Source organism: Myotis myotis, unplaced genomic scaffold, assembly GCF_014108235.1.
Source record: "Myotis myotis isolate mMyoMyo1 unplaced genomic scaffold, mMyoMyo1.p scaffold_m19_p_6, whole genome shotgun sequence".
NCBI classification, from domain to species: domain Eukaryota; kingdom Metazoa; phylum Chordata; class Mammalia; order Chiroptera; family Vespertilionidae; genus Myotis; species Myotis myotis.
The window spans coordinates 12,686,006-12,830,184 of NW_023416368.1; the positions used below are offsets into that span (position 1 = coordinate 12,686,006).

At 37.5% G+C, this 144,179-nt stretch overlaps 1 protein-coding gene and 1 pseudogene across 2 annotated transcripts; both read right to left on the reverse strand.

Moving 5' to 3' along the window:
* Positions 1-5,963: 5,963 nt before the first annotated feature.
* Positions 5,964-95,804, reverse strand: GABRG2 (gamma-aminobutyric acid type A receptor subunit gamma2). Of its 2 annotated transcripts, XM_036315282.1 has the most exons (10): positions 95,518-95,801; positions 68,155-68,306; positions 66,613-66,680; positions 64,371-64,591; positions 61,272-61,354; positions 57,928-58,065; positions 17,570-17,722; positions 13,629-13,834; positions 11,371-11,394; positions 5,964-9,245 (listed from the first exon to the last, which is right to left on the reverse strand). In XM_036315282.1, exons 1-10 carry the CDS (start codon positions 95,622-95,624, stop codon positions 8,970-8,972), a joined length of 1,428 nt encoding a protein of 475 aa, XP_036171175.1. In that variant the 5' UTR covers positions 95,625-95,801; the 3' UTR covers positions 5,964-8,969. The 2 variants fall into 2 exon arrangements, with proteins under 2 accessions (XP_036171175.1, XP_036171176.1); XM_036315283.1 differs by lacking the exon at positions 11,371-11,394 and having other exon boundaries at positions 95,518-95,804.
* LOC118659153 lies at positions 86,314-86,754 on the reverse strand (annotated as a pseudogene).
* Positions 95,805-144,179: the final 48,375 nt, after the last annotated feature.

Sequence of the window (144,179 nt, forward strand, 5' to 3'; positions counted from 1 at the left end):
AAATCTAATACTGTTTTGCTATTATATGGTATGCAGTGTTTGTGTATTAGTTTGTAACATAGAATGATTTCTTAGCATAGGTCAGTATAAACTTGAGCCCAGCTGGTGTTGCTCAGTGTGTGAGTGTTGACCTCTGAAGGAGGTCACAGTTCTATTCCCATGTCCCAATTGTGGGCTTGATCCCCAGAAGGGAGTGTACAGGAGGCAGCCAATCAGTGATTCTCTCTCATCTGATGTTTTTATCTCTCTCTACCTCTTCCTTCCTCTAAAATCAATAAAGAATATACTAAAGATAAACAAATAGAATTATACACTATGTACTCTTTTTTTAAAAAAATACAAACTTGAGAGCCGCGGCTTTCATGGTCCCATCAGGATTTTTTTTACTTTAATAATTGCTACCAATTCTCCAGTGTCAAAGGGGGGAGGTCAGCAACTTAATATAAAACACTTTTCAGAGCACTTCAAGAATTGCTATCGCGTGTTTCCTAAGTAAAAATCACAATGCCTGAAAACCAAAAGAAATGCACGTTGGTTGTATCACTTCATCGATATTCCAGAAGACACGCTTGAAAGAAAAAGATTAAATGCTGTGTTATATATTGACAAAGATTCTCTCCTTGACCAAACTGTAATCATAGTCTTCTCAACCCTTTGATCCACTAGGACCAAGCTTTGGACATCTGTAATTATCTTTGTTTTCTCCAGTTTCAGCAATCACCCTGTTGAGTCTGTTTAGCAAAAATCCCGCTAGTCTTGCTGTTTCCCCTTGTATGTTTTTATCCACTGATACCTACCTTGCTCTTTGCTATAAATCTCCATTAGTCCTATATTTGAAGTTGAATCCAATCTCTCTCCCCTACTAAAAACCCCCAGTGCAGTATTGAAAAAAGTTTTACTTAATGTCTTTAACAAGTGATTTTTTTTAAAATAAAAAATGTATAATTCTAGTCTAGGGAAATCCTATAACACATCACTTTTAAGCTTCTTTTTTATTTGTAAGATATAAATATATTTAAATTAATGACAGAATACCAATTTAAGGCAACTTCCCCATATTTATGGTATTGGGGGGATAACTATTTTGTGATCACATCTTTACTTATGCAGTAATAATTATCACCACCTACTGAATTTCAAATTTAAGACTTTTTTGGCATTATATTGTAAACTGTAAGGATAGGCCTGTACCAGTAGTTTTTACCATATTTCTAAAGCTTACTGCATTGCTAGGCATATAGTTGGTGCTCAATATACTTAATTGAATAGAATCACATCTTCAATACTTTGCAAAGGCATCAATTATCTTTTTTTTTTTTTTGAAAAAAGAAAGTGAAAGGGTAGAGACAGATTATCTAGAGTCTTAGGAAAAGAAAGGAATTAAATTTAAGCACCAAGTAAAATTGCCCTATTCTTCTGTTCAACAGAGTTAAATCAGATCCTGAGGAGGACTATTTCCTCCATCTTTTATGGGAGTGGAAGATATTCAATGATGATGTCATAGTCTTGCATTCTGTTGAACACTGGGTTCAGAGTGTCTACTGATCTGATCTGGTCCAGCTATAGTCACTTTAGGTTAAATTGTACCAGTTAAGTTTTAATTGTCCCTGTAGTCATATTGTTTACAAAGCCAGGATTCCTGATATTGCTACTTTTAGCCTTAAACCCAATATAGAATTGTACCCTTGGGTTCCCACTGACTCAGAAGCCCTGTCTCTTTTAAAACTGAGCAGATGAGAAGTATTGGCTCAGAAAGTGCACCCTTTGTTACAACAGCTCCAGGCTGCTTGGACTGCAAATCACTGGCTGACTTGGCACCCTTGCATGGTGCTCACCAGAGGGCCAAGGCTATTAACCCACATTAACTCCCAGAAAGCAGTTTTCTGGAGGCATTTGCTTGACTGTTATAAAACCAATTGGAAAGTTGTTGATGTTGAACAGAATACATCATATAACATATATAAGTCTCTAGTATTCCAATGTGATTACTGTTAACGACCGCTTTTTTTCATGAAAGAGGAATCAATTAAAATACCTAAATTTTACCTTTATCGTCAGGGTTATTATGACTACCATGCAAATAAAGAGGCTCTGTCATGCACTGTATGTGCTAATTTTTGGAAAGATATTTTTGGAAAGATAAATGATGTGTTTAGTGGTTAACGTCTGCTAGTGGATGAAAGATGATATCTTTTCTCTTTAAAATTTTCTATAAGGTTTTCATTTATAGTCTTAAAATGAAAGTTTTAAAGCAGGAATGGGAACCCTTCACATACAGTGGAATGCTTTGTGTGCCAGAAAAAAATATTTTATGGTTTCACTCACAATTAGAATAATGATTTATTTTACCTACTAGAGGCCTGATGCACGAAGATTCATGCAAGAATGGGCCTTCCTTCCTCTGGCTGCCGGCACTGCCTTCGTTCCGGCCCAGAGCCACCTTTCCACCTTCCCATGCTGCCCAGAGGCCTGGAGTGACTGGGGCAGTGCGGAACGCCTGTGTCGTCACCATGGCGATGACGCAGGCATCCCGCACTGCCCTGGGCCACTTGGAGCCTGCATATGTAAATTAACCTGCCATCTTTGTTGGGTTAATTTGAATACTCACTCCTGATTGGCTGGTGGGCATCATGAAGGTACAGTCAATTTGCATCTTTCTCTTTTATTAGTGTAGATCACTATTTTTATGCAGCTCCATTAGGAATACTTGTATTCTTATCTTACTCCTCTATCAAATTATGGACATCTTACAGCAGAGAATGCCCTACTTTTTATTTTGTCTTGTGCTCATAGTGCAGGTATGTGAGAGTTGCAGTATGTGTTTACAGAAAGCTTTATACTGAATTGAATTTATAGATGCTTAATTGAAACTTACTTCCAGATCCATAAAAATGCAAGTAACAGAAGGAATTATGAGGCAAATTTATAAAACCAGGGAATACACAGAAGATTCTTAAGATGCAAATGAATAGTGAATTATTTATGTCATATTCTTGCCACAGAATTGTTCATTTAAAATATGTTTACTGAGAGGATTGGATGAATGTAAGTACTTAGCTGAGGTAAACATTGGAATTAGGCTACTCAAAAATCACATCAAGTACTGGAAGAGATAAAGGAAAATAGCCTATTGTACTTTAGTGAAATTGAAAAGTTTATGGACCAGGTAGAATCTTTAATTAGTGACTGTTCTGCCTGTTGATCAGAGAGAGGCATTCTAGGAATACGGCACTCTTTTGGAGGAAATTGAAGGAGAAAATAGGACAAATGAGTGAAGATAGCAGTGTGAAGATATGAGTTTAGGAGAGTCTGAATGTTAGATGATCATTAATAACATCATACCATAATAAAGCAGCAGAGGAGAGATAGAAGTAAGATATGTCAGAAGAACTTGGAGATAGAAGAATGTAAAGGGGGATAAATGGTGATGGAAGGAGACTTGACTTGGAGTGGTGAACACACAATACAATATACAGATGATGTATTATAGAATTGTATACCTAAAACCTATATAATTTTATTAACCAATGTCACCCCAATAAATTCAATTAAAAGAAAAAAAAGATATGTCAGAAGGAGAAGTGACTAAATATCCTCATTTATATATGAGACTGAGGCTCCTGAGATAGGAATATTTAGGAAAATCCCAGGTGTGTCTTGAATTATCTACCTCTAGTCCAGTATTATTATTATTATTTATGAAAAGAGTCCTCAATAATGATTAAGCATCCTCATGCTCATTTCATTATGGTTTTGCAAACTTAGCTACAAAATAATGTATTGACTTAGTTATATTGCAAAAAACACTACATTAAAATGGCACTACACATCTATTTATAACGTTATTTATTTAGTAATTCAATTAGGCATTTCTGAATTTGTAAGGGAAATCATAATTTTTACTTTTTAAAAATATCTACCTTTGTGTCTTCATATATATCACATATAGTAATTTAAATGATACACAGTTCCACTTGGAAATAGTTACTTAGCTCTATGATTTTCTTTATGTACATGGATTTCCCAAGTATGGCATGATGTCAGTAAAGATGTTTATTTAAATGCATTCATACATAGTAGAAAACTGTAGTATTTAACTTCATAAATAATAATTATTCTTAAGCAAGGTAGAATACGATTATTGTGCCCTTTTATTTCTGACAATTCATATCTGTGCTGAGGAAAATTACTAACATCCAATCATCCTTTAGTATTAACACAGTTATTCCTTACAATAAAACTATGAACCATCATTATCCCCATTTTTCAAATGAAGAAACTGTGGCAAAGTAAAGTTGGACACTAGGTTTGAACAGTGTCAGGATTTGAACCCAGGTAATCTAGGGCAAAAGCCTCTGCTTTTTTATTTTGTTATACAAACAATAATAGGGGAATACTTTTATTATCCTAACTAGAGGCCTGGTGCATGAAATTTGTGCCCTGGGGTGTGGGGTTCCTCAGCCTGGTGTGTGCCCTCTCACAGTCTGGGACATCCCTCTTGCAGTCTGGGATCCCTCTCATAGTCTGGGTCCCCTCACTCCTCACCGCCCGCCTGCTTGCTGCTCCTTACTGCTTGGCTTGCAGCTGCTCCTTAGCACTGCTGTGGAGGCAGGAGAGGCTCCTGCAACCACCACTGTGCTCGCCAGCCATGAGCCCGGCTTCTGGCTGAGTGGCACTCCCCCTGGGGGAGTGCACTGACCACCAGGGGACAGCTCCTGTGTTGAGCGTCTGCCCTCTGGTGATCAGTGCACATCATAGTGACCAGTCGTTCTACCAGTGGTTCTGCCGTTCAGTCGATTTGCATATTAGAGTTTTATTATAAAGGATTATAGCAAAGTAAGTGACAACTGGATTTTGTAATTAGCCTATAATTTCTAATGTCAGAATGAATGGTATAGATCCCTCCCACAACTTTCCTGTTATAGTAGAAAGAATGAGCCTATGGACCAGCCAAAGGAAACTGCATGGTTGTCTAACGTCCCAATCCCTGAGGGACAAAGGCCAACTCATTCTGCAATTTTTCATACCATTATAGATCCCGTCTTTTAAACAGAATTTGGAAACTGTGGGTAACATTCAATATTGACTGGTTATTATATTAGAGAAGAAATGAAATGCAAAATCTATTAACTTACTAGTATTTCTGTTGCTAGGTATTTTAAAATTGGTGTTAGAGAAATTAAAATAATTAAAGTGAGGTCAAGATCAGAGAAAGAAGCCATCTTCAAGTTTGGCAAATCCTAAAGATAGAAGGATAAAGTGTTTCAAAATTTTACTTCCCAATCCTGAGACATTATGAGGTTCAATAGAAAGAGCAATGCCCAGGTGGCTTTTCCATGTTTGCCATTTACTGGTTGTGTGACCTTTGGAAACTCAATGTGTACTAAAAAAATATAGCAGAGCTCTTGGCCGAGGTCAGTCTCCATTTCTCCTACATGTTTGACAAAAACCCATAGTGACAAAGCATAGAGAGAGCAATTTTTGACAAAATCCCTAAAGGCCACTTCATTTGGTTAATGTACTTTGATCTTCACTACATAAAACTTGTTGCTACTTGTCAGAATAATATTGCTACTTTAAAACTGTGTGTGTGTATGTGTGTGTGTGTGTGTGTGTGTGTGTGTGTGTGTGTGTAAAGGCCATACCATGAATATCCACTCAGCTAAAGATAAGGGCATTAGCTAGAGAACAGACAAGACCTAGGTAAAAACTTTTTCTTTACACTTCTGAGAGGTGAGAAATAGATGTTTAAATTGGATGCAGGAAGCCATGAGGGGCCAAGATAATGACAGGCAGAGGAAGGTTAGAGCAGCTGTGTTTGTAAAAAAAATATGCTACTTTCGTTTGAAAATTTCAAAGGACTTCAAGAAAATGGGGTTCTGGAGATAGCTCCCTATGTTTTTATGTTTCAGGGATACAGAGAAAGGCTCTTTGACCTTAAAAATACTAATCTAATGTGTGAGTTTTTTTTCAACAGTAGACTTAGATTTTCAACCTAGATTTTAAAGAATGTTTGCAATGTATACTCTTTAAAGATCAAACATTGTGACATAGAGTCACATTAAGGCTGGGGGGTTCCTTTAGGAGAGCTGAGCCAACAGGGTGCATGGTTAGCTGAGCACTATAGGCACTAGAAGTGAGGGAAGGGACTTTTGCCCCATTTGTTGAGTGACACTACATTGGTTGGCATTATTGTACCTAATTTATAGCAGATAAAACGGAGCCTCATTAAGGCTAAATTGAGAATTGTCAAATAACTAGTAAATGTAGAGTTAGGCCCTAATCGGTTTGGCTTAGTGGATAGAGTGTCAGCTCATGGATAGAAGGGTCCCAGGTTTGATTCTGATCAACGGCATGTACCTTGGTTGCGGGCGGGCTCGATCGCCAATAGGGGTTGTGAAGGAGGCAACTGGCCGATGTTTCTCTCTCATGGATGTTTCTAACTCTCTATCCTCTCCCTTCCTCTCTGCAAAATTCATAAAATATATTTTTAAAGATGTAGGGTTGGGACCCCAACTATGTCTGACATTGTGTCCATATTCTTAACCACACCACAAGTTTTGAGGTACAGAAGGCCTGAGCTTTATTACATCATGACCTTTCTACCTTCTGTCTCCACGCCATACCCCAAATGCATCTCTTAATTCTTGTGAAGTGAGGGGCATCATGATGCAAAAGATGATCACACTGCTCACACATGAATCTCACAGAAAGGGAAGGCAGTGTTGGGGAATGAGCCAGGAAGAAATGGTCACAATCTTTAAGATATACACGTCCAACCAGACCACTGGGATGCCACCATGGATGAGAATGCAGCATTTTTATTGTAAAAGTCCACATATTAGGCAATTGCCTTTGCGAAAAGGTTTTCAAATACAGAGACAGGGAGCAGCTGATAATTAAGATTTAGGGTATGTATAATATATATTCATATTGCCAATTCTATGCACACATTGGAAAGCCAGCTTTTCTGAGTATCCCCATTATGGAATACATTTCAAGTTGACATTAATAACGTGTCTCACCATTGAAAATTTGCCAACAATTCTCCCAAGGAGTCAATATTTAATATGTTAACAATCCAAAACAAGAAAATAATAGATTCTATTTACATATGTTTGAGGTTATATACTAGAGCACTGGTATATTAAATGTTTGTAAAATTGGCAGCTAAATGTGTTTCAAGATTCATCCAGATGACTTGATGATGACTTTACATGGATTTATATTAACAAAGTCACTGTCTCTTTTTTCTACTCTTTTTTAGGTTATCTATAAAGCTTTACGAGCTATGATTGAATTCTGACTTAGAGCAATGATTGCCGAAAAGAAGAACTGACAAAGGATGCTAACATAGAAAAATAAGGATTCAGAATGAATACACAAAGATGGAGCTCTGTTCATGATGTTTTGAAGTCTGGGACAACCACTTTATGTGATTACAATCTACTTGAATGATTGCATAGGCTCAGCCTCCTTGTAAGTCATTCATTTGTTATTTCATTTTTTTAAATTTAATCTTCAGTACATTAAATATTTTACACATAGAATACTATATTCTAAATACTAGTCAGGTATGAGTATTGATAATACCTGTCATGTGTCCTTAAGGACAATTGTCATGGGTCAAGGTTGACTCACTCCTAAACATGAAGAAATAATATAGAACTTTTAATTATTCCCTAGCAGAGTCATTTTTGTATACAAATAGCAGACGTAAGTATTGTTTTAAAGGAATATAGACATTAGCTAAAATAAATTTTTGAAAATGAATATAAATAGCCTTAGTTCTTTGGATCCTTCTGTTTTTCTCTACAAAGTCAAATATCACTTGACAGTGCCAACATGAAAAGAAGAGTCACTGGTTCCAGGCCAGCACAGGGAGATGCACTGGCATCATATGGGGCCAGTTCACTCCAAACCATACTTGTTGAGCACCAGCTGTGTGCCAGGCACTATGCAAGGTGCTGAGGACCCAAAGAGGACATGAAAAGGACACTGTCTCCGAGGCACTCACAATCACTACAAGCAGATCTTGAGATGCAGAGTAAGTTCTGTTAAGATCTATAGTCCTAAAAGGAAGTAAAAATAGCAGCAAGCACATACAATCACTTTCTACTCTATGAAATTGGGCATATTTAGAGGTGGAAAATGTCTAATATTCAGTCTATATTTTACTTAGAGTGTTTAATATGTCATACGAGGAAGCATAAGCTATTTCAATCTTTATGCATGAGGGAAAAGATAGTGAAAAATTTCCCCTCCAATTCCAATCCCAAATCCTTATAATTGCATTCATGATTCTTTTATAGCCCAAAGACACAAAGAGTAAAAGACAATGCTTTATGATGTTAACTTCAGTCCATTTATTTTGGCTCTAAAGAGATGCATGCATTAAACTTGAAGCATTCTATGTTATTGAAATATTTACATCATTGTACATGTGATGTGAAGGAAATTTTCTTTCTATCTTGGGATCGAGGTATAATAGGTTTCTTGTCTAGGTTCTTATATTTAAAATGAGTTGTGATTTGTCTCAAATGAGGGAGATGTTCTGTTGGGATCAATTTACTACAATTTGACCCCAGATGATCTTAGGGAACAGTTTGGGATATTTTGCATCTAACTGTATTTTGAATGGAATGAGGACACCACCACTGCAAATAATCATTGCTTTTACTATTTCAGTTCTGTAGCTGGAAATATCTTGTTTGGTTTCAATGTTCTTGCTCTAATTTCAACTTGCCCTGCAGGTTTGCAACACAGAAACATTATAGCTTAAATTACACTTATCAAAGGCGAGTTGGGTGCAAACAGTATGACATTAATACAATTTACCAGGTTAGAACAAAGAAACAAATTCAGATCATTATAAACTGCACAGAGGATTATTTAAGTGGACTTAGAAAGGACATCTCTCCATGAGATTTAGTAAATAAGACCCTTATAACAATAAGACTCCTACCTCTTTACAGGTAGAGGTAGGAGACCCAATAAACCAAGTTGAACAAGCAGAAGGCCGTGGGGAAGAAGATCCGCGCATATGAGTCCATTTTGGCAATACGGATATGTATCCTCCCGTGTCTCCAAGCTCCTGTTCGGCAATCTTCAAAACAGCAGAAAAAGCTGGCACAGTCCTTGCCGTCCAGACACTCATACCCATATTCTTCATCTCTCTCTTGAAGGTGCGTGGCATTGTTCATTTGAATGGTTGCTGATCTTGGGCGAATATCAATAGTAGGGGCCTGAGACAAGGGGAGGGACAAAGAGAGATCAGAGTTAATTCCACTTGATAAATCTTGGGCTATTTCTCCACAATGTTACCAATGTGAATGATGAATCTGAAAATGAGTACTCGGGAAATTGCTATGACATCGTGATCTACAATGGTGAAATTGAACTCAGAAGGATAGCACATTTGCAGATTTTGAATTTTGAGTTTAAGCAGTGCAGCTGAAAATAATACCATCAAGCTAATAGCTAGAGCAAGGAGATTAACACCAAAAGAACGCAAAGTTTAAAGAGTTAAAATCAAACAACTACATGGAATCTTATTCTAGTAAATATTAGATGCGAGCTGGATTACATGAAGGCATTTAATGGTTTTGCATGTGAGTAGAACAGAGAAATAAAAAATGTATCAATTTTGAAATCAAATTTTGTGTCATGCTTACCTATCAGCAAATAGTAAACCCCATTAGACTGGGCAAATTTTTATATGCTTTTAATATAAAATGTTAAAAATATGTGTAATATAGAAGTTTCCTGAGTTTATACCATAAGATTATGGCTTATGTTTTAGAAGAATATGGTACTTTGTGTAATATTCACCATCTAGAAGCTTCAGAATGTCAGCAAGGTTTACCTACTTGTGAGTGAGATTCAGAAAAATATGCTACTGCCTGTCAAACATTACTTAGCATTTGAGAAGAAATTAGTACTAATCAACTGAATGCTAATCTAACGTTTGCTTTGGGATGAATTATAAAATTGCTTTAAGACTCAGTGGTCTATTTGATGTTAATTTGGCTGACTTAGTTTTACAATAATATAAATACAAATCCCAGTGTCTCCGAATCAGCTGTCAGAATTCAACTGGGAATACTAATACTATATAATAAAGAGGTAATATGCAAATTAATCCTCACGCCCTCACAAGATTGCTGCCTGCGACCATGCTGGCAGGGGGGTTAGTGAGGGACAACCAAACGACTGAACAAGCAGGCTGTGTGGGGCAACCAGGCCAGCAGGGAGGTTAGTGAGGATGACCAAACGACTGAACAGCAGGCTGCATGGGGCGACCAAGCTGGCAGGAGGGTTAGTGAGGGACAACCAAATGACTGAACAGAAGGCTGTGTGGGGCGACCAGGCCTGCAGGGGGGGGAGGGGGGGGCTGTGCGGGGCTACCAGGCCGAAAGAGGGGGGGAAGTTGGGGGCAACCAGGCCTGCAGGGATGGCAGTAAGAGGCAGCCAAGCTGGCGGGGAGGACAGTTAGGGGAGACTAGGCTCTCGGGGGGGGGAGGGGGGGTGCGGTTGGGAGTGACCAGGCTGGCAGGGGGGGCAGTTGGGGGCGATTAGGTTGGCAGGAGGGGCCGTGAGGGGTGACTAGGCTGGTGGGGGGAGCATTAAGGGATGACCAGGCAGGCAGGCAGGTGAGCGATTATGAGCCAGCAGTCCAGGATTGTGAGAGGGATGTCCGACTGCTGATTTAGGCCTGATCCCCGGGATCAGACCTAAACCGGCAGTCAGACATCCCCTGAGGGGTCCTAGATTGGAGAGGGTGCAGGCTGGGCTGAGGGGGTCCCCCCCCACCCGCATGAATTTCATGCACCGGACCTCTAGTCTTATAATATTGCAAGACAGAGCCAAAAGGCTCCTGGATCACCCTAGAAGGAAGGGATGGGTGTTTTAACTAAAGCATTTTAAAGAGAGTATTATTTTTACAGAACTGACAGATAAAGCTTAGGCCACAGGAGATTATTTTTTGCATTAGGATTTACAGAACTAAAATTTAAGGGCACATAGGTTATATGTGGCATATGGCAGATGCAGGCAGTGACATTGGATTTCATTTTCATCTGCGAAGAAAGGGTAAGTTTTGGCTTTGATGTTTAAAGAAGCCCTCTTTACTAATGACATCTCTTAGTGCTTATAGCTTTTTAGCTTCATGTAAGGTCAAAACCTCTGTGAATTAGCATAGGGTTGCTGAATCAACTCTAGAAAAAAAACAGAACTTTCTCATTTGAAATGTTTTATCTTTAGTAGAATGCTTAAATGTCTATTCATAAAAAACAAACAAACACCATGTAAGCGTTAATACTTAAATTCAGCCGTTGCATGCAGTGAATTTCCATTCCAAAAACATTATACCTTGAAGGAAAACATCCGAAGAAGCTTTGGGTTTGTAGACAGAAAAGAGAATGCATTTCATTTCATTAAAAGAAGAGGAAGAAAAAGAAAAGAAAAAAGAGACAAAATAAGATAAATTAAAAATGCATTTTGAAAACATAGTAGGTGAAATAAACTAAAATTATAAACACAGAAGGACAATTTTGAACATGGAACAAAGTATATGCCTAATGTTGAAAAAGAGAATTTGGTGACTGCTAGTGAAATCTTCCATAAATTAACCCACAATTATCTAACTACAAAAGCCAGGGTTGTTCATTTGTGAGGAATCTTTCTATTATTTTATTTTCTAATTATCACTAAGAAGGTCTTAGTAAGTGAATCCCAACATAATGAATCAAAGCACATATTAAATGGGCAAATTAAATTCAGCCTCTCTTTCACTCCTTAGGTTCTTGCCTGTTCTGATAAAGCATCTAATTGACTTAAAAGGGGGAAATGCATGAAATTCTCAGGTAACTTCATTTTCTCAGTTTCTTTCATCTTCTTTATCTTCTGCCTTGTTTTCTTCTGTCATCTTCATGACCCTGGATTAAGGAATCCACATGTTTCTATTTCTGAAACAAAATGCACTCTGCAATGACCTACCTGTTAGAGAGGAGCAAAGGGCTTTTTCCCAAGGACTCAGAAAAAGAGAGAGAGGGGAGGAGGAAGGGAAGGAAGGAGAGAGAGAGAGAGAGAGAGAGAGAGAGAGAGAGAGAGAGAGAGAGAGAGAAAGAAAGAGAGAGAGAAAGAGAGAGAGAGAGAGAACTCTTCAGATTTGTTTGAAAGCCAGTCTTCTTGTGCCTTGTAATTGCTGGCAGGTAATAATGCTAAGTATCAGTAGAACCATCTTCTTGCAGGGGGAGGGGAGGGATGAGATGGAAAGTGAAGGAGAGGGAGAAAACAAAAACACAATTAGGAAATGAAAATAAGGAGAAAGAAGATGTGAAGGCAAAGAGAGGCAGAACAGACAGGGAAGAGGACTGCATAAAATATAATGAGTATTTGGGATTAAATTTTTTATTAATCATAAAAAAATGATGCTTCTTTCTTTACCTGTTATAAATTCTTACATTCAAATAAACATTTACCATGTAGAGAATCTCACTGGTGTTCTTGGAGATGCGTCCAGATACAACCTAGAATCAGCCGGACTTCCTCACTATAGTTTAGTCTCCTGAAGTCCACGGGTCAGACAGTTAGCCACTATCCTATCTCTCAAGGCTTTTAGAGCAGAAGATCAGGAAAGGCTATTCAATGGGGTGAATTCCTTGGCCCCTGCCTTGGAAGGGAATGGATTTGAACTTCCATGGGGCCTCCTCTGAGCCAGACATTGTGTTTAGGTGGGTAAATGGGCAGCTATATGCTCTCTTCAACATTAATAATAAAAGCCAATTGCATTCGGCATTCAAGCTTGTGCGTCATCATCTCTATTTAAAGTTTGGTGGCAAGGTGAAGTCATTCTCTCTGTTTCCAAATCACTGAAATCAATCCAGGTTAGTACTTATATAATTATCCACATCAACCATCATTGTCAACTAGTAAACGATAAGAACTTTAATGTGTAAGGTACTATGTAATGCTTTTTACCTCTGTTACCACATTTATTTCTCACAGCAGCCCTATAACATATTTTATAATATTCTGTTACATATGACAATATAAAAACATAGGAAGGCTAAATAACTTGTCCAAACAATAGATGAGACATTTCTTTTAAAATAAGAAGGTACACAGAGTATGAAACCAATAGAAGTCCTCTGGTGGCAACACACACACACACACACACACACACACAGACATTAGTTGCAAAAGTGTAGACTCCAATTTGAAATTTAAATTTAAAGATTCTTATGCCTTCTTGGTAGAAAGCTTTGGAGAGAAAATTTTAATTTAAAATATCAGTAATTTGAAAATATTATAGTAAGGGGCAGAAAGATGAAAATCAATGAAAGCTGGAATAATAGCAATGAGAGAGACATGCATCTCTCAGCAATGGTTATAGTCCCCATGATTTGAAGAGAGCAAGAGTCTGCCTTAGTGAATCAGGTCTCTCTTAACTAATAACCATAATGAATCCTTATGTCCCAGTCAAAGTCACACATTCAGTTGTCACCTTGGAGCCCAAAGTGTTGAGGCATAACCTGCAGATAGACTAAATGAGACAAAACCAAAACCAAACCAGGTGGTCTTTCTGCATAAAAATTTCAGTAGTCCCAGTGGGAAATGATACATACAGGGTTTTTCTTCTTTTTGTCTTTGTCCTTGCTTGGTTTCCGATTGCTGACAAAATAATGTAGGGTGCCATACTCCACCAAAGCAGAGAAGACAAATATGAAGCAGACAGATACAAAGAGATCCATTGCTGTGACATAGGAGACCTTGGGCAGTGACTTCCGGGCGATGGTGCTGAGGGTTGTCATTGTCAGGACAGTTGTGATACCTGAAGAGAGGCACAGTAGAAAAGGTCATGTGACCACATCAGCGAGTTGGGTGACTCAGCCACGATGGAAGCTAAACCTGTTCTGTGGCTTCTAATAAGCAACCTCAGTAATGGGAAAGAAAGTACAATTAGAATCATAGACTATGTCCACAAATATTGGTTGTCTCTTAAATGCCATTTAACCTCGTAGTGTCTCTGCTTCCTTAGCTCTAAAAAATGTGATAATTTTGTAATCATTACAATGACTTTTACATGCTTTAGTTGTGAAGAGTAGAACAGGCACAGGGACCATATTGAATATGCCTGATTTGTCCTCAATGATCAACTTGTAGTCAGTGACCTGCTTTTTGCTCAGGGGTCTCTCCCTCATTCCTTAGCTCACTCACCTTGCTCCCTTCTCCCACCATGGTCTTTTGCTGGTGAGCACTCATTTAATGAGTGGTTAAATGAGCTAACAGAGTGGCCATAAGAGGGATTTTAATCACCAGAAGTGTGGACTTCAAGAGAGGAAATTGATTTGAAATCTTTTCCTTGAAATATTTATGGGATGGATAGATTGGAATGCAACAAGCTATTTGTTCCATCCTATATAATAAAAGGGTAATATGCAAATAGATCAGTGATGGCGAACCTATGACACGCGTGTCAGAGGTGACATGTGAACTCATTTTTTTGGTTGATTTTTCTTTGTTAAATGGCATTTAAATATATAAAATTGCCGGGAGCTGGTCCATGCTTGCTGTTTCAAGGGACCTGGCATATATGGCATACTGTTTTTAATATGTTTGCTCACCTTCTTGGCACTATGTGTTTTAACCAAGGTCTCTGAGAAAGGTTGTTTCCCCAGGTAGGGATTTTCCCCTGAAGTTAGGGAGGGAATAAAACCTCTTAACTAAGTGCCAGGCGGGTAATTAATCACTTTAACTACGAACAATCATGCTTAAGCTACATAATCTTTACTCCCTGGAATGGAGATAAGAAACGCCCTAACCTTTGTAATAGAGATTGATAGGATTGAATCAACTGGTATAAATACAGATGTAACAAGACAGCAAGACTCCGAACTTAGAAGACAGAGCTTAGAACACAGAACTAAGAAGACAGAACCTACACAGAACTAGAGACAGAAGAACTTCGCTAGAGAGAACATGGCAAAAGATCCTGGACTGAACCTGACTACAGAAATGGGCAAGAGAACCTGACTAGAACCTGGTGACTGAACCTGGCTGGAGAACCTGGACAGAACCTGGCTGGAGAACCTGGCTGGAGAACCTGGAGAACCTAGCAAGAGAACATGGACGCAGACCCTGGCAGGAGATCCTAAGCAGAACCTCTCTGGAGATACAGACCAGAACTTGGCTGGAGATCCTGGCTGGAGATCCTGGCTAGGCTGCTGATCAACTGAACGCTGTCTCTGTGTCATTCCTTCTTCGCCGACTCCATCCACACCTTTGGGGACCCCTGGACCTGCTGGGGTTGGACCTCGGCATCTAGTATTTGTTTTACTATGGTTGCAAATATCAAAAAATTTCTATATGTGACACGGCACCAGAGTTAAGTTAGGGTTTTTCAAAATGCTGACACACCGAGCTCACAAGGTTCGCCATCACTGAAATAGACCAAACTGCAGAACAACTGAACAACCAATCAAAGTGTAATATGCTAATGATATGCTAAGACTGCTCAACCACTCCCTATGACATGTGCTCTCCACCAGGGGGCAGTTGCTCTGACCAGTAGGTTAGCTTGCTGCTGGGGTCCGGCCGATAGGGACTGAGCAAGATGGGCCAGACATGCCCTGAAGCCCTCCTGTGGTCCCTCCCTGGCCTGATCATGCACCAGTGGGGTCCTTCAGTCTGGCCTGCACCCTCTCGCAATACGGGACTGCTCAGGGGATGTTGGAGAGCCAATTTCAGCCTGATCCAGCAGGCCACTCCCCTTGGGAGGGCACCAGAAACAGCGCAAGCCTCTCCTGGTCAGGACTGATTGGGTACAAGCCAGTAGCAGGCACAGTGGGACCAGGATGAGCGAGAGCAACAGGTAGGAGCTGCAGGTGGCGTTGGACTGCAGGTTTCGGCCCGATCCCTGCAGGCCACCCAGAGGGACCCCACCCATGCATGAATTCATGCACCGGGCCTCTAGTTTATTCATAAGTGTACATACATTACTCAAATAGTCATGCTATGTGCCACACACTATACTGGGAATAAAAGATATTTGCATGCTGATGTGAGAGACAGACATAGTATGTTATACAACACATTCTACTCCCAGTGACAGTTAATCATCCTAAAGTAATAGGCTCACACTATTTCGGGTTTGTTTTAGCATGTAGCATTAGACACTGTATTGTTGAATAGTACTTATAACAAAAGTACCACATATAACGGGAAAAATCAAAATAACTTTATTTTGAAACAGTTGGGAGACTAAATAAGATTTGGCAGAGCACAAATATGCAAATGATATATTTTTAAAAAATTTCCCCAGTAATCACTCTGCCCTCAGGTTTAGTAGCCTGGGACAGATCATTTCTTCAGAAAATGACCACAATTGCCAACATTCCTTGGTCTTACTATGGTTTGTATTCTTTGCATGGAATAACTTATTTAACCTAATAAAACCCTATAAGTTAGGTAAAGGAAATGATACATGTTTTATATGTGAGGAAACTGTAATTAATAGAGATTAAAGGATATTTCTAAGTCCATACTATAATTGTGAGTTGCAATTCAGATTGGTTAGATTTCAAAGCCCCAGCTCTTAACTATTGCATGATTCTGCCTCCCTAGAAAAGACTGAGAAAGAGATGTGGTTCTAATTTTCTCATAGCTGATGAAAGGGATTATGGTTTAATAATTCATCTTTCAATAGCTTTATTCTTAGTTAAGTCTTTAGGGAATTTTACGTTGTATAAAATTTTTATTCATGGACCTAGACTCCAATGTCCCTGTGATTCTGTGGCTTTCTTATAATCTCTGTGCACCTTCTTCCTCATGTGAGAAAAAAATATGTGAAAACCTGAGACAAATATCACCATTATACAATAGATTGAGCAACTGTAAATAATCTTGAAAGTGGGGAGATGGATTCTCAAAATTTCACAGGTAATTGTGTCCTACCAAAAATAATCTTCCTATTGGCTCGTAAGTAGCCAATTAACATGTATGTATGTCCTCTAATGTCATCATGATTATGCATGTTGGAATTAATTAACAGCCTATGTTGTTCTGGTAAAGGTGTAACAAATTACTCTAGAAAAAATGAATGCTTTGATTTTTAGTGTTTGCCTATTTCGATGGTATTATTACTTTCACCTTGGCTGATGTCAAGCTGCCAATGTGACATCGCTAGACACACTATTGGGAAAGGACAAATGATGAGCTCTCATGAGCTGGTGTGAGTAGCTCCAGCATACAGAACTGCCCAGAGACCAACACAAAAAGTCTGTTGAAATTAGAAGGGTTTTTTTTTTAAGCTAACTTAAATTTATTAAGATAATTTACTGGGGAAAAAAAGCATATTAAGTTTGTTAAGAAAAACAGAATTAGGAAACTTTAAACATTGTTTTTCCTTTTTAATATACTAGTTTTCTTTAAAATGAAACAAAGAGCATTTCTATGTAATTGCTGAATGGATTAAAAGCAAATCAATTTGGAAAGGGGAATAAAGATTACTCGTTTGGGGTACTACTTACCTTGGATAAGTGCTATAACACCAAGAACTGTGTCTTACCTAGAGAAGTTCTGGCTGGCACAGCATCCTTATTGATCCAGAAAGACACCCAGGATAGAACAACAATGAGTGTGCAGGGGATGTAGGTCTGGATGGTGAAGTATCCCATTCTTCTGCTCAGGTCAAAGTAGACACACATGACCACATAATCTCCTGGGAACAGACCACAGATAGCACCATGCAACCCCTTATCAAAAACTGAAAAGCATTTAAAAATGAGCATATATTCAAATCTCTCACATTTAAAATGAGAGTTCCATACAAGGGTATGTTGAAAACCATCTTCTACCAACTTAGGCTAAAATTTAAAAAAAAAAGCAAAAGCAAAATCCAAATGAAACTGAAGTCTGATCCTTCTAGAAGCAATGTGACTACTAAAAAGAAGGAAGCATTTTTGAGCATATTCATCATATTTTCTTCTTTCAGGTGATTTTTGATGGTGCCTTTTCTGCCTACTTAACACACACAATATACATAGTTTTTGTTTGTTTGTTTGTTTGTATGTTTGTTTGGTGGGGAGAGATGGAACAGAGATTTTATACTGTCTCACTTGCCTAAAATGAATCCTAAGATTTGTAACAATTTTCTCTTGTTCTCAGGACCTATTTTCATACAACCAGAGGGTAATATGCTCGTGCTTAAAAGTAGTAAATTACTAGTTTACAATGAAATTCCTATGCTGAGACATTTTTTCCATATTTTCATTAAATAATATGGTTTTGCTTCATAGCAGTTACTTCAGTTGGCAATTTCTCATTTATTTTGTGTGGTTGTTTTTGTAATGCTTGTCTCCACTGTTAGACTTTATCTGCATGAGTCCAAAAAGTGCCTATTTTAGCCCATCATTACACTACTAGTAATTGGCATCCTGCTTGATTCTAAATAGGTATTTCATAACATTTGTTGAATAAACGACCAAATAATTGAACACACTTAAAAATGTAAGCATAAAGCAAAAAACAAAATATCAAGAGGCTGTATTTTTGAAGATTTGGGTTAAAAAAAGGAGTTTATGTAAATAATCCAGAATAGAGTCATAAAGGAATCAAGGAATAACCATATAGCTATACATGAGAACAATTTAATGGACACAATTTGAGGTCTCTGATTTTTTACAATCAAGAGTCATGCATTGCTTTTAAAAGTCCATGCCCTTCATTTTGCATGGTTCAAATGAAATTTTAGGGAATTTTGATTTTTAAGTTTAGAAAATGTACTATGGGGATATATCCCAGTTATCACAGATTTATGTTTTCTTTATATTCTTAGAGAACATCAGTTTTAAAGACTATATCTGCTCTTGCAATGGGAGATGAACACATAAGAGACTGATTTTCAAATATTGCTTCTTTTCTCTTTACCAAATTATAATTTGTCCTAAAATGCAGGGAGAATGAAATCCAAATTATGTGTTTCATTTTAATTATTTGGCTTCATGCCCATGTTTCCCTACTTACTTGGCTGATTTAGATCTGACTTGAAAATAAGGTACTGTAGAAGCCTCATGCAGACAAGACTGATTTAGCAGGATGAGATATTACTGCTCAGCCCAGTTCCTCCTCCCACTCTCAAGCTTAAAGCCACACCCTTCCAAGCTGCTGAGACAGAAAGCCCTCTTTGGCTCCTTGTCAAGGAAGTAAAGACTCTCCCTTTCGAAGTGGAGTTATGAGTAGCTGCTAACCCTGCCTTTGGTGGATTAATGTACTATTACTTGTCTGAGTCAGGCCTGGTGAAGGCAGTGACAATGACCTGGACACTGGGGAATTTGGCTCCCATTGGAACATCAGTTTCCTCTCATAGATCAATAAGTAGCAATTATTTAGTGATTACCTCTTAAAATTTGAAAGTACAAATTTATTTATTTTATCATTCTTTTTAAATCCTCACCTGAGGATATTTATCCATTGATTTTTTTTTTTTTTTAGACAGAGTGGAAGTGGCGGGGGGCGGGGAGAGATAGAGAGAGAAACATGGATGTGAGAGAGACACATCGACTGGTTGCCTCCTGCATGTACCCCAACCAGGGCCAGAGATCAAGCCTGCAACCAAGGAATGTGCCCTTTACTGGAATTGAACCTGACAACTTCAGCCCACAGGCTGAAGCTCTATCCACTGAGCCAAACCAGCTAGGGCAAAGGGGCAAAGGTACAAATTTCTTATTTAGAATATAATATACACAGGCTATGATTGAGGATTAAAGACTTTTAATTTGAGATGATCCCGACTAATGGCTATCTTTTCCCCACTCTGTTTCTTTTATCTGAATACCAGAGGCAAATGCAAGATGGAAAAAAAAATAGGTTTCTTTTAAAATAATAATATTCAGGAGATACTTTTTCTCCCCTTGAGAAAGAGTATTTTCCAAGTCCTTGAGAGTTTTTTCTGCATATTTTAAGTGTGTTAAATGACACTTTACAAGTTATACTATTTTAAATAAATCTGGACAATTTTAGTAACTTCTTTTTACTCCTTATCATGAAAGAGAATCTACACTTTGGCATTAATGTTCTGACTCTCTGAAAGGTGAACTTTAATTTTTCCTCAAATAACAAGATAATTATCTCAATTCAATTCTCCTCTTCCCTTTTGGCCAGCTTCTAAACTTCCATAGCTTTTTAATCCATCGATTTCTATTTTAAGATAATAGTTTCTGAGCATCTTTCATCTTTACCAGCAAATCCAAAGCTTTTTTTACCACTAGAGTACAGATTCAAATTTGGGAACTGGCCATTTAAAAAGAAAGCAGCTTCCCAGTGATAGCCTGATGCCTGTCTTATCTCTAAGGCCTTATCACTTTTTATATTTTAAAAAACTCTTGGGCCCAGGAGCCTATGAAATCAAATCCCCTGAGGGTGCTGCCTTAGTGATTCACCAAGTCAAAGGGTTCCGTGTCAACCCAGTAGAAGGTGATAGTTTCAGCCACTACAAATTTATTCTTTCTATTGAATTATTCTAACATAAATATTTAAAGTCATAGCATATTATAAATTAGTGTGTTCCCTGCTTTTGTCCCAAGTTAGGTTATAATGTGCAAGCTATGACTGAGGAGAGAAGCCATAGGATTTGAAAAACATCCATTAATGTCTATTCGTTATTTTTTATAAGCTTCTTATATCTAGTCTCAGGAAGAGACTGTCAACATCAGTGAACAGTGAACTCCAGTTATTATTTCTTTGGAGTGAAATAAACCATATGAAAGTTTTAAAATTCAAATTTACTAGAGCATTTAGGCTCTATTTCATACATGAAACTATCTCTTAAAAACTTGAAGATTCCGCCCTAGCCTGTTTGGCTCAGAGCATTGTCCTGCGAACTGAAAGGTCCCAGGTTTGATTCCAGTCAAGGGCACATGCCTGGGTTGTGGGCTTGATCCCCAGTGGGGGACTTGCAGGAGGGAGCCGATCCATGATTCTCTCTCATGGATGTTTCTATCTCTCTCTCCCTCCCTCTTCTTCCTCTCTGAAATCAAGAAAAATATATTTTAAAAAAACTTGAAGATTCCATGATAAAGAAATATGCCCCTCCATTGAACATCTAAAATCAGAAAAAACTAAATACTTTCTCGTTACCAGTAATGTAGCCCTACTATGTGCAGACACTGGGCTGAATGATGTGCATATATTATCTCTAAACATCCTAATCACTTTGTCAAGATAATAATAAAGACTTTATTTTGTTACTCTCTCATGATTCTTCCTCTGAATAACTATAGTGAATAGAGTATATTTTATTCCACCAGGTTAACTTTGAAGACATAATTACTATTGTACTCTTTTTTACATTCCTTTCTCTAGTCTCATCTTTATTTAAGTCAACAAATATTTTTAATCTCTGCTATACCTAGAACACTTATTTAGGTAATGTGGCGGTTAGCACCAAAGGAATTACACAACTAATTATAAATTAAATGGATTAAATGGGAACAAAAGTATTTTCTATCTGACTACAACTTAGATAGAGAGCTATGCTGAGACAATGCATTATATCTACCTTTAGTCTTTTTTGTTAAACTTTTGAATCTGAGGCATAATTCCTTGAGGTTCATTTGACCATTAGCAAGTAGAATAGTTGGTTGCATTTTCATTTGGGGAAATTACTTTCTGAAATTAGATCTATACCGTACCTAACACACAAAAATAAATTTAAAATGGATGGACCAAAGACCCAAATTTAACTGTGAATATAAATAATGCACATGGAAAATTGAAAATTTTTATTGCATGCTTCTATATTTCTTTCTGTCTTTATCTGCCCTGGAATCATATCTCACCTAGATCCATAACTCATCTCATTCCTTTTCCTCATTCCAACCTTCCAAACACTTCCCTTCAACCAACAGACATACATACTCTCTATTGTGACCAGACCTGTGCTAAGATTAAATAAAAGTTAAAACTTTATTTCCTCAGTCGATCAAGCTACATTTTATGTGCTCCATAGTTACACGTGTCTAGTGACTACTGTATTGTGGTATCACAGATTATAGAAAAGTTATTTCATTGTGGACAGCTCCATTGGACAGTGCTGATCTAAATTAATCTTTCTGGAATGAATTTCTGCTCATTCCCTTCAAGTTCCTGAGTATAGAATCTACACTGCTTAGTGTATGATTCTAGTCTAGTCCCTTTTGCCTTGAACCATACTGCACCATCCCAGCTGTGTCTCACATCACTTATGACCTTCTCATTTTATGACCATCCAACCAGATTTACTTCCTGCTGTCCCAAGGGGACCTGCTCATTCCTTTGTCCATCATGGTACTTGAATTTCTACTCTACTCTGTGCTCCTCTAATCATGTCATACACATATGCACACCTTTAAACCATCCCATAATTGCCAGTTGATGTCAGTACACACTAAAATTCTTTAACTTGTCCTGTAACTCTCTGTATGGTCGTTTCCCTGACCACATCTCCAGCCTAATCTTAAATAGTATTTCTTCACACTCTATTTCCTCCAATGCCCCCTGCTGCCTCTTGCTTTAGAGTCTTTTCACAGGATGATTCCCTTGGTGCAAACTCTAATACCTCCATCTTAACTGACTCTATTCTTTCTCAGATGTCAATTAATTTATCTCAACATTAGCAATCCTTATTAGATCAGCTGTCCTTAGTAAGATCTCATAGCACCATCTATGACCACAGTAGAGCTGATTGTACCTGAAGGTATATGACTGGTGTGCATGTTGGAATATGCTCTAGTTTATAATTAGTCCATGAGCTCCATGAGCAAAGTAGCTGTATCTACTTTGCTCACTGATTTTACTCTCAGCATCTAGTACAGTGCCTGATATATAGAAGGAATTCAACAACTATTTATTGAACTAAAGGCCCGGTACACGAATTCATGCACAGGTGGGGTCCCTCAGCCTGGCCGACAATCAGGGCTGATTTGGGCCATCTCGCCCAGTCCTGATCCGGGCTGATCTGAGCTGGCCAGCTGTGGGAGGGACCATGGGAGGTTGGCTTTGGGAGCACACTGACCACCAGGGGGCAGACGCTCAATGCAGGAGCTGCCCCCTGGTGGTCAGTGCGTATCATAGCGACCAGCTGACCCGTCGCTTGGTCACTTAGGCTTTTATATATAGAGATGAATAAATTTAGCTAAAAAGGCCTTGAAGAAAATTCTGGGTAAATTATACACCAAAAGCATTTAAAATCAAGGCAGAGATCAACATGGACTTTTAAAATATTAAACTTTTACTTTAGAAATTATTGCTTCTGGAAATAACTTTACTGGATACTTTTCTGAAGCCTGCGGATGTACATATAAGGTCAGAGAGAGCTGTTAGCAATATTAACTGCTTGCCTAGGAGAAAAGAGGGAAAGGAAATTAGCTACATTAGAGTGGCTACATTATGCTTATTAAAGAATCGATTGGTGATTTCAGCTTCTCAGCCAGATCCAATTAGTGCCAGACGAGAACAAAGGGCTTGGCTGCTGAAACAGAACCATCAGTCTGCCACATCGAGCCTAATAGGTACGTTTCCATCACAGAACGGCACCATTTTTATTTCATCTGTTGCTTGTTTAAGTTCCTATGTGAAAAAAAGAACAAAATAACAATTGGGGAAATACAATGAAAAATGAAAGTATAATATATCATATTTTCAAGGCTAAACCTATCCCCAGTGAGGAAAGAGAGCATAGGATGGTGGTGAAAAGCAGGGACCACTTCAGGTTAGAGGCAGAGCTGGATGGAGCCCAGATTTCTTTCAAGGCTGATTTATAAGGGGTTGATCTGTCAGGAAAAGGGGATGAAAGAAGCAGGAAAGGTCAGTGGGGAAAAGCTAAGCATGATTTATTTCAGCCTATGCAGGAGGGCTTCCAGGAGGTTCTGGAACAAACTGCACCACAGAGTTTGTCCCACCTTGAGGCAGGAGAAGCAGTCATTAGTACTCTGCAGGCTGGAGGAGATGGTTCTGTGGTAGCCAGAGGCAATTCTTCAGAGAAGGGGTCAGTAGCAGGCTGGTAGAAGCCAACCTCTGCAGCTCCCAGGGTTAAAAAAAAAATCCTAGCCCTTTATTACCTGGTTGTGTGACTTGGGGTAAGTTCCTTAATATTCTGTGTCTCAACTTCTTTGCTAGAACTCAGGGCTATTGGTGAACATAAGAAAAGTTAATACTCTTAATATGATTCCTTAGTGTAATTCCTGACTCATAGTAAAAGGTCCATGCATGTCAGTTATTACAAACTAGTGTAATGTTATATAAAGGAAGCCATTGAAATTCATGGAAGACAATGCATGTTTTATCTTAGGAGATGAAACTTTCAGACCCAAGAATCCTGCTACCCAAACCAGTACTGCTTCTGGAGTCAACAGCCTGTTCATTCTGATCCATGATCAGGATCATAGATGTAAAACCCCAGCCACACAGAGAAAAATTCCTTTCATTTCTTCTTGAACCTTATGTAACAAATGTCGTGCTTTTAGGAGGATGAAAACTCATTTGTCTGGAATACCAGACTGTCTGACTCAACAAACCATACTAGAGATTTTCTCTCAGAGAATAGCTTTAGACGAAAGGAAGCTCAATATTTACAGCCTCCAGAGATTAGTGGTTTTCTCTAAGTTCACACAGTGAACCTATTGGCTAATATCTCAGTTCTATACGCTTTTACTAGAGACGTTTATTAGTGTAATAGCTTCTCTTCCTTGCCCTCTGAAAAAGCCATCAGATTCTTAGCTCAGTGTGGCCTTTTGTAATACAATTCATTATTGTGAGCCCATCATAAAATTCCAACAATACAGCAAATAAACTCACCTTGGGATTTATAGTAATAAAACAACTTTGGCTCAGAAGTCTAAAGTTGAAGCTACAAATGAATGCATTTGCCACTTTGATCCATCCAAAGGGAACGCTATTTCCCAGCATAATTAAGTCTGACTCCTACAAACATGTGACTAGATACGAAAACATGTTTTTACGTAAGGGCAGAGTAGTTCATGGTTGCAGGAAATATACAGGATTCAGACCTGGGATTCAAATACTAGTGACATTATCAAGGTGCAATGACTTGGGTAAGTTATATTCTTCCAGTAAATAGGGATATCATACCTATTCTTGAGGTTGTGAAAACCACGTTTGCTAATGGTTGGGAACGTATTTTGTAATCTTTCAGAGACAATGTATAGATGAGGTGGTACTTGTAGCTTCCTAAGGACAGTTATTTGTAAAAGTGCTTCCATGACATTAGTAGGTAAGCTGCCTGTTGAGTGTTTTTTTGTTGTTGTTTTTTTATTTGTTTGTTTGTTTTTAGCCCTTGTTAAAAGGCTGCCTGGAACAGTCAAGAATAACAGTAAAGCAGTCAAATTTGTTCTTGTTTATATGAACATCAATGTATCCATGAACACCATTAATACCATCATTTAAATATAATTCATAGGCTGGGTCACAAAAATTATGTACTCTTTTCTGTTCAACTTGGACTCTGAAGCGTAGAAGAATTACATATGAATATGGTAGTAAAAGGCAACAAAATGTCCTTTTATGTGTGGTTAATCTCTGCTTAGAGTATTATTGTGACACCAGCGGATCTGTCATACATTTGGTAAGCTCTTCTGAGTCAAGGCCTGGGTTAATTTCTAAAAGCTAATCTAAAAGTTTGCCTCCCTCAGTCCTCTCTTTAGGAACTCAATAGATGCCAGCGAGCTATTCTTAGCAAGTATGTCGGTCTTGCACACTCACCTGTCCTTTGTATTATTAATACCAAAGATTAGATTTGGGTGATGAAGAGTAAGAATCCCATCTGTGACAATAGACTTATCTTCCAAACCAATACTACTAGGAATGAAGATGGTATTTAAACTCCGTTTAATTTATGAATGTATCTTACAAATGGTTCCAAAAATAAGAAGATAAAAATAGAAATGTTGTTAATGATTGTAAGTCAAAACTCAGAAACCTCTTCTGGAGAAAGAAGCATATTAATAGAAATACTTTATTTTCTTCTTATTTTCACTCTTTCAATGGGCTTGGCATAGCTTTGTGTTTGAAGCAAGACCTGGTTAATCTAAGCCAGGCATTGACATTTTCTTAAAGAAAAGACTCCACAGAGCTTGAGAAACTTAATGTTATCAGAATACCATGCTTTCTAAAATGGCTTTGAAAGCAGCTGGAAAGAGAACGTTTAAATTCAGTCAACTGCAGGCAATGGTTGCAAAAGGTCAAATCACAAAATGTTCCCCGAGATGTGAAGTCACTGCTGGGGATACTCTGCAAAATTATAGGATTAAAAACATGACCTCACTGGCTCTTTGCTCTATGCCCAAGCACTCAATTTCAAAGTATTTTTTAAATATTTATTTTTTATATATTTTTTCGTTGTTGTTTTTCCCTGTTGGAATTCCCTCACCCAGGAAGTCTTTCATTTTGTGATATTCAAGGTAATTTTTAAGATGTCTGTCAAAAGTAACTATTATTGTAAAAATATATTTGTAAATCACATCATACTACATAAAGTTGGTTCTCAAAAGGCTCAACTTTTCTGAATGAAAGAAGCTTTCTCTGTTGATGGGGAAAGGGCTAGGCTCAAGTCAGTAGACCTGGGTTCTGATCCCTGCCTGGCTATGATCTTGTGTGATTTTGAGTAAATCCCTTCTCCTTTCTGCTTCTCTGTATTTCTTTTTTAGAAAATATAACTAGTTCAATTACATAATGGATCTTGAGGAAAGCAGACAACTACATCCATTTTCTGGTTACATTTGGGATTCAAATCTCAAGGCTCTTTGAGTTTTCAATTTATATGTGAAAGAATGGATCCTAGCATTAGCCTGTTTGCCTCATGGTGTGTTGTGCCTCTTACATTTTATAAAGGTCAGTCTAGATCAGGAGTTGGTGTCCAGCACTCTGTCCACAGGGAGGATGAGGACAGGGTTTTATTTTTGAGTAAAATGGGCCTCTGGGAGCAACTTCTTTGAGTGAAGGGTCATGTGAACCAATGTATGTGGTATCTGCCTCACATCTGGCTTCTGCTATTGCCGGATTGATAGGAGATTATCAGAAACCCCTCCAAATCCCCCCTCCCCCTTTTCTTGAGTTGGCATTTGCTTTATTTTCACAGATGGTATTCCATCAAGAACAATGGTGTAACACTCTACTCGCCAAAACTGACTCATTATACAGGGAGTTTTCAGTGCTTCTATTATTGAATTAGAATTGGGATTTTGATTCTGGGTGTCAGAGCTGAAAGCTAATGTAGAGATCAGGTCAGTGTCTTTGCTTCACAGGCGAGAAAGGAGAACTTTGAGGAGCAAAGGAGCTTGCTGAAGGTCACTGTTCACCCACAGCACCTGCACCAGAAGCTGGGTCTCTCGGTTTCCCACTGAGTGCTTTATTTCCATTAACACTATCATTTACATAACTACACTTTGAGCTGTAAGTTGAACTATGGTTTATGCATTAAATATTTAATTAGATTCTCTCTCCCCTTTCCCATGCTTGAGTTCCTGAATACACTCCAAAATTAAACAGCCCTTGCTACAAAGTAAACTGCTTTTATGATTTTCAAAGAATACGATGGAAAAAATAATGATAATCCTTAATTGTAAAATCTGTATTATTTGCTAAAGAACTTTTGTTCTCTCAGCACCGAGACAACTTCTCAGCCAGCTGGTCAGGAGATATTTCTCAAGGAAGATTTGATGTTGGTACTAATGAAACTGTAGCCTGCTCCAAATCTGTTTAAGTAGTGAGAAAATTAAGTTTTTTTCTTCCCCTTTCTAGTCTTCCTTAAAGGGGAAAAATATCTCACTCTCTTTTCAAGCAGTTTCCATAGGTTGTGCACTTTGTAGAGTGTATTAAAGCTAACGTATAGGTCTTTCACCCCAACCAATTTCTTAACAACCTATTTGATTTGGTGGCATGGAACTACTAAATATTTGTAAAAACCGGCTTGCAGGCTTTAGGACATTATGGAACTGAATGAGGCTGCTTTAGGTTAAATATTAGTATCTTCAACTTTTCAGTGGAAGATACCCTTGGTGATGGTTTCAGGCTTGTGTTCTGAAAAAGGAGAAGATCCTCCTTTCCTTGTTTGCCATGTGTCAGCTTTGGTGAACAATCTGTAATATACCCCGATGACAAAGTCACTAAGCTCATGTGCAGCCTGTCTTTCTAGTGACGTAAACATTCCCCACAAACTCTCATTTCCCTCCTGTAGAGGGAAAGACAAGGATAAATACAGAATAGACTATAAAAAGACTGCTTTTGTTCCAGTTCTAAAATCATTCCTTTAACCACTATCACTGAAGAGTAAATAAAGTATATGTTAATAAGAAAAGAGAAAGCATATAGTTTAAACAATGTAGAATTAGAGGGGATCTCCAAAGTCACTTAACCCAGTTGTAACTAAAACTCCGAGTTAAAATTATATACTCAGGGTCACACCACTAATTAGTAGGAGATACAAAATATAAATTTCCAATAGCTTAGTTCTTTTAAAAAAATTTTTGGAATTTGAAATTTTCTCATAGTGCTTTTCATTAAAAGCACGGCATGCCACTGAAATGATAACACACTAACATAATCATAGAGATATGCAATGTGAGTTATCAACTTGTTCAATTCTTTCTTCTTGGAAATGAGGAAACTGAGTCCAAAGAGAGGCTTCTCCCTCCCCACCGTTCCCCCTAGAGAGCCGAGAGCTGTCTGTGTCCTTGTCAGGTTGCCATGTGTAATGTGGCAGAAGCGGGAGAGCCGAACAGAGAGAGGAGCTTGGCATTGGGGAAAATTGATGATCCACCTGCTGGGAACTGAGCTTGGAGCAACAGCATCTGCCAGTGCCGAGGTTTCCTAGCTATGTGTCAGGAGAAGGGAAGCCAGGGCAGTTCCTAGCGTTGCTCTGTGAAGAGCTGTGGCATGTTGTTATGTAAAACAAACCCAGACAAGGAAAGGGATGCCAACAAACAGGCTCACCACACTTACTCAGCTGCCCTCCGGGGAGAGGCTGGCAGCATCTCTGCCTCCTCTGCCTCTAGGAGTAGAAAGCACGCCGCTTGCTGAGTGTAGGTTGAATGACCCTGATGAATCTGAGCTGAAATCAATGCACCTCCTCCCTGGGTCTCAGCCAGGGAAGAGCACTTGGGACAGCTACGCAGAGGAGCATCTTGGCTTGGCATGGAGCCACGTTCTTTAATCACCAGAAAGGAAGGGCGTTCAGGAAACGGGACCGGCAGTTCCAAGGAAATGAGGTTTTCCCCTTTTTCTGGTTAATCCTGTGGCTCTAAGCAAAAGCATAGTAAAGGCTGAATTTGTATCTCATGGTTCCCCTTTCTCTGCGCTCTTGCCTCTTGATGTGCTCTGTCCTAGGGGACCCACCATCTCCTTTCCTCCTCCTGCCTAACTTCACACATGGCCTCTTCTTGCCCAAGGCAATGCTCTGTGCTCAACTCGTGTTTATGCGATGCAAACAGTGTAGGCTTGGAGAGCAAATCTGGGTGTGCACCCTGACTCTAGTTCTTACTAGCTGTATCACCTTAGGGAAGTTACTGAGCTCCTGGGAATACCAGTCTCCTCATATCTACACTCATTTCTCCTCTGGGTCACATTCCCTCCCTCTGGTTTGGCCTCCTTGGTGAATCCCAGACTTCCAGGCAGAGCTGGCCTTCTTGTTGTTCCTTAGACAGTCCAGCCATCCTTTTGCCTTAGTAACTTTGAGGCAATCAGCAGATAGTATCTAGAAATCTGGGGATCCTAACTTTGCAGAATCTACAGCAGCGGTTCTCAACCTATGGGTCGAGACCCCTTTGGGGGTCGAACGACCCTTTCACAGGGGTCGCCTAAGACCATCGGAAAACATATATATATTTGCATATTGTTTTTGTGATTCATCACTATGCTTTAATTATGTTCAATTTGTAACAATGAAAATACATCCTGCATATCAGATATTTACATTAAGATTCATAACAGTAGCAAAATAACAGTTATGAAGTAGCAACGAAAATAATTTTATGGTTGGGGTCACCACAACATGAGGAAATGTATTAAAGGATCCCAGCATTAGGAAGGTTGAGAACCACTGGTCTACAGGGTCCCAACAAACCTGATAGTGCAACTGTTCCGTGTGTTTGCACTGAGAGCTCTTCAGTGTCTGTGTCACCCACAATGTTGGTGGGAAATGGCTTGGTCACTAGAACCCAGATGCCCACTGATTATTTTATACCTTCATAAGAAAAAAAGGAAAAGAAAATCTAAAATGATTTATAAAGCTTAACTCTAAGGCAGAAAGGATACATAAGACAGCAAGATAACATTGAATATCCAAAGGATTAAGTAGAACTCCAACCCCAAATATAGCTGGCCCAAAAATTCAACTGGAAGCAAATAGATACACATTTTAGGGATTAGAAGAAAAAAAATTAGAGGCAATAGGTTCTTGTAGTTGTTTCTCTACTAAAAAGTGCAAGTCTCTGACATCTCAGGATACAGAATATTTACTCCAAGGCTTATCTGCCACAGACCAGTTCCAGCATGTCATAATTTCAAGAGTTTCATCAAAAGGTTGATGAGACTTGGGGACTCAACAGCATTGCGTCACACATGTAGTTACCTGTTGGGAATGGCTAAAGACATTTCCCCAAACCTGAATAGGATTCATTAAATTGATTGTGGCTGCCAGAAGGTTAGAGGGCATTTTAATCTACATGTTATTGCCTCCTCCTGGCCAAACACCTGAACAGCTGTAGGCTAATTCCCCCATTCTGACAATGGACTCTGTACCAAACCTTTGAAGTGTATATCTCTGCCTCGCCTCAGGACAAATTGTGTTAATAAAAGGCATGGGATCCTGGGGACCAAGAGAACCTAAGACCTTAGACTTAAGATCTTGGATCTTAGCTCCTTTAGCTAAGTTCCTCTCACCCCCAATGCCTTTCAAAATTATATTTCGTCTCCAGATTCTTTATTAGTCTCTGGATTCCTATTAAATCTACGCACAGCCCCTTCTCCAGATTCCTGAACCCTTCTTGATTTTGGGACAAGAACCCTGGCACTTATCTTTCCAGCTTTATTTATTCAAACTATTGAACACGATGAGGTATAGCAAAAAAAAAATTAAAAAATAGCACAACCCAAGGTGAGGAACCTGGTCTTGCACAGTTTTTCACATGCTTAGGTGCAAATACACACTCATATTCCTCCATTGCAAAAGGAACAGCCTGTTCCTAATTTCAAGACTGTACTTATATTTATGAAACGCCCTTTCTAGGTGACTTATAAGCTCTCCTGAGCCATTTTGCAGAGGAGTATTTCAGTTCTACTTCATTGCTACTGGGAATTTTTAAGAGGAGCCGGTGCATTTTGGTTTTCTTATCTGATATTTTTCTAAAAAAGTAATCCAAATCTAGAACGGGTTGAAGACAGTTTTCTATTAAATAAAATAAAATATAAAATGTCAAGTACTGTATTTTGCCCTCCACTTATTTAATCCAAGTAAACTTCAAGGTAATTTAATCCAAGTAAACTTCCATTTTATAGATGAAGAAATGTCTGTTAAAAACAGATAAAATGACTCACTAAACTGCTCCTTGGTGAGTTTGTGGTTTAAACCTAAATTTTTCCAAATACTGAGCCATGTTTTTCTCATTCTTGTTTGAAGAGCCATGGCTTGTTGGAAGTTAATGGCTCTAAGGCAGTGGTTCTCCACCTTGGCTGCATGCACATTAGAATCACCTGGGGATCTTTTTAAAATCCTGATTTCTGGGCCTCATCCTCCAGAAATTCTGTTTCTTTGTTATGGGGTGGGGCTGTAACAAAGAAACAGAATTTCCGGAGGATGAGACCCAGAAATCAGGATTTTAAAAAGATCCCCAGGTGATTCTAATGTGCAGGCAAGGTGGAGAACCACTGCTCTAAGGTAACAAATTAATATCTATTTAGAGGCTTCCCTTGGAAACATTTGAAGCTCCATGGTATTATTTGACCCTAGAGACCACTTCTTCACCACATGCCTCTTATTAACTAAGAAAGAAAGCACACCTTTTCTTACATTCCAGACTTTCCTTATATCCCTTGCTTTGTCTGGATTAATTTTCCGAAGAAGGTGACGCCTTTTCCTTCTGCCAGGTGCTGTTTCATGACCTCTACTTAGAAACTAAGCCCAGGTGGCAAGCACTGGCAGCAAGAAAGGTCCAGATAAGCACGCCGGGAACGAAACAGCACATCAGATGCAGTGGACTTCCAGTGACACTCCTGGGTACAGGAGCACAGAATGCACCCGGTGTCAGACCCGCAGAAATGTGTTGTGGGGAGACGGAACCACTTGTGTGAGAGGAAATAATGAGGCCAGTGTGTCCTTAATATCTGCGGCAGTGCTTCTCAAGCTTTATGATGCCTAAGAATCACGCTGGGGTCCTGTTTCAAATGCTGATTCTAAGGCTACATTCTGGAGATTCTAATTCCACAGATTGAGGTGCGGCCTGGAAATCTGCACTTCGAATAAGGAACAGAAATGATGCTGAAGTACTCATAACGTCCTCTGAGAAATCATGCTCTAAAAAAATCAGAGGGGGAACTGGGCACATCTGTAATAGTGTAAACAATAAAACTAAAGTAAAAAGAAAACCAGAGGGGTAGAGGGCCAGTTAACAAAGGTTAGGAATGAAGCAACAGCTGAGGGATTCCAATGCCACCTTGTTTTCTTTCAAAGCGCCCTCATTGCTGTAAAGGTGAAGAAAAGCAATTGTCCCCATAAGTCATTTTAATGACCGATAGGAGTGGATAACACAGTCATCTGGATCAATTGCAGAGCTTTAAGTAAAGACATGAAATCCTTTATTCCACACCTCTTGGGGATAGATGTGTTTTTGAGGCCATGTAAAAAATGATTTTAAAATGGTAACACTATGCATGTGACATGGGTTATGTCTTGATGACTATTCAGAAGAGTCTGGGACAGTAGCCATATTCAAACATGCCAATGTTTCTGCAGGAAAATGTATGAATATTCATACTAAATGAGAGATAAAGTCTATAACAAGCTTGGTGTCCTTTCAGGTCAGATCTTTCTGCCAAATGCATTGAGCTCAGGTTGGTTTAGTGGCAATGCAATAGAAGATTTAATTTTCAGATTAATGTTATAACTTGAGATTGAATGCTGTGGATAAGACACTATAGACTTTTAATAGCAACAGTTTATGGAATACTTAATATTTTCCCGGCATTGTATTGTGTTTCACATGTGATCGGTTGTTGTTGTTTTCATAATATTCCTCTGGGGGAAATGGCTTATTGCTCTCATCTCATCATAAAAGTGAGGAAACTGAGGCCCAGAGGGTGAAAATGGTTTTCTCAGTGACAGGCTGGGGAGGCGCAGAGCAGGATAAGAACGTGGCTGATCTGACTGTAAGGACGATGCGATCCTTCACACTGTGCTACACTGCCTGGCTCCAAAATTGTCTCCTCCGCTACTAAATTAAGAAAGAAAAACTGCACTTCAATGGCAATATAAATGCAACTTTAAAATTTATTGATATTAATTCCTAAAATGTTTTACTTGTATGCATTCATGTAGTTCTTTAGTGCAGCTCACGAACATTCGCCTTCTCCTTGTCTTCTGGATCATGGTAGAAAACCACTCCTTCATCCCCATTGGAGTCAGGTGTGGCCATGTGGTTGCTAAGGGAGCCTAATCCTGATTGTTACAACGCGCACTAATCTGCTGTCACTCGGTTTTACTGCTTTGCATCTATATTATTAGCTTCATTTTCCATTCCTAAACTCTAAAATGACCAAAGTAAACATCCTTTATAATAAAAGCTTAATATGCACATCAGCCATGGCAGAATGACCAGTGGAACCACCAGTCGCTATGACACACATTATCCACCAGGGGGTAGATGCTCAATGCACGAGTTGCCCTCAGGCCCCAAGCCAGCCAAGGTGCGTGCCAGCGGGAGGGCTGCCCTGATCGCCCTACCCGTCACTCCACAGATTGGCCATGATGGCTGGCCAGATCTAGGGATCCTACCCATGCATGAATTTTGTGCATCAGGCCCCTAGACAATTAAAATAATGCTGTGTATTAATTTTGCTGTTGGCATTACCACTGTTTCCTACCCTGGGCCTTTTCCATCAGCAATATATTATTAAAGGAATATAAGAAAATATATTCTGTTATATTTTTGGTCTGATACCAATGATTGCTCCAAACCGCTAGGCTTACTTTTAAATATTAAGACAATGTAAATTTGATGATAACCTATTTTTACACTGATTTTTGTTATTTATTTTTCTTCATATTAGTAAGATTCATTCTAATCTTCTCTAGGTTTAAGAAAATGAGCACCATTGTAATGGAAGTTTATAGGTCATTTACTCAGTATCTTATTCCTTCCTTTTTCTTTGACCAAAATACCCTAATTTCCCTTTGGGAATTTACTTTTCTCCTTTCTCAGTCATTGAATTTGGGTAAGCATCTCACTCCAGATCCTGGGATCAGGATTAAAATGCAGATCCTACCCTCATGGCTAGAGTGATTCAAGGATGTGAATCAGAACAAATTCAGAGCCAGTAAAGATATATACCAGGAGCTCCAAGGGGAAGTGCTCTTGTTAGTGTGGTGGGAAGATATGAGGTCTGGTCTTAATAGGTCATTTGACTACTACTAAGTGAGAAGTTGGATCTCCATGGTGGATCATCCACAGACTAGAGTCTGAGGATGGAGCCATACCGTGCATAGAAGAGGAAAGACAAAGACAGAAGTCAGATCTTTGGTAAAATTTTTTCGAGTAACTGAATCTCACTTAAATAATCCTCCTGTCTGTCACATATCTTGATACTCAAAGTAAATTTTCCTTAGAGTACTTTGAGACAAAGGGAACATGACTATCTTTAAATAACTTAGAATATGTGGACCATTCTTTCTTGAGTGGAACCAGTGACCAACTAGGCTTTAACAGTGATGGCAAACCTATGACACGCGTGTCAGAGGTGACACGTGAACTCATTTTTTTGGTTCATTTTTCCTTGTTAAATGGCATTTAAATATATAAAATAAATATCAAAAATATACGTCTTTGTTTTACTATGGTTGCAAATATCAAAAAATTTCTATATGTGACACGGCACCAGAGTTAAGTTAGGGTTTTTCAAAATTCTGACACACCAAGCTCAGAAGGTTTGCCATCACTGCTTTAGGACTTCCCCAAGTGTGCACTGAGCTTTCTTTACATATTCACTCAAAGTCGCGCCTCAAGTGGCGGAGGGGAGGGCAGGGGTGTCACTTAATACATCTGTTTTCAGTGAATTTATAATCTATTTGGAGAGGCAAGAAACATGTGCAATAATTAAGGAAACACAAAGTGCTTGGCTACATGGTAGTGACTGTCAGTGCAATAAACACCTTGAAAGCAGCAGTGCAAGAAACAAGAGTCAGGGAAGATGTCATGCACACAGTATCACTAGATCTTGGCTTTTGAAAGGTTGTGCATGATTTGACCATAAGAAAGGAGCTGAGTATTTTAAGGAGGGGGAATAGAATTGTAGTGGATGGTAATGGAGAAACCAACACTATCCTATCATTCACTCAGTCAGCTATGGGGCAAGGCCCATTTCCCACAGTGTATCCCTTGGCATCTCAGGATAATCCTGTGATGTAGACACTATTAATTCTATTTTATAGAAGAGTTGGTTTAGTTTTGTTTTGGTTTGATTTGTTTTTTATAGGCACAACATTGCATTAGAGATCTAACTCTATGAATTGCATTTAAATATTCAACTCCCAGCTTAATTTTGATCAATGTAACTTTCTTTTAGCTCTGCATAAATAAAAATTACTTCAAAATATGTAAGTAAATTTTTGTCTGATTTTAAAATAAATATGTGAGTGTGCATGTGTGTGTGTGTGTTCCTTACTACGTCAGCAAAATATTTTAAGCTCTAAGCTAGTGGAATAAAGAAAGATATATATGAAACTCATCTCACTCAATTCCACAAATTCTATTATGCTTCTTTGTATAATTTAAAGTTAAGAACTTTTTAAAAGCTGACTTTTGCCCTCAGTAACACTAAGACATTACAGAGCCAGTGAAAGCATTAATTTATTCATCCATGCATAGTTCTATCTGACCCTTTGATTGCAGCTCTTCCACATTTTACAAGAACAGACATTTAAATGCCAAACTAAGATCTTTCAGCACAAACAGGAATTAATTTTCCTGGTGTCATCTTCTCATTCTCTGTAGAAGCCAATACTGGTGAGAAGTGAAAGCCCGGAATTTTTGAATCATTTTCTGCAATAACCCTACAAATCCTAATTACATTAGGCAATACTCCCTTGCTCTAGAGAGATCACATTAACGTTCTTTCTGCTCTGTCCACATCTCTATGCAAGCTAATTTCTCCCTTTTTTCTAGATTCAGTCAAATGCTTATATATCCACAATTCTTTCTTTTAGCTCCCTTCCTTTAATTCTACAACAGATGGTCATAGAACACCTACTATGTGCCAGGCCCTGAGCTGGCTGCCAGGGAGATGACCATGAATTTGGGCTTCCATGGCATTTTATCTGCCCTCAGGCTTATGAAGGAGAAGCCCCGTCATCAAATACAAACAGTCTGCAGTAGTTCAGTTAATTAGAAGTGGTCTTTTATCAGCTATTAATAAATATGATTTATACAATGTTTTAAAGTGCATTTTAACCTAAAAAATATACACTTTATCCACCATTGGAAAACAAACAGATCCAAGGTTTTTTTTCTTTGAATAAGAACCTGCCAATTTGTTCTAAAAGTGTCACTTTTCATGCATAAATCACAAATAAATTTTAAGGGTAACAGCTGTTTGATGTAAGGTGTAAGAAAGCGGTTCGATTTTTTAATGACCAGTTTAGCAGTATAGTGCATATGGCTGGCTTTCAGTCCAGATATAGGGATTATGTATTTTTGTCTTCCAAGAGCATCTCCTCCTGATAAAAAAGGCTTTTCTCCCCATTTAAGCAATCCTATTCTATATAATCTATCTATACTAATAAAAGGGTAATATGCTAATTAGACCGGGTCAACCGGCCATCTTCCAGACGTCCTACTTCCTTTCGGACAAAGCCATGATGGTGGGGGCCAAGGCAGAGGCATTTAGGGGAGATCAGCCTGGCAGGGGAGGGCAGTTGGGGGCGACCAGGCCAGCAGGGGAAGGCCATTGGGGGTGAGATCAGGCTGGCAGGGGAGGGCAGTTAGGGGTGATCAGGCAGGCAGAGGCAGTTAGGGCCAATCAGGCAGGCAGGCAGGCAGAGGCAGTTAGGGGCAATCAGGCAGGCAGGCAGAGGCAGTTAGGGGTGATCAGGTAGGCAGGCAGGTGAGCAGTTAGGAGCCAGCAGTCCCAGATTGCAAGAGGGATGTCTGACTGCTGGTTTAGGCCTGATTGGAGAGGGTGCAGGCTGGGCTGAGGGAACCTCATCCCCCGTGCATGTATTTCATGCACCAGGCCACTAGTAATTTATAATTAGCCCACAACTAAATATATGCCTCACTGTAGTATTTAATATATTATTAAAATAGTTTAACTTTTATAAACAGATCTAGTAGAAATTCAGCAGACTGGCTAAATATTAAATTCAAAGAATTTTAAGGACATGTAATATAGTAACCCATAAGCCTCAAGTATTCAAATTGCCTTGGACATCAGTCAGTACTTGCTGCAGAGGTAATAGAGAGGGTAGCTGCATAGATTAGTTTGAAGTGAATTAAATAAAGAGGGTAAAGAGCGCTTCTACAGTTTTATAATTATTTGAATAACTAAGTAAAATAACTAGTCCTTATACTTCCTAAAAGTGAGATGTATGCCTCATATTACTTTTAACCTGTTATCTCCTGACACAGTGTTTTATTTATCGTATGTGCTTAGGAAATACTAAACGAATGATCAACAAAGTAACCAACTGAAGAACACCTTGGTTAATGAAAGAAATGTTAGATTTTATACCATGTTTAATAGGAATTTTTAATATAAATTGGCAAGCTTCCTTGCTGTATAATGCTGTATAAATGATCCTATAAAGTTATGTATAATGCTTTGCAGTTACAAATCCATTTTCACATACTTTAATCTCATTCAATTATTATAAAGATTCTAAATAGAATATCTTAGTCCTTATTTATAAGCATGGAAACTATCTCAGAAACATGCCCTAGTCCATGTAGTTTGCAGAGATGGCACCAGAGCTCTGGGTATCTGCCTCCTCGTCCAGAATTCTCCCATCTCCCTCTTTAGCTACGTAGAAAGCTGCATCATTCAAGTAAATGCTGCAGCACTGGAGTGCTGATTGCAACTTCCTAATGTCACCATTGTCCAGAGAATTCTAGTAGACATGGTATTTCAATCCTAGAGTGATGGATCTCAAGAAGAGCTCAATATCAATACTCTCCTTGACTATGACCTATTATATTCCCCTAGGCCACAGAGAGGACTGATGGTGGATCAAAGGTTGACTATAGCATCAAATGACTATCATATCTAGAAATCAGAATTGTTTGGATGCAAAGCTCATTCCTGGCACTTCCATGGGGGGGAAATGCAAAAAGCAGGGGAAGACAAACAGAAACCTTACAGCATCTCACTCACTGAGCGTTATGCTGACACAGCTACAGAAACCTCACTTTGGCTGCGGTTTTAGTGAAGGCTCCCCAAGCAAACTTCATTTCTCAGAGTGTGGCTGGCAGCTGATCTCTGCAAACACCTCTCTCCCACCAGCTTCTGTCTGGGAGGCACTAGGCATTGCAGGCAGGGAGCAAGCATCCCTACTGCCAGAAAGAGGGGTGGGTGGAGCTAGGCACCTCGCAAACATAAGCTCCTGGAGCAGTCACAATTAAGAACTACAATAGCTCTTAAACCGGCTAATGACTATACCAATACTTTCCAATTATATTCCAAAGGTATACTAAGGTATTTTAAAAATTTGAGATACTTTTAGGATAATAGTTTCTTCATTCAGGAAGAAAAAAAGAGTGAGGATGACATACTGTACTATTGGAGCATGTATGCATGGATGTGCTCTGGTGCAGTAAGAAGTATGGATTTCTGTGCGTGATGCTTCATTAGGCTTGTCACAGAGATTCATGTAAAATTATTTAAAATTCACTTAGATACAGCTCATTGTCATCCCATTAGACTGTCAGCTGCTCAAGGGCAGGAACCATGTCTAATTTATTGTCTTGGACCCTATTAATGGTGCTGAAACATAGGAGGTCCTGGATGAATCACAATGAAATGAACTTAGCTGATATCAGAGAGAGGAGCTAGCCAGGACCACTTCTTGGTAGAGCAGAGCCTCGGTGCACAGATGTATACAGGCAGGTTTTGCAATCTGAACTGAGTCTGACCCACTCATTAGACCTGAGACCTTGGGCAACTTACACCTCCTTTCTGAGCCTCTATTTTTTCATTTGTTAAATGGCTGTATTAACACCCACTGCATGGAGTCATTGAGAGAGTTAAATAACATTGACTCTATTTACTATTTCAATAGCAAAAAATACCCTTTTTAAAAAAAATATATTTATTGATTTTTTACAGAGAGGAAGGGAGAGGAATAGAGAATTAGAAACATCGATGAGAGAGAAACATTGATCAGCTGCCTCCTGCACACCCCCCACTGGAGATGTGCCCGCAACCAAGGCACATGCCCTCGACTGGAATCGAACCTGGGACCCTTCAGTCCACAGGCTGACACTCTATCCACTGATCCAAACCGGCTAGGGCCAAAAAATATCTTTAAAAATATTTTTAATTTTCTTTAGAGCAATAAAAATCCTGAGTCAGTTAAAAGAAAACAATGAAGAAATCAGTTTTCTGTTCAGTATGTTTTGAGTGGGTTTGCCCACTAATTTGCATGCATTCTATGTATGTCTCTGACTATTCTGAGAGTTGCTGAAATTCAACAGTAAATAAGTCTCTAAGACAAAGGAAACTGCCTCATTCAGGGGCCTGTGAGGAGACCTTTAAAATGTTTCTTTTCACTAGTTAACATATGGTGAGGGAACGAGATTGAAACTGGAGCAACCCTGTTGAACCTGCCTTTGGCAAAAGCATTTTGGCATGTGCCTTCTAGGCTTGCTGATCTCAGATTACAGTGGTTTTAAAGTACATCATAACTGCAGAATTATTTTTCCCCTACCTCTTCACCCTCTCCCTCACTAAAGGGATCCTCATAAAGGAAACTTACAGAGCAGAATGTTTAAGAACCTGGTATGCTCTGATTTCGGGCCCTTTATTTCTCTGACTGAATGTCAGTGCTTGGACGAGGTACCTAATTTCCTTGAGTTTACAGTTTCTTTTCTCTCAAAGAAGGTAGTAATCATATCTACTTAGAGGTGTTAATGGGGATTAAAAGATATACTTTATAGAAATTGTCATGTGCAGTTTGTTCCGCAATTTGTTTTCAATAAATAAATTAAGTTATTCATTGTTTCGTTGACTAACTGTATTACCTTAAAATAAACAGCAATTATCCTGAGAGAAATATTCAATGAGGCCATCAGTTTTAAAGAAGAACTAAACATTTGTTTCTCCCATCCCAGCCAGAACAGAGCCTAGCACTCATGTAAAGTTTGATAATGCTTCTTGCACCCCCTCTTAGAGGCAAGAGACTGCACTCAATATGTTAAAATGAAAGCATACTTCTCTTAAAATGTGTTTCTAAAACTCTACATGAATTTTGTGTTTTTCACCCTACATTCCTCAAGTAAAGGTTTAACTTTTCAGTCCCAGGAAAGTTAAAGGACTGAAATTAGCCCTGCTCAGCTCTCTTGCAAACCCCCAGGGACTTCAAAACTGTCAAATGCTACAGGTTCCTTCTTGGCATTAGATGACAGTGCATTAGTCCTAGGGACCTGCAAAATCCATTCTTCCATCTCCCTCTCTATGTAACTTTATTTATCCTTTCATTTCCAAATTTAGCCTTGATTTTTTTCATAGCAACCCCCCCTCCCCCAACCCAAGAATAGCAAAATAATGTCAGAAGTTTACCTCTTGTGTTGCTTTAAGAATTCCTCTGATTGTTATTATGATTGTTATTTTGATGAAGTGCTAATAACAAAATCTGATCCGTGGAACCCAAGAGTGAGAAGCAGGAAGCTGAGTCACACTCCCAGACTTGCTCCTTCTGGAGCTGGGATAAGTGATTCATTTTTTTTTTCATGTCTTCATAGCACAAATATATATATGCTAGAGGCCGGGTGGACAAAAAATTGTGCACTCGGTGGGGGGGGGGGGGGGGGTCCCTCAGCCCGGCCTATGCCCTCTTGCAGTTTGGGACCCCTCGGAGGATGTCCACCTGCTGGCTTAGGCCTGCTCCCTGGGGGATCGGGCCCAAGCTGGCAGTCAGAAATCCCTCTGGCAGCCCGGCAGCCCTCGGGGGATGTCCACTTAGCTGCAGGGAGCAGACCTAAGCTGCAGTTGGACATCCTTAGTGCTGCTGAGGAGGCGGGAGAGGCTCCCACAACCAACGCTGCACTGACAGCCATCAGCCTGGCTTGTGGCTGAGCAGAGCTCCCCCTGTGGGAGTGCACTGACCACCAGGGGACAGCTCCTGCATTCAGCATCTGCCCCCTGGTGGTCAGTGTGTCATAGTGACCAGCCATTCCCAATCATTCTGCTGTTAGGGTCAATTTGCATATTACCCTTTTATTGTATAGGATAGAGGCCTGGTGCACGGGTGGGGGCCGGCTGGTTTGCCCTGAAGGGTGTCCCAGATCAGGGTGGGGATCCCACTGGGGTGCCTGGCCAGCCTGGGTGAGAGGTTGATGGGTGTTTGCAGGCTGGTCACACCCCCTTCAGGGTGTGGGACCCACTGGGATGTCTGGCCAGCCTGGGTGAGGGGCTGATGGCCTTTTGCAGGCTGGTCAAGCCCCCCTCCCCCCAGTGGGAACCCTCACCCCATGGAGGTTTGGCCAGCCTGGGTGAGGGGCTGATGGCTGTTTTCAGGCTGGCCACACCCCCTTTAGGGTGGGGGTCCCTACTGGGTGGCTGGCCAGTCTGGGTGAGGGGCCGAGGGCCATTTTCAGGCTGGCCAAGCCCCCGGCGACAGAAGCCCCCAGCCTCTCCTTTTTTTCCTTTTTTTTAATTCTGGGATTTATTTACCTTCTATAATTGAAACTTTGTAGCCTTCAGTGGACCTCAGAGCCAGACAGGACGGGCGGGAAACTTGGCTTCCTCCATCGCCAGGAGCAACCCAAGCCTCTTGCATGCTCCAGCTCTGTGGCTGCTGGCCACCATCTTAGTTAGGTTAATTTGCATATAGTTGCTCTGATTGGATGGTGGGAGTGGCTTAAGGCATAGAGAAGGTACGGTCAATTTGTATGTTTGTCTTTTATTAGTGTAGATATTAGAGGCCCGGTGCATGAAATTCGTGCACGGGGGGAGGGGTGGTTCCTCAGCCCGGTCTGCACCCTCTCCAATCCAGGATCCCCCTCGCAATCCAGGACCGCTGGATCCTAACTGCTCACCTGCCTGATCATCCCTAACCACCTCTGCCTGCCTGATGCCCCTAACTGCTCTAGTATATATAAACTACTGTGTCTATCTTAAGTCTTAACTCTAAGGCTTTAGACATCAGATTTCCAGGGGCCTTATAGATGATGATTAATGCAATGATGATGATGTTGCTTTGTTATGAAGCATTTTCACATTCATTGTCTCATTTGGCTCTCTCTACACCTGTCTGAGAAAAGATGCCTGCTGATGTCACATTTACCTTACTGACAAGAAACTGAAGCGCAAGGGTGAAAATAATTTGATCAAGGTGATGCCAACAAGTTAGAGGCAGGTCTGGGAGTGAAACTGGATTTTAAGAAATACTAAAGCTTTTCTTTCACTGCTCCATGATATTGTACCTAAGTCATTAATCACATGTGACTAATGACTTAAATTTCTAAGCACTATTAAAAATGCTAAAGCATATGCAATTTATTCTACAGAAAGCCGAGATTTTTCAGAAAGCATAGAAGTAGACATATGTCATCTTTTTAACTCTGCTGCCTGTTTACATGAATCTTGAAAAGTACCTAGCACAGTGCCTCACATAGATGTGACATTCTCAATAAAAGCTGGCTTTAACATCCACATTATCATCATCAAGTCATTATCAACATGACTTCTCAGTGTATAGATTAATAATGGCAGATTGTTAGGACCAAAATATCTCCTACTACTTACTTATCCATTGACAGCCAATGAAATGTTCTTTTTTAAAATTAGACTAGAGGCCCAGTGCACAAAATTTGTGCACTGTGTGGGGGAGGGTTCCCTCAGCCTGGCCTGCACCCTCTTGCAGTCCAGGAGCCCTCGGGGGATGTCTGACCACCAGCTTAGGCCTGTAGGGAGCGGGCCTAAGCCACAGTTGGACATCCTTAGTGCTGCCGTGGAGGCTGGAGAGGCTCCCTGCCACTGCTGCTGCACTCATCAGCTGTCAGCCCAGCTTGTGGCTGAGCAATGCTCCCCCTGCATTGAGTGTCTGCCCCCTGGTGGTCATTGCACGTCATAGCGACCAGTCGGTCCCTGTTTGGTGGATTTGCATATTATGCTTTTATTATATAGGATTAGTTTTAGGTAATGGCAAGGAGACAGGGGCTTGGGGACTTAGATGCTATTGTTTAGTTCTAGTTCTGCTAATAACTAGACAAAAGAAAATGTTTTAAATTATTGATAGATGAAGTACTTCATCTGTCAATAGAGATATAATTAACTCAAAGAATGTTTCATAGAGGAAGGGTTAAAATTTTAGCTCATTGTTACAATTAAATAAAATAAAACATAAATTTTACTTGCAACTGCTCTATCTGCACTTTCTTAGACAGGACTGTTAGAGACATTCAGGATTTTTTTTCCATGTAAAAAGTAACAGCAATCAAGACAGACTGACCTCTGCATTACTTTATGGCCATTCTTTATTAAATCGTGTTCAATTACTTTCTCCTACTGACATGAGGATGATTCATGGTTTATTGTTTCCTAGAAGTCACCACTACCTAATATCTGTAAAATTGAATTTAGTACAGGACCAATATTTAGGGACTTGTTTTTTGTTGTAATTAATAAGCTGTTCCGGCAGTACAGCAGAGGAAATCTTGCCCATGTTTATAAAACGTGACAGTTCCTATCACCCTACAGTCATTTTCATGTTAATATTTTGTCTTCTCACCTCTTCTTCTGAAGCCAATTTTACATAAGTAGGAAATCATGGCTCCAGGTCATTGACAAAGTGAAGCAGGCTTAACCCCAAACAGTCTTTTTTTTAGAGGATAATTCTCAGAGAGAGAGAGACATGTTATGCCTGGGCTCTGTTTTCTTTGACAGGTAGTCATTGCTTTCCCTGGCTGGGATGACATTCTGACATGTGATCTTGAGCTACACTTACTTACGTGGCCAGGTAGGTTGGCCATGTGTAGCATAAAGGATTATTCTAATGGTAAATTTTGGTTATAATTTTGTAGTTCAAACTATTTGCTATCTTTTTCTACCACGTTCACACCTACAGAGGCCTTTCCTGGTGGCCCTTTGCTTGCCCCTATGACTTGCTTTGGCAAATAGAATGTGTGTCAAGTGACACATGCCTATCATAGCAGACATTTCAAGAATCATTTTTTAAAATTATTTCTCCCTTTGGCAATGAGAATGGTAAGCCAAAGAATGAAAAGAAATGGGGAAGAGCAATACATTATATATTAGTTTTAAACTACTGAGATTTGAGGGCTATTTGCTTAAACTTGCCAGTACTATCTAATTCTGTCTTATTTGTATACAACCAGCTTTGGATAGACAGATGATAGATAGAAAGATATACAGACAGACAGATGGACAAATAGATGCCATAACAATACAAAGAAAACAAATTACACACCAGATAAAGATGAATGGCCAAGAGAAAGTCTTTCTGCAAACACAAATTCAGAAACAGCTCTAGCTTTCATGTCATCACTGGATTGGAAAATCAACCTGTCAGTCAGGAAAATGGGTGTCTGTTTAGTAACTTACTCTCTGGTTTTGAACAAGGTCCTTACTGTCTTGATACATTTCTACAAGATTGGTTGTATATAATAATCTCACCTGGAAAATAAGCATCACATTATAGAATCACTGTGCAAAGTTAATGAAATGATGTTTATATAAAGGGCTTACCAATGCTGGCACATCATGTCTGTCTTATTGTTGTAGAAGGGTTAGCATCAGTACTTTTTTTTTTGTTTTTGTTTTTTTGTTAATCCTCACCATAGGGTATTTTTCCATTGAATTTTAGGGAGAGTAGAAGAGAGAGGGAAAGAGTGAGAGAGAAACATCAATGTGGGAGAGACACAGCCATTGGTTGCCTCCTACATGAGCCTGGCCCAGGCCCAGGAGGAGCTTGCAGCCAAGGTACTTGCCCTTGACCAGAATTGAACCCAGGACCCTTTGGTCTGAAGGCTGACGCTCTCCATTGAACCAAACTGGCTAGGATAGAGTCAGTACTACTTTAATGGACTGCCAAATCACAGCATATATACTTTAGTCAAATTTATGTAATTAAGCTTTTAAAAATAAAATAATAAATTAAGGTTATTCTAATCACTGCTGATTACAAGTATTCTCTCTATTTAAGGTCAATGACTGTCCTTTCTCCTTTCAAAAGCGTTGCCATTATCATTGTCCTATCCTGACCCTCTCTCAATTTCTCATTCACAGTAAATTCAGTTGACATCTACCCTCGCTCCTCACACCCACAGCGAGCCTATTTTTCCTGTGCCAAATTCATTTTTCAGACCTTAACTAACTTATCAACCATTTCTATGACAACACCCTGGGCCTCTTGCCCCCACAGTTGCCACCAAGTTTCTCTATACATGATAGATAAAATAGATCTGTTAATTTCTGAGTTTCACAGAATCAGAAAACCAGAGGAAATTTCTGTTAGGAACTCATGGGGATATAGAAAACCTACATAACGACCAGAACTTTGCTTTTCACAGAGCTGCTAAATATAAGAAAATACTACACAACATTTCGGGAACAAAAAGAACCTTTGATTTCAATCTAGTCTGGTGTTTTATTTTGAGATGAAGAAATTAAAGGGCAAGAGAGAAAATCACTAGTTCAAGGTCATTCACCTATATGGTAGCACAACCTCAAAGGCTATTCTCAAATAGCAGTCATAGTCTTTTGCTCTATACCCAGCTATCTCATTTTATCAAAGAAAATAGAGAACAGGGTTTTATTACAGAACAATAACTGTATTCATCTTTTAAAAAGTACAATGGGAAAAAGTGTTAATTGGCTATGTATGACTGCTAATCAGTAATGTGCAGGAAAATTGCAACAAAGCTTTTGGTGCTTGTATGTGGGCTGAAAAAGAAAAAACACAGAGAAGGCTAGATGCACAGATGCTTGTATAGGAAACTTCACAATTTTATACTTACTTTAAGTCCATCTTTCATGAAAGTGGATCGTAGGGCTAAAGTGAATGAACTTAAAATCAATTCCAATCATATGTACTAGACAGTTATGATAAATAAACCCAGTTTTAGAATGTAAAAATCAAGTGAGACCTAGGTTGGCCAGGTTCTGGCACTTCTCTGTAACTCACTATATATTCTCAGGCAAACCTTGGTTGGGTAATACATATTACATTCATCCCTTAGAGCGTTGTTTCATGATAGAAACTCCCTTTGCCTATCAAAGGTAAAAATATTTATTTTCACAGACACATATGTTTTCTCATTTGCTCTCATTATCTTTCATTTTCCCTATTTTTAGGTAGAGATATAGAGGCACATAATTTTCTAAAATAAGGAAATAGTTATTTAAGAAGAAAGACATATAGCCCTGAAAAGACAACAGGAAGTGGTAGGGATTCTGGTAAACCCGAGATTGTGCCTCACCTAATGGGACAAGTGACAATTCAGCTCTGCCCAGTCATTTTCAAATGCCAGTGAAGACCCCAATGTTTACAATGGAAAGATACGTAAAATTACCATGTAAAATTTCTCAATTGTTCAATGTTGACTAAAATAAAATTTAACTCTGTTCTTGTCTAATGATCCATGATCTAGGCTAGAGTTAGAGAATTGACTACAATATACTTTGCCTCTTTGGATAATTTCTTTAAAAGTAAAATTAAAATTGGGCTTGATCTTCAAGATTTAGCCCTAATTTTTATTCTTCTATCAGTCTAATTTTTGTCTCTGTCACTAATCCTGGGAACAAGAAACCACCAACTAAGAAAAAGTAATTATTAGGTGGTTACAATTTGTCTCCATAATTGCATTATCTCTTATCTCTTTAACAAGTAACTCTTACAGAGCTCATGAAGTAAACATTTCCTTTTATATTACATTAGAGACCCAGTGCACGAAATTCGTGCATGGGGGTGTCCCTCAGCCCAGCCTGCACCCTCTCTATTCCAGGACCCCTCGGTTAACGTCCAACTGCCTAAACGGGCAGTCAGACATCCCTCTTGCAATCCAGGACCACTGGCTCCTAACCGCTCACCTGCCTGCCTGCCTAATCACCCCTAACCACTCTGCCTGCCTGCCTGGTTGCCCCTAACTGCACTCCCCTGCCGTCTGGTCACCCCTAACTGCTCTCCCTTGCTGGCCTGGTTGCCCCTTACTGCCTCTGCCTCGGCCCCTGCCACCATGGCTTTGTCTGAAAGGACGTCCAGAAGTTTGTCCAGAAGATGTCTGGTCTAATTAGCATATTACCCTTTTATTAGTATAGATAGCACTTTACCACTTAGCAATGAACAATAGATATAATGATGGACAACAAGTTGTGTGGTACTGTAAGTAATATGAGTGTAGGCAGATTAAAAATTGTGTTTGGAAATTATTCCAATGTACTCAGTTTTTTTAAATTGAAGCTTTCATATTATCAGCAATATCACTTATTGTACTTCAGTATTCATAAATAAAGATATATTGCTGATAGAAAAGCACTTTTGGGTTAAACAATTGGGTTTGTGGTGGTAATAGAACTGTAATTTCAAAAAACACTGTTAGGATTTTTTTTGTTCATAATTCTCAAAGATGGTTTATAGAAGGAGCAGTTAATTTGGGGTGGATAAATAGGAAGACAAATGTGAAAAATTATACATTTATGATGTGATTTATATGTTAAAAGTGAAGCATTGTCAATTTTTTGAACAGCAGAAGCACCCACATACAAAAAAATAAACAAAAAATGTAAAAGTAAACAAAAACTACTATACTAAGTCATGTTTAACATATTTGTCAATCTCTTTTCCTTGAGCTTTTCTGCCTTATTGAATATACTAATTGATTTTCCAAAGGCAATAGATTACAGGAGTGGCAGATGAGAGTGGTAAACAAATTCTGGTTAGTCCCAGTTTGTATGCCCGGCAAATTCTTTCCTGGGCTGTTAAGCACTATTGTGTGCTATGATCCTCATAACAACTTCATTTTGAAGAAAGAAAGTTAAATTTTAGAAAAATGAAAATTATTTTTCTTATTGCTATTTGCTGCCCATTGCAGTCTCTGACATGCTTAAATTTGCATATCTGCAATGCTGGAGAGCATTATTTTCTGAAAATGCAAAAATAAGATGACGAAATTACTCAATTGTGTCAAATAGAGGAAAAGGAATGAGTTTGCGTATACAGCATGGTGTCTGTAGTCTCAGTCTTCATCATCTCACATTTCTATGTTTTTAAAAGTACTTACTGTTTTATTACATTTATTTTGGGGTAGCAGCTGGACAGGAGGGCTCTATTAGTTATATCAATCATACTGATGAATGTGTCTTTTGAACACAGCAAAATAGGATTTTTAATTGAGTTAGGAAACACCAAAAATTTGGATAAAAATTCATGTTGTTTTGATCTGGTTGGTTTTGATAGACTGTGAAGATAAGATATTAATCCTCATAACTACTGTAAATATAGTCATGAAAATCTTTTATTGTGTTTTATTTCTGATGAGATTTTTCTGTGAGGAAAAAATTTTATACAAATACAGTGGATCCAACAGTTCATTAAGTCCAGATTTGGGTAGTAATCCATAGGTCTACTTAGCAAGTGAATGATAACATCTCATGCAGTAAACATGTTTCAGAAAAATGAAAGACTATCATTGCTTAATTGTTTTTCACTTGATCTTATTGCTATGTGTAAATATAATTGCTATTCCTACAGGTTAACATTTAGTTGATGCCTGTATGCATTTGTCATATTAAGTGCTGTTATTTCATTTCATTGCCGCTGTAAAATTAGCTCTTATGAAGCTTAGAAATAACTTTTAATTAATTCATCTTTTTACCTAATTTGGGATCTGGATAAATAACTCTGCTTTATTGAATATCCTTGAACAAATTACTTAGCCCTTCTCAACTTAAGTTGCTTCATCTGTCAAATGGAAAAATAGTATCTTTCTCAGAAGTTTGTTGAGAGAAATAAAAATGATATGCATGTTGCACAGATGCTGGGAATTTATAAAACCCATTGTCCCTTCCTAGCACACAAATGAGCTACACGTTCCAGCCCCATTTTATCTCATGGGAACATGCAACTAGTTCTTGCCAGTGGAATGTAAACAGAAATGAAATGGGTCACCTTGACACCAAACATTTTCCTAATTTCTAGGACTTCTCTATGTAACTTCTTTCTATCTTCCAAGTCCTATCTCCCCACTGGGTAATGTCAGAGCAACCTTGGAATTTAAAAATTCCAATGTGAGGTTCTTCAATGTCATTTATGAATATTGCAACTGAAAGAAAATAACAAAGATGTTTGGATATATATATAGAGAGAGAGAGAGAGAGAGAGAAAATGGTGCCATTCCCCCTAAATTAAAAACTTAATGGAGTTTTGCATTTGGCTTGCTTTAAAAACATGTTAAAAACTTAATGAAGGAAAACATTTCAGGAGAACATTAATTTATAAAGAAAGTCGCTCCTACATTATACATGTATTGTGTGACCTTAGTTACATCAGATGTTATGGATAGCTCTAAGGACAAAGACTTTAAAGGAGCATCTAGTCAAATGCATTTATTTTAAAAATAAGAAACTTTCACCCAGCTGGCATGACTCAGTGGTTGAGCGTTGACCTATGACCCAGGAGGTCATGGCTTGATTCCTGGTTTGCAGGCTCCATCCCCAGTGAGGGGCATGAAGGAGGCAGCCAATCAATGATTCTCTTTCATCATAGATGTTTCTATTTTTCTCTCCCTCTCCCTTCCTCTCTGAAATACATAAAAATATATTTTAAGAAAATAAACTTTCATCCTAAGCTTATTCCCATGGCTGTTACTGGCCCAACTCTCTTTATGTAATTTATACATTTTCCTCTCCTGAAGCCATACTCATTTTTCTAAATTAAAGCTTAAAGAAAATAAAACTCTAATACTATGCGGGTCATCCACTGATTTATTTTAAGATTGTATGCTGCTTCAAGTAGTTTGAAAACTTTACTATTGACTAAAATGGGCTCACAACTTACTGTGACTCAGAAGTGCTGGGGAAACTCTAGGATTGATGCTGTAGTTATTTACTTCTCTCTATCATTTAGGTTTCTATTTTTTTCTTTCAACATCTTCAGTGAAAAAAATTACCATTAACGTGTATCTTTTTAAAAATTTCATTTTTCTTTCCTCCAAATAGTTCACTTCAATAATGAGTAAAAATTATCTTAATTAAAATACAGCCTGGCCTGGCTGGCATGGCTCAGTGGTTGAGCGTTGACCTATGAACCGTTCAATTCCTGGTCAGGCATATCCCATGTTGTGGGCTTGATCATCAGTGTGGGGCGTGCAGGAGGCAACCAATCAGTGCAGTGACTCTCTCTCATCATTGATGTTTCTATCTCTCTCTCCCTCTCTCTTCCTCTCTCTCTCAAAAAAAAAAACAAAAAACAACAACAACAAAAACACCACCAATAAACATTTTTTTTTTTAAAAAAAAGAGGCTATAAGCCTCTTAATTCTTTTTTTTATTTAATATATTTTATTGATTTTCCACAGAGTGGAAGGGAGAGGGATAGAGAGTTAGAAACATCGATGAGAGAGAAACATCGATCAGCTGCCTCCTGCACCCCCCCCCCCCCCCACTGGGAATGTGCCTGCAACCATGGTACATGCCCTTAACCGGAATCAAACCTGAGACTCTTCAGTCTGCAGGCCGACGCTCTATCCACTGAGCCAAACCTGTCAGGGCAAGCCTCTTAATTCTTAAAAAAAAAATACAGCCTGGAAGAAGGGAGCTTTTTAATTTTTTCTTATTTGGAGAGTTATTTTGAATTATTTGACCAGTATATATACACTGATATAAGCAGAAAACTTTGGACTTGGTATTAAATAAGGCAAATTGGGCACAAAGACCTGGAGTACAACTTACACAGAAAAGGGAAGGAAGGTGCAAGAATAGTAGGAAAGGTTAGGAATCAAGTAGTGAACAGAGACTTATCCATGCAGCTGACTTTTCTAAAATTGTGGTCTACATGTCACTGTTGGAAAGTAAGATGAATTTAGTGGTATGTGAACATTTCATTTGAGCATTTATGCATTTCTTGCATTGGAAACCAGGAAAATATAACTAGGACATGGAATCTAAGTAAAAAAAATGTTAAAGACAAAAAGGAAGTAAATAATAGTTAATGTACATGGGTTTGTCAAAAAATTATGAATTTATTTCATGAAACACTGATGTTTGCATTTCTAAAGACAATATGGCAGTTTTAAATTTTTATTTATTGACTTTTAGAGAGGAAGAAAGAGAGAGAGAGGGAGAGAGGGAGAGAGAGGGCTTTGTTGTTCCACTTATTTATGCATTCGTTGGTTGATTCTTGTATGTTCGCTGACTGGAGACTGAACCCACAACCTTGGCTTACGAGGATGATGCTCTAACCAACTGAACTACCTGACCAGGGCCATAATATGGAAGTTTTAATGGCATTTTAATATGGGAAGAATGGGATATATTATTTTTTAAATAAATGTGATGGCATTTGGATCCCAAGAACATAGATAGGTTCCCCTATGAGACTAATTTTCCCTCTTTTCTAGCCCACATTTCACATTGAAAACATGAAGGAACAAAGTTCTGCTTAATACTGAAAATTGGGTTAGATGATTTAGTGAACTGGAAATGGGAGCATGACCAAAAAGAAGTCTACTTTAGAATAAACATTGATAGAAAAATACACACTAGGATCCTGCCTTGTTTATTAAATTGAGAAAGAATGTACAGTTTTATCCAGATAGCTGTCATAAACAACAGTTTACCTACTAATTAGCCACTCTAGGCAAGCTACCATGCTAAAAGCATGATAGATACCTCGGAAATTACTGAAAGGATTCTGTATTGAAGTTTGCAATTTATTGGAGTGAGGAGGCAGAAAAGGAGAAAAATGAATGCCCAGCAACATGAAGCAGAAATTATCCTATCTAATAAAAGAGTAATATGCAAATTAACCCTCACTCCATCACAAAGATGGTGGCAGCCACGGAGCTGGAGCGAGCAGGAGGCTTGGGTTGCCCCCAGCGATGGAGGAAGCCAAGCTTCCCACCTGCCCTGGCTGGCCCTGAGCTCTGCTCAAGGCTACAAAGTTTCAATTATAGAAGATAAATAAATCCCAGATACCTGCTTCCAGCTGGCATGGCCTCTGCTCAAGGAGGAGCTGGGAACATGGGTTGCCAGGGGCAACCCAGGGTTCGAGTGGGACCAAGACTACCAAGTTTCAATTATAGAAGTTAAATAAAATCCTAGATACCTGCTTCCAGCCTGCAGCCATGGCCAGCCTGAAAATGGCCATCAGCTCCTCACCCAGGCTGGCCAGGCACCCCAGCAGGACCCGCACCCTGATCCAGAACACCCTTCAGGGCAAACCAGCCGGCCCCTAAACATGCACCAGGTCTCTATCTACACTAATAAAAGACAAACATGCAAATTGACTGTACCTTCGCTATGCCTTAAGCCACATCCACCAGCCAATCAGAGCAACTATATGCAAATTAACCCAACCAAGATGGCGGCCAGAAGCCATGGACCTGGAGCAAGCAGGAGGCTTGGTTGCCCGAATAATGGAGAAAGCAAGCTTCCTGCCTGCCTCACCGGCTCTGAGCTCCACTCAAAGCAACAAAGTTTCAATTATAGAAGGCAAATAAACCCCAGATACCTGTTTTTAGCCGGCTGTGGCCACGGAGCTGGAGCGAGCAGGAGGCTTCCCTCCCACCAACTCTGGCCAGCTCTGAGCTCCTCTCAAAGCTACAAAGTTTCAATTATAGAAGGTAAATAAATCCCAGAATAACAAAAAAGAAAAAGAAAAAAAGGAGAGGCTTGGAGCTTCCGTTACCGGGGCCTTGGCCAGCCTGAAAACAGCCCTCAGCCCCTCTCTCAGACTGGCCAGGCACCCCAGTGGGGACCCCCCACCCTAAAGGGGGTGTGGCCAGGCTGAAAACAGCCATCAGCCCCTCACCCAGGCTGGCCAAACCTCCATAGGGTGAGGGTCCCCACTTGGGGGAGGCTTGACCAGCCTGCAAACAGCCATCAGCCCCTCACCCAGTCTGGCCAGGTACCCCAGTGGGGACCCCAACCCTGAAGGGGGTGTGACCAGCTGCAAACAGCCATCAGCCCCTCACCCAGTCTGGCCAGGCACCCCACAGAAGACCCCCACCCTGAAGGGGGTGTAACCAGCCTGCAAACACCCATGAGCCCATCACCCAGGCTGGCCAGGCACCTCAGCGGGACCCCCACCCTGATCTGGGACACCCTTCAGGGTAAACCAGGCGGCTCCCACCCGTGCACCAGGCCTCTATCCTATATAATAAAAGGGTAATATGCAAACTGACCCTAACAGCAGAACGACTGGGAATGACTGGTCACTATGACACACACTGACCACCAGTGGGCAGACGCTCAATGCAGGAGCTGCCCCTGGTGGTCAGTGCGCTCCCACAGGGGCAGCTCTGCTCAGCCACAAGCCAGGCTGACGGCTGCCAGCATAGCGGTGGTGGCGGGATCCTCTCTCACCTCCTCAGCAGCGCTAAGGATGTCCGATTGCAGCTTAGGCCTGCTCCCTGCTGGCAAGTGGACATCCCCCGAGGGCTCCCATGCTACCAGAGGGATGTCTGACTGCCATCTTAGGCCCATTTCCCGGGGAGTGGCCCTAAGCCAGCAGGTGGACATCCCCCAAGGGGTCCCAGACTGCGAGAGTTCACAGGTCGGGCTGAGGGACCCCTCAAAATGCACAAATTTTTGTGCACCGGGCCTCTAGTGATTTCATATGGTGGGTGAAAATGCTCTGAGGGGAATTAATGGGATAATGATGATGATGATAATGCCTTTTATATACTGAGTCGGTTGTCTGTGCTAGACAAAGTTTTCAGCATTTTAATGGAGTACCTTACTTAATCCTCAGAGCAATCCAGCAATATTATTGAACTTAATTATATTAAATCATGTATACAAGCCAGTAGTCAAACGTGAGCTGCCTGACTCCAAGGGTGCACATTCTTAAAAATTGTTTGACTTTTTTTTGGTGATAGGGTCAGTGAAGGCCTCATTGAGGAGGTGCTGCTTATTTAAACCTTAAAGTCACAAAGAAGAAGGGGATGAGTGGAGAAACCATTTGATAGAGGAAGGAGGCTGAGATTCAGTGAGATTGGCTAGATATATTCAAAAAAACAGAACAGATTAGTTTTATCACATGCTGGCAAATTATAGAAAAAAAAAAGCTGGGAAGTTCTTGAGATCAGGTGCTCACATATTAGGAGCAATAGCTTGTGCTTCATGGAATGTACTGAATTCTTGAGACAAGATGCAAGTTGTGCTTCAGACGACCTGGGCCATGGTGGGGGTAACATAGTGAAATGATTAAGAGCCTGAGTCTGCCAGTAAGCCTCGTGAATTGATATCCTATCTTTCATAATGATCCCTGCTAGTCAGTGAACCCCTAGACCTCTCAGTTTCCTCATCCACAGTGTTACCCTCAGTGTCAATGATAGTAACTATGACTATGGTTATGAGAATTAAAGTAGGTCATTTATGTAAAATTCTTGCTATGGTGCATGTATTTAGTACTCAGTAAGTGCTAGCTTTTATGGTTAATGTGTAAATAATAGGTTGTAGAAGAGACTGAAAACAGGACGGACTTAATAGACTACCAGTACAGTCCAGATGATAATAGACAACATCGTGAACTAAGACTATGGCGATGGCAACTAAAAAGAGAACAGTTACACAAGATATTTCATAAGTGCCTTTATGATTCATTAGGTGTGGGAGGCAGAGATGTGACTCTTCGAGTGTTCATGCCTGGCTCGCTATTTTCAGATATAGTATAACCAGGAAGACATGATGATTTGGAGAAGAAATTATGGACCCATAATCTGTTTTGATGTATTGACTATGGATTAAAGGCATTCTTCAAGTTTTATCAGAATGTCACCAAGGCAATGTTTTAAACAAGCGTGATACAGATCAACTGGTGGTAGGAGATGATCCAAGTGGTGGATGCATGGGTTGTCTCCGTGGCGAGAAAATTATTTCCTATGAAATGCTTTCTCTGTTCTGTTTACATCAAGTATGTTTTTACTTTGGTAATAGCTGTATTTTCCTGTTCTTTCTAATACCTCTCTTTCTGTTTCTTTTTCAACATATTCAGAGTCTGGGGAACACAAATATATATGCACTTAACATTTAAGAACATTTTAAATAATATAAAAACATGTTTTTTAATGAAATTTTGATATAAATTTACATTTATATCAAATGCTTCTAGTTTATAATTATGGCCCTAATATGAACTTTTCTTTAAAAATTTTATAACTAAAAACAATAAATCAATTTAAAGAAAAAAAATACTAAGGAATAAGTAGTAGAGTCACTTGGCTTAACAAAGTCATGAAAGGTAGGCTTGAATGACTGAAGGTTATAAATCTCCTACAGTAAGCTAGGTACCAGTTTAAGCAATATTCTCACCCCATTTTCACAAAGGCTCTTAAAGGAAAACATTTCATATAAGTCTAGGAGAAAACCGTATTGCAATAATGGCTAAGATGAAAAAGAACTAGAACTAGAAATTTGATATTCCAAGGAAGTTGTTAACATAACTTTGTGGATGTTAACTAATTATGGAGCTATGCTTGAAGATAGGAATGACATCAGGCATCAAACAAAAGACCATGTGGAAAATTCCAGTCATTACAAAATCAACCATCACAAGAATCGGGCTGCCTCTCAGCATTGGTGTTCAGTTTCAGTCCAGCCCTCTTCACAGAGGCAACTGTAATAGGACTGCCCACAAATACAAACCAGCAAGAGCAGGGAGTAGACAGGAAGACCAATGCAAAGACTAACTACCATATTAAAATTTTCATTGAGAAGAAGTGATCAATTAGATGATGCTACTCAGTATCAAATCTGATATTCAGCAGTTTTGCTTGGATTTCCCTAGGAAGAGTAATAGCTGTGTGACACCTGGGTGATATTTCTTGCTGTGCTTTCAGTAAGTGGATCACTTTCTTCTGGCAGCATCTCTAAAGAGACAGTAAATACTCTAGATCGTCCTCAATATGAGACAGTGGGAAGGAGATGATGTTAGCCCCTGTGATAAAAGCCAACCCCTTCCTCATCACCTTTTGGTTTTAATGCAACTCTGAGCTCAAATAACTGAACAAAAGATTGGCTAGTCATGACTTTGTGGGTTCTGTTTTAGGGTACTGACATAATTATAGATATGAATATACAACAGAACTTGATGTTCAATTTCACATTCTGGAAGTGTGCAGACTTAGAGATTATTTTTACACATGTTCTTCCTTCCACAGATGGAAGATTTTACTTCTAAGGCAATCCTGAATCTTTTTTTGGCACCAAATGAAACACTGTTCTAGTACTTGATGGTCAGGGTTTTTAGTGAATAATGGAGCAGAAGGCCCCTTTTAAAAATGTGTATTTGAGCATTTCTTTGACCCTCATTCAGGTTCTTTTTTCAAAATAAAAGAATATTTAGGAGAAATCTGAAAATGCCAATAACAATGTGAGGGCCAGATAGCTCTTTGAATTTGAGGATGGTTTTTATGAAGGTAGAATCTTAAATTTCCATTTTTGTATAGGTCTTAAATTTGCTTCTGTACAAAAGACCAAGGCCTTATTCCCTATAAGTCAGCAGAAAACTGTGTCACTGTGTCTTACAAAATCCAGGGTAGGTGTGGAGGGGAAATCAGGTATATGTGAGTAAATCAACAGAAAACAGCTCAACCAATTGAAAGACATGACTTAATAAATGGTAATCTAAGAACATAAGGTTTATATTTGAAATTGGAAGCACTTTACTTTTTTCCTCCTACACATAATAAGCCTGTGGTACAGCTCTTTGTTCACGTTAGTTATCTGGGAAAACTGATGCCCTGAGAATTTCAGTAATTTCTCAGTATCAACAGCTGGTAATTAATGAAGCTGGGGTTTGAACCCAGACCTATTTGATACTCCAGTGATGGAGTCAGTTCAAAAGATTAAATTATTGAATGGAGAATTAGTCCATATTCACTATGGTCACTTTTCTACATTTTTGCACAATTGATTTTTTTCTGTGCAATTACTTTAAACGCTTCTACTTCAATATGTTATGAAACATTTCTTAAAAGAAGCATTATATCTATACCTAATAAATATTTTCTTTTTAAATAATTGCTGCTTATTCTTGCTTAAAGAAAGTAAGCAAATAATTTACTAATCCAATTTGAATTCAATTTGCTTCAGATTGAAATAATCCATTTATATATATTCGATTATACAAGAATACCAATTATAATTTTCTCTAGTAAATTAAAACACTTTAATTTTCTGAATATCACCTGTAGACAACTACTGAAAAGCCTTCTGGATCATATACACCACAATTTTAGCTCTTAATGGGTCATTTAGAATTCTCTATCTTACCAGAAGTTGTCTTCACTACATCTGTGGTATTTCTCAGTCCAACAAATGAAAATTGATAAAGCCTCCAAGATCTTGTGTCACCCACTTCAACAGAGTTACGCTTCCATTGATAGACAATTTCTTCCCGTGGATAGCCATCTGCCAAGAGGTGGGAAAGCACATGTTTAAAATGATTATAAATGAACAAATGTAGCAACCACCTTCCAGGAATAAGACACCAAAGAATGTGCTGAGAGAGATAAAGTTATGACTTAATGAGAACCCTGGACTAACGAGTCTCACCGTAGAGAAAATAAATACAGTGACATCCTATCCTAATGGGAAGTTAGATTTAAACATTATGAGGTTAAAATCATTCCTACAAGTCACTTAAATTGCATAGCAGATATGCTATACATGGTTTAATATATACTATATGCACAGTCTACATTGGGGTGAGATATATGTGGTCAGTATAAATAGACAGTACATATGTAAGATATTGTTTCAGCATGAAGGGCAGTCAACCAGGGAAGAGGAATCATGCAGAAACAGAAAATATTGAGAGAAGGGCAGCCTTAAGTTCCTCTCCAGGACATGCACCCTTAGTAGAAGGTGGTGGGGAAAAATAATCTCAACTATTTACATTAATTATTCTCTCTCTCATTTTTTTTTGGTTTTCATTTTAGTATACACAGAAATCTATAATGATAATGCAGTGACTATCAGTACCATTTCTTTGCCCAATACCCTAGACCAGTGGTCGGCAAACTCATTAGTCAGCAGACCCAAATATCACCAGTACAACGATTGAAATTTCTTTTGAGAGCCATATTTTTTAAACTTAAACTATATAGGTAGGCACATTGTTATTAACTTAATTAGGGTACTCCTAAGGCTTAGGAAGAGCCACACTCAAGGGGACAAAGAGCCGCATGTGGCTCGTGAACCGCAGTTTGCTGACCACGGCCCTAGACAAGTTTCTTAATTTTTTACAAATTATTTGCTTCCTTATGGTGGTTATGATAATACTTATTTCATGAAATTGATGATCAATGTACACTTAATGGATAAACATTACTATTAAGTAAGCAATACAATAAACTTTCAATTAAAAATTAGTTAAATAAGGAGAGATTTTAAAAAATTAGAAAGCATCTCAACTATTTGTCTACTAATAATGCTATGGAAAGATGAGTCTTGATTACGGAGGCTGATTCACTACATAGCAAAAAATTACTTGTGTGTTCCTTTTCTTCGTTTTCTTTTGGCCCAACTCTGTGTCTGTTGTGTATTTATTAATTAAGAAGAAGGAAAAGAGAAAGCAGTATCCTCTGATAGATCAGGGGAGGGGAGGCAGGATGTGCTGGAAACAGGAAAATATCGATGATATTAAGGAACTTCCTATGGAGAATGTAATTATGATTTAATTTTTGATAGCAATAAGTATTATTAAGTTGTGTTTAGGTTCAGAAGATGGTTGTCAATTGGTGATGTAAAGGCACAGAAATCACCAGTTCTTAAGCTTAGCTGATTCAGGAGTAATCCCAGTTGAAAGATTAAAGGAAAATAAATCTAATCTCCTAAAGCTTGGGGAAGTTTTCATTTAAAAATATTCCATTCTTGGATGAAGTAAAACATATGAAATAAGTTTTATAGTAAAACCTTTTGTAAATACAGGGTGGGGAAAAAGTGGGTTTCCAGTTGTGAGTATCAAAAGGCAGAGCTTCTTATATTATTATTTATAAATTATTGTATTTTTATACGAACAACTATAAATCTACTTTTGCACAACCCTGTTTATATGATACTAGAGGCCTGGTGCATGAATTTGTGCACCCTCGGCCTGGCTTGCAGGATCGGACCAAAACTGGCTCTCTGACATCCCCTGAGGGGTCCCGATTGTGAGAGAGCACAGGCCAGGCCAAGGGACCCCACCAGTGCATGATTGGGGCTGGGGAGTGATGTGGGAGGTTGGCCAGCTGGGGAGGGAGCATGGGAGGGCTCCAGGGCATGTCCAGCCATCTCGCTCAGTCCTGATCTGCTGGACCCCAGCAGCAAGCTAACCAACCGGTGGGAATGTCTGCCCCCTGATGGTCAGTGCATGTTATAGCGAACGGTTGAGTACCTTAGCATATCATTCGCATATTATGCTTTGATTGGTTGAATGGACAACTGGATGACTAGATAATTAGCATTTTAGGCTTTTATTATATAAGATACAGTGATGCTTTTCCTTTAGTTCCATCGGGAATTGCTGTAGTGATAAAATAATGATTGAGTCTCTCATCACTGATTTTTTTAAATGATGGTTATTATGATTTAATTGGCTCTTAGGAGTCTCCTTCAATCCAAGGCTGGGAAATTATATTTATGAAAATAAAAAATTAAAATTTATAATCAGTTTTCATTGCTTTATATGTACGGTTGGCAGATCAATAATAAGGAGGAGGTGAGCAACCTAACATGTTTGCTGAACAAGTAGTGAGACAAATATTTGTTTTTAATTCAGGCAGGAAATCTGTGAAGGTTACTAAAGCTTATTGTAATTTATGCTAGAATCATCATGAATCTTTTTACTGTAGTCTATTATCTGATTATGGTAATAATAATTAAGAAAAATAATAGAGCTTTTTATTGAATCTTGTGTATTGAGATAGCATACCAAGCATTTTACAAACAAAAGAGTATTGTGCTGGGCAGGCCTTACAATCTCTGTTGAGTATCTGGGAGTGTGGACTCACTGATGAGAGATTTAGTAATTTGCTCAAGTCTATGTTGATAGAGTTGGAATTTGAACTGGACTATGGAATGCCCATAATCAGTCTTTTACTCACTGGTGGATAACTAGTTCTAGATATTACTAGAATTCCAAGAGGGGGAGGTAGTCATTAATTTTGTTGTCTTTAACAGGTATACAGAATTGGAATGTGCAAACCACACTGTTGTATCTCTGTGCATCCTGACAGGTAAGGGAGAAAATAAGTAACAAATGTGCTGCTATTCTTCTCCTGGGCCCATGGAGGGAGGGAGATGTATAATCCACCATTACCCCTTTATATTCAGCATAGGCCTGGTTTTACAGTTCTCCTCAACAAAGGGCTCCTAGCAACCACTGCCAATTTATTCAACGTTTATACATCAATAAAACTTATTTGTAACTCCTGATAAATTAGACCCTTTTCTGCAAGAATCACTCTAAAAAGACCAAGCTGGTATTATGATGGAAGAAACTGTCAAAATCTTCAGAGAAAACAACATTGCTTAATGCAATTTTGTATTTTCTGTAAATCTCCCAATTAATTGACAATGCAATTAGACTATTGGTGAGAGGAGCTACAGACCACAGAATGAGTGTTACTTACAACTGGAGAACTCCAAGGGGCAGGAGTGTTCATCCATTGGAAAATTGTGCAACTGTAATTGGCACTCAGCATCAATTGTCAGCCTAAACAGAAACATATGAAAGATAGCTAAACATATTTTAGACATAGTTTTAAAAATGTACATTAGCACAATTTCTAATGACCATTCTCCATCTTCATTCTTGGGGAGTATATCTCACATTCTTATGGACAACACAAGATGATTCTCACTGAAGAAATCCACCGAGTCCAGGAGAAAAGCATTTAAGACCTAATGTGGTCCCTTCATTTTCACAAACTGAACATTTTTATTGACCTCAACTCCATTTTTTTCAAACCTTAGGATCACCATATTTTTTTTTTTGGCAAATTAATTGCACACATGAAATTGTTCAGTGAATATATTTAGCAGAACAAATTGTTTTAAGAACTTAAGTTCATTTACTGTTTGCATATAAATGATTGCTGATAATTCTCAGATTTTATCTGGTAATTAAAGCAGAACTTTTTGTAAGTACTTGTTAGCTGTTAGCATTAAATTACTATATGTGAGTTTAAAAATACCTATGTTTCACAGTAGGGTATTATGCATTTTATAATGGAACACCATGACGCCATTAACTAGGGTTTTATAAAGTAGAAAAATATCTAATGGTAAACAGGAAATGTTGAATAAATAGACACAGACATACTAGGAATATGTCTGCCAATGAGTTTCAAATAGTTTACATCTGGGAATACTTATGAAACATAGAGGTTTTCTGGATCCCAATGGGCTGGATCTCTAGAAGGGAGAACATTTAAAGGTGTTCAGATGTTTTGATCACTTTAGGAGAAAGTATGAACATACTCTAAAATTGTACTAGTGATGGCTTGACATTTTAAATTTCACATTTTTTAAGCTATATTTCTTACAATGATATCAACCTTGAAGTAATAAAAATGTTGTTTGATGAACATTTGTTAATTTAAAAGATTTTGCAGTTTAGCATGCCTTTTCATTTGGGAGATTTTATTTTTCTGTAGTATAATAGAGCAATTACTGATCTTGAGATATAACTGATAATCACTGAGCCATTAATTGTTTATATGGCATGGGGCAAAGGTGAATTGTTCTATCATTTAATACACATTATTATGGCTTTATTTTCTTTGAACTTGACCGAAGTCATCAAGGTAGTGGCACAGTTGAGATCTGAACCCAAGATTATGATGTGTCTCCAAAGCTGGAGGTTTTAATAATTGTCACTCAATAATTATATGCTCTTTCAAAGAAAAAATTAGTTTGAAAACAATATAGATCATTTGCAGAAACCAAGATAGATACGTACATATATATCTATGCATATACATTCATAATGCATTATAGATAAGAACAATAATAAAATCATCTCTCAGGATAGATTGGCAACTCATTCAAACTTTGATTCAATTTTATGAGTGACATTTTTGAGGTGGTTTCCATAATTAAAAATTGTATAGTGATTCTGCAAATCAAAGGAAGTGAGAAAAAATGACTATAATGTTATGAGAATATAAAGGAGCTTGAGGTAGTGTAACTTAATACTTCAAAAGTTTAGACCAAGCCCTGATTTATCAAACTTTGATTTCCACTAGATACTAATTACAGTCATTGCCGTATGTCTAATTTAATAAAACTCATGATGAATTCAAAATATATATGACTTTCTTCTATACTTGTAGCCATTTATTCCTAGTGATCAACTCTGTTTAACTGATATAAATGTTTGAAGTCATTTAAAAGTATTTTATTTTGTATGTTGACTATTATGTAAGGCATTATGTATATGTCACAAGGGCATTTAACATGAATCATTTGGAAGTTAAAAGTTCTAGGATACTAAGACCTAGAAGAATCATATTTATATCTTTTACTAAAAATATTTATGAATAAATTTAGTCTCTGCTATGTTTACTATATATCAGAGTCTAAGCACTTTTCTTATCACACCGTTTAGTCCTTCTAACAACTTCATAAGATAAGAATCATCATCTCTATTTTATAGAAATCAAAGAAATTAAATGTAAGAGTTAGCTCAGTTAGATGGGGAGTGTGTTGTGGGGTGGTCATACCTTCTTTCCCAATAATCCCCATTATTTCCAACCTAAATTCTCTCAATAAAAATGTAACCAACTAAAAACATCAAACTTACTGTACAAATAAGCCTTTGAGATATGTCTTCTATCTAGCACTAAGACCCCTGCTACAGATAGCTGCCCCCAAGTCCTGTACATAGAAATTCTGAAGAGTTGCCATAGTACATATAGATAGTATGCTGTAGAGCTAGGAACTAAAGCCAGGTTTGTCTAATTTTTAAGGCTATGTACTTCTCTATTATATTATTTAGTAACATATGCTTGCCAATGAAAAAAAAATCCAGCATAGAATTATTTTAAATACATCTAAGTATTATGCTAAGATAATGGCATAGAAAACCTCCCAAATATTACTTAATGTTTAACTTCAGAAAATAAAAAAAGCTCCAAGTTTTCCCTAAAGATGTCTTTCAAAATAGCCAGTAAATTAATTCAAACAGCCTACAAGTGTAGTGGGGAGTTGGTGCTGGGAGATGGAATTCATTCTAGGTACTTGCCATTGTGTAGCTAAAAAGAGAAAGACATACAGGAGACTTCTGCATAAAAAAAAAATAATCTTCTTTTGCAACAGTTTCCTTGGAAACGGAGACATTTCCAAGCATAACAACTAGTAGTCCTAAGGATGACTATGTTTTAGTTTCCATATTTTAAAGTAGCAGGACACACACACAAAAGCCAAGATTGATGCAAGATCAGGTGATCTTTCAAAGGCAAGGAAAATATCATGTGCTTGTGAGGAAAAAAAGAGTTCTCACATCAGTCATAGAAAATAAGTTCCACCTATTTCTAGTCCTTTGATAAAGCTTACTGACAACAGAAAGAAAATTAATTTTGTAGTGTCACATATTATTTTGTTCAAACATGGCAACCCTGATGTTGGCTTGACGTTTTTGTGTGTGTGTGTTTGGTCTCAAGGAGAGTGTGGTTGATCTTTGTTTTACTCCCAGCAATTACTCTTTTTTTTTTCTTCTGAAAGAATACCTTAAGGTGTAGAGTACTCGACCATCATTCCAAATTCTCAGCATCCTATTGGGGGTGGTTATCCAATGTGCATCAGCCTTTTTTGAGTTTCTGAAGAAAGTGTCTGGAATCCAGATTTTCCCCACCATGTTGCTATTCAATCGGAGGACTTTAATGGTGCTGTTGAATTTCAAACGTCTGTCATACCATGTTTGAGCAAAAAATATATCAATTGTATATTCCTGTTACAAAGAAAAAGATGAAACACAATATTTATATTTCAGTTGAGTTATATTGTAGAGCATTTTTTTTTTTTTGGTATTTGTCATCTTTGTTCTCATTGCTATTTTGAGCTATACTTTGGCTTTGAATAGTCCAAAAGAAAGCAAAGACTTTGCTAAGGAGACTCACTATCTCTGGTAGACGAGTTGATATTTTTATGAAAGAAAAAAAAACAATAAAAAAGGATGGTCTAAATAAATTCTGGCAAAAGATCAGAGCCCTGGTACATTTGTTTGCATTTGATGTGGATAGAGCAGAGTTTCTCATGTTATTTGGGCTATCTAATATGTTGTTGTGGGGGCTGTCTTGTGTATTTTAAGATAGGAGCATACCTAGCCTCTACTCACTAGATGCTAGTAGCACCAACACAAACGTCACCCACCAAGCTGTGACAACTAAAAAATACCTCTAGACATTGCTAAATGTCTTAGTGAAGACAATCACTTGGGTTGAGAACCTCTGCTGTAGAGTGAAAGTGAAGAATACTTAACACAGTCCTAAGCTGGAGCTGTGGAGCCTCAGTCACCTCATAATAACATGGGGACCCTAAAGAATCTATCTTGCTAGGTAGTGTGAGGACAGAAAAAGAGAACACACATCAAGTTCTTTTCAGTGTGTCTGGCAGATAGCAAACACCAATATAATGTACAAGGTAACCTTTAAAAAACACACAAAACTATTATAGTTGTTGTCTTTTCCTCCAAACAAGAAGAAATAAACCAATTCCAAATAATTTTAACACTTTACTAATCTCTATCACAAAGCATATTCCCAAAATGCCAAATTGCTGTGGTGATTAATTACTCCGCAATGATTATTCTCAAGGGCATACCACTAACGTGGCAAGTGATTGACTGTAATCAAAGAGAATTAAATATGATGTGAATTCAGACCATGAGGCCTGGCATCAGAACACCTAAATTCTAGTTTGACTCTCATTACTTTGCCTCATCCTTACTGTTCTGTATTATTTCCTAGTACCTCCTGCTGCCACACCTCATTGCACTTGACTACATTTCCACTGGGGTAAGACATGGCACTTGGTTCACCATTTAATTCCATATTTGCAGTTTACACAGCATGAGAAGGGAACCTATCTTGTGAAATTCGTTGTCAGTGAATTAATGCCAGTAAGTAGAGTAAATTAACAATTTCTGATGTACACTTTGGCAAAATGCATACAAATAAATAATGAAAATTAAAAATAAGAGCTTTAAGAGTAATCAAACCAGTAGCTCTGGGAACTAGTATTCTGGAAAGTAAAAGTTCTATTCCTTCTTCTTAGATTTATAGTTTGCATCAAAATGCTAAATATTCTGAGAGTTTTAGTTGTAAAGAAGAAATGTGTTGGCATTTGTTTAATGGTTAAATAAGTAAGCTTATTTTTGTGAATTATGCAGGTAGTGGTATATTTTTTAATCACCCCAATTGAGAGCAATTAAAGTTCCTCATATTTCTGACTCAGTAGAGTGTACTAATTGCTAGTTTGGTAAACACTATTTCAAGGTGTTAGCATTACGATGTTATGTTATATTATATGATGTTGTTATACTATAGACTCCAATTTAGCTTCTCATTTCAGATTTGGATAGAAAGTGTTATACAATAATAACTTGCATTTATTGTTACAACTAATCAATTATTTCCTCTGAGAAACAGTTCTGATTTGAAGCAAACTATGCCTTCTCCACACCAACACTATTCTAAAAAGTAGAGCCCTATATTGTATTTTGTAGTAAGCAGTACTTACCAAGTAAACAGTTATTGAATTTTAATTATAACATTTTACACAAATTAATTTTATACATATGATCACATTTAATTCTCATAAATCATTAAAATTATCCTTATGTTGCAAGAGAGAAAAACTGAAAGATTCTCCCTTCTGAATTTTTTTTGTTGGCATATTTATTGCTATTTTCATCATACCACATGGACCCTTTAATATGCTAATAATATAGACAAACTATTAGAAACTTACCATATTGATAGCATTCACTGGACCGATGCTATTCACATACATGTCTGTGTGAATTAATGTTGGCTTCACTATAAAGAGAACCACAGAGAAGCACAATATTTTAAACTGCTATTCTAGAAATACATTTACTTTGTCATTTTAGAAGTGGTTTATTTACAACTAATTTGGTGCCAGTGACTAATTCTCTTCTTTTAAATGACTCTGTTTTCAACGAAATATCTCCATTTAGCATGTTAATGCTATAACTAAGCATAGTAGAGTTTCATAACTGGTTTTCCTTTCAAGACTATGTAAAGATAAACAAATAAGAAAAAACTCCTCAGATTCCCCCCCCCCTTCAGATATCCTGAATTTTACCATTTTTCCTTCAAGCTCTGAAATCTATTTGGGCATTATTACCTGACTTGCCCCATTTAGAAAAAAATAACTACTTAGTGACCTATAAAAATAAGCATGAGAAACATGAAGTAGATATAAAGAGCAAGTATTGTGAATTGTTTTGGAATATTTGCACCTGTTGGTTCCGTTTATGACCGCTTTATCCAAATATACCTCTAGCCAAAACAAAATCAATCTTTCTCAGTGACTTCATGGATTCTGTGATTCAAATAATATGAGTAAACCATATGGAAACCCAGTACACACCTATTTGTCAAAGAGGACTGATATTAAAAATCATGAAGTGTTACATTTATGACTAAATGCAAATGCATATGCTCCATTTTCATTTCACTTTTAATGAACAAGGGTTCATAATATCATTCCTGGCTTCAATTCAACATGTATCTCATTTTTATCCACTTTCCTTGAAAGTGTGCCGTAATTCTCAGTGTTGGATTGAATTCTTTGCTATTCCCTGTATCTAAAACCTTGCTGTCACCTCACTGAGGCTACTTCTCTTCTTCAAACTTTGGGCTTGACTATCTGATTTGGTTTGGCTAACAATATATAGACAAAAGTGAGTGTGCTAGTTCTAACCACAAGCATTTAAGCCTTATGAGCTTCTACTTTCTCTCTTGCTCTTTGCTATTATCATGAGACGAATACTCCCAGCTAGTGTGCTGGTCCCAGGAGTAAAATAAGAGAGAGTACAGATTTCCTTAATGAACAGCCTGTTTGGCTTACATTAAATCACCACCCCTAACAAGTACTAAGAAAATGCCTATTGTAATTTGCCATTGAGAATTTGTGGTTGTTTATTAAACAGCAATAGGTAACAAGTATATATTTCCTTTATCATAATATGCTTTTTTTTTTATGTCTCTTCATAAAGAACTTGTCACTTTTCTTCTACAGCCTTTGTCTGGGATACCTAGCAAAAATTGAATTTCTAGCTCTCAAATCTCACTTGAAAATCATCTTTCCTCATTTGAACTTATCAATGCCCATCCTACCTTCAAGCCACTATATGTTTTTATAACATATAGTGAAGGTTTTATTTAAATAATTCTGGTTATCGAAATATGCTAGTGTTGTCTTCTAATATGGTAGGAATGTTTATGAGTTTCGATCCACACCAAGGTACAAAAGACTTCAACATACCTCCTATATCAGGTCGGAGTTTATTATCATATCCTTCTAGGAGATTGTTTAAGATAATAGTGACATCACCCTCAGGAACTTTTGGTGTCAAGACCCATGTTTTGTTAGAAGCATAATCTTCATAGTCATCATCAGATTTTTGGCTAGTAAGGCTAAGAAAACAAAAAATATTGGTTACAAAACACATAGACTATACTCAAATTAATTTTTATCTTCAGACTATTGGTGGAAAAGGAGAAGTGACACCACGTTATAGGAATCCATTAAAATGGATTAGAGTGGAAATTTTCACCTGAGGATTTGTCTAGGTAATTGGACTGCACAGATGTACATTATAATTTATAAAAGGGAACTCTTCCATTTTTCAGAATGCTCTGCCCTCCTATATCTAAGTAGACTATGTTTACCAGTTTTTGCCTTTTCCATAGTGGTTCTTTTTGCCCACCTGCCCAGCCTTATGAAAGATGGATAAAACCCCACACACTATTTTTGTGAAAGTGATGCTTAAACTATCATAATGTTGGCTAAGAATTCAGGCATAATGTCTACTTCTTTTTCCTTTGAGAAGTTAACTTGCTTCAACCTATTAATGAAAGTAAGAGACTGATAATTAGATTCACTCCCACAAACCGCCAGACGAGCCTCTCCCTCCTCAATTGAACTACTGAGGAGAGCTCAGGCTTGCTGCCTTTTCCTCCCCCAGGGTGTGTGTATGTGCATTTTGTCTCCTCACTTGCACTGAAGGCAAGGGCGGTTCATTTATCTTTGATTGTTAAGAACCTGGGACTATGAAAGAAAATGTAGTCACAGACTTTAAACCACCTTTTACTACAGCGAAAGTTCCTAAGCTGGAAACTCATACTATTGCTTATTGTACTGCAATCTTAGATATGAAATTACCTATTTTGAGTGATCAGAAAGCCACATAATATCCTGACTCAGTTTTCTATGCCCCACAATTGGGCCAGAAGCTAAGGCTGACTTTGGAAAGATACTAAAATTTCTATAGCTTATCTCTCCACTGCTACACATTCCAATCCCCCTCACCCCCCACAACAAGATAATTGTATTTTCCAGACCTAGGGGCAATGCAAAACCTTGCAAAAACTGCCATTTTCATTTTTATCAGCACTCAGTGAATATAGGTTCTTTCTATTATTTATTATGAAAAAATTACAAATGTAAAATATAAAATTTCCCATCCCATCGTCAGTTTATTTTCCCAAATATATATGGTATAGATTGGATCTTGTTAGAAAATAAATCACCGCCACATTACTCTGAATAAAAAAAAAGTATATATATATATATATATATTCATATATATTTCATATATATATGTATTTCATATATATATGAAATACATATATATTTCATATATATTTCATATATATATCATATATATATGATATATATATTTCATATATATATATCAAACCATATTTATCACCTTTCTTCAGTCATAATCATATATATGACTGTGTTTTATATATGTAACTTGGAGATAAATAAATCGATGGATAGATGATTAAATATGGTAGAAGAAGGCTGATAAGTAATTAATGTGATTTGAGAATGAGTGAGGGAGATGACGTTTTTATTATTTTTAAATACAATTTTATTGATTTTAGAGAGAGAAGAAGGGAGAGGGATAGAAAGAGAGGAACATTGATGTGTGAGAGAAACATCAATTGGTTGCCTCCTGACCAGGGATCGAACCTGCAGCCTGGATATGTGCTCTGACTGTGAATTGAACCCCCGACCTTTTGGTGTATGGGAAGATGCTCAAACAACTGAGCCATACCTGCAAGGACAGGGAGATGATGTTTTAAGAGTAATAACTGCCATAAATCAACTTAATAAGCAAGTGATCTCTTTTTATATTCTTTTAAAGCTTTATGAAAAGGAAACAAACTGAGTCACACATCTGCATAACACCTAACATAGCCCGTGTTTTACATCTTGCACTTTAGTAGCATAGGAACTTTAAACAAAATGTGAATTTCATAGTGTACCTGTAGAGGATATGCAGGGCTGGACAAGCTCCAACCAGCAGGGACACCAGTTCTCTTGCCAGGAAAATCCCTCTCGGGCCTCAATTCATCATTTCTCCAGAGCACTGTGAACTCTGCCTAATGGAACTCTAATGGGACTCTAATCCTATGACCCAAATCTTACTAGTTTAGTAAGAAAAAAACTCTCTAAGAAAATTTTAAGTCCTTCCAATAAATCACTGGGGAAAAGAATATATTTGGCCCATTAGATGTCATCATAATAAAATTTTACTCCTTTTTGATTTGGTCATGCAATAGGGCCTTTTAAAAAATTATCCCTCATTCTTTGCCTCTCTCCCTTTGTGTCTGTCTCTCCTTCTGCCTCTCTGTCTCTCTCTATCAGACAAATACACCTTATTAAAGTTTCTTCAAGGGAAGGTGACATATATAGTAAGTTGTTTGGTTTGCTTATTTATAGCACTGCTTCATACTAAGAAAGAAATTATCCAAGCCTCAATGTGCTGTATTACTGACATTGCTATTATTGGGCCAACTAGGAGGAAAAATGCATCAAATGAAAAGATAATGGATACTTGCTTAGAAGGAATGCTACTTTCCAGAATTGCACCAATAATTCTCTTAATATTATCACCTATTGGATGCCAGAACAGTACTTAAATTGATCTCACTTAAAAGTGTCAGTGATGGTTTTTTGTGTGTGTGTTTTTTTTTTTTTCAGACTTCAGGAAACCAACTTAGCCACAGAGAGGTTAAACAGAGTAGAGAAACTAGAATATATACTTGGGAATTAGAAATTACCAGGTCTGTTTATTGGATTTATATCTTGCCTCTGTCACTATTTTATGCCATTGGGCAAATTATTTAACCTAGCTTAACAAACCTCATCATTATTATTATTATTATTATTATTATTATTATTTTGTTTTGTTAATCCTCAACTCAGGATATTTTTTCCATTGATTTTTAGGGAGAGTAGGAGAGAGAGGGAAAGACAGAGAGAAACATTAATGTGAGAGAAACACATCAATTAATTGCCTCGGCAGGAGCCCTGACCAGGGCCCAGGCTGGGGAGGAATCTGCAACCAACGTACCTGCCTTTGACCTGAATTGAATCCGGGGCCCTTTGGTCCACAGGCCAACACTCTATCCACTGAGCCTAACCGGCTAGGATGAAACCTTCTCATTTGAAAATAAAGTTAATACTAGAGTTTATATCGAATTTTTGTGTAAGGTTATTAATGCTTAGCATGATGCCTGACACATAGTTTTGAAAACAGTTTTATTATAATTATTAGTATAAAGAGACCCTTACTATGTTTATAATAATAGCTCCAACCATGTAACTACAACCTGATTCTACAGATGCTGCCTTTTAACTAATATGGTCTGAGAAGGACTATAAAAACAGATGTTTTCCAGGAAGAAAAATAATGAGCCCCTCCATTATAAATAAATGGAGTTATTATTCTCCAGAACTTTCCCAGCTGAGGTCTAAATTAATAGGGCTGATGAATAATCTGGGATTGTGTCCAGATTTGTCTTTAAAAAGGAAAAAGAACCTTTCTCACTCAATGTTGCCTGTTTCTTGATCATTCTTTGATCATTCTTTGGAGTCAAAAATGTCCACGTATATAGGTGAACAAGCTATAGGGGTAATGAGATCTGACTATTCAAGAAGGCATTCTATAGAATTATGAACCTCATGAGAATGCCAGGGTAGGAATTCTAATATATAAAGAGACAGGTGTCATCATGACTGAACGGATGACCGGTCACCATGAAGTGCATGGAGCACCCCTCCCTCTAGCCCCTGAGCTGTTCGCCTTGAGGGGGAGGTGGCGGTGGGCAGGACTAGGGACTGTTGAGTGGCGGCGGGCTGCTTCACAGGGCTGCTTCACAGGGCTGCAGTGAGTTTAGCAGAGTTTCTCCGAGCAGTCACAGGGCAGGGGAGTTTTGTGGAGCAGTCACAGGGTGGGGGAGGAGCAGTCACGGGGTTGGGGGAGTTTCACAGAGCAGTGGCGGGGCTGGGGGAGCCTTGTGGAGCAGTCGAGGGGCTGCGAGCATCATGGGGCATCCCAGGGTGGGGAGCTTCACATAGTATCACAGGGCGGCAGAGGCCAGCGACAGAGGCCAGGCTGGGCTTGTGTGGATCCTAACCACACATGATTTTGTGCATGCTGGGCCTCTAATCCTATATAAGAAAGAGGTAATATGCAAATTAACCCTCATGCCCTCACAAGATGGCTGCCTGTGACCAGGCCAGCAGGGGAGTTAGTGAGGGGTGACCAAATGACTGAACAAACAGGCTGCATGGGGCGATCAGGCTGGAGGGAGGGCCATGAGGGACAACCAGGCCGGCAGGGAGGGCAGTTGGAGGTGACCAGGCCAGCAGGGGCAGAAGTAAGAGGCGATTAGGCCAGCAGGAGGGCCAGTTAGGGGTGACTAGGCTGGCGGGGGTGGGGGGGTGCATTTGGGGGCAACCAGGCCAGCAGGGGGGGCAGTTGGGGGCGAAGGAAGGGCAATGAGGGGTGACTAGGCTGGCATGGGGGCAGTTGGGGGAGACCAGGCCAGTGGAGGGGGGTCAGTTAGGGGCGACCAGGCCAGCATGCAGAGGCAGTGAGGGGTGATCGGGCCAGCAGGGGGGGCAGTTAGGGGCGACCAAGCAGGCAGGCAGGAGAGCAATTAGGAGCCAGTGGTCCAGGATTGTGAGAGGGGTCCCACATTAGAGAGGGTGCAGGCTGGGCTTAGGGGACCCCTGACCCCCGTGCAGGAATTTCATGCACCGGGCCTCTATTTGAATGATAAAGATTCAAGAAAGGGCTAAGAGCAAACACAAATTCAAACTTCTAGCTGAAGGCACCTATTTAAATAAATAGCCTCTAGAAGTGATTATGCATGGGTCTCTAGTTAAAAAAATAAAACTTACATAGGGCAAGAGCTAAAATTGAAATTACTCTTAAATTATGTTATCATAATAGAAACTTTTTAAATAGTTTGAGTGATAATTTCTGAAAGACGGTGACAGAAAATATAAAGCTTTCAAAGCTTTCAAAAAATTGTTAGAAAGCCATCTGACCCAGCACTTTGGACAGCAAAATGAGCATCTCCTGGAAAACTGCTAGGAATTCAGAACCCTGAGCCCCACGAAGATTCCTGAATCAGAATCTTTGTCTTAACAACATGTACAAGTGACTCATATATGTATTTAAATTTGAGAACCCCAATAGTAGAATGTTTCAATAAGTGGTTTTCACTCTGGGGTGTGTGTGTACTGGGGTGAGCTCTTTTAAAAATATAGATCCCCAGGTTTATACCTTAGATATGACTCTGGATCACCATGTTATGAATTAGATTATTAATTTTTATTTACAATTTTATACATGATTTAAATTTATGCATGAATACAAACATGTAATGAGTTCACATTTATAATTAGAAACAAAAAATGATTTTATTTAGGACAAGTGGCTTATAAAAATAAACCAAATACTGGGTAGACATAGTATAATGAGAGATTGCTCTCATTAATGTAGAAGATTCTAAATATTTGAATTTTGTTACATTTCCTGGATATTTGCCACTGTGAACATTAATAATGCAGTTTATGAAATCTTCAATTTCAGGTATTTCAGATTCCCATAGATTCAAAAAAGCCCTAAGTTTTGTGAGGGGAAAATCTAGTCATTGTACTCTCCCCAGGTAGTACAACAGCAAACATTTAGATGAATATAAAAACATTTCATTTAGGTACCTTTAAATCTATAGTTTGGCTTCATAAAGACAGATTACATATACAGTCCCCCAAATGTATACACATCTTTTGAATAATTATAAAGTCAGTGTTTATTAAAATACATTTCACTTTCAAAATTGAACTATCAGCTATTAAAGTGTATATACATGTTTGGACACCCTGTATATATAGATACAGATAGATATTCTCTGACACAAGTAGGTAAATAGTTGAATAAACAAAAACTCATTTATTTTTATACTTGAAATATTTTAAGTGATTAGTATTTGATTCCTTTGAACCATTAATATTTTTATTGGTACAATTTTTGCATTAATTTCATTTTATTGATGCAATGTCAAAAGCATAATATTTTAGATGTCAACATAAATCTCCCAATACATATGCTAGTATGTCAGCAAAATAAAACCTTTTGAAAATTTCCTATTAAAAATTCCTGTGCACTGGACTTTCTGCTCCGTCAATGTTACCTGTATTGTGTATCTCCACTATATAACTTAAAATCCATTCTTTCTTTTTACTACAACCACAGGGATACCCTAAGTTCTCATCAGGCTATAAGATCCTGTTGGGATTCTCACAGTCTGAAAACGTCAGTAACAGGAGAATGTGTTGTTCCTTACATCAGGGTGTTATCTGCAAGTTCGTGGAGTTCCAGAAACTTGGCCAAACTCCTGTACCTTTGCATGTATTGTCTTTTCTACTGATAATTTTTCCTTCTCTCCATCTGCCAAAACAATGCTTGGCATGGCTTATTCCTTCTTCCCTTTCAATTTTCAACACAAGCATCACCTTCTCATGCAGGCCATCTGTTACTGTTTAATGACCTGTGTCACCTGTTCCATCTTTGTATGTTCTATCCAATCCCTGCTTCTTAGCATTTGTCATAATGTGTGTGTGTGTTTTTTATTGGCTGAAGTTTTACATATGTCTCCTTTTTCCCTGATTGACACCCCCCTCCCCCACCAGCCATTCCCACCCGTACAAGCCCCCACCAACCCAGTGTCTGTGTCCATTGATTATGCTAATATGCATGCATACAAGTCCTTTGGTTGCTCTCTAACACCCCTCCCCCCACCTTCCCTGCCATTTGTCTCTGGATCTATTTTTGTTCATCAAATTATGTTGATCATTATATCCCACATATGAGTATATGAGTGAGATCATGTGATATTTCTCTTTCTCTGACTGGCTTATTTCGCTTAGGGTAATGCTCTCATAATGTGTATTTTTGATTGACTTATCCATTGTCTGTCTCTATTACTAGATTATATATTCCATGAGTGCATGCTTAATTAAGATTTTTGGGAAGAATGATTTTAAATTGAGAGAGAGAGAGAGAGAGAGAGAGAGAGAGAGAGAGAGAGAGAGAGAGAGAGAGAAATTGATTTGTTGTTCCACTTATTTATGCATTCATTGGTTGCTTCTTGTATGTGCCTGGCCTGAAGTTGAACCCACAGCCTTGGCATATTGGATGATGCGCTAACCAGCTGAGCTACTTTGCTAACTAGTTTTCCTAAGGTAAATAATAAAACCAACACTAGCTACTGGTAAATATTCACTGTGTTCTAAGAATAACTTGGGGGCTCGAATATATTTTTCCACTTAATCCTTAAAACACTGTTAGTTCTATTGTTATCCCTATTTACATATCTGTGTCAGAGAAATACATGTATTCTGTCTTCACGATGCCAAACACCATTCGATTTGAAGGAAAACAATGATATTTACCAATAGTCACTTTAGGTTGCCAAAACCACAATGTCATACCATTATGCCACAAGGCTTTTAAACAGGATTTGGGTCCAGAGAATCTGCCACTGGACATTCATCAAAAAATAGGATCAACCAAAATGAATGGTTGCTTAAGCTAATTTTCCCTTAGGGCAATAAATTAGTTTATGCCTGAACTCAATAAAAGTATGGCACCCTCAGCACAAAGTTAATAACATTCGAATTTCATAAGCTTGCCATTGAAGATACCAATGATTTGATTTCCCCACGCTGAGGAATAAAAGCAAAGCTCACAATTTATACTTAATGGATATGATAAGATGCCCCACTAAAACAATTTCTGGGCTTAGAAAGCAATGCATACTGCAGGGGCAAGGCATACATGTAAGCGAGGTCATTTCATAGGGTTCCTCCAGCCAATGCAAAAGGTAGATTTTAGTAGAAAGTATAGGAGCAGGTGTGTACTAGTAAGGTGAGTAGATATCATCAAAGGTCATAGGTCTGAGTCTGATCATGGGAGGAGGGGACTCTGTACTGTCTGGACTCTGGAGGACTGGGAGCTTTTGAGGGACACTGGTGGTGTTCAGTGAATAGGAGCATTGGGGCACCCATGGCACTTCCATACAGGGCCTTTAGTAGCCTCTGGGATTCTATACCTCCCAGGAAGGACATGCATATACTGCACAGAACCTTTTGGGAAGGTGCTCAATGCACAGGTGCTCATTATACACATACAGTAGAGCTAGGGCAGGGAAGTAAATCCCTAAGTATCAATTCTGATATTGAATTGTCCTACTTATAATGATTTCCTTAGCTCATGCCTAGGTCATTTTTTAATGTTAGAATAACAGCTGTTGCCAAGAGTGTATATTTGACTCAGTCCATTATCAGAACTATATGTTCCAATATGTACAAACTGTGTATTTTACTAGCAATCACGAATGACCCATATCAAATAAATGTGTATGATTGTATTAGCTAAGATGAACTTTATTGCAAGAATTAGGACATCCAAACTAAATTGGAAGGCACTGGCATATATAATTACAAAGCCTGTCTCATTTTGAGTATCATTAGCCTGAATACTTTGAAACTGATATGTCTGTTTACAGTATTGGACTATATTAATTATTTAGTCTAATTTCCTGTTCCACCACTGGTATCAAAGATGGAATCGCCTTCTCAAAAAGCATATGGGTTTCACAAATACCAAATGAAAGTTGGGATAATTAAGAAGGTGAGGAGGGAAAGTGTGGAGAAGGCAACTTACAACATTCACTGGGGGCAAGAGGTGTAAATAAGCAAAGACCATCAATATCAGGTCATATTCTAGGACAGTGATGGCGAACCTTTTGAGCTCAGGGTGTCAGCATTTTGAAACACCCTAACTTAACTCTGGTGCCATGTCACATATAGAAATTTTTTGATATTTGCAACCATAGTAAAACAAAGACTTATATTTTTGATATTTATTTTATATGTTTAAATGCCATTTAACAAAGAAAAATCAACCAAAAAAAATGAGTTCGCGTGTCATCTCTGACACACGTGTCATAGGTTCGCCATCACTGTTCTAGTATTATCACCGAAGTCCATTTTCTCTGGGTTGGCCCCCTTTTATTACTATTTTTTGTTTGTTTTAGCCTTCTTAAGTAAAAGTGGGAGCATGTGGAGCAGCAAGGACTCCAACGCTATTGGAGAGACATTTTGGCATTTTCTTCTAATAATGAGCATGCAGGTAATCAATCACTCAGAAAGGCCATCCCTAGATTTCTAAAAGAAATGCATGCATATGTCTACTCAAAAACATGCACAAGAATGCTCACAGTTGCATTATTGGTAATAGAAATGACTAGAATCACAATCAAGAGAAGAATGGACAAATAAAATATGGTATATTACACACTAAAATATTATATGACAATACAAATTAGTGAACTACTGCAACATGCAGCAAAATGAATCTGAAAACTAAAATTTTGAGCAAAAGATGTTACACATACCTATGAACACATACACAGTATGTTTTTGTTTTTGTACAGTTTAATAATCAGCAAAATTCAACCATAGAGCTGAAAGAACAAAGATCCCTTTGAGGGAAGAGAAATAGGCAAGGAATTGAGATGGGCCTCAGGGTGCTTGCTGGGGTGTTGGCAACATTTTATTTTCAGATGTGGTTGGTGATTGTATGGGTTTTATTTCAATTTGTGATAATTCATGAAGCCATATTTATGTATTATGAATTTTCACACATGTTACCTCACATTAAAAACAACAAAGGCATTTAAAAATAGGTTTAGGTGTGAGGGTTAAAAGTAGAACATTATTAGGTCCCTGAGGGCAAGAAGTGTTTCTATCTTCAACAGCGTCTTTTCCAAACCTTTTCAAGTATCTGGCACTTGATAAGACATCAACAGAATGATTTTCAGAGTATTAAACGAATCACTGAGAGTGTGGGTTATTTTTAAAGATTCAGTGTTGGTGAAAATTAACTTGATAAAACTCATTCTTTACAAATATGCATATCTAAGAGTGGGAACTAATATGGAAATGAGCTGCCTATATACCATGCCATCATGTGATTGCCATCGATATTTATGTCCTATTAAGCTTACCCCATATTAGCCTTTCCCAAAGCTGAGGATACCTGCCCCTGACTCCCAAGACAATTTTAAATGTCACACAGGCATAGCATTAAAACACATGAAAACACATAATTAGAAAAATGTCCCCTTTTTAATTTTTTTCAGCACCTCCAATTATATTAAGGACAGAGTCTCATTATATTTGCAATTTGCCTTTAACCACATTTTCCAATTTGCTAACCTAATTTCTAATGAAAGCCAAATCAAGCTCAGCACTTCTGGTAGAAAACAATATATAATTACAACATAAGCACATTATTCTGGTTTCATTGTATTTACTTTGTAGTTGTCTTCTGTTATAAAAAGTGAAGCTGCGGAAGTGGCCAAACTTGGGTAGCAATCCCTTATAGATTTAGATTTCTTCACCCTTCTGTTAATCAGCGTGTATTTTAGACTCTTTTGTGCAAGATGCAGTCACAGATGGGAAGAAGTGCAAACTGCAATATTGGTATCAAAACACCTCTCATCTATTTGTGCAACACACATAACAATATAAGGCAATAATAGAAAAAAACATTGTCACAGGGGAGACTATGACTAATCTCTGTCTACCAGCATCTCCAACTTGCTGTTAAGGTTATTTCTATCAGGGTGACTCTGTATTCACTTCCAAATTTCAATTGCTGAGGTAAGAGGAATATTTTTCTCTAGAATATAAAACATTTTGGGGAACTGCTAAAAGTTCTTGTTCCCTCTTCTAGAAAATAGAAGGTGATGTAGTACATATAAACATTTAAAATAGTTCACTTAACTATAGGGAGGTCACAGGTGTATAGCAGAATCTCTGTACTTTCTCATGGTCCATGAACAAAAGGTGAAACTATCCCAGATTTAGAATAGTTTAGTCACTGAGAGCCATGGGATAAAAATGAAGGCTGATTCTATTGCATGAAGTATCTACCTATATTTAGATGTATACTCACCTGTATCAAATTCAAATATATTAAACATATATTAAAAATGAATAATATGTTAGGTACGTGTTTAATCTTAAACAAAATTGGGAACTTTTTCTCCATATTTAAATTCCCACTCGCAATGTACGAAAGTTGCAGTTGCTCCACATCCTTTCCAACACTTGGTCTCGCCAATATTGTTTTTACTTTGCTCATTCTGATAGGTATATAGTGTTATCATACTATGGTTTTAATTTGCATTTACCAAATGGCTATTAATTTTGAACATCTTTTAATGTGCTTATTAACACCTCAGTAACTTAGATGAATTTAAAAGCACTGTGCTGAGTGAACTATATGATTCTACTTATATAACATTCTTGATAAGAAAGACAACTACAGTGAGAAATCAAACACCGGTTGTTGACTGGAGTGTGGGAGAGAGTGTGACTACAAACAGGTGGCAGGGGGAACTATTTGTGGGAAGGGGTGCTACAACTGTTCAGTATCTTGACTTGCGATACTGAACTACAAGAATTTAATGTGTGTTAAAATTCACAAAAATCTACACCAATAAAGGTCAGTCTTGCTCTATACAAACTTAAAAATAAAAGCCCAGCCGGTGTTCCTCAGTGGGTAAGTGTTGACCTATGAACCAGGAGGTCATGGTTCGATTTAGTCAGGGCACATGCCTGGTTGCGGGTGTGACCCCCACTGTGGGGGTGCAGGAGGCAGCCAATTCTCTCTTCATTGATGTTTCTATTTCTCTCTCCCTTTCCCTTCCTCTTTGAAATCAGTAAAAGTATATTTAATAAAGAAAGAAAGAAAAACAAAACTATCATGTTGTAAAGTGAATCACTGAATTTTAAAATAGTTTTTGACATGAGATTTTTGATGAAATTTCCTGATAATAAAGTATGAGGTAATTGAGTCTAAAATTTTAAAATCTCCTGGTGAGAAAGGAAATGGTATTGTGGTTTCTTTTTAATTGGGTACATAGATTTTTGTGTCTTTTTCAGATTTATATGGGATATTACCCTCCCTGGTTCTGCTGTACACAAATTAACTCCAACAATGTATGTTGTGGACAAGAAATAAGTGTGCTTTTGTTAATTCTCTGAGAATTTGTTAAAATTTAAAAATCAGTCATTCAAATAATTGCTCCCAAATCATATTGGTTAATTTGGAATTTAGGAACCTTCTTTGCCATTTCATAGATGCAAAGTATTTATGTTCATAAAAATATACTAATTTAAATACATTAGTTACTTGTAGTGCAGTAATTTCATAACAATTGCATAAAATAATTACTATGCTTCAAATAACTAATTCTTGATCCTGATAAAATTTTGTGACTATGTGTGTGTGTGTGTGTGTGTGTGTGTGTGTGTGTGTGTATATCTACACTAATAAAAGAGAAAAATGGTAATTGGCGTACGGCGATACCGTTTTCATTGGCTAATCAGGGCTATATGCAAATTAACTGCCAACTAAGATTGGCAGTTAACTGCCAACAAGATGGCGGCTAATTTGCATATGTAGGCACAATGCAGGGAGGCGAAAGGGAAAGCAGGAAGAAGCCCCCTGCCACTGACAGTGATCTGAAACCCAGGGGGGAGCTAAGAGCTAGGGGGCAGGGCAAAGGCGGCCCTGGGGCCGCCTTTGCCCTGCCCCCCAGCCATGATCGGAGAATCAGGCGCCTTTGCCACCCTGGCCAGTGATAGCAGGAAGTAGGGGTGGAGCCAGCGATGGGAGCTGGGCACGGTTGAAGCTGGCAGTCCCAGGAGCTAGGGGTCCCTTGCCTGGGCCTAAAGCGAAGCCCACGATCGCGGCGTCCCCCACTGCCACTGCAGGTCCCCGCTGCCTGGGCCGGACGCCTAGGCCAGAGGCATTAGGCCTGGGCAGGGGCAGAGCCTGCAACCGCGGGGAGCTGGGGGTCCCCTGCCCAGGCCTGACACCTCTGCTGGAGGCCTCAGGCCTGGTCAAGGGGCTGATCCGGTGATTGGTGATCGGAGGGTGATGAGGGTCAACTCCTCTGGCTGAGGCATCAGGCCTGGGCGGGGGGCAGAGCTGGGGATTGGGGGGATATGATGGTCCCCTTGCCCAGGCCTGAAGCCTGGGTCAGAGGCGTCAGGCTTGGGCGGGGGGTGGAGCAAGCGATCAGAGGGAGATGGGGGTCCCCTGCCCAGGCATGATTCCTGGGCGGGGGCCAGAGCCAGTTATCGGGGGGAGATGGGGGTCCCCTGTCCAAGCCTGACACCTCAGGTGGAGGCGTCAGGCCTGGGCAAGGGGCCGATCAGGCGATCGGAGGGTGATGGGGGTCAACGCCTGAGGGCTCCCAGTATGTGGGAGGGGGCAGGCTAGGCTGAGGGACACTCCCCCCCCCCCCACACACACACCCAGTGCACGAATTTCGTGCACCGGGCCCCTAGTATATATACATGTATATATAAAATCATATATAACTGTATAAAATCATATATAACTATATATAAAACCATATATATGCAATAATATATATAACGCTAAGGAAGCTAAAAGTCAACCATTAAGTTAATTACCAAGCAATTAAATATAGATAGGTAAATTGCAACCCTCACCATTTCCCAGATCATAAAGGCACACTTCTTCCTTAAACAGGAAACTGAAGTATTTCTGACGATTCAAATCCCTTACTGGAAAATAATTCAAATTCTTCAGTATGGCTGCAAGGCGGTGCAATAGAAAACATCTTTTTGTCCCCCAAACCCTATATCCCGATTTCTTCATTCTTAATCATCGTCTTCCAGCCTTCTGGGGCATCTTTCAGTTCCACAATCAAACCAGGCTTTTACTCCTTTCCGGGTCCTTGCAACCTACTGTTACCAATGATGACAAAGTTCTTCCCTTCAATTTTTTCCTGGCTGATTTTTTCATCTCCTTATAATCTCAACTTCTTATCCATTATTCAAGAGTCTTTCATGATCATCTATCTGAAGTACATTTTTATTGATTTTTCTCCATGATGCCCCACTTTTTTGGTGATTTCTTCAGCATTGATCATATTTAGAAGTTTGTTTAATGTCTGCCTGTCTTCAAACTTCAAGGTCTAAGAGGATTAAAAAGATGTCTGTTTTTCTCACTGTTTTATCTCCAGATAGTGCAAAACAAGTATTAGGAACTCAATAAGTATGGCAAGAAGGCCAGAAGCATAAAGAAAGAAATTTGTCCACTTTGCATTGATTTTTATTCCACATTTAACATAACTCAACAAAGTCAAATGATATCCCATGTTAGCCCATTTAGTAGGGGAAAAGGACAGACTCACATAAATTTGTGGGTTAAAAATGGTTGAATATAAAATGTGTATCTGATTACACAACTTACTTAAATCAGAGATAATAAGTGAAACAAATCAATATAAAGGTAGAACACTGCTGATAAGTAAAAGTATGGTTACGATATGTAAAATATTTTACTATCTATAATAATAAAAGTATATTATGCTAATTAGACTGACATCCTTCAGGAAGAAGCTGGGGCTGTGAGGGAATCCTGGGTCCCAGCTGCCTGCCGGTGGCCGGAGGGAAGCCCGGGTACTGGGTACCTGAGGGAAGCCAGTGCCAGCAGCTGGGGGAAGGAAGGCCTACTCTTGCATGAATTTTGTGCATTGGGCCTCTAGTATTAATATAATATAGTGTATTTTTTTAAAAGCATGTCTTTACTCTAGATTATAAATTCCACAGAAACAAGGAGTATGTTTTCCTTGTTCAATGCTCTTTTCTTTATCAGGTATAGTTCCGGGAACATAGTGGATGTGGATCAAACCAAATGTGATACACAAAATAAATAGGAATTAAACAGGTCACTATTCAGATCACCTAAATCAGAGTGTGTAACCTCTCTATCTACAATTTTCTGCTTTATGTTCATCTGCAATTTTCTGATCAATTTAATTGATACTTAAGCATCTATTAAGAATATGTTTGAGAAATTACTTAAAGTCTGAAGTCAAGGAGAATAAAATTGAATGAGGAAATCTTTCCTTCCCCCTGTGATTCTCTGCTGAGTTTACTATAATATTCATTCATCAGGGAAATTGATCTGCAAAAATACAAATGGCAGCAGGTATACAAAAAAGGAGCTCCTGGAACAGACCTTGGAAATTCTGTTAAGGGCCTATTTCCCACAAGGGTACCTGGAAAAACCTAGCCACTGTGATGGATGTTTCTAGCAGTACTTCAGTGCCAAGATATGCTTGGTTTTATGGCACTGAGCTGACTTTATTTCCTGTTTATCTTATTATATAAAGGATTTTTTGTCAAGTGACATGTGATATGACTGGAAAAAAAATTTAATCTATTCAGAGTCACTTTTCCTGTTGAATATTTTTCATGCTCTCAAAAATATTAGCTTAGTTTAACTTACTGTGATCTCTCCTTTTTAACCACAAACAGAAAAGATTTATAATAAAAATACCTCACAGAACCTAAAACATCTCTCAGATGAAAATTCTGTATTAAAGACTAAAAAGTTTAAAACTAAATGGAAGAAGGGTTAGAAGCTCTTAGGGTAGCTGGAAAGAAGGTTGGAAAATAATGCTGATATTTATAGGAATCTAATGAAATACAGGTGGCAGTTGACTTGTGTCTGAGAGAGGACAGGAGCTGATGCTGGAGAGATTGTCAGGGATCAGATCCTGAAAGACCATACTGAGTGATCATATGCCCAGTTTGCCTGGGAAAGTTCCAGTTGGCATCTATGGTTCTGACATAATTATTCATAATGATGCCCTCTTTCACTATAAAAAGTTCTCCCTTTTTGCACAATAAATATATGGTCATATTGCCTACAACTATAAATAAGACAGTTGGATCTTAGGAAGAAATGGGAGTTATTGGAAAGCTTTAATACAACAATATAACATGACCATATTTATGTTTTAGGTAGTCATTCTGAAGTGAAATTGTCTTTATTTGCAGATGACACTACCTATATATATAAAACCTAAGTGACCGTTAAGACTGGACAACAAGGTGACCAGGCGACTGGTTGGTAGCTATGATGCCCACTGACCAACAGAAGGAAGATGCTCAATGCAGTTCAATGCACTCCCACAGCCAACCTCCCGAGCCAGCCAACATCCCATGGTCCCTCCCCCCAGCTGGCCTGATCGCCTTGATCACCGGTCAGGCCGAGGGACCCAACCTGTGGATGAATCCATGCACCGGGCCTCTAGTTATATATAAAAATCACAAACTCTACAAAAACTATTAGAATTAATTAATAGAACTAATATCATAGGATATGCATTAACATACAAAATAAATTGCTTTTCTATATAATAATGATAAACATTTGGAAAATAAATATTAAAATAGAATAAAACACATAAGATACTTAAGAATAAACTTGAGAAAAATGTGCCAAATTTTGACACTGAAATATACAGTAAGTTAGTGAGAAGAATGAAAAAATATAAAAAGAAATCATGCTTATAGATTGAAAGACTTAAAATTGTCAAAAATTTGTATACTTTCTAAACTGATCTGTTTATTCAATACCATTTCAACAAAGATGATTTGTTTTGGTATAAATTGGAAAATTTTCTAAAACATATAAGGATATGAAAGATTTAAAATAGACAATTTGGTCTTGAAAAGGAGCACATATGATATGTTGCATGTTTATTACCTGATTTTAAGATTTACTATAAAGCTACAATGATCAAAGTTATATAGTGCTGACATAAGCATAGACAAGTAGATCAATAAAATGGAATACGGATTCCAGAAAGAAACCTAGACATATAAGCTAATAACCTTTTTGCAAAGTTACGGTGGAATGTCAATGGAAAAAGTAAAATCATTAAAAAAAATGGGACTGGAACAATTAGATAAATGCATGGGGAGGAATGAATATCAACTTCTAACATCTATTATATAAAAATAATAATTTGAGATGGACCATAGAGCTACATGAAAAACCTGTAACTACAAAGCTTCCAAAAAATATAAAAATATCTTTGCATACTTAGGGGAGGTAAAATTTCTTAGAGAATACAGAAAAAAAAAAACACGATAAATTTTACTTTCAAATAAATAAATAATCAACCACAAAACGGGTAAAATATTTTCACTAGAGGTATCTGCCATAGATTTTTAAGTAAGATCCATAAAGTACTGCTTCAAGTCATAATAAAATAAAATATAATAAAACAAAACCCAGAATCCAATAGATACAACTTTAGCCCCACAATAATGGCTAAAATGCAAGAGTCTCTAGAGCTTTTAATAAAACATCGAAAGGTGACAGATTTGCATGTGTGTGCATATGGATAGGACACCTTGCTTTTAGAATGTAGATTATTCGAAAGGAACTAAATGCTCCCTTGCTTATTCTAATTGAATAGGATGATGAAGGGGGCATCATCTTATGGAAAAAAAAAAAAGTTAAATCTATGTTTAAAAGTAGATGGCAATTTATTAGTATACTAGGGGCCCGTAGCATGGATTCATGCACCGGTTGGGTCCCTAGGCTTGACCTTTGCCCTCTTGCAACCCGGGACCCCTTGAGGGATATCGGACTGCTGCTTTCGGCCTAATCCTGCAGGCCGGGCCTAAATACCCCACTGGTGCACACCGGGCCTCTAGTATGAATACAAGATCTTTGGTTAATCTCTTTCTACCCTCCCCCCTTCCCCCATCCCTCTGAGATTCATCAGTCTGTTCCATGTTTCCATGCCTGTGTGTTGAGCATCTGTCCCCTGGTGGTCAGTGCACATCATAACTACTGGTTGAACGGTTGCTTAGGCTTTCATATATATAGATAATTACTATGATCTATACTCCTACCAAAGATTATAATGTATCAATACTGAAAAATTACCAAGGCACTAAAATCTTGTTCTGTATGTATTTTAATAGCCATATGCAGTGTATTTTGCACTTAATTTTAAAAAGCTTCAAAATGTCCACTGTGTTACTTTATCCTATAACATCTAAGTTTTCAAGCCCTAATATTTCTGAAATTAATTGAAGCTCACAACTGGTATGTATATTTAATGTGGTTATGTTTTTTCGTTTTGTTTTACAGTTAAAAATTTTTATATTTAGAATTAGGCAGCTGGACTCAGTTTAGATGATCTCAATTTTGTTGTCAACATCCAAAGCAGCATAGTCAGGAGTCGGTCAAACATATGCCTTCTTCTCTCCAACAGGCCTGATCAGGGTGTTGACCTTGGCCACATCAATGTCATAGAGCTTCTTCACAGCATGTTTGACCTGGTGCTTGTTGGTCTTGACATCCACAATGAACACGAGTGTATTATTGTCTTCTGTCTTCTTCAGGGGGAATTTGATGATGGCATAGTGGTCAAGCTTGTTTCTCCGGGGTGCGCTCTTCTGAGGATATTTGGGCTACCTTGGGAGTCTTGGCCATCAGTAGGTGGGTGATGTGCAGATCTTTTTTGTGTGGCTGCAGATGCCTTTCAGCACTGCTTTCTTTGTCTTCAAAGCCTTTGCTTTGGCTGCAGCTTTAGGAGAGGAAGGGGCTTCCTTCTTAGCTTTTGGCACCATCATCGTAAGAAGGTCAAGGTGGTTATGTTTGTGTTGTTTTCCCCACTGTTTGACTGTATTTGACTACTTAGTTTGACAATGACTCAGAGAAGGTGAATCAGTTGCAGGTAATGGGGGGGGGGGGTGGAATAGATCATTTTCATGCATGTAACTTGAATACCTATAAGATAGGGAGTAAATGGAGCAAAACTCCATCAGCTGGCATTGATTTGTAAATTTAGCCTATGTTAAAATAGTGTCATATATGACCATGTTGCTTTATTTAATTGTTTTTAATATGATCTTTGTTTATTATGTAGATGACGTTTAAAATACTAAAGAAAAAATAGTTTTCAGAACATTAAAAAATTACATCACTTTTCTACTTCTTCAAAATAATACCATTGATTTTCAAGTGAAAATCTCTGTAATTGAAGCTAACAAATTCAGCAAAAACTATTATGACCAAGAAAAGTGTTGGACTATTAAAAATCAACCAATTAGATGATGGTAGATCACTTTCAGCAGGATTGTGGATCTCTGTTTCTCTGTCCTTTGCTTTCACTATGCTAGAGAGCTGTTATAGCACCGTGTGACTTTCTCATGTGGTATTTTCCTGAGTTAAAATTTAATAATTATTTGACACCTCTTTGATCATTGCTCTCTCCTGAGATTCAAACTCCATGATGGCAGACATCATGGCTTCTACTGCCCCTTAATTATACATCCAGTTCCTAGCACAGACCCAGCTGAAACACTGAACCTAACTACATCTTGTATCTAGAGTATTTCTCCTCAATGTATTTCAAATGTACCTCAAAAGCAATTTATAAAAAAGGACTGATAACCTTCAAAATATAACATAAATAAGAGTCAGGCACTTATTTTTCTACCAAGACTACATTGGCAAGTTATATTCAGTTTGTTTTGGCCATTTTATTTAAATACATCCAAATAAATTAAAACTCAGTATGTACTTGTCTGACTAAGCAAATTTTGGTTGTACAACTAAACTTGAGTTTGTGGCAGGGTTTCAGTGATTGCAGAGATCTTTGCTTTGAAAGACTTCCTTGTTTTTCTTACTGTGTTATTTGGGATTCATACAGTTTTTTTTATGAATGGGTGGAGAGTATAATATCAGTACTACTTATTTAGCATTTACATAACACTTTATATGTAGAGTTATACAATGTGTTTCATAATGATATAGAATTATTACCATATTTTGTACCCATATCATAAAAGTATACAAATTAATATGATTTGAAGTTAAATTTTATTTTACCCTAATATGTACCTTAAAAGAACTTTTTATTTCTTCTCAAAGGATATTTATTCTCTAGAATAATAAAAACATGCATAGCAAATAACACTCCACTAATGCAAACTGAAGAGGCCTTCTATATCTCAAGACAATCCAAATATTTTTTTTACTTTTAGAAATAAAAAGGGTGACTATACTTGTGTGATATGGCATATAGACTAAAATGAAACTGGGGAGGCTAAAATCTGCTTTACAGATAATGTTCAAGTCCCTTAGGCTCTTTGTATCTCATTTTTTATAGCCATCATCTTCTTTATCTAACTCATAAGGCTATAGAGAGAATAAGAACATGCATATAACAATTCTCAGAAAGAAATAAAACCCCAGTTTCTAGAAATTATATCTTCTTATTCCTCTAGAAATTAAAATTGATATTAAGGATCACATGCCAACGTTATCAGAGCAGTTGCATGTATAATTAAGGTGATTAAAAACATCAACCTTAAATATCTACATACTGATGGTACAAATATCCAGATTTTAAAGTAGTAATATTATTTCTATTTTAATATTCAGTATAGTTGCCTTGATTTTGTCTTTCATTTTTCAAAGGATTTTTTGTAGGAAAATTGCAACAAATTATCCTTAAATTTATTAAATGGAGGGGCAAGATCTCTTCTTTGAAAATGGGGTGACATGCAGAAGCTAAATGACTGAATTGCAGATTAAGCTATGCGTTATATACACAGAATTAACCATTAAGAAAATGTATTTTCTAAGTATAATATTGGTTTGGGATCTAAATAATGCCATTTAACATGTTTTTAAACATATTAAAAAAAATAGTGGATCATTCCTAAGCATTTCTGCTTAAAGCTTTCAATAAAAATAAGATAAATTTAAGAATGGTGTACTTGATGGAGACTGAGGACCTCAAAACATGTTAGTATATAGATTATTTTAATTTCTTCAGTAGGCTCATTGGAAGTAAGGTATCTGTCCTGAATTCTACTGTCTGAAGATATAATCAAATAATTATAAAAATTAATGCTGATAAATATATATAATCTAGACTAGTTAAATACTCTTGTGAGAGAAGCATATTGGTAAGGTAAAACTGGTCAAAAAGTATAGAAAATAATTAGTGACAAATCTAAAATATAATACATTCTCATGATCACTTGGGGGAAAAAAAAAATATATATATATTCCAAATCATCTTTTTCTTATACAAAAAAAAAAAGATATTTAGAAAAGGACACACTGAAATAGAGTGGCTGTGGCCCAGGAAATAAAGCAAAGAGGTGGCAGGCCTTCTGAGACCCTGCTGGAGAAGGAAGGGATCTAGATAAAATGGTGAGAAGTACTGTGTGCGTGAGTGGTAGGGCCCACAGGAAGGAGAAACTTCAGTTTGATCAGCACTGTTGATAGGTCAGGGGAGGGATTCACAGTGACCTTGCTGATAATTTTTTAGGGGACACAGTTAATGCTGCTGACTGGAGTGAGAGCTGCTCCCTGGTTTCTGGAAGGCACCCTCTAGGAACAGGGGACTGAATGCCTAGGATGGGATACACACACACACACACACACACACACACACACACACGCACACACTTATATGTGTATCTGACTTTATCATTAGGCATCTACATCTATCTCTATCCACAAACATACTACTTTACCACTTTATTACTTCATAAAATAAATGTTTTATACTTCCAATTATCTGTTGCTTTTAAGCAGGTCATTTAATTGCTCTGTAATCTTGATTTCCTAATATTTCAAATGGGGTTGACAATAACTACTTCACAGATGTTAGTAAAATTAAGTATATATAATACATATTAATCATATATTCATTAAAATATTTCATATATATTAAATATATTCTTTATATATTAATTAAAATATATATTCTAAATTAATATTTATATGTAAAATTTTGGTTCTGTGTGTGTGTGCATGGCATGAGTAGCTTTGAATGTCTGAAATTGACATTATGTTGTGACTATTTACTTTCTGATGTAGGTATTCAGAACAGGTCATCCCAGTATGTGCTTCTGTGGCATGTGGATTACTTTGAGCTAAAGGTAACTGAGACCCTCTGGGCTCAACATAAATTTCTGCTCCTGTCCTTTCCCCAGATACCTAGAAAAAATTGAATTAGAGGCCTTTCCCATAATAAGAAATTATCAGAGATAAGCTTTTGTGATCTAGCATAGAACAGGGCAAACATTCAGTTACTGAACATCTACTCTTCTTGTCCGACAATGACCCTCTGAAGCCCCAAGGGGCCTTATCGCATCCTTAGTTCAGAATATCATATATACCACATTTTCCCTCTCTATCTCTGAAGCTCTGGTGTATGTGGGGTCTTTGACCCTCTCAGGTATGTGGGGTTGTCATGGGTACATATGTCATTAAATTTGGTTATTTTCTCTTCTTAATCTGGCTCATGTAGATTTAATTATTAGACCAGCTGAAAGAACCTAGGAGAGTAGAGGGAAATTTCTTGATTACCCACACTAACCTTGAAGATATCACATAGATATAACCCAGTAGTAGAGGGATGAATTCTTCTCTTTACATCTATCTGAATAGGTTATCATATCTGGAATGCTCATCCCAATTGAAATACTGAAATTTAAGCACATAAATTGTGCTGACACCCACGGTGGTCAAACAATTCCGGAACTGTGCTAATTATAACTTTTAACCAATTTTCTGTGATCTGTAAATTTAGCAGAAGTACTTTGGAGAAACATGCAGGGGAGGAAAAATAATTTTCTCTCTAACTCTCTAGGTTCTTGGCTGTAATAAAAAGATGCGTTAAACACAATTTTGGTAACATGTATAACCTCCTGTATGGAGGGGAGGTATCCAGGAAAAATGAGTAAGTTCCTGGAATGCCCAATCTGTCACCTTACATATCATCTCCAGCTAAAGACAAAAGATTATGTTGGGGGTCGGGGGGAGGAGATATAGGAAGTTACCTAGCAAGCACAGTAAGCTGGAGGCATGGTGATTTTGAAGATTTAAATTCCTACCTTCTCAATTGATAAGACTTCCTACAGATTTAGTCATCCTTCTCTTCCAGGCACTGGGGAAGGAGACACCCTTACAAATGGAGATTTCCCTTATAAATATAAATGGCTCTTCCAAAAAGGGTAACTTCTACTGGCTTTCAGAGCTTCTCCTGGGCCTGCCAGTTCTTAAAAATAATCACCCTAAAATATTCCTTATGCTAAGGAGGCATATTATGGGATGGCAAATTCTCCCTTTCACTATAGCTATTTGTAGTTAAACTGTGGAAAGTCTGTCTTGGAATGGCTAGGAAATTATAATTGAGAAATAGCCACAACCTTAGTAATCTAATATTTACAGCAAAGATAACGTCTCTAAAGTTAGTCCTAACTTCACTTGAACTTGAGCAGAAATCCTTGCATGAAGCACTTTTTAAGATATGTACAACAGAGGCTTCAAGCATTAAATATTCTGTAATTCAATGTTTTGAGTAGATTATCTCTTAGCTATCTAAACGGAGTCTAGCAAATCAAGCAGATATTTATTTAAGTAACTAATTATTTAAATTAAAAGCCAAGTTTTAAACTTCTGCCTATGATCCAGATGTTTTGTCTACAGGGTGGTGGGCAGCTAGATTTTAGAAGTACGTGGTGACACTTTTTTTTTCCCTCTGTGTGTGTGTTGTTGTTGTTGTTGTTTTTTTAGGTAGATGTTTGCCTCGGTGTAGATTAATTGCAATGTTATGTCTACAACTAAGCAATTAAATATGCTGAGGAAACATTTTTTTCTAAATAAAACCGAGTGGAACATTAGGAAAGATAGGAAATAACAAGTTTGTCTGTAGAGATTAATGCTGTAAATGAACAGGGTTATAGTGAAGAGTCACAGTATTCCCCTACATGCATGTTAAAAATTAAACATTGAAAAACTTGTTATGGGATAAAAAGCTTTAGCAGCTCATAAGAAAAGTCACCTGAAGTATTTTGTGTTCAAGCAATAGAAAACATTTACAAAAATGTAACTCAGTGTATTTTTAAATGCTAGCACTTCAAGTAAGGATTAGATTACCACAAATTTAAACAAATTCACCTCTGCTCAATCTATCCTTTAGAATTAGTTCTTTATCACTCAAAGTATACTATAAAATCTAATTTTATTCTAAGAAAAAAATAAACCATCTTTACTTCTAACATTTACTCCTGTTTACTCTAAATAATTTTCTCCATTTCTTTTCTCCATTTTTATATCCATTTCTTTCTTCTTCTTCAGATATTTCTTCTCTGAGATGAAATGTAGTTGCATCAAAAAAGTTTATAAAAGCAGCAAATTTGTCTTAAAACCTAAATCTATGAATATTTGTACATGGAGTGTGTTAGGACTATTGGGACCTTACAAAGTGTATATAGTTTGAAAATTCAATTACATACGCAGGCATACATGCCCTTAATGAGAGAAGTCTCTGTTTATTTTCCAACCAATGTTTTTAATACATGACGTGGGTTTACTAAAATTTTTATAGCTATTTCTGACCCTTTATGGTTTCTATAATACTCAATGATTTCCATACAAACAAAAAATTCTGAGGTGAAATTGACTCATTGTGCTCAGCTGATGAAAAAAGTGGCAATAATCCAAGCACTTGTAAACATTGAATATGGTGGCGAATAGACTTTGGAGATTAGTAAGGCATATACCACTTTTCTTCAATGGTGGTCCAAGGTACTTGTTGAAAATGAATACTCCTGGGCTACACCCCAGACATAATGGTCCAGAATCTTCCAGGGTATGGTCCAGGAATCTCCATTTTAGCACGTTCTTCAGGCGGAGCTAATGACAGCACTATATACAAGATAATGACAGTTTAGGTAATTTTGAGTTTTATAAATTAACGACTTCACACATAAGAAGAGATATTAGCTATTTATATCTTCACTCCAAAGCTTCTCTTCCTCCTTAGGTGAACACAACTTAATGAATTTAATCAATTAATGAGAAGGAAAACATATCCTTTGGAGTTATATAAATGAAAAAGTCAATTAAATGTTTTTAAAATGTCCCTTAAAGTTTTTAGGTGGTTCTACTGCCACTGTTTAACCCCAAAGCCTTCTTCAGAAGGATGTCTCCTAGGATCCCACATTTTTTCCAGTTACTTATGGTCCTTCTTTAGGAGCAGCTTCAGAGCAAAGCCTCAATTTCCATCCATCCCGATTCAGCCATGCAACTGGCATTTTTATGGGATTGCAGCAAACTGAAGCTCTGATCTCATCCTCTGCACCGACCTGCCTTGTTTCTGTCATCACTGAGAAAATGTGAAATCCCCCTATGGGAGAGCTCGCATGGCACATGGCTCCCAGTATTTAGAGCTATTTAAAATACTCTGCCAAGAATTAAAAAGAAAAATGTATTTCCAAGTGTTATGTTTTGTATATTGGAAAAGAAAAGGTGGTACTGTTGCAAAAAAGTAAGACATCTTAGATATCCTCCCTTTCACTATCGCTATTTGTAGTTAAACTGTGGAACGTCTATCTTGGAATGGCTAGGAATTTATAACTGAGAAATAGCCACTATTATGAGTAACTATAAAATTGCACATTGTTTTCATTGAAGTAAGACCACTAGTATAAAATACATAAGAATGTCCTTATCTATTTAGTTGCAAAGTTGATTATTAAGATGGATGGAAGGTGCATGGGAAGGAAAGACCTATTTCCCTCTGTCTTGTGTAGATTTTAATCCACAGGTTTCATAAAAGGTAGGGATATGAGAATGATATTTTCTATCCAAAAACCACCATCAACTGTCTAATTTCTGAAACAAATTAAGAGCTACCACAACATTAGACAGAAAAAACTGTCTGCAAATTTTGAATAGGAAAATGTTTTTCCAGGATTCCACTAAAATATATTTGCCCATAAACCATTTCCAGTAAAAGGACCTCTTCTCTTCTAAAAAATCTGCTTAATATGATATTCTTAATGAAAATGCACTCTATTTTTATAGTGAAGGAGGAAAGTGAGAAAAAATGCTGGAAAAATTCAGTAGGTCCTCTCTCTGCTTAGAAACTCCAAGAGAGGCTTTTACTCCTTGTTTTGCCTGAGTCTCTTCTTTATCAGAAATCTGCATCTTCCATTACCTGCCCTAAAAAATGAAGCATCAGAGAAGTTAACTCGTAATTTTAATAAAATAACAGTTTCACCTCCATCCTTCTTATCTCACTTTGTTACAACTACTACATAAGAGTGTCAATTCCCACAAAACCCTTAGGGCAATGGCTTGATATATTCTGTAGCTACTTTTTTCTTTTCTTAGAGGGATGTAGAATTACCCTAAATATAGAGTTTTATTTCAAAATAGCAATACAGGAGAGTTCAAGTACTGTAAATAGTGGCTATCTAACCTGCACTTTGTCCTTGCTGGAAATCCTGAGGTGTGTTGGGGGGAGAGGTTGTGGATGTGTAGGTGGGTAGATCAATGGTGAACTATAGTTGGAAGAATCCACTAATACTTGTGGTGCAAGGAAGTTCAAAGAATGTAGGTGAAAGCACTTCAGATGACACACCTGCTCAGGGTTTTGGGAAACCCATACTCCCCTCCCATCTTTTCTGTTCAGTGAATCAAGGCTCTAGGGCGTTAATGCATACTTCACAATGTTGGCATCACATTCCCTTGGTTCTGCATAGTTTTCAATACTGCAGCAAGGACAACTCTTTCCAGACTTATATCCCTCCATGCATTCATCAACTAGGTTCCTAAGCCCATGCCCCAAAGCCCCCCTCTCATCTCAAGGAGGAGGTAGGAATAATCAGAGTAGGGTCCTCGGATGTCATTAGTGCTCCATGACTCTTTTGGCCTTCTGTCTGCACTATATTGGTGTCCTGTGTGAATTTAGGGGTGTCCTACGGGTTAGACAAGCCTCTTTCCATTTGGCTCTAAGCGGGACTGCTGTCCCTGGTGCTGAACCGTGCCTGCGTGTCGCGGAGCCTGCTGCCTGGTCAGTGGGGCTGGATAGAAAACTGATCTTAAGAATGCCAAAGTGCAGGAGCAAGCAATACTTTGATGTATAAGAACAGAACCCCTCCCCCGAACGTGTATCTCTCAGGTGTACGCCAGGACCTCATTTGCAGTTTTCTCCTCTAGACCCCCCACCCCAAACGCCTCCTCCAACATGGCCTCAATGCCAAGCATGTATCAGCACAGCCCACCTAGACATCATTTTGCGGTAATATCAACATGCTACTCCTCAAACACAAAGTCTTTAATACATTAGCTTGCCCACTCTAAAACAAAACAAAGCAACGCGATAAATTAATAAATAAACCAAAGTGACCTTCCTCTTTCCTCCCTTCCTCCACTCCTCACACATTCACATCCCCCTAATTTACAAAGCCCCAAATCCTAGAAGAGTGTTTTCAATCTGGGTGGTCTCCGTAGTGCCACATCCTCACCCTTCCCCCACCTCTCCGGAACAAAACGAAGCTGAAAACAGCACATCTTACCCGGGGTAGAGCGTTAGCAGGAGCAGGATCCACACCGTCATTTTCTGTGAAAATACAGGAGTGCAGTAGACTGAGCTTCCTGTGCTCCATATATTTGGCGAACTCATCGCTCCCCCCCCCCCCCTGCTTCTTGCCTCTCGGTTGCAGAAGAATCCCTCCCCTTTGTATTATTATTATGCTTATGATCTGGTGGTGGCTCCCCCCACCTGCCTCTAGTAGGTCCCGTCACTGGGGAGATATATTGCTACCAGCTTCAGGAATTAATATTCAGAGGGCAGAAATAAGATCAGCGCACACGCTTGCAGATACCATCAGAGCATCAGCTCGGGGAGCAGCTTCCAAGTCTGGGGGAATAATATAATTGAGGTAGGGGGAGGGTTCAGGGAAAGACACTCAGAGAAAAATAAGGGGGGGGCGGTGAGAAAGCAAGGACCCTAATACACACTCTCATGTCCCTCACACTCACACGTACTCCTCCAGTTCCATCCTTGTAGGTTTATTTACTTGCTTTGCTTTTATTTTTCTTTTAGAGGGGGCAGGGCCGTGTGTGTGTGTGTGTGTGTGTGTGTGTGTGTGTGTGTGTGTGTGTGTGTTTAAAAGACATATAAAAACCACAAGAATCTCTGCGTGATCAGCTACCACGCAGATTAACTATGAGGTCAAAGTGGAAGCAATGCATGCTGCTGCAGCAGCAGGAATTAACACATGCCTTGTGTCTCTCTAGTGCTTTTTAACCCTTCACTGCACGCACAAGTATGCAAGGCTGGTTTTCATCCCCGTGAAAGCCAGGAGATGCTTTAGCAAGCCCATAAACTATACACCAATGGCAGAAGGTTTGTCTCCTCAGATCTGCCGAGAATCCTTATTTAAAATCGAGCAGTCTTAGAAATCCTGATTACAATGTGGGGGGAGGGAGAGCCGAGTGGGAGGAGGGAGAGCCCAGTGTGGGGGAGGAATGGCTGTTTCACTATAAAACCATCCTGTTTGAAAAGAGATTTGATGGATTTTCAATTTGACCGAAGGAAGCAAACATTGATAGATTTGAAAGACATGAAGAAATTCTGTGTCCCCATGATGCAGTCCTCCCTTTTCTGCTCTCCACCCCCAGTGAAAATGTAAAGACACAAACTACTTGAAGGTTGAATAATGTAACTGTATGGGGATAACTGCCTGGGCAAAGAATATAAACCATAAAACAGGAGGGGACTTTTTGAAGGGAAGTTGGACACAGGGAGGTCAAGAGGGCATTTTAACAATATAATGTTTGCTGTGCAGGGTTGACCTTCTTTCTTCATTCTGCTTTGTGACAATCCTGAAAATTTCTGTGGTGAATGAGTGGTGGTTAGCATGCTTCCTTCTTACCTAGAATGTTACCATGGATACTGATACATGGGAGACATCCCTCTATGACCACCCAGTTCATCCACCACAGAGAGAACTCCATTCACTGACCATGGAGAAGAAAGTAGAGGTGTGTTTCAAGGTTCCTGTAGAGTCCAGTCCACAGCAAAGATGTTCATGTAGAGATGCAGGCGAAGAGAACCAACTGGACTCCATTCTGGAGCATAGCAAGCAGTTATATCAAAGCCAGTGCCTTTTCTATATGAACTAAGTCTTCCCAGGAGGCAACATAAATAAGGAGTCCACGAGGTTTAGGAATAGAACCTGAGATGAGTAGGTCCACACTCCATCTTTAACCCTAAAATATACTCAAGGAAAGCAGAGATAATTACTGGTGGCTTCTGCTCATGACAGAGGCTTGAGGAGACAAATTCTGACTAGGAAGCCAAAAGGGCCTAACAGACACACCTGGACACCTGCATGTCTTTACAATTCTGCCTTAGACACTTATTTATGGGATTAGAGAATAATCCAATTAAAGCAACAGCAACATTCACTACCCAGGCAATTTACTTCTTTCTATAATGATTTAATTGGAGGCAATACAAATGTAAGCCCCTTTCTTAGTAAATTTCTTGTTCCTTGCTGCACTGTGTGAAACTTTAGCCCTCTTTATATTTACCTTTTTTTTTAAAAAAAAAAGAAAAGCCCCACAAAACTTAGGTGGCTTATGGCTCTGTATTTATTTTTTTAGTGAGAGGCTCAAATTGAGGGGCAAATCATAGAAACAGAGTAACAAACAAGAGGTAAAACTCCAAATTCACATGCAAACTTTCTTTAGATGTTTGTTTTGGGGTGGAAAGGGGGAAAAGACACCAAAAAAAATCCTGGAAGAAAGCAAAAACTAAAATCCTGAAAAAGCTGAGCCAACATTTCAGCTGCCACTCATTGCAGGGGATAATGAGATTGGAGTTTGAATCCCACCGGAGAGAGGGTCTTAATAATAAGCATTTCAGACTTTCCTTTAAAACCCTAGAAGTACCATACCCTTCCCTGTTTTAGAACTAAGAATTTGCTGGAAGCCTAAGGGCAAAACTGGAATTAATCTGGAAGCAATATAAACTAATCCTGCACAAGATTAAGGTGATTTGTTAATATTTTAACTCCTGTTAGAACAAATACTGGCATTCTTCAGAGGTGTACTAAAAATCAGAATGATGATAATATATAACATGTTTGACACATGGTAAAAAAAATGAGATATACAAAGTGCAGCATAATAAGACACATTAAAAAATAGCAACTAAGCCTGGTAAGTGTGGCTCAGTAGTTGAGTGTGGACCTATGAACCAGGAGATCATGGTTCAATTCCCAGTCAGGGCACATGCCAGGGTTGTGCTGGATCCCCAGTAAGGGGTGTGCGGGAGGCAGCTGATCAATGATACTCATCATTGATGTTTCAATCTCTTTTTCCCTCTCCCTTCCTGTCTGGTCAATAAAAATATAGCAGTCTTTATAAACCAACAAAACCTGAAATGCAACCAGAAAATAAAGACATTCAATTAACTATTTCTAATAGTTCAAGAACTTAAAAGAAAAATGGTCACGATGTTTATATGATCAATGAGTGTACAGTAGAGAATCTCAGCAAATATATGAAAACTATTTTTTAAAAGCAAAAAAGAGAATTCTAGAACTAAAATTTATAATGCCCAAAAAGAAAAGTTTGTGCATGGGTTTTATTTCAATTTTTTAATATTTTTGAAATTACAGTTGACATTGAATATTATATTAATTTCAGGTGTACAGCGTAGTCATTAGAATTTACATAACTTACAAAGTTACATATGGAGAAAAAATATTCACAATGAAAATATCTAACAAAGGACATATATCTAGTATACATAAAGAAATTCTAAATCTCAATGATGAACATGTAAAAAAACAATAAAAAAGGTCCAAATACTTGAACAGACTCTATGAAAAAAGTCATGTGTGTATTTAATAAGTACATGGTAAGGTTTTTATAATCAGCTTTCCTTAAAGAAATGGAAATTAAAACTATAATGCTATCTTTTTATATGCACTATATGGCTAAAATTAACAAAACTGATAATTAACAAAAGTTACAAAATTAACAAAAAATTTTGAGGATATAGAGTAAACAGAACTCATACTTTCTGGTGAGAATGTAAAACAGTACAGCTACTTGCAAAATATTTTCGTAGTTTCTTACAATGTTAAATATTCTCTTTCCATATGACCAGCTGATTCTTTCTCAAGATATTTATCAAAGAAATAAAAATATGTGCCCCAAAGAAAGCCTAGAACAAGAATTCTGTAGAAGATTCATTCAATATTGAAACAATCCAAATATCATCACTAGGAAAGTAGATAATTAGATAATTAGATTATCTAATTATAAAACACATTATATTATATTATGTATATATAATATACACATTATATTATTCCCCAATAATGTTATGAAAAACACATATAAATAAATGCACACAAATAAATATGTAATATACATATACATATACATACAAACATATATATATTCAACAGCATGGTCAAATTTCAAAAATACTATGTTAAGCAAAAGAAGTCAGGCAAAAAACAGTACATACTGTCTGATGATGCCATTTATATTATCTTCAAGGGCAGCCATAGAATTCTATGTGATTAAAATAAGAGCAGAGTGTGACTATAATAGTTGAGGCACAAGATAAATTTTGGAGGTAAGTTAAATATTCTATATCTAATTACACAGTCTTATACACTGATAAAACTTATGAAATGATATACTTAAAATCTGAACTTGCTAATTTCACCTTAATAAAAATCCTATTGATAAAATAAATATTATCCTTATAAATAAGCATAATCAGGCATAGTGCTGTGTGACAGACCTTATTGGATCTTCATTAATAAACTACAAGGTGGGTGCTGTTAATATCCACATTTTTGTACCTGGGAAGATTAAAGTTTAGAAAGGCTATGTTACTTGCCTAATATAATCTATAGAGTTCATTATATAGTTCATGGCAGAACAGATTTTAAATCCAGGCAATCCGATGTGAGAAATTGAACTCTTATTCATGGTTGTAAACCATTTCTCAATAACATGATTCTGGTAATAAATAACATAGCTATTAATTCACTTCTTTAATCATCAGCTATAATAAAACTTTAGAGGCAACATGATATAATACAAAGAGCATACAGTTTGGAATCAGAAATCTTGGCTTTGTCATTAACTCTGTGACTTTGGGAAAATTACTTCATTTCTCTCTGTCATATTTTCTCATCAATAAAATGATGGGTGATACTTTTCAGTTTTAACAGTTAGTGACTATAAGTTGAATAGCATTTCCTTGTGAGTGACATGAGAAGAGATATCTATAGCTCTTTCACATGTTAGCTTCTTTAATTGCAGCATGATATTACAAGGGTTAATGTTCATGTTATTGCACACAGTATTAAAATAACTGAGAAGAAAAAGTTTGGCTTAGTTATCTCAGTCTTAATCTTCTCAAATCTCATGGGAGAGTGAAAATACCTCAATGCTCAGGATACTAGATGAACCAGATGTAGAAGTCAGGTCTGTTTCCCCAAGCTTGAATTGGGGCTGGCCTTCAATTCGTTTTGTGCAATAGAATATATGTATATGTGAGTTCTGAAGTCTGAGCCCAAAGACATCTCCACTTCCATTTCCATCCTCTTGTAATGATCCTACCACCATGTAAGAGCATCAGTTCTCCATGACAGCAGGGTATTTACTTGCCATATCTAATGCACTTTCCCCAGCACCCAGAAGAGGACCTGGCACATAGTAGATGCTCACTGAAAAGCTGTTGAAATCTAAAAGTTGAATCTTATAAGGTATCTTCCAGATGCATGTCATTGTGCATTTGAATAACAATGTATGAATCTTCAGATCCTAAGCTGACCAATCTTTTGAAATCTGTGTGTGTGTGTGTGTGTGTGTGTGTGTGTGTGTGTATTTTAAATGTCAAATTGTTGTCTGAAAATTGTAAACATTCTCAACATTTATACATGATGTAAGAACTTTGATCAAGGCTGTGAATTATCTTGTAATGATTCTCAGATATCATTGGCAATCATGACCTGGTAAAGCCGACTTTCCTTGGGCAAATGTCTCTCATTGCTAATAACATGCCTCCCGGGGACTTTCTCTTAGACTTTGGAGTCACAGGAGTGTCATTACTGTGACACTGTTAGTGGATGGGACTGGTAGAGCAGGCAGCCTGGAACTAGAGCATGAATTTCCTTCTCTGTTGGCTTTAGAATCCCTTCAAGTATTGAAGGATTGTAAACTGCGAGTAAAGTAAAAGACATGTGAAAATGGCAGTGATAATTTATAATATTTCTGGAATTTTAAAAAAAATAATTTCATATTTTTTTGTGGTTCTATTGAAAAGTGAATCAGTTCTTAAATGATTGATTTCATTTTTTAAAAGTTTAATTGTGGTAACAAAAACACACCTGTATATAAAATCATTATTGCAACCATTACCATTTATTTGACACAGTTTGCATAAGCAGAAAACAAATGTGAAAACAGAAAATACAATATGGATCTACTAAACTGTAGGAAGACTTTCAGTTTAAAGTCATAAGACCATTTCATTGAGGAAACTAATGTTAGCATCTCAGATTAATACTTTAAAGAAAACAGCTGTTCTTTAAATTTACAGAAAATACATTTTAAATTTCTACTCTCTTTGTCAAAAAGTGAGAGGTTTAAGTAAGAAAACTGATACACTTTTTAAGTCTTATCAGAAATTTTAATATCATGCCCAAGTCACAACTCTTAAGATTTTTTGCATTTCTCTCATCTGCATACAGCCTAATCATCTTAATACTGAGCTCACAGATCTCTCTGGATGAAATGAATTAATATATGTAAACAATTTATAAAATTTCTGGCTCATATTAAATGTTCAAAATATTATCTATCATTATTATTATTACTTATTGTTCTATTATTTAACAACAATTAGCAACATTTATTAATACTTAATTGCTACCAGGCCTCAATTGAGGTATCATTTAAAGTTTCATTAATCATATTTCTTGCCCTTGAACAGATAATAGATCAGTGACTTAATTTTCTATTCTTATTTTTACTGGAACACAAAATAAACCCTTTGCCAACACTCTTCCAGGTTTCATAAACAAATAGCCAACTGCCCAGTAGACCCCTTCACTTAGCAGTCTCCCAAAACAACTAACTCAGTGTATCTAAGACATAGATTCTTGCAAGATCTTTCTCACAAAAATGCGTTTCAAGTCTCACTGTGGACTCTCTTCTTTCTCCCACATGAAATCCCAACCGTATCCCACAGCTCTTCCTGTTCAAGCTAATAGATGAGTAGGTTCTTTACCAAGTATTAACATGTGCAATTCAACTTAGCATAAGACTCTAACACTTTGCAATTTGAAACATTCCTGTGGCACTGAAAAGATTTATTTCAGGATAAGAAACCTGATAAGGGAAGGGAGAAATAATTTCTTTCTTGGCATACTTTCCCTCATTCTTTTGCTAACTCAGAACTCTCTGCCCCACCACCACATTCACACCCAAACACGTACGTACGTACCCTAAGCTGCTTTTTAACAAGGGTGAGGAGGAGAAAAGATACCACTCAACTAGTACATTATAATCTGGTGTCAGGGCCTTAGATACACAATTACTGTCTCTCTCTTGTGAGGCTCTTTTAACAGTTCCTAGGAGATGCCCACTAAAGGCCACCAAAAGCAGTTTTCTGGTTCTGACAATGCATCTGAGTGGTAGCGATGATCTCCCTCAGTTTCTGCACCTCTAGGTAGATCTCAGTATCTTTGTCCTTTATGTGGACTCTGTCAAGATGGCCCATAGCCAACCCTCTTTCCTGGGAGTTAACATCTGACTCATGGTGAACACACAGTTTTGTTGCCAAGCTCTCAAAGTGCAGAATGTTTCCAATACATCCAGTCTCTTCCTCTGTTACCAGAAAGCTCTAGTCACAGCCTCTTGCCTTTAGTCTATTACAGTTCTGAGTCATGTGTAGATCCCCAAGTCCTCTACATTTGCCAAGGGACACATATCATTCTCTTTGAGTGGTTCTCTTGAACTCCAAATCTGTGGCTTAAAATGAGGGGCAGAATTCACAAAAGCTAAAAAGTTGAAGCAATCCAAGTGTCCATCAAGGATAAATGGGTAAGAAAATTGTAGTATATGCATACAATGAGATATTCATCCTTAAAAAGAATGCAGTTCTGACATAGGCAACAACAAGATTGTTATGCTAAGTGAAATTAGCCAGTCATCAAAAGACAGACACGGCATGATTCCAAGAACATGAGATACTTAGAGTAGTCAGAATTATAGACAGGAAGTGACACAATGGCCAGGGACAATGGTGTGGGGGAATGAAGATTAATGGGTATAGATGTTCAGTTTTACAAGATGAAATGCGTTCTGGAGATGGATGGTAGTGATGGTTACACAACATTATGACAATAAATAGGAGAGATAATTTCTTTGTCATTAACTCAATTCATATTAATAGGGCAGCTACTTACTTCACTTTTTTATAAGGTTTATTTCTACTTGATGGGATCCTATTTCTAATAGAAATCATTTTGCACTTAATCTTCAGAAACCTAGGCAAGCCAGATCAAATCAATTTATCAATCCATTCATTCGCTCATTTAATAAATACTACTGATCTTCTACTACAGTTTCATACGCTGTGCAGGTACAGGGGATATGAAAGTGAGTAAGTCATGGTTTTTGTCCTCAAGCTTCACACAGGTTCACGAGGAAGGCAGTCTGGTGTTCACTTTTCAGGCACTATATACACGTTTTGGAAAAACAGTTAAGATGGTGAAATATTTGTTGGCATTCTAAGAAATTACCCATGGCTGGTTGTGGGAAGTGATACTGAGTGGAATATCAATGAAAACTTTTTGAAATCACCATAGTTCGTTGATGTTATATTGGTCAAATTCGATACTTCCATACTTTTGTTACTCTCCCCCACATTTCCATTAATCAATGTCAAATAATTACTCAGTGAAAGTTATGTTAGACCTGATATTGACTTTAGAAAATATTCAACCAAAGGTTCTTTTTGTAAATAATAATAATAATAATAATAATAATAATAATAATAATAATTTAAGCCCAGAGAAATTTAATGACTGATACCATGTTACTGAGTTGATTTATGACAGAACCACAATGAGAAATGCATATTTTCTGTTTGCTAGGCCTCAAATATCCCCCCACCTCCAAGTACTTACCCCCATGAAAATAACTTCAATTTGTAGTTTAAGACAAAGATAAAGAATATCCCCGTAAAGTATTTATATTTTAGTTCTTATTTTCTAATCTTTTTAAATCCTCACCTGAAGATATGTTTTTGTTCATTTGAGAGAGAGAGAGAGAGAGAGAGAGAGAGAGAGAGAGAGAGAGAGAGAGACAGACATCAGTTTGAAAGAGAAACACCAATTGGTTTGCCTCCTGTTCGTGCGCCGACCAGGGGCCGAACCACAACCTGGGTATGTGCCCTGACCTACCACCTTTTGGTGTACTTGTGTACAGGACGATGCTCCAACCAACTGTGTCACACTGGCTAGGGCAGTTCTTCTTATCCAGTACCCTGCAATATATGAGATTGTTTCCTATTTATTTAATCCAGTTTTCAAAGGATGATTTTCTTTATTTGAATCCTGACATTTAACTATTTGATTTGGAGTATCATGGTTATCAATTATGATACTGGGGATGCAGAAGAAGGGAGTACTTACTGTGAGGCATAGGGGGTGGGATTCAGTTAGGTGGTGTTGGTGGCTTAAAGTCTAGTTTAATGATAGAACTTGGTTTGAACCATTGAGTTGGTGACATTCTCAACCTCCTACTCTTCCCTTCAGACAATATTCTTTTATTTCTTTCTTGGAATCTTGATTCTACTCAGGTAATTAGCGAACTGACAGCCAAACCTTTTATTGTGGATACTTTTAAAAAGTACTTTGTGTACCTTACATCTACAGAAATGTAAGCAGTAATTTTAAGTTTTATTTCTGTTTGAGAAAAATGTGTTCATTTCAACTGGGGTGGCATAAAGTATGAGCAAAGAAAAATGAAAAATAAAAATTCATTCTTTTAAACATTTTTCATTTTTCTTTATATTATATTAACCTTGTCATCTCCATCTGTCTGAGGAGAACCCATTTAGTCATTTATCATTTTATTTTAGACTTTGAGCTTCAGTTTTAAGTGAATGAAAAATTCCTGGAAAATTCAAACTCTATATGATATGTAGCTATTAAATTAAAGGGACTGTTTTTATATTACTTATGTATTTATAAATTTGTACTTAATTTATGATTACAGAATTAAATTCAGGGCCATATTTGACTGTTTTATGAATAATTCTTGAGTAAAATACCATGCTTTTCTATTTATTTTTTAAGACGCTAAAATATTAATTTGTGTTGAGACAGGTTTCAAGTAAGAAGAAAATAAAAATAGCACAATCCACTTTTGATAAGAGAGGTAAGATAATCTTAAAAATAGGGAAATATAAATGTTTCACCAAGACTATTCACTAATATTAAGAGATATGGGAAATGTCTGTGATATTTTCCTAAATAAGTAAACGGGATGGAGGGGGTATGCGTTATATAATTTTATATGGATATAGAACTAAATAAACTGGGTGTATTATGGAATACCACAGAGTTCTATGGAGTACTATACAAAGATGAAAATGAATAAGGTAGAAAGAACTACAATGTTTAGGTTGAAAAGTCTTAATGTCAATACATTTATTTAGTTATTTATGGTATGATCTCATTTTCAAATAGAATCATGCATTAGAAGTGTTTTTAAATCTGAGACTTAAAGGGAAAATTGTGATGGAATTTTGAACAGGGTTTAATCTGAAGGGAATCTTAAAGATCATCTGCTCCAACCTTCCTATTATATGAATGGGAAATTGAGTTCTGAAACAGGGATGTGACCTGCCTCAGATCTTAGTATCCTGAATTTCACATCGACATATGTCGAAATTGATCCCTGATGGTGAGGGAAATGTGGGAGTGATGCCAAACTGGCTTTCCACATAGGGGGGATCACAACAATATTCTTTCAGGGTTCCAGAACACCTCTTCCACATCAGGTGCTTCTCGTTTCTGTAGAATCATCATGCCTTAGGACTTAAGATTTTGAGCGCTGGAATGAGAAACATTTGAATTGGAATTCTGGATTGGCCATTTTCAGTTTTTAAATCTCTGTTAGTTTTCTTAACCCATCTGAGGTATTTTTTCCTGTCATATATAGTGGGAATAACAGTCAGAGTATTCTGTGAGAATTGTTTCCAAGGCTTAAGTAACATGGAAACATTGGAATTTACCCTCCTACAGTTCTATAGTGCCAAGGCCCACCTAATCTTTTTAAGAGGTACAGGTTGCAACCAGAGATTTGCTTCAAGTTCTCAATTGGCAGAGTAGTATCAGCACAAGATAAGTCTCCCCTATATTTTTCTACACTTCGGCTAATACTTATAATTCTAACACCTGGTTATCCTTTGCTCATGTGTACAATCTATGCGAAAGTTGCAAGAGTCATTATCAAATATACTTACCACTTGTTTACCCAATAGCTGATGTTACCACCAATCTTCATTTTCTGGGGACTTCATAGCACAAACTATAAATCTCATGTAATCAGTAGACCAAGAATTATGGAATTAGGCATCCCATTATCTGCCTTATTTTATATTTGTTTAATATGTTTAATCCAGCCAGCATCTTAATGTCATTTTAGTTTGTTTTGTGCACCTGTAGCAGGCAGGATTCCACCTATTGTAGACATAGAGGTTACCATTTCTGCCTACCCATTCCCAGGCAAGTAGGGCACAAATGAACCCCAAGTAAGTCCGCACATGCCATCACATTTGGTCTAAAGATTAGTGGCTGATTTAGAAATTAATCAAGGTGGTAAATGGTTAGTATTATGTATCAAGACTATTGCTGAGATATGATCTTGGTTGTATTCATTATTACTATATCTTCTTAATATTACTGGAATATAGTGTGACCAGAAAGAACATTATTATAGTATAGAATCCAATAGTGTTAAATCTAAACTCAGCTCTTAATGTTCATTTAATTTAACCCACTCATTTTATGAATGTCATACCACCCCCTGTGACTTTATACAGGTTATCTAAATTTGTTGTCTTGCACATTTCCAATCATTACATAGAAATAATAATCCTATATAGGCATAAGCTCAATAAAGTTGTGGAGGGAATTGGTGGGCGTGAAATAACTTTAAAATTCTGAAAACCCATAAGTCATAATAAAAGCATGATAGCTTATTTTTATACCAATTTCACACTTAAATAAAGCATAGTTCCATGTAGTATAAAATAATGTTTTATTCCACTCTATTCAGGACATGCACCTAACTTTTCTCACCTCTTGATCTTATCCTTTTATGAGGAGTAAGAATCTAAAAACAACCAAGTAGGATGTGGGTCTCATGATATTTGTACAGAAGCGTGAGTGAGACACATTTCTATATTTAAAGTGAAACTTCTTTGGCCTGATTAAAGAGAAGGTGAATCTATTCAAAGATTTCTGTTTTTACTTTTTTAGTTCTAGAGGCCAAATTAGATTTAATCAATTAATATAGGATCTTGATGGTGGGGGAGAGGGGAAGAGATAATATAGGATGAACAGGTAATATTAAAAAAGGCAAAGGGAACCTTTTATAGCACCTTGGGTGATAAAAAATATAAAAAAAGCTTTTATAAAATGATTTTTCTAATAAGAGTTTATGTGTAATCAGTTTCATTTGTTTGCTTCTCTGCCCATTCTGTCATCCTGAATAAGTTCTAAAAATCTATTGACATGGCCTAAGTTCTCTAATTACCATATCTTTTGAGGAAAAGGTAGAGAAAAGAATAGAATAAATTTTAGAAGCATTTCTCAAAGTCTGTTACACAAATTACTAACCCCATTAGTGTGATTCTCCAAGGAGGAAAACGTCATCATGATCAAATGAATTTGAGGAACAATGTGTACAATGTCTCTCACTTAGAAGAGAATCAAAATGCAGTTCAGTGTTTCACATCCTCTAAAATATGCTGTAGTAAACTTACTGTCTTTGTTTGACAATGTATTTCCCAACCTTATTTGCCCATGGAAACATACTTTGCAGAACTTGTATTAGATGGAATCAACTTTTTAGTAAAGAACTGGTTGGTTGTGAGTATTGAGGCAGTAGTGAGGTGGACCTTGCACATTTCACATATAATATGGGAACAAAAATCTCTGTGAGTTGATGTTACTACCTTCTACTTCCCACAACTCTTTCTGGGGGCCTGATATCTTTGATTTTCCTTTCCTTGCGAGGGACAATTCACAATGTAATAATAGTGATATGTCATCAAGTGGTCAGGTTTCTTCAATTAGTCAAGCATATTTCATAGCTCCTAAAACAAAAATAGCTTATCAAATGAATCAAAGTATTAAACCAGTTACAGTTTTCAGTGCCTAGCTTGCTTGTGGTGTGTGTGCATGTGTATATAGTATGTGCGTGTGTGTGTGTGTGTGTGTGTGTGTGCACATACATACACATCCACCCCCCAAAACATACAGACTTAACTTGGCTAAAATCCTAGCTTCTGTGAGAGTCAAAATAATAGCATTTATAATTCTTAACAGTTCTCTCTTTTTTATAAAATCTCATATATGCCACAATAAGATCTAGAGAGTGGCAAAGGTTCTGTCTTCCCCAAAAACATATCACAGGCAGCAAAGAGGTAATCATGATACTAGCTAAAACCAGGAATATCAATAAATACTGTTTGTTTTGTTATATCTCTTTTTTAGATTTTGTTCTTGGTTTGAATTTGTATTTACTAAAAAAAATACCTATTTTAAACACAGCTATTATACCATTTTCTGTCATTATTCATTAAATGATTTTTAAATTAAAGATCAAGTAGATACAAGAGAATATTTATGAAATATTTGTAAAGGATAAAGAATAAAGATATGGTAATTCCCAGTGGGCACACCATTCAATTTAATTAAAAGATTATTATCATCAGCCTGATATGTACCCAATCCCTTTCCCACCTCCTTGTCTAAATCCTCAGAGTAGCCACTAAAGTATGTTTAATTTCTTTATTTAGTTCTATATGTATATCCCTAAAATTTTTCTGTTTCATTTGAAATATATCTTAGTGGGATGATACTATATATTCTTTACTTTTCACTCAATTTACATATTGTGATTTATCATTGTTGTTTTAGGTAGATATTACACAATTGTTTCTGCTGTAGACTAGTCCATTGAATTAGTATACTATATACCATTGACCTCTTCTAAGATCGGTGGTTATTTGGAAAGTTCACTGTTGTTGTTTTTCAATTCAAATTATTATATTGTAAACATTTTCAAAGTCTTCTTGAGAATGTATAGGGCATATACTTAGGAATAGAAGTGCTGAGCCTCAAAAAGTGTGTAAGTATTCTTTTAATGAGGTATTTACTAAACTATTTTTCAAAGTTATTTCATCAATTTACTCTCCCACAAGCAATATATATTCTAGTAGCTTGACACTGTCGCTGACATTTGATATCTACTTAACATTTTTAAAGAGGTATTAAGGTTACCCATTTATAGTCTCTAAGCCATGATTAAGTACATAATCTTTATCATTTCTAATCAGTGATTAAGTGCATAATCCTTGTCCTCTCATTTAGAAAACTGTTACATTCATCACATATTCCCTCACAAAATATTCATATAGCAATTTCTGTGAGTGCATGGAGCTAACTTCCTATGGTATCTGTATAACCTTTGTTCATTTAACTAATGAATGTATCATATATAATGATTGAGATATATTTAAATACTGATTACTAAATATGCCCTAAAAATCAAAAGACACAAAATGAGAAATGAAAATACAAGGTTAGCAAGCATGTGTACTTAGCATGGGAAAAATCACAATCAATCAGTATTCCTTTGTATTTGCTTTAAAGGCCTCTGCATTAAAATACATTTAAAATTATGTTTAAAAATATATTTTTAACGTTTACTTACATCTTTTTTAGCCAAAGATATGTTCTTAAATGAACTAATGATACAATTATAGCTGGTATACCTTATAATTCATGTATGTTAAGAATATGTCCTACCTGGCCAGTGTTGCTCAGTGGTTGAGTGTCAACCTATGATTCTTGGAGAAGAAAGTTTCACTTTTTTTTTAAATTCTCACCTGAGGATATTTTTCCATTAAATTTTTTTTAGAGAGAGTGGAAGAGAGAGGGAAAGACAGAGAGAAATATTGATGTGAGAGAAACACATCATTTGGTTGGCTCCTGCACACGCCCAGGCTAGGGAAGAGCCTGCAATGGAGGTACATGCCCTTGACTGGAATTGAACCCACAGGCCAACACTCTATCCACTGAGCCAAACTAGTGAGGGCAAGAAAGTATCACCATCTAACACCATTACAAAGAGACAGCAAGTGGGGCGGGGGAGAACAGGAAACATTTATTCTTCAAGTAACCATCCCTAATGGACTTGACAAAGAAGGTACAACAGAAGCAGAGGACTGAACATCTGTGGAACAAAGCTTGAGGAGATAGAATGATTATTCAAGCAAGATATAAAGGAGTTAAAAAAGTAATTTTGGTTAGCAAGTTCTTCCTTCAGCAATCATGCGTTATATATGGCACCTGTTATATCTTGTCTCTTTTCTAGATATTGAGCTTTGTTTTGGAAATATAGCTATTTAAAAATGATGTACAGAAGCCATAGAGAGTTCAGGTTTGGCCATGCTTACACAATCAGGCCTAAGCCGCAGTGAAGTGAAATTGTTTGCAATAAATCTCCAATAACACCTTGTCTAAGCTAACACAAAATAATTAAAGGAAGCGAAGAAAGCAGATGGCTCTACTCTCACCTTTAGAGATTATATCACTTCAATTAATAGGAAGCAAAAAGAAAAATGTGCTGTACCTTTTTGATAACAAGAATATAAATATTCTTTTAATCATAGTTTGCCATAACAAAACAATATGTAATTACAATTTGCAATGCTGTTTCAGAGATTTAATAGACGTTGGATATCTTGTCCTCCAAACAAATAATATTCTTAAAGCCTTTCTCATGAGTGGTCCATTCTCCCCAGTGTTAGGCAAGTTTCTCACTACCACTACAGACAGCTTTTATTTGATACTATCAGGCAACATTGCAAATAAAAATTTAACTCAAAGGTTACCTTAATACAGTAAGCAGACAATAAATTTGTCAGTGTATTGTTATGGTGATAAGAATTTTGTGATGTCTTTAATTTTTGTAATTTTAGCCTATATTATTTTTTGTTGCATTACAGGTAAACATTAGGGTAGAGTTTGGTTCATACAAGCTATGGACAGTTACTCAATTTGGGAAAACCAACTAAACAGTAGTGCCCAAATGACTGTTGGGTATTCTGACTACATTTTCCCCATTTTCCTGGTTGATTATCACTTTTCCTAACATATCAGTAAAAAAGAAACTCACCACCATGTCATGAATGGACACACCCCTTCCACTAAGCAGGTCACTCTCACTATTTGAACCATGTTCAAAGAGATTAACAATGGGAGAAGGGAGCCTTTGAAATGGTAAGGAACAAGTAAGGAAAAAGTATCATTCTCTTTGAAGTTACACTATCATAGGAGCCAATTATTCTTTTCAAAAAATGCTCTTACTATAAAGCAATAGCTGTGATTAGAAAGAATATTAGCAATAGAAGGATGCATCTCTATCTGAAGAGTTCAGTGGCTCTCCCTCTGAATCAATATTAAAGGAATAGGTAGCAAATTTGAATTTGAATGAACTAATCTCAAGGCTTGACAGGCATGGACTCCAGGCTTCAAAATCGTGAGTGTGTTATGCATTTTATCAACTCCAATGTTAATTCTGCAAAAAGGAGGGGTGTCTCCTTTGACCGGCTAATTCAGTTAGATTTCATTTCTATTATACAGAGTGTCCCAAAAATGCATATACACTTTAACAGCTGATAGCTCAATTTTGAAAATGAAATGTCTTTTAATAAACTATTCAAAATATGTGTATACATTTTTTGGGAAACAGTATATTTAATTATTTCCATAAAATTTATTACTATTGGAAATTATTTTATTTGTTTATTTTTTTTCTTTTTTATGCTTATTGTTAGTCATCCTCACTAGAATGTGATTTCCACAGGGACTTTATCTGTCTTGTTTTAAATGCCTAATGTCTAAGGAACCTGGACTCAATAAATATTTATTAAATGAATTAACAAATGACTGAATAAAATAATAAAAATGAACACCACTTTGAGGTAGATTAGAAATAGTCTTACTCTCTATGAGCATACAATTTAATTGATAATCAAAAAATTATTAAACTGAGTTTGCATAACTCTCATATTAGCTCAGAGGCAAGATGCCAGAGGCATTGAAATCCTTAGCTTTGGATTCTGAGAGACCTGGGATGAACATTACTTGCACAATGACTAGCTCCCAGAATTGTAACAAATCATTTAAACATCTTGGGTTTCAGTTTAATTTGCTACAAAATGGAGATAATTCTTTATAACTACATAGTGGGAAAGTTAAAACAGTCACCTATGTGTTTGACATAATAAATGTTTGACACTGTATGAAGTACTCAGTAAGTGGTAACTCTTGGGATTTATAATAGGAAATTTGTGGTGATCCTCCTCCTTACACAGTGAATTCATCTGTCCATAGGTTATCACTTGCAACAAATGTCAAATAGGATATTCCTTCATGTCCTTTAATCTTTAATTCTACATGTCAGAGTTTATATTTAGAATGGGAACATCAGTTATATGACAAGTAAGGAGTTGACACTGAGAGATTCTATATACTTTCTTCTCAGAGGCAATTTATCCGCCAGTATTTTGGAAATATTTCAAAGCTTTCTTCTGTATAAATACACCACAGGCAGTTGCAGCAAGGAATGTCTGTATATGCCAATTGAGTGTTCTTTATTTCATATTGGATTGAGCTTACTGGAAGTAAATTATAAATCAAGGACATTTCCTTGCAATAGATTTGTGATTTTACAAATGCATTTCTGGCAAATACAAAACATTTGGTTTATTTTAACATTCACAAACATTGCTTCAGAGTGGAGAGAAGGATGTGAGCTGAATTAAGTCAGAATCAGAATGCCTGCATGACCTTGAGACATAAATATTGTCTCTAAGTTTTGTGAGTTATTTCCCCAATACTTTCTAGCTACTTAGGAAATACTATCACTTATTTTCTTTTCGTTGGGGTTAGGAAATATCCTTTGGGAAAAAAATAAGTTGTAAGCTAAAATATTTGACCTTTGAATTAACTGAATTGCCCTAGCAAGTTTGGCTCAGTGGATAGAGCGCAGACTAAAGGGTCCTGGGTTTGATTCCTACCAAGGGCATGTGCCTCAGTTGCAGGCTCCTCCTAAGCCTGGGACTTGGTCGGGGTGCATGCAGGGGGCAACCATTCAATGTGTTTCTCTCATATGGATGTTTCTCTTTGTCTTTCCCTATCTCTCCCACTCTCTCTAAAAATAAATGGAAAAATATGCTCAGGTGAGGATTAATAAAATAAAATAAATCAACTGCATTAATTAATTTTTATTCTCAAACATTATTATTTAAATCCTAGAACAGAACACTCTCAGAATACATCTTTTCAATGTATTCTTAGATATAGATACTCTTGCAGAAAAAAGATCACGAGACTATACCAGCCTCTAATAATTGAGTACCTCTTAATAATACATGTTAATGGAAATGGGAAATACTTCAGAGAATTTAAAACTTCAAGCAAGCTTCAAATTATTTATGTATTTCTCTGAGATATTTAAATATTTCTCAAATCAGAATGTATCTGATGTGTTGTGAATTGAATATGAAATTACTCAAGTCAAATTAGAAAGCTCTAAGCAAACATACTTGCTATTCACATAAATGTTCAATTTGAGACAGAGTGACAATGTAACTTCTGTGGTTGAAGCAAAACCAGTTTTTTATAGAGATTTTCCCACTTCCTTTTTCATTTGCCTTCATTTCCACCCCTTCTTTAAACTTTATGCTTCAAATCTGCCTTTGAAGTCAAGGAGGAAATTTATCACTACAATATAATTGATATTTATTTTTGTTATAATTGAAATATAAACTTTATGTGGAAATAAGAATAAGAAAAAAGATTACTGGTCCTGACAAAGATGATGATCTGTCGTCAGGCCATCTCAATGTAAAAACAAAACAAGACTATAAAAACTAAGCGGATATTTTAAAATATGAGTTGTTTGTTCTTTTCCATAATATGGATGGCATATGAATATTTTGATAGAAGGGATGTGTCGGAATTGAACTCCATTTTTACTTTGGTTTCTAATCTGAGAGCATGTTGTAGAAAGGGGGTCAGCAAACTATAGCCACCATTTCTATTCAGAATTTTCTTCAACCCCTATTCTGAAGTGTGGTGCAGGAAATAGATTTCAAGTAGGAAGTAGCGGTCTCATCAAACAGAGCAGGAAGAGTTGGAGCTGCGGACTGCCCAGAAAGCTGGGATTTGGGAAACCTGGCCACAAAGGGAAGGAAGTGGGGAAAGAGCTTCAAAGGTCACCTTCTCGGCTTCTGTACCAACTCCTAAGCTATAGACACACAGGGAAAGATGATTGCAGGCTGGAGATCTGGGCAGATGTGTCATTGCTTGCTCATTGTTGGGAGTTAGAATTTAAAAACTGAGCCCAGCTCCAGAAACATATAGTAGAGGCATAGCCTAGGACAGTGATGGCAAACCTTTTGAGCTCAGAGTGTCAGCATTTTGAAAAACCATAACTTAACTCTGGTGCCGTGTCACATATAGAATTTTTTTTATATTTGCAACCATAGTAAAACAAAAATTTATATTTTTTATATTTATTTTATATATTTAAATGCCATTTAACAAAGAAAAATCAACCAAAAAAATGAGTTCGCGTATCACCTCTGACACGCGTGTCATAGGTTCGCCATCACTGGCCTAGGATATATAAAGATCATGATATAGTTTTGAGAAAAAAACAAACAAACATGAAATAGACTCACCAAAAAGGCTAAAACCAAAGTTTAACATGGTCAAGGTGATGCCTATAATTTAACTTCCAGACAGATTATAATACTTTTTGAAGGTAACATAATATGTATCAACCATGTGTCTTTCATAATACCTAATTGTTGGAGTAAGTTCCTCCTTGATCCTGCTCAACTGTGCCAACTGTCGGGGCCTTAGTTCCCCTGCCAGGAATTGGACCTTCATGGACCTTCATTAGATGGAGAAGACAGGAGAAGGTGTAGGCCTATAGGAGAGGCTTTATTGCAGGCCAAGTAGCCATTGTTAACAAGGAGCCATCAGACAAAACAGTTCGTCAAAGTAGCTTTAAGAACATGTAACATTCCTAAATGTGTATGTACCTAGCAACAGATGTCAAACGGTATGAGGTAAAACTGACAGAAATAAAAAGAGAAATAGATAAATCCACTATTATAATTGAAAACTTCAACCTCCACTCTGTCATTAATTGATAGATCAAGCAGGCAGAAAACCAGTAAAGATATAAATGAAGTGAACAATACTACCAATCAGGCTGATATAATTGACATCTAGGGAGTACAACATTTTGTAACATTATTCTCTAGCTCAATGAAATATTCACCAAGATATCACATATTATGCCATACAACACACATTGACATATTTAAAAGGCAGAAATCATACAAAGTATGTTCTCAGACCCAAATGGAATGAACCTAGAAATTATCAAAAAGAGACTTGGAAAAATCCCCAAATATTTGAAAATTAAGAAACACACTATTAAATAACCCATTGATCAAAGAAAAATTTTGAAGATAAATTTAAAAACATGTTTTGAACTAAATGGAAAAAAATAAATAATCATAATTTATGGAATGCAGTGAAAACAGTTTTTAGATGGGAATTTATAGCTTTAAGTACATATATTAGAAAAGATAAAAGATCTGATATTAATCATCTTTACTTATAAAACTAGGAGAAAGGATCAATTTAACCCTAAAGCAAATGGAAGAAAGTGGATATTAAAAATTAGTGCTAAAATAAATGAAAACAAAAAAACAATAGAACCAATGGCTGGTACTTTGAAATGATCAATGAAATGGATAAACCTCCAGCCAGGCTAACAAAGACAAAAGGAGACAAGATATATTTCCCATATCATAGGTGAAGGAGGCGTTCTCATTACTGATCCCACAAACAGTAAATGTATACTAAAGTAATACTACTAACAAATTCATGGCCACAGATTTATTAAATAAATTGAGTTAATAGCTAAAATACTCTAATAAAGAAAGTATCAGGCTCAGATGGTTTCACTTGTGAATTTTATTAAAATGTAAAGAATACAAATAATACCAATTCTCTACAATTTCTTCCAGAAAATAAAATCAGAGGAAAGTTATATTTAACATAGTTAGTTAAGAGATAGGATGGATGCATTTGCCTTAATCAGGAGCAGTGCAAAAATGTCCTGTTTCACCACTCAAATTTAATATTGCTTTGGATGTTCTATCTAATGCAATAAGATGTCTAAATATAAAAGGTATACATATTTAAAAGGAGAAATAAATGTGTCTTTATTCATAGAGGACATGAATGTTTATGTAGATACTCTCAAAGAATCTAGAAAAACAAAACGAAAACCAAATCTTCTGCAAGTATTAAGCATGTATAATAAGACTACGGGATACAAGGCTAATATACAAAAATCAGTTGCTTTCCTGTATGCTACAATGAATAGTGGAATTTTAAAATTTTAAGAGTCAATATCATTTATAATAACAACAAAAATATAATACTAAGATATAAATCCAACAGTATAGGTAGTCTATATGTGGAAAACTACAAAACACAGAAAAAAGAAGTAAAATATCAAAATTAATGGAGTTATTATAGTTCATAGATTGGAAGCAGTATTAAGGTGCAAATTTAACTGTTTTTTAATCTGTAGATCAAATGTAATTTCAGTCAAAATTCCAGTTAACATCTTATCTTGATGTTGATGTGATATTGAAGAAACAGTATAATATTAAATGACACTATCTTATTTCAAGACTTAACTACAAACGTATTGCCAACAAGACAGCTGGAATTAGTAAAACAATATATACTGGGCTAATGGAACAGAATCCAGAATACATATATACAACAAACGTACAAATATAGCTAACTGACCTTTGATAAAGGCAAAGGCAATTTAATGGAGAAAGAAAAGTCTTCTCAACAATTGTATATCCGTATGTAAAAAAAAAAAAAATAGAAGCAGACCTTATACCTTTCATTAAATTTAACTCAACATGGAGTATATAACAAATTTGAAATACAAAACTATAAAACTTCTAATAGGAAACAGAGAAGGAAATCTATATGAATTTGGGTGTGGTGTTGAGTTTTTTGGATATAAAACCAATATCATAGTTCATGAAAAAAAGAACTACACACCCATAAGTTAGAGCTAATTAAAATGAAAAATTTCTGCTCTACTAAAACATTATGAATAAAATGAAAAGTCACTGTGACAAAATGTTTGCAAAATATGCCTGATGAATAACTTGCATACAAAATGTACTAAGAAATATTAAAACTCAAAAATAAGAACGTAAATAACTGGATTTTTAAAATCGGAGGCAAAACATCTGAATGGACATTTTATCCAAGAGGATATAAAGATGAGAAATAAACATATGAAAATATGATCAAAATTGTCATTAGAAAAATTCAAATTCAAACAGAGTCACCCCCAATGCACATGAGAATGGCTAAGACCCAAAAAACTGACAATACCAGTTGATGAAAGTGCAGAGTTCTGGGATCTCTCATTTATTGGGGATGTAAGTGCAAAATAGTACAACAGCTTTGGTGTTGTTTTTAATTTAAATTCTTTATCATTTAAAGTGTTACATAAGTCTCCTTTTTTCCCCCATTGACCTCTACCCGGCCGCCACCACCCCCCAGCATGTGCCCTCACTCTCACTCCCCACCCCTGTCCGTGTCCACTGGTTTTGCTCATATACATGCATACCAGTACTACAGGAAACCATAAAAATTCTAGAACAAACCATAGGCAGTCAAATAGCAGACATTTGTTGTAGTAATATCTTTTTTTTTTTTTTTTTTTTTAACAATACCACTCCTAGGGCAATGGAAACTAAGGAGAAAATAAACAAATGGGACTACATCAAAGTAAAAAGCTTCTGCACAGCAAAAGAAACCAGCAACAAAACAACAAGAAAGCCCACTGCATGGGAGAATGTATTTGCCAATGTTATCTCCGATAAGGATTTAATCTCCAATGTACAGCAACTTTCGATGACAGTTGCTAGTCTCTTACATTGCTAAACATGGACTCACCATATGTTCCAGTGATCACATTCATAGATACTAAATGATTTGAAAACTTATATCCATGCCAAACCTGCATGCAAATGTTTACACATTATATTTATAATTCTCAGAAACTGAACACCAACAGTTTGTTTTTCAATAGGTGAATGGATAGTCAAACTGGTGCATCCATGCAATGAAATACTACTCATCAGTAAAAGTAACAGTATTTAACAGAGTAAAAATAATAATAAAAATACTGAGAGCAAAATGACAAACCACTGATAACTAAGAAAGATAAAAATAAAAACAAAATTTACTAAGTAATTAAAAAATATTGTTTTAATTGGCCAAAGCCCAAACAAGCACTTCTCAAGGTTGTCAATTGATGGATCAACAAAAAGTGAGCAAGATCAATAATAATCAGAGAAATACAAATTATTAACACAATGTAATACAACTAGCTATACACCCAACAAAAATGACTAATATTAAAAAGATTGATAGTGCCAGATGTTGCCAATGTCCCATTACATTGCTAATAAATGGGTATTGCCACTTGGAAAACCATTTTACAGATTCTTAGAAAGTTCAACACATGCATACTCTATGTCAGCATGTTTCAGCTGTTTTCTTTTTCTACACAGTCTAAATTAAAAATAGCTGAAAGGTCTATCCACAGTGGAATGGATGCATTGTTAAATATCCCGAAAGCGTTTTTACACAGATTCTTCAAACCCTTGAGGACAATCTCAAGTCCATTAAACTCTGAGGCTTTAATGCCAAGGTGTGGTCACCCTGTGAATTTAAAAGCCATACTGATAGATGGCTAGTATAATTAGAGTCTTTCATTTAGAAATGACACAACCACAGCCTAAGCAAATTCTGCTCCCTCTTGAGGAAATGCTAGGAACAAGGTACCATCTGGTAGGTGTTCGTACACATGTCAGTGCATAAGAATTCATGTTCTTTTGAAAACAATGAAGTGACTGAGAAATCGAAAGTTCACATGTCGAGCAGTGTATTTCACAGGTCTGTTGACTTTACACCAAGTGTTCTTCCTGAAATAAAGAACAAGAGTTTGCAGAATACATTTCACAGCACTAATTAATCATGATAGTAAATTTGAGTAAAAATTACACACATCTTAAAGTACTAAATGCAGTCCCAATAAATATGGGTGACCACACATATTTCTAAATACATTTAATTGACATTTTCATAATAAGGTGATAAAGGGTCATATATGACTTCTAAGCTTATTTACTTTTTATAAAAAAATAATAAGAATGATTACTTTACATAGAAATAATTTATATAGCATTTGACTACCTATATTTTATCTACATATGCTTATTAATATATATATATTCCAAGCTTCTTTATGAATGCAGCAATATCCTAATAAATTAATAGCAAACTAAACCAACAACTTAAAATGAATAATAAGCAATTTACAGGCATGACAGAAGATAAAGTGGGTATTTAACTTTAGAAAATTAATTGATATTATCCACCAAGCTAAGAGATTAAAATAGAAAGCCCCTGATGTTAAATTCAGAAAAGAAATTGATAAAATTCAATATATTTCATGGTTTGTTTTTAAAGTAACAAAATGGGAAAGTTCTGATAACATTTGTTCACATAATTTCTACCATATTTCTACAAGACCAAGCCAAATGTGTAACAAATATTATGTTTTTAAAGGGACCAGAGGGCAAATGCAATGCAGTGACAATGGGATGCGCTGGGGACCAGTGGCATTTCAGAGCCGGCGGCATCTGTCTGAGGTGAGTGAATTGCCTGCTGGCCACTGCTTTCCTTGCCATTGCCATTTTAGTTGACTTTCCTGAGGAGATTTTGTTAATTCTGGGATTAGGTTGAGACTATGGTTTATCCCAGGCAGATGGCTTATGTTGGACACTGGAAAGGTTTCCCCGAGAGTATGGGATGATAGTGACAAATTTAGAAATTGGGGAGCCTAACAGTCATGGCTCATTTCTCACCGGGGACATTATCTGCACTTGGACACTGCCTGGGAGGCTGGGGAGCTAGGACTGAAGCAGAATGAAAAGACTGGCATTCTCACTGTGATGAAGTCACAGAGAACTAAGGGAGGCCTGCCTCAAACTCCCAATACTTCTCCCTCTCAAGGTATTTGCCAAATGTTGAAGCTGTGTGGCTAAGAGGCTGAAGAGCTAAGCTTAAAACCGCCCAAGGACTAAGTGGAAGCTCTGGATTATTTTCATGGCAGAAAGATACAGATCCACCCAACTCCCAATAAGAAGCCAGTGGGGATGGGGGTGAAGGGCACACACTCAGGATGGGAATGATGATCACAGAATTTAGGAGAGTGATGACCTCCATGCATAGGAGAATGATTTGATCAAGGGAGGGAGCTAGGGACCCTCTAAGAAAATTTTAATATATTTCTCCATAGTGCTTTGATGAATGCTACTTTTTAATTAAACATAAATTATGTAATTACCCATTAATGTTTGACACATTCTCATGTGGCCAAAGTATGTCACAATAAAAAGTTGGCAATGTTAGAAAATAAAATACTTAGCCCAGCCAGCATGGCTCAATGGTTGAGGGTTGACCTATGAATCAGGAGGTCATGGTTCAATTTCTGGTCAAGGGACATGCCCAGGTTGCGGTTTGATGCCCAGTAGGGGTGTGCAGGAGGAAGCCCAGTGACGATTCTCTCCTCATCGTTGATGTTTCTATCTCTCTCTCTCTCCCTCTCCTTTCCTCTTTGAAATCAATAAAAAATTATTTTTAAAAAATCACTTAGGTTTCAGTAAACTTAGAATTATAATCAATCTCAGGTCACTTACACAACAGTTTCAGGTCATTGATAGATAACATAAGATGATGTTAGAAATGCATGAGAATTCTTTCAATGTTGCAGGTAAATTCTAAACTTTCACCTGTTTGTGGTTTTGCAGTATTCTGGTTTGCAATCCCTCGCCCCCCCCCCCCCCAAATCACTTTTGAAGAAAAATATAAACTGAGAATAATACTGTAATATCGCTTAATCATAAACTAACAAAATAAATATAAAATAATCATCCAGAAGAATAGTTTTCATTGTTATCAACCTGACTCTGCCTTTTATAAGTAGTAGCCCTAGGTTATTTGGAGTTGGCTAGTGTCTGCTTGGGCTGCTATAAGAAAATACCCTTGACTGGGTGACTTAAATATCAGAAACATGTTTTCTCACAGTCCAGGAGCCTATAAGCTCGAGATAAGGGTCTGGCAGGATGGGTTTCTGGTGAGAATGTTTTGTCCTCATATGGCCTATCCTCTAAGCCAGTGGTCGGCAAACCAAGGCTCGCGAGCCACATGCGGTTCTCTGGCCCCTTGAGTGTGGCTCTTCCACGTGTGGGCATGCATGTATAGTACGATTGAAACTTCGTGGCCCATGCCCAGAAGTCGGTTTTTGGAAAGGAGATAGACCAAACAAGTATACAAGACAAGTGTGGATGGGAGAGTTGGAAGGGGTCGACCTCAGCGAACGTACCTCAATCAGATTGAGGATGTTTTTAGCAAAGGACAGCTTAGGAGTACCCTAATTAAGTTAATAACAATGTACCTACCTATATAGTTTAAGTTTAAAAAATTTGGCTCTCAAGAGAAATTTCAATCGTTGTACTGTTGATATTTGGCTCTGTTGACTAATGAGTTTGCCGACCACTGCTCTAAGCAAACCGAAAGTGAGAGAAAGTGAGCTTTCCAGTGTCTCTTATAAGGACTCTAATCCTTATAGTCCAAGGTCTGACTCTTAGAACCTCATTTCACCTTAAGTGCTTCCTTAGAGGCCCTGTCTCCAGATATAGCCACGCTGTGGGTTAGGCCTTCAACATGTATTGGGGGTGCTGGTGGTACACAAACATTCCATCTGTAATATAGCAAGACACTTTTTCCTTTTTTAAAAAAAGAACAGTGTGCTAATAAATAAGGACTAAAATCCTTAAACCAATTTACATTTTATGAATGATCAGTTGCATGTCTGTCCTTAGGAAAGATGAGTGATATTCATCCTTCTGTTGGTTAAAGTTCACTTTTGGTTAGGAGTATTCCTCGCTTACTTTTTTGATAAATATATCTCTGTAAATATATTAGTGAGAAACTTGGCTTCATCGTATTTAAGATACTATAAAGAAGTTGTCATTGGATTTTGTTATGGACTCAGAGTTTGAAGAACAGAATCACAGTTCACTAGAGCCTGCTGGAGTCTTGGGTGTGAAAGTTTGGCAGCCACTATTCCCTTCCCTCAAGCAAGGTAATAGCGCCAGCTGTGAGGTCCTTACACTTCCAGAAATTCAAGTAGAGATTTAAAAGCTATAAAAGTCATATGTGGAAAGAAAGTGAGCATTGCAGTGGAGTGATATGAAAACTTTTGTCCACTCTGCCTGTGGAGTCCTGAACGTATCCCTGTAGTGACAGTGAACCACAGCAAGGTCTACCAGAGCAGGGAGGTCTCTTCACCATCCAGACAGCCCAATGGAAGGGCAGATTCTGAATGACATTTTTCTGGAGTTTAATGTTAGTATTTTTTTTTCTAAATTTTCACCCTTTTATTGTTGTTCAGATGAGTAGAAAGGAAGAGTATAAATTTTAGGTTCTAGCAATGTGCTCTTATTTCATACTAGAGACCTGGCACATGGAATTTGTGCACGGGTACGGTCTCTAGGCCTGGCCAGAGATCAGGGCCATCTTCCCCAGCTGCCCGCAGCCAGCCCTGCCCCCTGCCACCACCCACCCCCGGTTTCCTGTTTGCCATCGGGTGATTGGAGCCTGCTGGCCAGGGAAAGGGACCAAGAGGTGGTCAGTGCACCTCAGTGACTGGTCCAGCGGTCATTCTGTTTGTTCTGCTGTTAGGGTCAATTTGCATATTACCCTTTTATTATATAGGATAGAGGCCTAGTGCACGGATAGGGGCTGGCTGGCCTGCCCTGAAGGGGGCCCCGGATTGGGGGAGGGTCCCCACTGGGGAGCGAAGCTGGGCAGGGCGAGGGGTCTTGGGGTTTGCAGGCCAGCCCAGCTCCCTTTCAGGGTGAGGGTCCCCACTGGTGGCAGGGGCAGCCTGGGTGAGGGACCATTGGTGGTTTTCAGGCCAGCCATGCCCCCGGCTTTGTCAGGAAGGACATCAGAATGATGTCTGGAAGAAGTCTGGTCTATTACCCTATTAGTATAGATTTGTGGTTTTGCTTAAAGTAAAGGAAAAGAAAGAGGGAAAGGAGATTGTGACTTCAGGAGATGAATGTAAAGTCAACCCATTTAAAAAATATTGTTTTCTCCTTAAGCTTTAAACCATTTTAGAGTTTCCAATTCATTCTTTAAACGATGAGAAATGCTTTCCTTAATTTGGCCAGTTAGCTAAAACACTGACACTTTCAAATGATGTTGAAAAGGCTCTATAACTTGAAACTTAAAAATGAACCATCAATTTTAGTCTCACTGTTGTTTTAGGAATGCAATTACACATGCCATATGGTAGCTAATCTGCAAATAATATGTCTGATCATTTGTGGAATTTCCCTCCTCCAGACTTCCGTTCCAATAAGAATCCTGTGACTTACAGTTACCACACTTTCCTTCTATGGGCTGAAGATTTTGAAGTCTCCCATGTATCCATGCGTAAGCATAATGCATAATCTGAATTTAGCGTGACAGAGGAATGATATAAATTTTATCCCCTTTTCATCAATAGTCCAACTCTCCCCTTGCTCCCCAAAACACCTACTTTTTGCTAAGTAATATAATTCAATATGTATCTCTGTTAGGAATAATAAGTAAGTGTAATACATAGTTTTACCTTCAAGGGATGTATCATATGATTTTGAAGAGACAATGTATAGAAATCACCCACAACCACAAATTGTATGAAGTAATAGATGCATGGGAGAAAAGTATGGATTAGAAGAGTTAAGAGAAGGGAAGATCATACCTTTGAGGCCCATTTTTTTCTCCTTCTGGAAAACTCTTCACTCTTCCAACATATATTTTCCTGGCCCACTCTTGCCCTCCCCCCGCCCACAGACAGGTGGAAATCTCCCTTTCTCTGTGTTCTCTCACCAGCTAGCACACATTGCCAGGACTCCCATGCTCTGAGCCTTTCCCATCAGCCTATACCTAAAGAAGATGACAACCTCACAAAAGCTGTTTGTTTTTTTTCCTTTCACAACATGAAATAAAGTATTTCCTCTTTTGGGGGGAAAGTGGTTTTGGCCTTGAAGAATCTAGTGAAGAGTAGGATGGGAGAAGGACAAGAGGTCTTTGGACCAGGTTCAGAAGGGGATGTTCGTCTCCCTGCTTGATGATGAAAAGGATATACTAGAAAATTTGCTAGGCACTTATGAATCAGACCATCTATAATGGCCTTTAGAACATATAAAATGAAGAGAACGCCCCTGTTAATTAATATCTGGTTGTAAAGATTTCATAAGCACACAGCAATGAATATTATACTTTTCACAATGCATTGAAATAATCTATTTAAATTTGTAGTGAGGCAATATTGTGACATAATAGCTTATGAAGGTATCTTTCCCTGTTAACTATCCTCTATTTGTTTGGAAAAAAACAAACAAAAACAAACTAGGATCTTGATGAAGACCACTTGGAATGTAACCATGACATTTTAGGTGACATTTTAGATAGTGAGATACTTGGTGTCAGATGCTAGTAGGAACACAGGGGAGAACACTGAGTTAGCAAGTATATTATTTTATTTATGTGGAATTTAGGCTTCATCATTTGAAATGTTCTTCAAGCCCCTAGCATTTCCCAAGAGTTAAGTGCATGAATGTTTCCCTTGCCAAATGCCAGATGGCTGTTGTCTTATTTATGGAATTAAAAATAATTGAGCAAATCACACTCTAATTGTTTTGCCCCGTCTTCCAACCCTCAAGTCTTTCTAGGTCTTTCTTCCAGACAATAAAAAGATAAACAAATGCTGAAGTTTTTCATGTCCTTGTTTAGACTCCAGACCTCAATTTATCCTGCAGTCAGAATTTGAGGCCAAGTTTGCCCAAAAGTTATTACACAAACTTTATCATAGATCTGGACTTCTCCACTACTGCTGGGGAAGTGATGGAATGAAAATACCATTATTTCACTGTTAGAAATATCTTATTTTAATTTGTATATTCTAGAAATAAAAAACTAACAAACTGAGTTTGAATTCAAATTCTGCAAAAAAAATATATTGGTATCTGTCTCATAGAGTTTTGGGGAGCATTAAATGAAGAGCATATATAAATGTTGTAGCATGGATCATCAGACTGGCATTGTCTAGGAGATCTAGGTTGTCTAGGCCTGACCAGTAATACCTGGTAGCTATTAGGGGCCAAATTACACATCTTATATTTATTATATGTGAATTACATTTTTCATAGTTCTGAAAAATAGCCTATGCAATCTGCACTCTGTAAATTAGAAACAAATGCTTAGTATGATAAACTAAAATGTCCATGGTAACATAGCTAATGGGAGGAGAACTGAAATTCAAATTCATATCTGTCCAACTTCAAAGTAATATTGAATTGCTCATTTCTGCATGAAATTACATCTCCTGTTAGGCCTAACTTCTAACCTTTCATATTATTACCATTAACTTCTAGTTATCTATACTCATAAGTTTTTAATTTTAAGTAATTGCTTACTACAAAAATAAAAATTTTAAGTAATTGCTTACTACAAAAATAAAAATACTAAATACATAAACAGTTAGGTAAAGCAGCAGGTTTGTTCAAATACATTTTTATTAGGCACCTAATATGTGTTAGGTTATGCACTAGTTTAGTAATAAGATGAAAATGAACACAAAACTTACAAATTTTCTAAAGTTGCCAAATTAAAAGATACGATTAATTCAAATATTGGTAAACTTATAATAAAAAAGGGTAATCTAATTCAAGCTTGCTGGGATTATGAATTGACAAAATAACTTTAATCATTAGGTGTTTGAATATCTGATTCTACTTCAAGTCCATAGTCCAGATATTCATTTGCGCCTGTGAAAGGAGACACAAGGAAGATATTTATTGCAGCATTATTTGAAGCTGAAAAAAAAGGTAACACCCTAAAGTTCAGTGAATAGGTGAATGGTAATATGGTAATTATGGTATATCTATGCTCTGGAAGTAGTTAGAGAAATGAGGAGATTTAGATTTACTTTTCCAGAAAGGCTGCTAAGATATTATACAGAACGTTTCAGAAAAAGGGTGCTAAGATTTAAAAACACAGAGACATTTATTTTTATTTCCCCTATTTCGCAGAAGGGGAAACAGTCTGCCTAGAGTGATTAAATAACTTTCCAAGGATCACTGAATACAAACTAAGATCCCTTGGTTCCTATAGACCCCACTCCTAGACTAGGAAGGACCAGAGATGTTAGATATGGAGAGAACCTGAGTGCTGGTCTAGTTCAGTGGCTGGCTCCATATATAACTAAGGGCCTGAGAGGGTCTGTGGGGTTAGTAGGAGGGAACACCCTGGTTTTGCTCTTCCCACCCCCCACTGCCCCACCTGTTTAACTGGAGTAGCTGGAAATTTGGGGTGTTTTAGTTTAGAGTTGATGAGAACATTTCTATACGTGTTCTGTGCTAACACCCAGGTGAACCCAAATGCCTCAAATTAAATATTAAAATGCTGAAGTCCAGAGCAGGAAGCTAGGTTGCCCAGAGTCACAACACAAAGAGCCAGAGATCAGAATGTGTCCTCGGAGTCCAGCGAGCTTCTAGTGCATGTTCCATGCTGCCTCTATGCATTCTCAGATCCGACCCTCAGAGCCTCTGAACTATGACCAAAAGTACCACCTGTGAAAGGTGACACGCAGGACATCGTTTTAGGGAGGCACCAAATACCAAAGAAATGGATGGACGTGGGGCCCGAAGCAGGAGAACTGAAGCTACAGATGGGCAAGAAAGGGCGACGAGACTTTCTTCAAAGCAGTTTGCTTCCAGCATACATTTTCAGAGGTTCTGCTTTTCTTCCTGGAACTGGAATAAATTTTCAAAGGGGACTAATTGCACTCTTTGAGGGGAAAAAAGTAATTGCTTCACAGTTTAATTGAATGTGGCTAGATGAGCTTCCGAGGATGGTTTGTTTGTCTTCGATTAGTAAGGGAGACTCTGAAAGAGCAGCGATGAGCAGAGGAAACCAGCTCTTGGGCCCGAGCTGATGGGCGTCCAGAATGTAAACACTGCTCTCGTTTTCTCTGTTGAAACTTCGGGGCCTATTTATTTCTTTTGTTCACCCTTCAGCATTAGTTCCTGTGACCTTCACAAGTCACCAAGAAGCTTCAAAGTTGGAAATACTGTTTTACAATGTTGTGGGAAAATATTGGACTAGAAAACAGAACACCTGCTTTAAATAAACTTAAAAGAGGAATCTTTTAACCCCACATAATTGCCTTTTTCCATCTGCAATTGGATCTAAAAAAATGGATACATTCCAAGGATATTTATTGATTTATATTTTGGGTATAATACTTCTCTCTCACTCTAGCTGTTTCCTTCCACGTGGAAGGAGATTAGTTAATGTACCTGTTGGTTTGTCTCTGTCTCTTCACATACTGTTTCTTTGGGGCTGCAGTGACTGTATCTGATTAGATTGATTGAAAAGAATAAACTGGCCACCCAACTGGTATGGCTCAGTGGTTGAGAGTCCACCTATGAACCAGGTCAGGGTCCCATTCTCTGTCAGGGCACATCTCTGGGTTGCTAGCTCAATCCCCAGTAGGGGGTATGCAGGAGGCAGCTGATTAATGAGTCTCATCATTGATGTTTCTATCTCTTCCTCTCATTTCCTCTCTGAAATCAATAAAAAAATTTTTTTTTAAAGAATAAACTGGCCAGGTTCAGTTCAGCTCCTTGTTTTTTCACTATAATCCAGGAACCTCATCTGATCCTCTCGGGGTATATTCTATTGCAGCAGGTCAGACCCAGTCTGGTGTGGCGTGAGTCAGGGAAGGGGAGTCAGCTAATTCCCATTTGGTTCTCACACTACCCTACAGCCAGTAATGTAGATAGTGGTTTGACTTATCTTCTCTCTCTCTCTCTCTCTCTCTCTCTCTCTCTCTCTCTCTCTCTCTTTCCTTGGAACACATGTGGAAAATGTATGTCCCCTCAGAGACCATGATACCTTCAATGTGTCAGCCACTCTTTAGATCTGGGGATGCAGTGGTGACATTGACAGATAAAGGCTCTTCAAGTAGAACTTGCATGCTAGGGAAAGAAATACGTAATAAAAAGCAACAGAAATATAATTGTTTTATGATAATGTCATGAGATAGAGTAATTAACTGAGGGGGGTTAACTTCAGACTGATTAGTAAGACATTTTAACTGGGCCTGAGTATAGAGGAAGTGGGCAGGGATGTGAAAATCTGGCGGAACATTTCAGGCAGTAGGAAGAGCTACTAGTATAAGGAACAGGAAAGAATGCTAATATGCCTGGAGCAAGTCAGATGGGAGAACGAGAAGGGAAATTAGAATAAAGTGACAGGCAGACATTTATCTGTTCAATTGAAATACATATTATTTGATAAAATATCACAAGCATGCAACTTTTTTTAGGTGATCATAGGGAGATAGGTATTTAGATCTTTAAAGTGAATTTTGAAAGTTTAGAACAAGGAGATTGGTTATTAAAAGAAAACTTAAAAGGATATTGTGTTTGTTTTGATATTTTTAAAATCTTTATTGTTAAAAGTATTACATATGTTCCCCTTTTTCCCCTTTAGCCCCTTCTAGCCTGCTCCCACTTCTCACCCCAGGCCTTCACCACCCTATTGTTTGTGTCCATGGGTTATGTATATATGCATACAAGTTCTTTGGTTGATCTCTTCCCACCTACCCACCCACACACCCACCCGCCTCTGCCTTTCCTCTGAGATTTCACATGTTTTGTTATTTTACTGATTTTTTTATGCCTAACACCCATTATTCATTTTTCATGTTCATTTGCACATATTCCTATGATCATGCACTAAAATGAGTCTGTCTGTCTGTAACATTTTGTCACCTTACTGTGTAACACACACACACACACACACACACACACACACACACACACACACACACACACACAGCCTGAGAGAGTCAGAGGGGAAGAACCTATTGGAAGTTTTAAAGAGATAAGCAACTGACATCTGAGAGTCAAAATGCAAAATGTCTGGGTTGTGTTTAGGTCTATGTCTGCCATCAGTTGTGGATTTAAATAAGCCCCCTTGGCCTCAATTTCTTCATTTAGTAAAAAGCGCGACAATCCCATCTCTTTCTTTCCCTCAGCTGCCCAGTGGAATTAAACGCTTTCAATTCTCCCTCTGAAACATGTCTTAAGTCATCTTTCTCCTTTCATTCCCGCGTTAACTAGACAGAATCTTTATGATCATTCTTCTACTTTTTTTTTCTATTCTGTTTGCCTCTTCCTTACTTTCACAATTTATGGAGGTTTAATAACAGTGCTATGGAGAAAGAGAGCAAAGAGCAAGATTACAGTATGCCACTCATTTATCTAATAAATAGTACGATGCTCCTGTGAAATTATTCATTCTAGTACCAGCAGGTTAAGAAAGGTGTAGTAAACACACTGAATTCTGCAATGTTGACATTGAATTCGGGGCTCTGAGCTATTTAAAGTAGCAAGGCACACATGGATAGCATAAGAAATATTTTGTGTTAGCCCTCAGTTTTTAATTTTAATGAATTGAATGCTAAATTTAAATTAGAGGACATTTCACATAACATTCCAGTATTTAGCCTCTCTTTAACATTTGGAAGACCTGGCATTTATGGCCTACTTTTTTGCACAGCAACAATTATGTGACATTGAAGAGAAGCTGTGCCCTCTGGAGAGAAGACATGAGTACCTGTGACTTTGTTCCTCTCTACCCTCCTCTCTCCATGAATTTATATGACCTGCCTCACTCCTATAGGCAGTGAAATTTATGTCTCAAGACTTAAGGGAAGAGAATGCAGGCTGCTGTCCCTAAAATAGCAAGGTAATTAAATTAGATAGACAGGGCTTTGTGTACTTGCTCAATGTCATCCTTGCCCTCTGGCCATGTGCAAATCTCAGGTATGCTTCAGGTTCCTCATCTGCCATGGGAGATGGTAATAGTTACCTCACAATGCTGGTATGTAAACGAAGTGTTTGAAAGCACACTGTAAAACTATGTGGGGCTTACTCATCAAGTAGTTGTTGCTGAAGATTTGACAGGAATTGCAGGAGCAGTGCTGGGGTTTCTACAGCAAGAGCTGGTGATATGGAGTCAAACCTGCTGTCAGCGGTGTAATGGACTTCTATTTTAGAATGTTCCAGTTATCCATACAATCTTCTTCTTTTAAAAAAAATGTTTTTATTGGTTTTTTTTAGAGAAAAAGTAAGGGAGAGGGAGAGAGAGAGAGAGAGAGAAATATCATCAATTGATGGTCTCCTGCACGCCCCCTACTGGGGGTCTAGCTGGCAAACCAGGGCATGTGCCCTGACCAGCAATTGATTGAGCATCATCCCATGCATTGGTTCAATTCCTGGTCAGGGCGCATGCCCTGGTTTGCCAGCTAGACCCCCAGTAGGGGCGTGCAGGAGGCCACCAATCGATGATGTTTCTCTCTCTCACTCTCCCTCTCCCTTACTTTTTCTCTAAAAGATGCTCAGTAGTTGCACCAGCCGGGCGATACATTCTTCTTTTGATTACATCTTTATTTTTATTTTATTTTTTTTGCATGGGGGTGGGGGCCCTTTCATAATGACAATCATTTGATTTGGTTCTGGTATTGAATTCACCTCAGGCTCTCAGAGTAACTGTGTGACTCAGACTTGACCAGTTTAAAGAATTGCAACCCTTTTTCTCTGCCCTCTCTCATGCATAGAAAGTGGTTACTTCAGGGATGGGCATGTAACCAAGCCAGAACTAGTGATGCAGATGGTATAGTCATGCGATTTTTTTAAGATGATTAAAAGGACCTTTTTCTCAATCCTTGTCCTTGAGTTGGGGAGGATGTAACCTTGGACAGTCAGGGACCACCTAGAGGACAGAACTTGAAAGAAAATGTATGGAACACAAGTCCAGCAAAGCTGACTGAAAATGGATACATAAGAAGAAAGAAGAGAGAAAAGACCTCATGATATTGTTTGAATAGGAATTAAGCTGTATCTGAAACTAGCCCTTTACCTGCACATTCTAGTATCATTTCTTTCCCCCACTTCCTACTTGGTTTGATGAATATATTTAAAATTTGTTTCTGCTAATTATAAAGCAACAGATTACTGATTAATCTTTATCAATATGTATTGATATCTATCTATCACCTTCAGAATTAGTCATTTCAACATTTGTATCTATTAAATTGGGTCACTTAGAAAGAACACACATTTCATTTATATCTGAATACATATAATAAACTTTTGTTACAACTTTTCTCTAAGTTAAGATATAGGAATTTTCATTTTAGTATTCAATTTAATTTTAGTATTGATCTAAACTATTGAGGAAGAGATAAAGCAATAGCTATTAAACAATATAAGTTCTTCTAGTAACTTTCAGTGCCCTTGATTTAGAAAACAGTACAAAATGTCCAAAGTGACACCTCAGTCTTTGCCACCTCAACCTCAGTGACTCATTCCACCAGTCAGCCCATGTTATGAACATCTAGGGAAATTTCAATATAAGCTCTGTATTTGATGATATGGAGTTATTATTAACATTGTCAGATATAGTAACAGTATGTTGACTAAGTAGACAATGATTTTGATTCTTAGATGATGCTTTCTAAAAACAGAGGTGAAATGTCATAATGTGTGCAAATTATTTTCAGTATTTAACTACACATATGTGTACTGAAATAGCACCTTTTGCTTTGGGAAATTACTCTTCCACCATGATCCATGTTTTCCAGCTCCAGAAGAGCTGGAGCCAGGCCTGACTATGTACCATCATCTTCTTGTTCACAGTTTCAGGATGAGCATGATATACAAGATTAATGACACACATTCTTCTCTTGCTATGTTTTGAGTTCGTGAGTCAGGAGATGCCAATAACAATTTAATCAGTTTACAGTGAGGGCCTCCATGCAAATGAAGCTGATGCAGAAAAAAATTTATAGGAACATAGAATGAAACTGATGACAAATGAAATAGTTTGACTCCCTTGATCCAGCCATACCTGATATCTTCCCTGAGTCTTTCATTTATGAGACAATGAGTGCATATTTTTATTTCATCTAATTTGAATTGGATTTTGTACTTGCCTCCAGAGACTTCTTCTCAATACACTAAAACATCAATACTTTGGGCCTTGATATTTAGCTTTGAATTTTATAATTTATTATATTATTCATGAATAAGCCATGTGAATTAGTCTTCTCTACTTCAGCCCACCCATGCCTTATACCCCTAAAATATCTCCCATTGAACCTTTACATATTATTTTGTTACATATTATTATGTAGTAGACACTAAATAGACAATGGTTGCTAATAAATATGTGTTGATGGGGAATAATTCAGCATAGTTGCTCTTTATTAAAGTACATTTGATGGATAAACTAGTGACACATGGGGAGAAAACTTCTCATTGTGGGGGTTAAATATCTTCTATCTACACCAGTATTATACAGAAGTACAATTTGATTTATTTCATATTTATTTGTAGTCAATTAGTCAATGACTAATTGACAATTAACAATTGCCTTAAGAATAATAGTGCTACAGATAACTAACTAACTAACTAACTAATTAACCTTAATCAAATACTTTCTATATGCCAGATTTTCTGCTGGCTACTTCAACTACATCATTTCATTTAATCTTTCAACAATCCTATGAGGTATGTAACTTATTATTGTCCTCATTTTACAGATGAGAAACTTGGAGCTGATCACAATTGAAGACTTGTCCTAATGTCCTGTAGTGGTGGCACTTCAAACTTGGTAAATTCCAAAGACTGTGCTCTGAAGAAAGTCAATGAATATTTTTACAAAAGAACAGGAATTCAACCACCAATGACTTGCCCTTTATCAGGTAAGGAAGATGTGCCTTTAACATAAATAATTTCAAATATTCTTCCACATTTGGTAAACATTGGTCCAGCACTTTTTATATAAGCTAGTAATAGAGAAATATAGCAATATATATTTCTAGGGGTGGGGGAACCTGAATAAAACAGTATCTTTTTGACTCTGTAATCTGTTTTTTGGCAAAAATTGGAAAGACATAGTGTTTTGGAAAACAGGGTCTTAGATATATTACTCAGAGAGTAACTATTCCTCATGTCTTCAGAGCACCACGTTGGCCTTATGTTCTGTACAGGACATGAACTTACACAGTGTGACAGTTCATTAGTTTTCTGATGAATTAGAAACATCTGTGAGGCTGAAAGATTGCTCACCTAGAAAGGACAAAATAAATATTAATTCTTTATTAAGGAAAAATGTATCCTCATTGCCTGAAAAACTGACATATTTATCCAGAAAGCTGAAGCACTATAGTCACTAAATGTGTTGAATGTTATTTCTTATGTTGAGATTTAATGTATGCCTCTATAATTGGTTCCTTAGAAATAAGTAAACATTTGTTTTCGTTTATCAGTATCTAAGTATACATTCTTTTAAAAGGGAATTTAGTTCATTTTACTATTATAATATATATCCATTACTTTACCTTGAAAATGAATATATGAGATAGTAATTATACACAAATCTAAGTTATTTTGAAATAACTCAACTGGAAGAAGAAAAAGTGACTATATTTTGAGAGTTAAATCTTATTTTCCTTCAACTTCTTTACAGAACATTTGGTTCTTGAAACAGAAAAGTAAAAAGATGGCCTAAAATGTTTTTGAATCTTAAAAGGCCAAACTTGATTGGTTTATGGAGTTATTTTTAGCTGAACTTTGTAATATCTTTAAGCAATCAAGAAAATAGGAGATTTATGCTTCTACTTTTATCTCAGATGATACAAAGACCAAAACTTGGCATTAAATTTTTATTTTTAATCACAGTATAATGTGTTTTTATAAAATTAGAGTAAAAAATGAAACCTATTTGAAGAAAAAGATCTATAATCTATTTAGCTAGTTATCATAACTTGACTTTCCTTTTGTAATAGCAAAGCAAAGAATTTTTTAACAAAGCTTCGACAGATTATGGACTCTTTAACTGTGTAATTAAACCTTTTTTATAGTCTCAGGTCTGAGAGACAAATCTAGACTCTGTTATAGTGTAAGACAGTCAACATTTTAATAAGGATAAAGGCCATGGAAAATCTGATTAAAGGACATTTTTAAAAGATTGATTTTAAAACGTTATAGGGCATGAAGCAATGCCCAAAGAAAATGAGTCTTGTGAGTGTAAGCCTTGGGTAAGAGGATTATGACTTATGCCACCTGTATTTCTGATTTGGTAGGAATTAAGGAATATGAAGCAAAACATTATTTTTTTACAAGGAATATGCATTACAAAGAGATCTGTAATCTCTTTCCACAAAGCCTGTGAATATCTTCATGAGATGACTAGGCTCCTGATTCAATATCTCCACTGAGAATATAAGGAAACATAATTTATAGGAAGACTAATGGGCAGGGGTGCAGATTGGATATCCAGGCTATGTATATGAGAGCAGGCCTGGGAATTGTCCAGAAACAAAGCAAACTGCTGTATCCAACCAGTAGGAAGTGGTTCCATTTGAATCCTGCAAGGTTCACATTCTTCAATTCTCTAGATTCACACTTTCTTTTAGTTAAAATGAAACCCAATAGAGTTGAAACAAAAATAGGAGAAAGGGTTGTAGGAAAGGAGGGAGATTGCTACTGACTCAGTGAAACCAACCCCTTGGCTTAGCAGTACACACACACACACACACACACACACACACACACACACACACACACAATAGAAGTATGGGGTTTAAAGAACTGTTTATTTTTATTTTATTTTAATAGCTAAATTCTCTATTATCACAGTATTAGATTTATAATCTCTATTTCCACAAAATATACAAACAAATATCAGAACTAAGTCTGTTATCTAATGAATACTGTTAACAGTGAGAAATGCATATGCAAAAGGCTCTGTTTTAAGCACGTAACATTATTATGCATTGTTATGTAATCGTTACTCTTTGAAGTGGGTATTATTGTTTCTCCAGCCTATCCATGTAGGCACAGTATTGAGCAACTTGACCAAATATTCAGCTCACAAGTGGCAGAAATGAGCCTGAAAACCAGACATGTTCCAGAGCCAGGGTTCTTAAACAGGATACTGCATTGCCTTGCTCATTGGTGTGTTTTTTTTAACATTTAAAAAGAGAGTTGCTTCTAGCTAGCTGGTGTTGGCCAGGCACAAGAACGTGTCATAATGACACTTGAAGAATACAAAGAAATTTAGCGTCTTCTCAAGATGACCATGAAGGTATATGGCATTAAAAGATTTATTACTAAAATCAAAGTTGAATTAGGAAATTCCAGATAGGATGCAGACATGTACCTAAACTTTTTGGAGAATCTATAATCGGTTTCATTTATTTATTACTATTTTGTAAAATCTTCATTTAGGAATAATATAAGGTGAATTCCCTACGAAAGTGCCCAGCGCACTGTACTCTCTCAGTGACTATTGCATATACCGGAACTACCGTAGTGTAGATTTTGGAAGATGATGGGGATTTGGGAAGATGACAGGTTTTGAGTACATTTTTTAAAAATGTTGCTCACTTCTGACATTTAGAATCAAAACATCTTTTGAGAATTTTATTTGAAAAAGAGTTTTATGAACTGGTTAATAGATGTAGAAATTGTGATATGTCCAAACTGTAAAATACTACTCAAATAAAAAAGAAGGAACCACTGACACATTTAATAGTATGAATGAGTTTCAAAAGCATGATACGAAGTACACCCAAAAGACTGCATATTATCAGACTCCATTTAAATAAAGGTACAGAAAAGTCAAGGCTATAGTAACAATTGCAGATCAGTGATTGCCAGGTGTCTGAGGTAAGGGGAGGGGATTGACTGAAGACTAGCAGGTGGAAGACTTTTGAGATTTTCTTGTGTATGGCAATGGTTACTATGTCAGACTGTCCATCCACCCATAAATCCATGTATTTGTATTTATGTGTAGTATACATATATACATACAGGTGACTAAAGAACATGTGACATATACATGCAATAGACTATTATTCAGCCTTTAAAAAGGAGGAATTCCTGACATATGTAACATGGATGAACCTTGAAAACATGATGTTAAATAAAATAAGCCAGTCACAAAAGGACAAATACTGCATAATTCCACTGATATATATGGTACCAAAAATAGTCAAACTCACAGAAATAGAATGTGAAATGCTGACAGGGACTAGGGTTAGTAGGAAGTGGACATACAATTTTAATTATGCAAAACGAAAAGAGAATTGTGCAGTACAACATTTTGCCTAATGTTAACAATATTTTATTGTACACTTAAAAATTCTTTAAGAGGGTACACCTCATGTTAAGTATGCTTATTACAATAAATAAAATTATAATTAAATTATAAATAGATCACTGCATAATCATAATGGAAGATAGCTCATATTTTTAGTAACTAGAAAAAAGAACATAAAAAATCAGAAAGAATAAATGAAGAAAACTGATCTTCATGAGAAAATAGTTATGTAAAGCAGAATTAATAAATATAGAGTGCTATAGTAACTCAATCCAGAATAAATAATGTGTTTTAGTGTATTTAGAAAATTTACTAAAATATACCATATAGTGGGCAATAAATAATTCTCAAAATAATGTAAATATTAGTAATTATGCAGAGTATATTTTCTACCCATAGAGAAATTTAAGTATAAATAACAACAGAAAAGTAATTTAAAAATCCCTCCAAATGCTTGGGAAATAAGCAATACCATTACATATAATTGAAGTGTTAAAAAAATTCACATGCAAAATTAGAAAATATTTTGAACTAAATGATAATGTAAAAGCAACATATTAAAATCCAAGGATTGAAATGCCATGCATATTTAATGGAAGTTTATAGCTTTATAATTATAAAGTATACAAGTATAAACATACAAATCTTCTAATTCTTCTCTACTAGGTCACTTTAATGATGTTATTTGAATAGTAATCAGTGGACTTGTGATTTCACTTGTTGCAACTATCCATAATAATTCTTTGATTAAATTAATCATTCTAAATGATGTCTTTTTACATTTTAAATAGAAATGTGTCTAATTTTAAGGTATATAATTGAGCTCTTAGTTCTCCTTCCATTGCTAAATGTAACACACTCATTGAAAAAATTTAGTTACTATATAAAAATTATGTCACAATAAAGCCAATATTTAAAAATAATTAAAAATTCAAATTTTAACTCAACTAATATCTTATTCAGGAAATTAACTGGAATTTAGAGACAAAAGTGTGCACAATAACTCAATATCTTAATTTAATTGTAACACTTTTTATTTCAATAAATGTTTAACTTCTTACTATCAAGTTAGATTTAGGGCACTTTTTTATTTTTTTATATATTTTATTGTTTTTTTACAGCGAGGAAGAGAGAGAGAGAGTTAGAAACATCGATGAGAGAGAAACATCGATCAGCTGCCTCCTGCACACTCCCCACTGGAGATGTGCCCGCAACCAAGGTGCATGCCCTTGACTGGAATCAAACCTTGGACCTTTCAGTCCTCAGGCCGACGCTCTATTCACTGAGCCAAACCGGTTACGGCAAGGGCACTTTTTATTCTTCACCACAACACAACTAGAACATATTAGTAGAAAAATAAACTCCATCCATGTAAAAAAGATATATGCTTAAACGTTAATAAATTAAATGCCCATTTTATTAGCAAAAAGTTATTGAAAGGCAGAAATCAAATTGCATATTAGAAAAAGCAGTCAATGCTCTTAGTGAATATAAATAAGCCTTTGTTTAGCTAAAAAATTTTACCGAGAACATTGGTCCTTCTCTTTTCTTAAAGTTTTAATTATTTCTTTTCTTTTGTTATTTTTCTTTGGTTTCTTTTTTTAATTTAAATTCTTTATTGTTGAAAGTATTACATATGTCTCCTTTTTCCCCCCAATGAGCTCTCCCCGCCACTCGCACCCTCCAGCACATGACTTCACCCCCCTACTGTCTGTGTCCATTGATTATGCTCATATGCATGCATACAAGTCCTTTGGTGTCCTTAGGAAATCATAATTGCTTTCCTGGATTAGATTAAGGAGATCTGTATACTATATGTGGACCGTTATAACTAACATTAAAACTTTGCTCAGCATTTTATGAAATTTTGTTGTTTAGGATCCCTCTTTTGATAAAGAAAGGTTTCATAAGCCTTGCTTATGCCACAGTGGTGTCATGGTCAACTGATGCAAAGTGAGGAACTTGGCAGTTTTTAATTTAACAATGCTTAAGAAGCCACCATGAAATTTTAGGCAATATGATAATACAGAAAAAAAAATTTCCTTAACAATTGTACTAGCAGCCAGTAATTACAGCAATTTTTTTTAAATAATAGCTATACATCCTAGGAGAACAGGGTCAATACCGACCCAAGGAGGCTGGCCCTGTAGGAATCTTTGGTAGAAACGTCCCACCTGTACTGTTTAGACCTTTACTGTTTAGGGTAAACAACACCCATAGGCAGCCTCTCAGATTGTGATCTATTATAAAAGCACATCTTTACCATCAACACAAAATCTTCACAAAATGCATCAGCACTAAATCCAATGCAGTAAGTGAGTTAAAAATGTATTTGGAAAAGACACCTTTGACTTTGACTTTTATTTATGTTATTGGAAAATAACAAGAGTGCCGCCATTTCTCACTGAGGTTAATGTTTATTCATTTGCAGGATTAGTGTTTTTTCCCCTTCAATTAAATCAAGTGATTTCACTCTCCCTTATTTGCTTTGTTCATCTGGCCAGAAATGAACAAAGACTCAGTAAAAATATCACCTTTTTACAAGCCTTTCCTGATTTTGCACAGGGGAAATTGATGGTTATTTCCCATATGCCCAATAAATGCTTTCCACTCTATTACACTTTATTTCACTAGATATGAAATACCAGGATCTGTTACAGACACTTCAGTTGTATTCTCATTTAATCTTCCCAACAATCCTCCCAATCTATCCAATGACAGATAGCTTGTAGTATCAGCACATTAATTTTCCCAAAGAGGAAACTAAGCACATCTCCTAAATTCTAATGAGCAAGAAATAGCATAGAGAAGTTTACAAACTAGGCGCATTAAGTCCAGAACTGATGCTCTTGTCCACAATGCAGGCACCATCTACTCATCTGTATGCTAGCCAAAAATGCAAATATTTATAGAAATCATATTACATAGAAAAGAAGTCAGACTATATATATCATATACTAGAGTCCCAGTGCATGAAATTCGTGCAGGGTGGGAGGGGTCCCTCAGCCCGGCCTGCAACCTCTCCAATCCGGGACCCCTCAAGGGATGTCCAATGACCAGTTTAGGCCCGATCCTGATCCTAACCTGGCAGTCGGACATCCGTCTCGCAATCTGGGACTGCTGGCTCCTAACCGCTTACCTACCTGCCTGCCTGATCACCTCTAACCACACTTCCTGTCTTCCTGATTGCCACTAACCACTCTGCCTGCTGGCCTGATCGCCCCTAACCACCTCTGCCTCAGCCCCCGCCACTGTGGCTTTGTCTGGAAGGACGTCCAGAAGGGCATCTGGAAGACGCCTAGTCTATTGGTCTAATTAGCATATTACCCTTTTATTAGTATAGATACTTAATTGTTTCTGCTGTCATACACACCCACCCATCTGATTTACTATCTGATTCGCTGACTTTTTAATCCATCATATCTCACCTGGAAAACCTGTTGCAATATAACTCTAAGTTTCAGTCATGCTCTCAGATAACCTATGATACACATACCAGCAAGAAGGGATTTTTTAAAAATGTAAATTACGCTATATCATCCTAAGTTTAAAGTTGCCAATGGCTTTCCATGGCACTTTGTGTCAATTCTGACTCAGTTTCCTTTTCCCACATCACCGCACGCCACATTGCCCCTCATTCACTATTGTCCTGCTGGAATACTGGCCTCCTTTCTTTTCCTCCACGATTCCAAGGTCCCGCCATCCTCCAGCCTCCTGCTGTTCTGTCTCAAACATTATCACATGCATTCACACCCCTCCAAATAATCATCTTCAAACCCACAGAAGACAACCAGTTTTTGTTTTTGTTTTTTTTTTATTTGTCCGATGTAAACTGAGACACTATCTCTGAAAGAGGCCTCCATTGTTTTCCTTAGCACAGTGCAATGCTCAGTTCCTCAAACCCTTTAAACCAGCTGGTGTTTGCAGTGTGTCCCAGTGCCCAGGAACTCCTAGGCCAGCCCGCAGCATCTAACACGCGGACCGGCCCTCCCCACACCCAGATTTGCCCCGAGATTGGGTCTTTCCCCCGAGGCTTTGCTCCATCTCCCGCTGGCTGGCCAGTTGTTGGTTGGAAACCTGGGGCTTCCAGGGTGTAATGGGAAACTGGCTCCGTCCATGGAGGGCAAGGAGAGACCAAGGACAGAAGCAGAGCCCTCTGGGCTGGCGATGGCGTCTTAAGGAGCAAGGGGACTTGCATATGGGGCTCGGCCGGCCCGCCCATGGAAGGAGGACTAGACTAGGCTCCCGCCTTCCAGAACCTGAAAAGTTTATGTAGATGCCTTCGTGGGGTTCAGGCACGTTCTCAGTCCATGTGGTCTCAAAACAAATTGCATCTGATTCTAACACAGGATAATATTGCATGTAAACTGTAATTTAAAACGAGAACAGCCCTAGCCAGTTTGGCTCAGTGGATAGAGTGTGGCCTGCAGACTGGAGGGTCCCGGGTTTGATTCCGGTTAAGGGCACATGCCTGAGTTGTGGGCTCAATCCCCACTAAGGAGTGTGCAGGAGGCAGCCGATCAATGAGTCTCTCTCATCATTGATGTTTCTATCTCTCCCTCTTACTTCCTCTCTGAAATCAATAAACAAACAAACAACAACAAAAACAAGATACAACACATTACGCTCTGAAGGCTGCATCCTTGAGACTCCACAGCTCCCTTGGGAACAGTGAACAGTGCCCATCCCTGGGAGGGGAGGGGGCCGGAGCCGCAGTTTTCCCGGGTCCAACTCTGGAATCTCATGGTGGGCAGGTGTTCTAGATAACCTCCCCCAAAACCATGGCTCTCCTGGGCATTTATCCCAGAAAATGAAAACTTACGTCTGCTCAAAAAAGACAAATCCTAGAAATAACCAACTGCTTCCAACAGGTGCATATTTTAATAATCCGTGGTAGAACCATGGCTTGGAATATAATACTGTTCACCAAGAAAAAGAAACAAATTGTATCATGCATGCTGATTGAAAACAAGATAATCTCAAAAGGTCCAATACTCTATGAGTTCATTTAAACGAAACACTCGCAACATTTCAACATGAAATAGAGGAAAACATAGGAGTGGTTCCCATAGATTAGGGATAGCGGAGTTGGAGGCCCCTTGGGTGTGATTATAAAAGGGTAGTACCTGAGAGATCTTCGTGGCTTTGAAATGGTTCTGTATCTTGATTGTGGTGGTTATACCAATTACACATGTAATAAAATAATACAAAACTGAATACACACATTGCAGTAATGTCTGATTCCTTGTTTTAATATTGGGTTTTAATGAATCCATTAGGACCAACCTAGAAATGGTAGCAATGGGAGTGGGAAGACTTACATGGTTTTGTGAGATGGTTAGGAAAGAATCAACAGGGGATTATGTTTAGATACCAGCAAAGAGGCTTAAAAGTTTCAAGGGTGATGTTCAGGATTTTGCTATGGTATTTGTTATACCCACTGGTTCAAGGATCAAACTAAAATAATTCATGACAAAAGAAGTAACATTAATCATATTTGGAAACAAACAAGTAAACAGTTGTGTGTGTGTGTGTGTGTGTGTGTGTGTGTGTGTGTGTACACATAAAAATGGAGAGAGGAGGAAGGAGGGGTTGAGAAAGGGTCGGGGAGGTAGAGGGTTAGAGGGAGAGGGAGATATGGTGTGGGGGGAGAGAATTACTTTTGTTATTAACATGATAGCAAATAGTTGGAAAATATGAAGTTTTCCTGAGGATTGTGGGAAGGTTTGTAGAATAGCAGTTTGTTCTTATTGCTATTCTACAAGCACTTATCTCTCCTGTCAAAAAATAGCATTAAGCCACAGTTTTCTTTCTGAGAATGTTCACTAAGGATAGGAATGTGCAGAATCTGGACACAGAGGAGGCCAGAATTGCCAGGAAGTTAATGCCCCAGGAGTTGCCTTCCACCAACGAGGGACAGAATTGGTGGAAAAATAAACCAGCTGCCTACAGTTCTTATGGGACAATTCTAAGTTATGCTATTCACAGTATTCCAGAAGGTGCCCCACAAAACTGAGCCCCATTGCTCACAATAGTAACCCACTTATTAGCATTAAACCCTTTCTATCACCCTTTATATCATCTCATCTTTGCATTAAACTATTTCTATCACCTTTTATGTCATCTCATCTTTGCCTCATTTCCCCACATTTTCTGTCATCTGTCCTTGAATAAATTGCTTGACACTAAATCCTTGCATTAGATTCTATTTCCCTTTTACTATAACTTTATACATACATTGTCTGATACTTTCTGTTAATTAAAAAAAGATCTTCTTAGATTAGAAAAATAATCATATATATATATATACATACACACGCACACACACACACGTATATATCCTATATAATAAAAGGGTAATATGCAAATTGACCCTAATGGCAGAACGACCAGGACGACCACTCGACCAGTCACCATGAGGCACACTGACCACCACTTGGTCCTTTTCCCTGGCCGGCAGGCTCTGATCACCCAATGGCAAATGAGGAACCGGGGATGGGTGGCGGGGGACGCGGGTGGCACCAGGCCAAGACTCCCGCCCCGCCAGTCACCCCACACACAGAGGCTGACCCGTGGCAGGAGCGGGGCCGGCGAGTGGGTGAAATGGCTGACCTCTCAGTCCCTCCCCCTGGCCAGCAGGCTCCGATCGCCTCATGGTGAAAGGGGAACTGTGGGTGGGTGGCGGCAGGGGGCAGGGCCGGCTGCGGGCAGCCGCTGTAGATGGCCCTGATCGCAGGCCAGGCCTAGGGACCGTACCTGCGCACAAATTTCGTGTGCCAGGCCTCTAGTATGTAGATAGGAAGGAGGCTAGGGTAAATCAGGAGGTTTCTTTTTTCAGAAGTGCCCTGATTTACTGTACAGTGAAGTGCAGTATCTTTAATAGTTGATAGTTCTTTTTAGTAGAGAATATTTGGTATGTTCACATAAAAATGAACAGAGGGGGAAGTTCACTTTGTTCTGTAACAACTTTAGTTTCCCCTATGTTTTGTTCACCCCCTTTACCTCTAAGCTTCTAAAATATGCCTGGTCCTTCTTCGGATGGTCATTTCTTGTTCTGACCAATTTCAAGTCCTTTTGTGTTGATTTCCCAGTGCTCTGATCCCTCAGGATCATGGATCTGTTCTTATTGTAGAATGTCCTTACTCAGATGGGACTTAACGTTTTTTGGGGAAAGTGCTTTCACCTGTTTTCCACCACAGTGTTTACACTCAGGCAGGCTGTGTAAAGCCAGGGCATTTATCTGCCCGCCTACAAGCAAGTTGAGGCTACTGTAGTAGGACCTTGTGTTTTTCACACTATATGCAATGGGTTTATATTTTTCATTTTTGTACAGAATCTCTTCCTCTGGATTTATCTGTATGGTTATTAAAAAAAAACATTTTAATTAAATG

Coding starts and splice junctions, on each gene's coding strand:
- GABRG2 (XM_036315282.1), bottom strand. CDS start 95,624: ATGAGTTCGCCAAATATATGGAGCACAGGAAGCTCAGTCTACTGCACT. Junction 64,592..66,612: donor CAGTGAATGCTATCAATATG/GTAAGTTTCTAA, acceptor TCTTTGTAACAG/GAATATACAATTGATATATT. Junction 13,835..17,569: donor GCCAGCCAGAACTTCTCTAG/GTAAGACACAGT, acceptor GCCTCTCTTCAG/GTATCACAACTGTCCTGACA.